At 46.2% G+C, this 142,336-nt stretch overlaps 24 non-coding genes and 1 pseudogene across 24 annotated transcripts; 7 read left to right on the top strand and 18 right to left on the bottom strand.

The window, feature by feature from the left end:
- The first annotated feature begins 809 nt into the window (after nt 1–809).
- TRNAQ-CUG lies at nt 810–881 on the top strand. The gene has a single exon. It is a non-coding gene; the product is annotated as a tRNA-Gln (tRNA).
- A 1,503-nt stretch (nt 882–2,384) lies between these two features.
- On the bottom strand, nt 2,385–2,457 carry TRNAV-UAC. Its single transcript has one exon. It is a non-coding gene; the product is annotated as a tRNA-Val (tRNA).
- Nucleotides 2,458–14,608: 12,151 nt separating this feature from the next.
- On the bottom strand, nt 14,609–14,681 carry TRNAV-AAC. The gene has a single exon. It is a non-coding gene; the product is annotated as a tRNA-Val (tRNA).
- A 2,748-nt stretch (nt 14,682–17,429) lies between these two features.
- Nucleotides 17,430–17,500, bottom strand: TRNAG-CCC. Its single transcript has one exon. It is a non-coding gene; the product is annotated as a tRNA-Gly (tRNA).
- Nucleotides 17,501–25,372: 7,872 nt separating this feature from the next.
- TRNAH-GUG lies at nt 25,373–25,444 on the top strand. The gene has a single exon. It is a non-coding gene; the product is annotated as a tRNA-His (tRNA).
- A 10,353-nt stretch (nt 25,445–35,797) lies between these two features.
- TRNAV-AAC lies at nt 35,798–35,870 on the bottom strand. Its single transcript has one exon. It is a non-coding gene; the product is annotated as a tRNA-Val (tRNA).
- Nucleotides 35,871–40,803: 4,933 nt separating this feature from the next.
- On the top strand, nt 40,804–41,946 carry LOC123333988 (annotated as a pseudogene).
- A 4,476-nt stretch (nt 41,947–46,422) lies between these two features.
- Nucleotides 46,423–46,495, bottom strand: TRNAV-CAC. The gene has a single exon. It is a non-coding gene; the product is annotated as a tRNA-Val (tRNA).
- A 603-nt stretch (nt 46,496–47,098) lies between these two features.
- On the bottom strand, nt 47,099–47,172 carry TRNAN-GUU. Its single transcript has one exon. It is a non-coding gene; the product is annotated as a tRNA-Asn (tRNA).
- A 1,185-nt stretch (nt 47,173–48,357) lies between these two features.
- On the top strand, nt 48,358–48,429 carry TRNAQ-CUG. The gene has a single exon. It is a non-coding gene; the product is annotated as a tRNA-Gln (tRNA).
- A 1,502-nt stretch (nt 48,430–49,931) lies between these two features.
- TRNAV-UAC lies at nt 49,932–50,004 on the bottom strand. Its single transcript has one exon. It is a non-coding gene; the product is annotated as a tRNA-Val (tRNA).
- Nucleotides 50,005–62,153: 12,149 nt separating this feature from the next.
- Nucleotides 62,154–62,226, bottom strand: TRNAV-AAC. Its single transcript has one exon. It is a non-coding gene; the product is annotated as a tRNA-Val (tRNA).
- A 10,952-nt stretch (nt 62,227–73,178) lies between these two features.
- On the top strand, nt 73,179–73,250 carry TRNAH-GUG. Its single transcript has one exon. It is a non-coding gene; the product is annotated as a tRNA-His (tRNA).
- A 10,322-nt stretch (nt 73,251–83,572) lies between these two features.
- Nucleotides 83,573–83,645, bottom strand: TRNAV-AAC. Its single transcript has one exon. It is a non-coding gene; the product is annotated as a tRNA-Val (tRNA).
- Nucleotides 83,646–92,426: 8,781 nt separating this feature from the next.
- TRNAE-UUC lies at nt 92,427–92,498 on the bottom strand. The gene has a single exon. It is a non-coding gene; the product is annotated as a tRNA-Glu (tRNA).
- Nucleotides 92,499–93,015: 517 nt separating this feature from the next.
- On the bottom strand, nt 93,016–93,088 carry TRNAV-CAC. The gene has a single exon. It is a non-coding gene; the product is annotated as a tRNA-Val (tRNA).
- A 602-nt stretch (nt 93,089–93,690) lies between these two features.
- Nucleotides 93,691–93,764, bottom strand: TRNAN-GUU. The gene has a single exon. It is a non-coding gene; the product is annotated as a tRNA-Asn (tRNA).
- Nucleotides 93,765–94,966: 1,202 nt separating this feature from the next.
- On the top strand, nt 94,967–95,038 carry TRNAQ-CUG. The gene has a single exon. It is a non-coding gene; the product is annotated as a tRNA-Gln (tRNA).
- Nucleotides 95,039–98,762: 3,724 nt separating this feature from the next.
- On the bottom strand, nt 98,763–98,835 carry TRNAV-CAC. The gene has a single exon. It is a non-coding gene; the product is annotated as a tRNA-Val (tRNA).
- Nucleotides 98,836–110,635: 11,800 nt separating this feature from the next.
- Nucleotides 110,636–110,708, bottom strand: TRNAV-AAC. The gene has a single exon. It is a non-coding gene; the product is annotated as a tRNA-Val (tRNA).
- Nucleotides 110,709–118,649: 7,941 nt separating this feature from the next.
- TRNAG-CCC lies at nt 118,650–118,720 on the top strand. Its single transcript has one exon. It is a non-coding gene; the product is annotated as a tRNA-Gly (tRNA).
- A 1,309-nt stretch (nt 118,721–120,029) lies between these two features.
- TRNAV-CAC lies at nt 120,030–120,102 on the bottom strand. Its single transcript has one exon. It is a non-coding gene; the product is annotated as a tRNA-Val (tRNA).
- A 601-nt stretch (nt 120,103–120,703) lies between these two features.
- On the bottom strand, nt 120,704–120,777 carry TRNAN-GUU. Its single transcript has one exon. It is a non-coding gene; the product is annotated as a tRNA-Asn (tRNA).
- A 2,974-nt stretch (nt 120,778–123,751) lies between these two features.
- On the bottom strand, nt 123,752–123,824 carry TRNAV-UAC. Its single transcript has one exon. It is a non-coding gene; the product is annotated as a tRNA-Val (tRNA).
- Nucleotides 123,825–133,195: 9,371 nt separating this feature from the next.
- TRNAV-AAC lies at nt 133,196–133,268 on the bottom strand. Its single transcript has one exon. It is a non-coding gene; the product is annotated as a tRNA-Val (tRNA).
- Nucleotides 133,269–142,336: the final 9,068 nt, after the last annotated feature.

Genomic DNA, 142,336 nt, shown 5'->3' with positions numbered 1-142,336 from the left:
CTGGTTCAATCCTTGATTTTGGAAGATCCCCTGGAGAAGGGAATGGCCACCCACTCCAGTATTCTTAGCTGGAGAATCTTTGGACAGTGGAGCCTGGGAGGCTACAGTCCCTAGGGACACAAAGAGTTGAACACGACTGAGCGACATTGGCTTCAGTTTAAGTGAGTATAGCTCGTTTGTCTGAGTGTTTTCTTTAAATGGTTATTTGTACTCACATTGTAAATTTAACAATATACACTTGTTGTGAGAATAACTTATCCCTCTCCAAATCAGAAATATATGAAGAATAAAAGAAGAGTTCTCCTGCCTCCATTCCCACTCCACCGCTGACACACTTTATATGTTACAGGTAAGAGGTGGTGGCCCTTTGGAGTGTGATCCGCGCTGTGAGAAAACTAAGGGGCCCAGGAAACCCTGCCTCTTGCCCTGACGACCGTCTGCCCTCTCTGGGATATGGGAAAAGGGAAAGAAAAGGAAAATAACACTCTTATTTGCAGAAATTTTACCTCCGAATGGGACACTCTGGTAACCTAAACGGAATATGCGGTTGGTAATAGAGACCTAGGGGGTCTTCCCCGGCACAAAACCCAAAGTGGATTTCACCTCATTTTCTGAGGTGAGAGTGAGCTGAGTCGATCAAAGGAGAGGAGAGGAGAGAAAGCGAGAGGGTTGAGCGCCTAGGGGAGTCAACCGTATTGGAGTCTTCTCAGGGCCTTAGAAGAACTGCCCTGAGGTTATGGGTGGGACGTATGGAGGCTAAAGAAGCGGATACCGTTGTCTGGCGATGGAGGCCAGGCGTCTCCCGAGGGGGTTCCATGGTGTAATGGTGAGCACTCTGGACTCTGAATCCAGCGATCCGAGTTCAAATCTCGGTGGGACCTTTCTGCCTACTTAGAAGAGGAACACTTTTTACTCCCCTAATAGGACCCGCCTGAGGTCTCCCGCGACCTTCAGCGGCCTGGTTGACACGGACACGGCGGACAGGTGCGGAACCGACCCAGGGCATCCTCGCTGGACCCGGGCGGCTGTGCCCATCTCTGCCCTCCAAGCCCCGGCCAGGGGCGCAGCGGCCCAGCCAGTGCCTCCCCCTCGTCGGGTGCTCTGGGTCTCTGGAGTAAAATGCAGATGCTGAGCCCACGGAGTCCTGCCTTGCGAGGAGGCTTCGCACTGCCCATTTTGTAACTGCAGGGGTGTCCCTGTGAGTAAATGGTTGCCGGTATGAGTTGCCATGTCAGATATTCACATATTACATGGTACCTAAAAACATTTACCCCCATGTTGAAAGGGGAATATAGGTAACTATCATTTCTATAATTATAGGACTTAATCTTCGTTGAAAAAAATTATATGGTATATTTAATTTTCTGTGGCACATAATTTTGAATTATATAAATGGAAATAATTTTTGGAATTAGAGTTTGCTTAAGGGAATCAAAGCAATACAGGAAATTTAGGCAGATCACTTTCATTCGGATTTTGAATCGAAAATAAATATAAGACTTCTACAACCTGCAATAGTATGGTACCAATATTTTACACATTTTTAGAAAATCTGAAAGTCAACATGAAGCAGGTTTTAGACTAAAATTATTAAAGCTGGGTAAGGCGTACCAGGAGTCATCTCTGAGAGTATGACAGGACATTTTCTATGCAATTATATATCAATTATTAGAATTGTCTAGAGTGTTAAAAGCATTCAAGATTCATCCTTATTATCAGTTTGAAATTTTTTCTTGTACGTAGCATGGAGAGTACTAATTTATCTAAAGCTAAATGTTTTTTATATTCCTGTGTTACATTTCAACAAATCAGAAAGTTCAAGGGGAAAAAAACACCCAACCCACAAGGGTTCTATTCCCTGAGATAGAAAAGGTGGTTCACTACCCCACTTTGGAGAGAGGGAGAGTGGAATACGTGTGTTAAGCTGGATGCCTCTGTGCTTGAATTCGGACTGGACCTGGGACTGGGTCAAGGCCAGAACAACACAAGACTAAGCATTATTATCCTGGGGCTTAGACCCACCTGACAGCATCCACTCAACAGTCCTGGAAAGCTCTTGAGGATACTCCCCCTCCCTTGGACGCGTTTCCCATCTGGTTCTCTATTCCACCAGCCACAGAGAAGGACTTTTCACCTCTGTGTCCCGACAGAACACTTTATGGTCCCTGCAGGACACAGGGAGGCAGGCAAGAGTGAAGGGGGCAGCTGCACTGACCCCATGGGTTTCCAGCAAAGTAGCGGGAAAATCCCATAGAGAGAGGAGCCTGACTGGCTACAGTTCATGGGGTTGAAAAGAGTAGGACATGACTGAGCCAGTGCGGGTCAGGACGAGGTGGTTCCACCAATCAGAAATCTCCACGATGGGGTGGTGGAGGAGAGCAACCTGTTTCCGCCCGGTTTCGAACCGGGGACCTTTCGCGTGTAAGGCGAACGTGATAACCACTACACTACGGAAACGGGACACCCTCCAATACTTAACACTGTATTCATGAAATCCCCAATGCTGCCACCAGCATCTAGACCACCTAATTTTAACACTCAAACAGGAACCTTGAAGCCCCAAGCTCGCTCAAACGCGGAGAAGCCAGTTCCCGAGAGACCTGCTTTAGAGTTCCTCATCTCCCCTCAAGTGAGGACCCTGGGGCCCCCACAGGCTGCATTCGGGGTCCCGCACCCAACGCAGAGCCCTCAGACCCTTAGCTCCGCACCCGAGGTCAGGGGTGGCCCCAGCCGATTGCCGAACTCCCGGAAGCCCCAGGAGGCGGGGACGGTGGGTGTGTCCGAGGTCAGGAAACTCCGCGGCCCAGCTGTGTGGACGCCGCCCCTCCCACGCTGCGGGCCCGCGCCGCGGTGGCCCTTTTCACAGCGCCGGCGGTCAGTACTCTGGGCTTTCGGGAATGATCGACGCTTCCAATCCCCTGGGACCCGCCCTCTCCGCTGCTCTTTTGTGCCTGACTCCTGTGCTCTTGCATGCCAGCTCGCCACTGCACTTTCTGGTGTTCTCCTGGCCAAAGGGAGTCTCTTTGGCGGTCTCTAAAATGCCACCCCACCGTCCCTGGGTGGGCTCGAACCACAAACCTTTAGGGTTAACAGCCGACGCTACAGAGAGAGCAGTACCGGCTTTTCCTGGAGTCTTTGGAGTTGACACTTCTTCCTAGGGTAAGACCCCTGCCCCCAGGGAAACGGTGCCACTTCTGTGCCCTCTACCGACCACAGATGCCAGAGCCCCCAGAGATACCAGGAGCCAGGGCTCCAATACTGTGGGCCTGAACGGAAATAGATCCAAGGACGGCCGAACACCCCGGGAGGTGCGGGTGGGGGTGGGGGCGGGGCTCCCATGATGGCTCTTCCCACGTCCTCGCCTGCACCCAACGAATGAGAGTTTGCTCACCCTGGCATAGGCCTCCGGGGCTGTGTTAGGTTTCCTGTGTCCACCAGGCGATTCCCACCAGAGTGGGCTTCCCTGGGGCTCAGACGGTAAGAATCCGCCTGCAATGCAGGACACCCGGGTTCAATCCCTGGTTTGGGACTATCCCCTGGAGGAGGGCGTGCAACCCACGCCAGTATTCTTGCCTAGAGAATCCCATTGGACAAAGAGCCTGGCGGGCCAAGTCCATGGGGTGGCAAAGAGTTGGACAGGACTTAGCGACTAAGCACAGAGGTCGCGGGGATGGTCGTTCTGTGTCCTCACGCCGGCGACAGAGTCGGGCACTCACTGCGATGCTCTAAGACTTGGATGAATACATTGTCGTCTTTAGCCCTTCGTCCCATGAAGACCGTTGAGAAGGGAAATACAGAAAAGTTTTCAAAGTGAACGGTTCTTTTTTTAAAAGACTTTATCCCAGTTTTTGGAATCCGCAGCATCCAGTGGGGTGGGCAATGGAAAGGCCCCCGCGGAGCAGCCCCAGCAGGTTGGAGCTCCTGCATCGCAGTCTGGGTAGGCTGCCTTCTGTGAGGTCCGCCTGGCCGCGGGAAAGGGTGAAAACCAAGCTGGGAAGGCTGGTTTGGGAGGAAGGCATGGAGACCTCCCAGGAGGCTTGGGCAGGAATCCTTAGAGCTGAACATTGCTCCACTCCAGGTAGCAGAGTGGGGAAGGAGGGACAGGGCTGGTGCAGGCAAGAATCAAGGAGGCCTAAGGAGAGGGGAGGAAGGAGAGAATAAAAGAATTTGTGCTTCTACCCTTCCCCCCTCCTTCCTCTTGCCTTCTCTCCTCTTCTTAGTCTTCTTCCCATCCCTACAACTGAGAAATCTTGATACACCCACTTCTGAGAAGAGAGATCCAACTATCTGTGCTCGGGTGCACAAATTCTGGGTTGTAAAAATAGTTCTGCCCTTATGTGGCTTTAGACAAATAAAGAAAATTTCTTGTGCCTCCCTTCTTTCTGCTTTAAAATGGGAGGAATGAAAGCATTTGTTGTCAGATGTGCCTGGGTTTAGAAACTACTGGATGAATCATGGTATCAGCTGTGAAATCATGAATATTGTTGTCACTATTCTCAGAATCTTTTGACAAACTCTCAGTTCAGTTCAGTTCAGTGGCTCAGTCCTGTCCAACTCTTTGCGACCCCATGAATCCCAGCTCGCCAGGCCTCCCTGTCCATCACCAACTCCCGGAGTTCACTCAGACTCACGTCCATCGAGTCAGTGATGCCATCCAGCCATCTCATCCTCTGTCGTCCCCTTCTCCTCCTGCCCCCAATCCCTCTCAGCATCAGAGTCTTTTCCAATGAGTCAACTCTTCGCATGAGGTGGCCAAAGTACTGGAGTTTCAGCTTTAGCATCATTCCTTCCAAAGAAATCCCAGGGCTGATCTCCTTCAGAATGGACTGGTTGGATCTCCTTGCAGTCCAAGGGACTCTCAATCTAACACCACAGTTCAAAAGCATCAATTCTTCAGCGCTCAGCCTTCTTCACAGTCCAACTCTCACATCTATACATGACCACAGGAAAAACCATAGCCTTGACTAGACGAACCTTTCTTGGCAAAGTAATGTCTCTGCTTTTGAATATGCTATCTAGGTTGGTCATAACTTTCCTTCCAAGGAGTAAGCATCTTTTAATTTCATGGCTGCAGTCACCATCTGCCATGATTTTGGAGCCCCCAAAAATAAAGTCTGTCACTGTTTCCACTGTTTCCCCATCTATTTCCCATGAAGTGATGGGACCGCATGCCATGATCTTCATTTTCTGAATGTTGAGCTTTAAGCCAACTTTTTCACTCTCCTCTTTCACTTTCATCAAGAGGCTTTTTAGTTGCTCTTCACTTTCTGCCATAAGGGTGGTCTCATCTGCATATCTGAGGTTATTGATATTTCTCCTGGCAATCTTGATTCCAGCTTGTGTTTCTTCCAGTCCAGCGTTTCTCATGATGTACTCTGCATATAAGTTAAATAAGCAGGGTGACAATATACAGCCTTGACAAACTCCTTTTCCTATTTGAAACCAGTCTGTTGTTCCATGTCCAGTTCTAACTGTTGCTTCCTGACCTGCATACAAATTTCTCAAGAGGCAGGTCAGGTGGTCGGGTATTCCCATCTCTTTCAGAATTTTCCACAGTTGATTGTGATGCACACAGTCAAAGGCTTTGGCATAGTCAATAAAGCAGAAATAGATGTTTTTCTGGCACTCTCTTGCTTTTTCCATGATCCAGCGGATGTTGGCAATTTGATCTCTGGTTCCTCTGCCTTTTCTAAAACCAGCTTGAACATTAGGAAGTTCACGGTTCACATATTGCTGAAGCCTGGCTTGGAGAATTCTACCCTTATTTATTTCACCTTGAATTAACTTGATACTTCCAGAAATTTCTGTAAACGGAATCAAGACAAAGGCTCCTGTGATTGCTCTTGCAGTTTGCTCCCTGAGTGTTCTTGAAGTTTGCTCCAATGTAGCTGGACCACCCTTCACTGCCAGTTCTCTGCTCGCAGATCAGGACCGATGTGCAGGCTGGAGGAAATGGGAAGAACACACATCTCCACCCATCCCAGTTCTAACCTCACCTGATTCTGTCCTTGCCCCTTGTGAGAGCCCTGTTCTCCAGGTTTCCTGGCCATTCTGTGATCTCTCAACATACTTTCTATGGATTTCTTTTCTTCCTTTATGAGTCAGAGTCCATTTCTGGTCCTTGAATTCATTAACCTTGACTTTGTGTTGTTTGTTACCACTCAACAGCTTGATTTTCCAAAAAGAAGATTCATATTCTCACCCTGGAGCTGTGAACTTCCTCCTCATAACAAGAGCCTCCCCTTTGCCCCCTTCCTCCTTGAGTCAACCTCTCTCCAGTCTCTGGAAACAAATATGTCTCAAGGCAACAGTAGCCATCTTTCTGACTCTTTTGACTGGCCAAAAACTAGTGCTGTTTTTTCTGTTATGTGTATTGCCTTAGGGAAGAAACACTTTTAGGATACAATGAAGATGTAAAGATTATTAGTCTGAGCCCTGATAGGATTTATACCTATTATACATGCAAATATTTAATGTAGTGTTATTTTGGGTACATAAGTACCATCTGTACTGTAAGACAACTTGGATGTGCATCCTCTATGATTCAGCAAACAGTGCTCTTGGGTACCTTGATATTTGTATGCCTTTTTTAAAACTGCAATTTCTAGATTTGATATGTTAAGAAATGGAAGAGAAACTGACTTGACCGACCTGACCAAAGAGTCTGTGACTGCCTAAGTGTCAGAGCTCTGCCTCACGCCCTCTTCCATATGTGAGTCACCCCAGGTGAGTTTGGGTCTTCCCTAGTGGCTCAGCAGGTAAAGAATCTGCCTGCAATGCAAGAGACCCAGGTTAAATCCCTGGGTTGGGAAGATCCCCTGGAGAAGGGAATGGCCACCCACTCCAGTATTCTTGCCTGGAGAATCTCTTGGACAGAGGAACCTGGCATGTTCCAGTCCATGGGGTCACAAAGTCAGACTAGACTGAGTGAGGTTCACTTCACTTTTAGGTGAGTATAGCTGGTTTGTCTGAGTGTGTGATGTAAATGGTTATTTTTACTTATATTGCAAATCTAACATACACTTGCTGTGAAAAAACCTCACCCCTCCCAAATCAGACATATATGAAGAAAAGGAGCATTCTCCTGCCTCCATTCCCACTCCACTGCCGGCACACTTTACATGTTACAGATTAGAGGTGCTGGCGGCAGCTTTGGAGGGTAATCTGTACTATGGGAAAACTGAGGGACCCAGGAAATCCCGCCTCCTGCCCTGACAACCATCTGCCTTCTTGGAACAATGAGAAAAGGGTGAAGCAAGGAAAAGGCAAATAACACTCTTATTTGCAGAAATTTTAGCTCAAGATGGGACATTCTGCTTAACCAGGGCAGAATATGTGGTTGATGATGGAGAGCTAGGGGGCTCTTCCCTGGTACAAAACCCAAAGTGGATTTTACCTCATTTTCTGAGGTGAGAGTGAACTGAGCCTATCAGAGGAGAGGAACAGAAAGAAAGCAAAAGGGATGTGCACCTACGCAGGTCAACTGTGTTCAAGTCTTGGGAGTAGCAATAGGACATTTGGAGGCTGAAGAAGCAGATGCCCTTTCCCTGGCAGCGGAGAGAAGGTAGCTGCCAAAGAGGTTCCATGGTGTAATAGTGAGATCCCTGGATCCAGCGATCCGAGTTCAAATCTGGTGGAACATTTCTGTTTAATTAGAAAAGTTGTCCCTGTGACTAAATGGTAACGTGGAAGGGCTGCGATGTCGATAATCAGCCGGGAATATCGACAGCTTTAGGTTTGAGGGTTCCAGACCTGAATGAAAAGAACTGTGTTTTATTCAAGTTCTCTATTCTTCCGACTTTTTATTGGCCCTGTCCCAGTTTATTATGATTTTATTCAGAGTCTCACTCTTAAGTCTCCGTTGGACACGCAAAGCCGCTCTTCGGTCAAGATTCGAACCTTCACTCCTGGAAATCTCGTCCTTTGGTCCCAAGCTCAGACCGAAAGAGGTCGCAGATTTCGGCGTCTGAGGAGACCCAGGTCCCTGATCCAGGGCCGCCCGGCCAGGCTTCTCCGGGGCCGAAGGGGAGACAAGCCGCTGGGAGTCCGGAGCCGAGGGCTGGGTTCCCTTCGTTCTGCCGCGACTCTGCTCCACCGAGATGATTTGTCACAACGTAAGCGGATGGAAACATTTGTGTCCTCTGCTGCTCGGGAGAAAAGTACAGATGAGGCCCGTGATGGACATGAATAGCTAGTTAGTTCTCCTTTTGCGGTGCTAAGAAGCATCTCTCTGATCTTTATAATTTGGAACTTTCAGCGGTTATAAGGAAAGGTATGAGGCCGGCGAAAACATCCGAGGAAGGGCCAAGATCAGGAGAGAACAGAGGATGAGCCAGAAGCAGAAAGGGACTGGAAGAGAGAGGAGCTGGCAGGTGCTGCGGAGGGGCGGTCGCTGGGTTGGGGCGACCACAGCGCCTCACTGCGAGCAGCTCCCACCCTTTACTGAGGTGTCCAGGGACCCGATTCACCCCAAATCGCAAAGCTGCTGGCCTGGCATTTGTTCTGACAAAGTTCCCTTTTCGGGTTTCCTGTGGAGTGGTGAGGTGGGTTATGTAGATCTGCAGGTGGCCGCTGCCTTGGAGATGACTGGCGGGCAGGGAACTACACAGACACTCCACTTTCAGCTTTGCAGGCCGGTCTGTAGCATAGGGCTCCGGAAAATCCGAGCGTCAATATTTGCTTAGAGATAAGGAGATATACAGCGAAACAGTCAGTGAAAGTGGTTATCCGTGAAAAAAAGGAACGTGGGAAGGGATCAGGAAACTACTGTTTGGGGGCGTGTGTAACATTGTATTACATACACGATATTTTCAAAAGTTCATTGCTTGTATTTTGGATTTAAATTTGTGTGTAGTCATATGTATCACTCTTTAAAAATTCTAGGTCTATTGTCCTGTGTAGGGGAGTGTTTTCCACTGTAAAACCATGATTTTTTTTTAAAAGTTCAGCATTCTGGAAGGAAGGAGTTGGACCATTATTGCTCTTTTGTTGAGCTGATCAGATGAGCTGATAAACTCACAGATCCTCCCAGCCCTGGAGATTACTGCAGGTCAAAGAGGACTGCTTTACTCTTCTCTTACCACCTGAGAAGCTCGGGGGCCGCAGATTCAAATTGCAGGGAGCAGGAGAGGCGCAGGTGCACGGTGCACTTGGATGCACGTGGCGACAAAGGTTCTCAGGCAGCCAGTGCCCTCCTGGCCGCTCTGGTTCTGAACCCCAGGGCAGTAACGGTCCCGGCAAGAAGAGATCAGTAGGAGAAGGGCAGCATCTCCTTTAAGTCCTGTACTTTCTGCATCCAACAGTGGTCTTGAAGACACACAGTGAAAGAGTGGGAATAGATTAGGGGAAAAGAAGAAATCCTCGGTGATTTCCTCATAAACCACTCCTGAGGATGAAGTGAGTATAGGCAGGGACCAGGCCCTCCTGGCACCAGTGAAGGTGGGTGGAGTTCTCCTCAGCAGCTGGAGCCAAAGCAGACATCCTTGGCTATGTGGCCAGTGAGTAAGCAGGCCTTCTTCTTCCCCAGCTGGGTAGCACTTGAACTTGCAGCACGGGAATGTGTCCCCCTAGGCTTTTGATGGGTTCCAAAGATACAAGAGATAGGTTTCTGTCTTTTTTTATAAATTTTTTCTCCAGGTTTATTGAGATATAATTGACATATAACACTGTGTGAGTTTAGGGTGTGCAGCACGTTGATTGGATACAGTTATATATGGCAAAACGATTCCCACCAGAGCATTAACTAGCTCCATCCCATCACATAATTCTCATTTCTTTTTTGTGATGAGAATATTTATGATCCAGTCTCTTGCATCTTTCAAATACACATATAATGAAGTGCTTCAACAAAGTTTACACCCAGGTAACTGACATCTTAAGATGTGATAAGAAATCCCTGGCAGTCTAGTGGTTGGACTTGGTGCTTTCACAGCTGTGGGCCAGGGTTTGTGGACCTAAGATCCCACAGTCTGTGGGATCAGTCATGCATTCTCAGTCATATCCAACTCTGTGGGACGCCATGAACTGTAGCCCACCACGCTCCTCTCTTCATGGGATTTTCCGGGTAAGAACACTGCAGTGGCTTGCATTTCCTACTCCAACAACAGATAGGTTCCTTCTTAATGCACTTATTAAGGTCGGTAGTGGCTGGTGGCCAGATGGCACAGCACGCTTTGTTTGCTGATATGGCAGGCAAACTTTTTCATTCACATTCCTCCCCTCTCTCTTCTGATCTCATTTGTTTGGCTACACCCACTGGAGTCCATTGGCAAGAAAGACCTGGAAATGCTGGTTGCCAGGGTCAGCCTCAAGCACACAGATCAGGGGTGAAAGGTAGACAGGAAACCAGGAAGGGCAGAGAATATTTAGCCCAAGTGTAATGAGCCCAACATCTGGGGGCCTCTTTTTAGTCCTGGTGCCACCACTTACTTTCCCTTTGACCTTGGGTCAACTCCAATTTGCTTGGCCAATTTTGCAAGTGTCATATAAAAGAAATAATAAGTACTTCAAGAAGCTGTTGTGTAGATTAAATGAGATAATCAAATAATACAGCTGGTAGAGCATGTGGCTAATATTAAGGATGTTCTTGTAGGAAACAATCGAAGAGAAGCTGGTACTTCAGTCTTTTGTAACATTTGAATATATTTTTTAAACATTTCAATAAATTTTGTCTTTATGAATTTATTCATAATTTGTGAATGAATTCACATTCACAAAATAAATTTGTGAATTTATAAAAAGTTTTGAATGGAATTTATAAATCATATGCCCACAAAAGGAACTTGCTAATATCAGCTTTGTTCATTATGGTTTCCAATTGGAAAACCATTCAAATGTTCATCACGAAGTGAATAGATATAATGGTGATATATTCACTCAAAGGAATACTACTCTTCAATAAAAGGAAACAAATTCCTGATACATGGCAACAGTATGGATTAAAACATTACCCTGAGTGATGAAAAGAGTATATACTCTGTGGATCCACTTATGCAAATTACTAGATGAGGCAACCTAATCCCTAGTGAAAAGAATTAGATCATTGAGTACCTGGGACAGATCGACAGGGCGTGGCAGGGGGATTGATGGCAAAGGGGCTCAAGAGGATATTTTGGAGTGCTGGAGATGTTCTTGAACATGGTAGTGGTTCCATGGGCACGTTCAGTTGTCAAAAGTCATCAAACTTGAAATGGATAGACTGTATTATATTTAAATTAATTCTTAAGAAATTTGATTTTTAAAAATTACTTTGAGAAGAATCCTTCCAAATTTTAATAACTTAATTCAATTATAATCATTATTATTAGCATTAGAGGGTTCTTTTAGAAATGTATATCTCTTAAGGTAAACAATTTGATTGAAAGCTCAACAGTTTCTTCATTTTTGTATTTTTTTCATTAAATTTATGCACTATTAAATTGAAATACTTGAAAATAGGAATAGAACCTATAAGAGCTCAATCATATAAAAGCATATTTATATATATTCTTCTCTCTGTTGATATACCTAAATGACTCCAGCAGCATTTACCTACATTAACAGAAGTTACTTTTGAATTTAAGATGTTTCAAAATGTTACATATTTGTATTTTGTGCATTATTTGAAATTTGAAAAATAAACCTACATACTTTAGGGGCTTCCCAGGTGATACTAATGGTAAAGAACCCACCTGCCAATGCAAGAGACACAAGAGATGTGGGGTCTATCCCTGGTTCCGGAAGATTCCCTGGAGGAGGGCATAGCTACCCACTCCATATTCTGGCCTGGAATCCTCTCACGGTCAGAGGAGCCGGGCAGGCTACAGTCACTGGGGTCCAAAAGAGTCAGACAGGACTGAAATGACTTAGCATGAACCCATGCACCTTTTGCTACAACTTAGGATAATTTAAAAACAGATTTGAAGGAAAACATGCAAAGATGATAACAGTAGTCCCTTCCAGGAGGTGGGACTATGGATGACTGCTTATTTCCTTCTTTAGATATATTCAATATTTGTAATTAAAAAAATGAATGACCTGGAAGTGAAAGAACAGAAGAGCTGTGGAAGAGGTATTAGAAAGGTGAGAGGAAAGGATAAAAGGGAGGAAAAATCTAGTCCTTGCAGAAGGTGTGTTTAAGTTGGGGATTCAAGGGGAGCAGCTCTTGGAATAAGAAAGGTGTTTGGGAGGCAAGTGGTTCATGAGAATATTGCAGACAATTTTATTCATGTTACGTGACTCCTCCTTGGTGTTTTGTGAAAGAAATATACAGTCTTAAATTTCTTGCCAAACATTTTTACCATTTGTGTTCCTCTTTGATGGGCACCATATCCTGTGGAGCCAGGCAGGCTTCCAGTTCAAAATGCTGGTTTCAGATTCCCACTCACTGATGAGTGACTAGACAAGTTACTTAACCTTCCATATCTGAGGTTTCTCATATGTGAAATGAGGATGATGATACGATGGAAGCCTGCTGAAAGGATAAAGTGAGAACACCCATGTAAAACTTGTAGACAGTGCCTCAGCACATGGCACTTTGCATGTCACCACTGAGTGTAAGGTGTTGCATTTTGGCACTGCACTGCATAAAGTCTGGGTGTGGCTTTAAGTTCCTGATGCCTTACAGTGGCAGTGGTAGCCTCCTGGGCTGGTGGGATCTGCCAGTTTACTAGTTCATCTGATCAGCTCATCAAAAGAACAGTAGTCCAATTCCTTGCTTCAAATATCCCCCAATAAAAAAAATTAAGGTTTTAAGTGGAAAACCTTCTTATACATGACACAAGACCCAGAATTTTAGATAAGATATATATTTATTTATGACTATGTAAAAATTTAAAGTTAAAATATAAGCAATGCTCCTTACTATGTATATATGTTTGTATACACACACACACACACACACACACACACACATGCGAATGATTCCTAGTTACATATACCCCAAAGAGTACTCCACTGGCCCCAGTCAGGTTCCCACTCCCACTCCCCCACCAACATAACCACTTTCACTGACTGCTTGGCTATTGATCTCCTTATCTCTAAATAAATACTGCTATCGGCACTCAGATTTTCCAGTTTCCCACCCAGACCCTGAAGACCAGCCTGCAAATGGAAAAGTGAATTTCTGTGTTTCCTTGCCCACCAGTCATCCCCAAGGTAGCCCATAGGTCTTGCATTCACCTGCAAACCCACACTGCCCACCTTGCCCTTCCTCATGGAACCGGCAAAGGAAAATGCCAGAACAAATGCCAGGCCAGCAGCTTTGCAATTTGGGGTGAACCGGATTCCTGGACACCTCAGTAAAGGGTGGGCACGGCTCCTGAATGAGGCGCTGCGATGCCCCAACCCAGCGACGGCTCCCACCGCGGTACCAGCCCTCTCCTCTCCCTTCCATTTCCTTTCTCTCTTCTGGCTCATTCTGTGTTCTCTCCTGGTCTTGTCCTTCCTCGGATGTTTTCGCCGGCCTCACACCTTTCTTTTCCCTAGGTCCAAAGACAGGTAAAGCCTTTAACTGTGTGGATCACGACAAACTGGTCTCTTGCCAGCTGCAGCCACACGGACCACACGCACTAAACCGCTGCCCAGATGCACAAATGGTCGGATGAAGGGATAGCAAACACCAAGAGCCAGCAGCTTCCTTCGGGGGCCCCTCGGCTCAGGCTCCGGCGTCTCTTGGGCGCAATGCGCGGCGGGGGCGCTCAGGTGACCTTCTGCCCTAGGAACATCTCGGCTTCCCGACGGGAACGAACAGGCTGCGTGGACTCCATCTCTCCCGCTGTCTGGAGAAACGCCGTGCTAGGGACACACTATTAGGCGGAAACTGCATGCTGCGAAACCCAGGTGGCTCTGCCTAGGTCCCTAAGTATGCTTGCTTTCGGTGGGAGGGAGGAATAAACTTGTCTCAGGTCTCTGTGGCACAATCGGTTAGCGCTCTGGGCTGTTAACCGAAAGGCTGGTGGTTCGAGCCCACCCAGGGAGTTGTTTCACTCTTTTAAAATGTAAATGATGTACGATTGCTTCTAGTCTGGGCATCCTCTCCCAAGCTCCACTACTACCCTACTCCACTGTGTCTTGTATACACACACACGGAAGGACGTACGACCAGATAGTACCTGATCCTCAGAGAGGATCTCTGCAGGAAAACAGGTTTACTGGGAATCCTAGAATTCATGAAAGAGTAGGCTCATCATCATCATCCTGTAATCTCCTTTTACCAATGAAGTTTCTTCCACTGTTAGTAGTGGTCTCTATTTAACTTTTTCCATATATTTTCCGAATAATTTTGTTCTTTTCTTTTCCTCCGTTTTTCATTCATTGAATCATAGAAAAAGCAAGAGAATTCCAGAAAGACATCTATTTCTGCCTCATTGACTCCGCTAAAGCCTTTGTTTGGATCACAACAAATTGTGGAAAATTCTTCAAGAGATGGGAATACCAGACCACCTAACCTGCCTCCTGAAAAATCTGTATGCAGGTCAAGGAGAGTTCAAACCAGTCAGGAAAGGAAATCAACACTGAATATTCACTGGAAAGACTGACGGTGAAGCTGAAGTTCCAAGCCTCACTCCACGCGGCAGGCCTTCATTTTGTGTTTAAAATATGAATCTAAAAGCTTGCGGGAAAGTGGAGTTGTTTCCGCCCGGTTTCGAACCGGGGACCTTTCGCGTGTTAGGCGAACGTGATAACCACTACACTACGGAAACCACACGGCCGCTTTTGTCTAGTGACATATCCAAGAACTGCATGTTTGAACACACATGACCTTCAAATTTTCTAAGGAAGAGGACTCTGGAAACACAGGCAATCCGTCAAGTAAGGATCTGCAGTTCCTGAAAGGAGCTGATTTAGGGTTCCACGCCTCTCCAGGAGCGAGGTCCCTGTGCGCCAGCTTTGCGCCCAAGCGCAGAGGTCGCCCCCGCTGAGGCCTCAGTTTTCATGAGCCCTAGCGCCTGACCCCAGGCGGCCCGACGTCCTGCAAAGTGGACGCAGCCCTTTCAGGCTGCGAATGCGCGCTTTGCAGTCCCTTTTCATGGCGCCAGCGGGCAGCGAGCTCGATGCTTTAAATTCCACTCGTGAAACGAATGACATGCCCTCTCCTCTGACCTGCCCTCCCCTCTGCTCCGATGCGCCTGACCCGCGCTCTCTCACAGCCCCATCACAGCACTTCTATGGTGCCGTCGGGCACTGGGCGGGCATGGGGGCAGGGGTTCCTCAGGATCTAATATAACTGAGATAACGCAAGACTTGCATCACATTTTCACGTTTAGCAGGAAGTGCAGCAAAGGCTGAGGCTCAGGTCATTTGTTGAATTCGTTTGCCGACCTGGCCCCGCATAAAGCCGCGGAGGAGCCAGGCGCAGTCCACGCAGATCTGACGGTCTTCATTCCTTTCTCATCAAACTTGAGATTATTCTTGAAGGACAGCTGTGCTTTACATTTTACAATGTCTGAAAAGTCTTCTGTTTGCCTTTTTTCCAGTTTGAATTTTCCAGTTCAACATTTCATGGAGAGTGAATTTTAACAGAGAGGTAAAGGCGGTTTTCTCAGAAAGCAGGTGTCTTGAAGAGTTTTCTTGTTCACCTCACAGCAGGCAGAATTTCTTTTCGCTGAAAGACTTTAATGCCATGTTGTCTGTGTGTTTGTCTGTCTCTGGTTTCCTTTAGAAATAAAGCTTCTCAAGTTTAGGGATGCATATGCCGTTTTTTTCCAGCAGTGGCTTTTCTCCTTTTCTTAGGGCGGCGGTCACTGCGTTTCTTTCCCGTCTGAGGCGGTTCAGGGGCTCAAACCCCAGGAAGGCGCACCCAGGATGCGCACCAGCCCCCAGGGCTGCGGGGCTCCAGCTGATTCCGCGTGGATTCCGAGTGCGTCTGGAGGTCTGAGTCCCCAAAGAGGCGGGCTTGAAAATGGCTTTAGATCAGGACGTTTTCAGAGGGTAACAGGCAGGAAGGCCAGGGGTCTCCATACCGAGGAAATAGCTGGCAAGTGTCAGACATTTTTATCTCTCTTAAGCGGCAGGAGGAAACAAACTAGCGATATTTTTTCCTTCTCTATACAAATTTAAAAGGAGGTTTCTCTTAAAATACTGTGTTGCCATAATGACACCTGGTTTCACCTGAAGTTAAGCAATGCCTTTTTCTTATGGAAATGTTTGTCTTAAGCTATGCTAATGTACTATGCATTTACCCCCAAACTCGGTGTTCAAGTCAGTTCCGCCTCTTGGCTCAGAACCTATTTGACAAACCAGTATGTTATACTCAGATATTGTTCCCCTAATCTATGTAAATGAAACTATTTGTATGGTGGTCTGTCCTTCTTCAAGATTCAAGTTAATCATTTTATGGCCCAGGATAAACCATTTGGGGCCACGATTATCCCAAAATGCATCTTATGGGTGAGGGGCCTGGTGCCATTCTGAATTTTAAGACATTCCTTTCTTTCATTAACAGACTGCTTGCTAGTGACTATATAACATCCAGCCGAAGACTAGCAGGGGAGTACTCTTCTGCCCCCTTCTGATGCCTATGTGAGAAGCTTTCTCTATCTCCTTTATACTTTAATAAAACTTTATTACACAAAAGCTCTGAGCGGTCAAGCCTCGTCTCTGGCCCCGGATTGAATTCTTCTCCTCCGAGGGCCAAGAATCCCGGTATCTTTGCGTGATTCAACAACAACCTTTCAGTTTCATGAGATTTCCCCTTGCTTTCCTCCCCTACAGGTCCTAGTTTTCACCTCCCATGTCCAGACAGAGGAGCGGGTTCGTCGTCTTTCTGTCGCGTCCGGCGTGCTGCCGTCATGCTTGGACCGGACGAGGGTGCGGTGTCCTCTCTAGGTCAGGGTGGATGCACAGCGGGCGCCCAAGGGACCACAGACACACAGCGCCCTGCAGCACCAGGAGAAGGGGCGGGGATCCAGAGCCGGCGGTTGGAGGGCGCTGAAGGGAGGGAGCCATCCCCTGCCCCCGAAGAAATGCCCAGGAGAGAGACGCAGCCCAAGACAAAGCGCAACACCGGCTGCCTTACACCTCGATCAGAGGTTCAGCCTCATCCTAGGCCGATCAAAGTAAGTGCCGCAGGTCGTGGGGGAAGACCTGCAATCCAGGTGTGCTGAGAGGTCAAGCTCTCTTCCCGAACCTATTTCCTTGTGAAGCAGGGGCCACTTGGTTCTCAACCGGTGAAGAGCGTGTCAATCTACCCTGTGGTCTGTCGTGACTCCGGGGCCTCCCCGATAATGGCACGAGGACCAACTGGATGAAGGCCAAGGAACAGCTGTACCGTCTGGAAGAGGGCTCTCTTGGCTCTTCAGGAACCTGGAATCCCTTCTCTTTAGGATGTAGAGAAGGTATATGGTATATGTGTGTTAGTCTCTCAGTCCTTTTGGACTTTTGGCCATCCCTTGGACTGTAGCATTCCTCTGTCCATAGGCCAGCGAAGCCCAAAACAAACACAATCACAATGCATTGGCCGGGAATCGAACCCGGGTCTCCCGCGTGGGAGGCGAGAATTCTACCACTGAACCACCAATGCCGCCATAGCGAGCATATTTGCAGGGATAGCCTAGATGGAGTTTTATTCAGGTCTTTCTCAAGTGCAGGCCACTCATGCCCTGTGCTTGTAGGACGGTCTAGGCTTTCATCCTCCGCCCTCCACAGCACAGGCTGCCCTCTGGCCTCCTGCGGGTTGCTTTGGCGGGCACTCAGGTGTGCTTTGGATCCATCTGAGTGGTGGAACTGCCTGGTGCTTGTGCTCACTGGCCCAGTCTTTTCCAAAACTCTTTGCCATGCCTTGGACTCTAGCCCACCAGGCTCCTCTGTTCATGGGATTGCCACGCCCCTTTGCTAGAAACCCAGCGTGGCAGTGCAGCTGCCCCCTTGGCTCCTGCCTGGCTCCCTGTGCCCAGCAGCGGGCATAAAGTGTTCTGTCAGGACACAGAGGTGAAGAATCCTTCCCTGTGGTTGGAAGATGAGAGAACCAGATGGGAAATGCTACAAAGGGAGGGGAATACTCTCAAAAGCTTCCCAGAACTGCTGTGTGGGTGCTGTCGGTTGGGTGGCTGGCCTATGACAATAAGGCTTAGTCTTGTGTTCTGGCCTTGACCCAGTCCCAGGTCCAGTCTGAATTCAAGCACAGAGGCACCCTGTTTTCCCACACATATGTCATTCTGCCTCTCTCCAAAGTGGCATTCTGAACCACCTTTTCTATCTCAGTGAAGAGCAACCATGTAGGTCTTTTCTTTTTTTTTTCCCTTTGTTTTGCTGAAATGTCTAGTCAAGGCTATGGTTTTTCCTGTGGTCATGTATGGATGTGAGAGTTGGACTGTGAAGAAGGCTGAGCACCGAAGAATTGATGCTTTTGAACTGTGGTGTTGGAGAAGACTCTTGAGAGTCCCTTGGACTGCAAGGAGATCCAACCAGTCCATTCTGACGGAGATCAGCCCTGGGATTTCTTTGGAGGGTATGATGCTGAAGCTGAAACTCCAGTACTTTGGCCACCTCATGCGAAGAGTTGACTCATTGGAAAAGACTCTGATGCTGGGAGGGATTGGGGGCAGGAGGAGAAGGGGACAACAGAGGATGAGATGGCTGGATGGCATCACTGACTCGATGGACGTGAGTCTGAGTGAACTCCGGGTGTTGGTGAGGGACAGGGAGGCCTGGCAATGCTGCGATTCATGGGGTTGCAAAGAGTGGGCCATGACTGAGCGACTGAACTGAACTGAACTGAACTCAGGAATATAAAAAAGGTTTAGCTTTAGATAAATTAGTGCTCTCCATGCTACAAACAAGAATAAAATTCAAGTTGATAATAAGGATGAATCTCAAATACTTTTACACTCCTGAAATTCTAATAATTGATTATAATTACATAGAAAATATTTGTCCTGTCATGCTCCCAGAGATGACTCCTGGTATGTACCACACTGCTTTAATAATTTTGGTCTAAAAACTCCTTCATGGTGACTTTCACATTTATTATTATTTATAAAGTTTAAAATTATGTATCCCAGTAAATTAAATATACCATATAATATCTTTTAAATCTGGATTAAGTCTTTTGAGTCTCAAATCATAGTGACTTAATTATTCCCCTTTCAATTTGGGGTCAATGCTTTTAGCTATCATCTAATATGTGCTTCTAAGTAGTATTTATCTGCCACGATTCAGCTCAATTTACGATTTTAAGATCTATCATTAACTTTAAGTTCTTTGACTGATATTAAACTGGTTGGATTAATGTATAATCTTTGCCTGGAGAATTTCTATTTAAGGTAGAAATAACAAAACACTGTTTAAATATAATGCTGCCCACATTTTTATAGATGATATATAGAGGGGCTATAGGTTAACAGCTTAAGAGAATGTGTGGGTACCTTTAGGAGATGTTCCTGAATGTAGCCATAACGTCACTTGAAGAAGAGCACAACACATGGACTCCCTAAGCTGAGAAGTAAGGACCTGTTGTTTACTGGAAGCACTCGTTTATTTTTTTTTTTCCTAATTCCTGATTCTTAGTTACCTGCCTTCTAGATCTCAAGTCACCATTTTTCCATGTGCTATGTAATTCTTTTTTTACTCACAGCTGGGGTCCTTAGGCACTGGCAGGCAGATGAACCTGAGAACATGACAGGTTGTTCTCCTGCTGTGATTTTTATTTGTGTGTGTGTGTGTGTGTGTGAGAGAGAGAGAGAGAGAGAGAGAGAGAGAGAGATTCTTATTTTTGATGCCTCCTGGTGTGAATGCACCAAGGAGTGGGACCTTGACTTTGCTCCTGATACAGCAGTTTTCCTGGAGAAGGGCCTGGTGCCTGGTGAGCGCCTAGTAAGTGCTTGCTGACTGAAGGACTCCTAATGCACATTTGCGGAAAACAGATGAGGAGGACAGAAAGTGGGTAAGATCCACAGAGGCCTAGAGTATGAGGGACAGAGAGAGACAGAAGGGCACGGACTCCAAGAGGGTGAGAGAGGGGCAGAGAGAAATGTCCTAGAACCCAGAGACATCCTCGACTGAGTACAGAAAATTGAAAGAGCTCTTGTTTCCTCCTGAGCTTCAACTGAGGAATCAGTGGAAGGTGAACCAATAACTCTAAGGATCCAGGTGTGCACATGATGTATTATCGGTGCAGGATTCTGTAGCTTGCAACAATGTGTCTCAAATGAGATAATTTTTCCGGATGTAGCCATGTACTGTTGAGATATCATACGGAGAGAGTCTCAGGCTTACAAATGTACCCGTATATTGGAGGGAGACCCCACATTAGATTGTGTGCATCCAACCAAAGCAAAAATGCAAATCATAGGGGAAGGGAAGAGGATAAATGTCTGGGACTAGTGGGCTTTTTTTTTTTTTAACTCCTGTAATCCATAAACTGCTCTGCAAGAGGCTCTCCAGAGTCATTCTGGCTGGTCTTGTCTGGACTCAATGACTTGGTCACCATTGAAAACAGTTACAATTATTAGAATACTTTCCAATCAGCTTGGAAGTTTAGCTGCTGAATATGTGTAATCTCTGAAATGTACACATTGTCTTTCCATTGTACCTCCCGCTAAGTTGAGTCAGTAGGGCACAAATTCCTTTGTTAGAGTAACAGACAGGTGTATTGACAATTTCTTGTGATGGCAAGACCATGAAGAAAAAGACTCTTTCCTTGAGTCGGCAAAATACATTGGAATATAAATTAGCACATCTATTTAGGGGAAACTAAGAACATAAAGAGATGTCTTCAGTTTCTAGCAAAGGTGCAGTGACAGAAATCAGATTAACCCTCCTTCCTAAAGCTCACTCTCCCCCTTTGTCCCACTCCCAAAGGAACAAAAAGACAAAAACCATGAAATACTAGCTTCTAAGACACTGGAAATCAGGCAGATAGCAAGCCCTGAGAGGTGACAAACAAACAAGATGAGTCTTGCCATGGGCCCAGCTTCCTACTTTCGGTGAGTTCCCACGCTGGGCACCAAGAGGAGGATTTGAGGTCAATCCACTGGACTCAAGAAGCTGAGTGTTGGTGGAGACCAAGGCAGCTAGAGTTCACAGGACAAAGATCCAATCATTTGCTTTGCAAATGATTCCTATTTGCAAAGCAGAAGTAGAGACACAGAGGCAGAGAACAAAGGTATGGATATCAAGGGGGAAAGGGGAGTCAGAGGAATTGGGAAGTTAGGATTTACCTATATACGCTATTGATGCTATGTATAGAGTAAATAACAAATGGGAACCTACTCTATGGCATAGGGAAATACCGGATGCTCTGTGGTTACCTAAATGAGAAGGAAATCCAAAAAAGAGGGGATATATGTTTATGTATAGCTGATTCACTTTGCTATTATCACAACATCATAAATCAGCTATACTTCAATAAAAGTTAATAATAAAAGAAAGAAACATGAAGAAAGGTCCAGTGATGAGAGAGAGTGGGAGAGAGAGAGAATGCTGGGATATGAAAGGGTCTCCCTCAAGTACTCAGCAGAGTAATGATGGGGTATCGTTATGAAGAAAGTGCCTGAGGCCAAGGAAAGAATGTTTTAAAAAGATTCTGGTGCAATGCCTGGTGCTCACACAGGACAAGCAATTGTATTTGATCCCCCCAGACAGAATGGACTCCTCCTAACTCCTGGGCCATTGGGAAGAACATTCAGAAAACTCTTGTTACAGTATTGGGAATAAGCAGCTCTAGACTGACCTACCTAAAAAAATCACGAAAGGAAGATCCAAAGGGATCAAACCATTTACAAGTCACTCACATGTACCCCAGATAAAGCTCAAGACGATTTGTAGGAATACCAAAACAGCCAGTGCCCCAAATGGGAAACTCTGACAGTGCTTGGCCTCCAGTCAAAGGATGCCAGTCATGCAAAGAGGCAGGAAAATGACAGGTAAGGAGGAGACAAATGAATGAATGAATCAGTCAGTGAAATTGAGCCAGAAGGGACACAATGTAAAAATCTGCAGAGAAGACTTTAACAGTTATCATGACGGTATACATATGTCCAAAATGTTAATTAGAAACACAGAACACACAAAAATGGCAAAAAATATCAAACTTTAGAGCTGAAAACTATAACTTCCAATGCAATAAATTCACCAGATTGAAGAGCAGATTAGACATGGCAGAAAACAACATAAACAAGATTATGGAGCACAAAGCAATGAAAAGCTGTTCACAGTATCCAAATGGAAACTCACTGTCCAAATAAAAGGCTTTTAATGAACATAGTGTCATTGAAGAGTCGTTGTTTTTCAGTTGCTAACCTGTGTTTGGCTCTTTGTGACTCCACTGACCGCAGCACTACGGGCCTCCCTGTCCCTCAATATCTCTCAGAGTTTGCCCAAGTTCGTGTTCGTTGAATCGGTGATGCCGTCCAACCATCTCATCCTCTGTTGCCCTTTTCTCCTTCTGCCTTCAAACTTTCCCAGCATCAGGGACTTCTCCAAGGAGTCTGCTCTTCTCATCAGGTGGCCAAAGTATTGGAGTTTCAGCATCATCCTTCCAATGAGTATTCAGGGTTGATTTCCTTTAGGATTGACTGGTTTGATCTCCTCGGCATCCAAGGGACTTTCAAGAGTCTTCTCTAGCACCACAGTTCCAAAGCATCAGTTCTTCAACATTCTGCCTTCTTCATCGTCCAACTCTCACATTGGTACATGACGACAAGAAAGATCACAGCTTTGACTATATGGACCTTTGTGGGCAAAGTGATGTCTTTGCTTTTTAATACACTGTCTAGGTTTGTCATCGCTTTCCTTCCAAGAAGCCAGTGTCTTCTAATTTCATGGCTGCAGTCACCATCCGCAGTGGTTGTAGAGCCCAAGAACAGAAAATTTGTCACTGCTTCCACATTTTCCCCTTCTATTTGCCATGAAGTGATGGGGCTGGATGCCATGATCTTAGTTTTTTTAATATTGAGTTATAAGCTGGCTTTTTCACTCTCCTCTTTCACTCTCATCAAGAGGCTCTTTAGTTCCTCTTTGCTTTCAGCCACTAGGGTGGTGTCATCTGCATACCTGAGGTTGCTGATATTTTTCCAGCAATCTTGATTCCAGCTTGTAACTCATCCAGCCTGGCATTTCCCCTGATGTGTTCTGCATTCAAGTTAAATAAACAGGGAGACAGTAAACAGCCTAGTTGTACTCCTTTCTCAATTTTGAACCAGTCAGTTGATCCGTATAAGGTTCTAACCGTTGCTTCTTGACCCGCATACAGGCTTCTGAGGAGACAGGGAAGATGGTCTGGTATTCCCATCTCTTTTAGAGTGTTCCACAGTTTGTTATGATCCACACAGTCAAAGGCTTTAGTGTAGCACAAGAAACAGAAGTAAATGTTTTTTTCTGGAATTCCCTTGCTTTGTCTATGATCCAGCAAATGTTTGCAATTCGATCTCTGCTTCCTCTGACTTTTCTAAACCCGGCTTGTACATCTGGAATTTCTTGATTCAAGTGGAATGCTGAAGCCTACCTAGCTTGAAGGATTTTGAGCATAACCTTACTAGCATGGGAAGTGAGCACAATTCTCCAGTACTTTGAACGTTCTTTAGCACTGCCCATTGAATGGTAGCACATCACTGAAAGACCTGATACATGGGTGACTGATGCTCCTGAAAATACCCAGGGACGAGAAACAGGTTTTGGAGGAACAATGTCAGATAATTTCAATCATAGTAAAGATTATAAACCCACCGATCCAAGGAGCCAAATGAACAAAATGAATGAGCACAACAGCACGGAAAAAACACATCTAGTCTCATCGTAATTAAAGTGCTCAAAGCCATTGAAAAAGCATATAGTCCCCGAGGGACCAGAGGAGAAAGACCGGATACATGTAGAAACAAAAGTGCACATGTCGGATTTTATCAGAAGCCTAGAAGTGAGGGACTTCCCGGGTGGTCCAGTGGTTAAGACTTTGCCTTCTTGGTGTGAGTTGGATGCCTGGTTGGAGAGCTAAGACCCAACAGGCCTCATGGCAAAAAAAAAAAACAAAAAACACACACACACACACACACACACATGAAACAGAAGCCATATTGTAACAAATTTAATAAAGACTAAAAAGAGAGAGAGAGAGGAGAGAGATGCATGGAAGTTATAATACAGTGGAGCAGCCTCTTCAAAGGACAGAAGCCAAAAACGTCAAGGTGGAATTCTACCACTGCTGCTGCTGCTGCTAAGTCGCTTCAGTAGTGTCCGACTCTGTGCGACCCCATAGACGGAAGCCCACCAGGCTCCCCCGTCCCTGGGATGCTCCAGGCAAGAACACTGGAGTGGGTTGCCGTTTCCTCTACCCACCTTTAAAGTCCTTCAATATGAAGGTGAATAATGACCATTACAGACATACAAAGGCTGAAAGACTTCATCAGCAGCAGACCCACTATACAAGGAATGCTAAAGGAATCCTCTAGGAAGAACACCACCAGATGGAAATCTGGATGTACGCACAGGGAGGAAGGAAAAGAGAAATGGTATCTGTATGGGGAAAATAAAAGATTTTAAATATAAATCCCTATAGAAATACGTAACTGATTAAAACACAGAACAGTGGATTTGTTACATACTCAGTAAAGGAGAAAGGTAAAGAAATACGGTTACTGGTTTCACTGCTTCAGGAAATTCTGGACTCCCAGGGACCTGGCAAACCTCCTGTGCACCATGACGCCGGACAGGAGGGAAGCAGTAGAGGAGCCCTTTTGCCTTTCCCAGAAAGGTTGCGCCTCGTAGAAAGACCCACACAGCTTTTGAGTGTTTCAAGGAAGGCGTTCCTAAGGTGTGTTTAGAACAACCAACCTTTCCGTGAACAGCCCAAGGCACTAATAGGTGGCGCCACAGAGACACGCTCGAGTAAGGTGCTTCTCATCCCCATGGATGCGTAATTACCCGCTTCCACGACCGGTGGAGCCACACCCATTTCCGAGGGCAGAAACGCGCCGGAGACGCCCCGGGCCGGAGCCGAGGGGGCCGGAGGGAGGTTGGACGCCGGGTGGGCTCCGTACTGGTTCTTTCGGTTCTTTGCTCCGCCTTCACCCGGCCGTCTGCACCGCTGGTGTTGCCCTCCCTCGGCTCGACCGCGGTCGGTGGGGCGGGAGCCGGAACCAGCTAACCGGGAAGGTGGATCCAAAGGGACGACTGCGAAGAGCTGGAAAAGAAGCCGGCGAGGTGGGGACGAGGACCGCCAGACTTCCCAGAAGGAACGTGCCGCATCTGGGGAGATGAGAATTGGTGTTTGGTTTGATTGTGTTTCCTTTTGTCACAATGTATCAGAATTGAGAGACAGAGCGGGGAAACCGACGAGCGAGCATGAAAGAGAGAAAACGAATAGCTGCAGTTCCCAAGAATAAAGCAGCGCAACGATCGAAATCATTTCACGTCAAAGGACAGACAGTAAAGACCGTTCTCATCGCCTGGTATGTGGCGCGCCGTGATCGTATAGTGGTTAGTACTCTGCGTTGTGGCCGCAGCAACCTCGGTTCGAATCCGAGTCACGGCATGGCCTCCGTGTTTCACGTGGCGTCTGACTTCTTTTTCTTCAACACGGTAATGGTCTGCACTGGGTTCTGCAACATGTGACCGCCCATTCTATCCGAGATAAAAATTATTAAGGTGTATTCACAGAACAAGATGCACAAATCATGAATGAACAGCTATTTGATGTGAAATAATCACCAAAATCAAGAGGTACAAAATTTTTTTATCAGCCAGGTATGGAAGATACACTTTGATACATGGATGAAGCCCTCTGGCACGTTCCCCAGGTAATGCCTATCCGTCCCCTGCTACTTTAAACTATTGAGTTTGTCCTTTCCTCAGTTCACCTGAAGGAATATAGACATTTTACTATATAGGGATTATCGAGCAGAAATTCTGAAGTCGATTTCACCCTAGTAGGGAAATCACAGAGGTCAGAACGCCGGGAAGGCAACGGACAAGACGTTCCATTGGAGAAAGCACCTTCAAGATCACGGAATCTCTGCTGCCAGCTAACTATAAGCATGGACCCGTCGGGCCACCATCTTGCACTCAGGGTCGCCCTCCTCCCCTCCCCCACCCTTACCAAATCACTCCCTGCAAAGTAATTCTAGCAAAGATCTCCCAATCCTCCCGCCCCTCCCCACACAGGCAGAGCACCCACTCTCACCCACCGGACTCACCGCCTTTCATCAGCTCTTCCGGAACCACATACGCGCACAGCCACTGTTGCTGCCTCATCTACCGCTGCCTCTGCAGGCTTGGTCCACACCCCTGGCCCCCGCCCACCAGCCCCGCTCCCTCACTCACCTCTTGCCCTACAGTGGACATAACATTTGTCCTAACAGGTCTTCTGAGCGAGCTTCCAAGGGAAAAGGGAAACCGTGCCCACTGCCTGGTAGAGACCACGGGGATTCCAAACAACAGCAGCTGGAGAGGCAGGGCATTTCCCTGGATCACCATCGTATTGATATTCTGACGTTGATTTTTACATGAACCACCTGCCTATGCTGCTGATAACAGTTTTCCCTTGATGGTAGTGAGATGAATTGGCCATTCAAAGTACTCAGGGAAATGAATGTGAATGAATAGGTTGAAAGAGAATATTTTAAAAACACATTCTGCACTTGCTCAACTGAAAGTGGGTGGAGATGGTAAAAGCCTGGGAGGCTGGGCATGTCCACTATTGCTGGGCCAGTCACTGGAGCTAAACCTGTCGACACTGGGAATACCCTGAGCCTGGGCCTCTGTCTCTGAGAGACACTTAGGAAAATCCATCTACACCTCAGCGACCGACCACAGCACCTGGTTCCCTTTTCCTGTGAAGCCTAAGCCGGGGATCACAAAGGTAATATTTTAATGACCAGAAGCTATAAGAAAATACTCTTGACATATTTACTCATTCGGGAAATAAACGTCACACTGATAAGGAGATAACATTACACAGCCTCCAGCATGACTGCTTTTTAAAAAATTCATACGCTAAATGCCGACAAATGTGGAGCAATTGCACCTGTAGCAGTCAGTTCAAAATCATTCTAGAAGACTGTTGGCAGTTTCTAATAAAGTTAATCTTGTACCTACTTCATGGCCCAGCAATTGTACTACTTCTATGAATGCACAATATGCAAAAAATTGGTATGGGATATTCATCAAGAACACCAGTTGACACCAAAAAATCCCGACAAAATTACTCCAGTAATACCAAAAGTAGTGAAATGTGCATAACACTATGAATATGTTTAATGAACAAAATGTTGCATGAAAGCAAAGTCAGTTACCAAAAATGTAGCTTCCTTCATTTGAATTTCAAGAGCAGGCAACAGTACACTCTTGCAGTAGACCTCAGAATGGTCATAAAATAAGCGATCTAGTGTAGGAATTGCCTAGAAAGTGGCTCAAGTGGCATTTCAAGGGTGGGGGAGATTTTCTACACCTTGATCTGGGTGCTGATTACGTTTGCAAAAATTCAACAAACTGTGCCTATAGTTCAATGATTTACTGTTTCTGTAAAAATCAGTGGATGGTGGATGGAAAGGAGCTGGTCTAGACCATGATGACTAGTTTGCATTTTAGTGTAAACCTCTTCAGTACGCCTTCTCCTTTAGTGTAAGAAAAACCTCACTGATATTAGACATATCTTTACCAGAAAACAACAACAACAATGACCATGTTATCTTGTTAGTGTAACTATAGGCAAGGCTCCTTGAAGGGCAATATTTAAACTTTGGGGATGTGTTCTGTTCAACAGGGAGACAAGCAGTTGTTCTAGGTTTTGCTTTGACTGGCAGGTTTGTGCGCTGTGGGATTTACTCCTCTTCTTGCTGCATTTTGCTTCCAGGCCAGTGGCAAATTCTGCTCTCCCACCACTGCTAGGGGGCATAGCTGGTGCTGGAATTAAAAGTAAATGGATAGACTATTACTCAACCCAAAAAAAAAAAAAAAAGAATGAAGTAATGCCAATTACAGCAACATGCATGGACCAAGAGATTGTCATCCTAGTGAAGTAAGCCTGGCAGAGAAAGACAAATATCATATGACATCGCTTATATGAGAAATCTAAAACACAAAACTAAAACTGATACAAAGGAACATATTTACAAAACAGAAATAAACCCACAGACATAGAAAATAACATTATGGTTACTAAAGGGGAAAGGGGGAGGGGTAAATTAGAAGTTTGGGATTAACATATACACACTACTACTATGCAGAAAACAGATAACCAACAAGCACCTCGGGTATAGCCAGGGACCTATACTCAATATTTTGTAATAATCTGTAAGGGAAAATAATCTGAACCAAAACTAGATGTATATGTGTGCGTAACTGAATCACTTTGTTGTACACCTGAAACAAACACAACATTGAAAATCAACTATAAGTCAAAGTAAAAAAAAGAAAAAAGGCAAATGGCAAGACAGGCTATAGACACTACCTTGCCTTAGCCTGGATGTGAATCGCGCGCACACACACACACACACACACAGGAGGGCCTATGTCCGGGATCTCGGGGGAAAGCAGGTCACCGGGAATCCTGGAATTCACCAAACAGTAGGCTCATCATCTACCCTGTAAACTCATTTTACTAATGAAGTTTCTTCCACTGTTTGTAGTAGTCTCTATTTAACCTTTCCCATATACTTTTCCAATTAATTTGGTTCTATTCTTTTCCTCCATTTTCCATCCACTGGATCATAGAAGAAGCCAGAGAATTCCAGAAAGACATCTGTTTCTGATTCATGAACTACTCTAAAGCCTTTAACTGTGTGGGTCACAACAAACTATTGTAAATTCTTCAAGAGATGGGAAAAACAGACCACCTTACCTGCTTCCTGAAAAACCTGTATGCAGGTCAAGGAGAGATGAAACCAGTCAGTCCTAAAGGAAATGAACCCTGAATATTCCTTGGGAGGACTGATGGTGAAGCTGAAGCACCAAGTCTCACTCCCTGCGCTGGGCCTCCATTTTTGTTTAAAATATGAATCTAGAGGTTTGTGGGAAAGTGACATTATTTCCACCCAGCTTTGAACCAGGGACCGGAGAAGGCAATGGCACCCCACTCCAGTACTCTTGCCTGGAAAATCCCATGGATGGAGGGGCCTGGAAGGCTGCAGTCCATGGGGTCGCTGAGGGTCTGACATGACTGAGCGACTTTACTTTCACTTTTCACTTTCATGCATTGGAGAAGGAAATGGCAACTCACTCCAGTGTTCTTGCCTGGAGAATCCCAGGGACGGTGGAGCCTGGTGGGCTGCCATCTATGGGGTCGCACAGAGTCAGACACGACTGAAGTGACTTAGCATAGCATAGCATTGAACCGGGGACCTTTCGAGTGTTAGGCAAACGTGATAACCACTACACTACAGAAACCACATGGCTACTAGTGCCTAGTGATGTGCCCAAGAAAGGCATGTTTGGACACAGCTGGCCTTCAGATTTTCAAAGGAAGAAGCCTCTGGAAGCCCAAGTGGTCACTCAAGTAAGGATCTGGGGTTCCTGAAAGGCCCTGACTTAGGGTTCCTCACCTCTCCCAGAGCGAGGTCCCTGTGGGCCCCCAGGCAGTTAAACCCCAAGATCCCCCAGAATCTGCTCCCCACTCCTCCAACTCTTCTCTCAGGCCAAAATTTCAGGCTCCTCTGTGAACTGCAGCTGGTCAGTTACTCCTTCCTTTAGCGAGGTCCAGAGGCTTTCAGGACCTTGATAGTTGAAAAGCAAACATCAGAGTGGTGCAAACCTTTGTGATTTGTCTTCCAAAAAAAACAAAAGGAGTTGGAATGGAGGCCCCCAGGTGAGACCTGGGATCCCAAGTATCTCTAAGGACCACAGATGTGGGAAAGGGGACAGCGTCAATGGATTATGCTTTCTGGGAAGGCCCCAGGGTTCCGAAAGAAACTCTGGGTCTTTCCCCTTCCACCCCTGTGGCAAGGGTGTTTTCCCACCTTACCTGATGCTCTGTTGGCTCAGACCGAACACACTTCTCTTTGACACCAGTCTTTCAGACCACGCTTCCAACTTGTCAGAAAATCCTATTTTTCTTTGGTTAGTTACGCATTTTGAGGCACATAATGTTTTTCTTGGTCTGATTTCCTCCCTCAACTTTCCTCATAAAGGCCGGGAGATGGATTCAACTCGAGAGTCTCCCTCCTTTGAAACTTTAGGGTTTGTGTCGTTTAACCTCGAGTGTGTGGGGCTGGGCCGAGGTCAAGAACTCTTTTGGCCAGGTCGGTCAAGATTGGCCTCTCCGCGGCCTGTCCTCCAGGGTCGGGGGCAGGGCCGGGCCACCTCAGCATGGCCCCTGTCGCGGGGTCTAGAGCCCCACGCAGGCGTGGCGCTGCGGGAGAAGCTTCAGCCGGGCAGTGCGCATTCAGTACGCTGGAGCCGGCGAGGCACAGGTGAGCGGTGCACCTGGGTGCACGCGGCGACTTTTGGTTCTCAGAGAGCCGGTGACCTCCCGGCCCCCTGGTTTGTGATCCCGTGGGCAGTAACCTCCGGGCCAGAAGAGACCAGTAGTAGAAGGGCAGCCTTTCCTTCAAGCCCTGTCCACTCAGCATCCACAATGGTCTTGAAGAGACACAGTGAGAAGTGGTAATAAATTAGGGGAAAAGAAGAAATCCTTGGTGATTTCCTCATCGAAACACCTCATGAGGATGAAGTGGGAGCCTGCAGGCGCTGGTGAAGGCCAGTCTAGTTCCCACCAGTTGCTGGAGCCAAAGCAGACAACCCTGGGCAGGTGACCAGTGAGTAAGCAGTCCTTCTTCCTCCCCAGCTGCATTGCACTTGAACTTGCAGCACTAGAACGTATCCCCTTGGCTTTTGATGGATTCTAAAGAAGTAACACAGGTTTCTTTCTTTTTTTTCATAAATTTTTTTTCTCCAAATTTTTGAGACATAATTGACATAACACTTGTGAGTTGAGCATGTTGATTAGATACAGTTATATATGGCAAAATGATTCTCACCAGAGCATTAACTAGCACCTCCATCCCATCACATAATTCTCACTTCTTTTTTGTGATGAGAGCATTTATGATCCAGTCTCTTGCAGTTTTCAAGTATACATACAATGAAGTGCTTCAACGAAGTTTACACCCAGGTAACTGACATCTTAAGATGTGATAAGAAATCCCTGGAAGTCTAATGGTTAGAACTTACTGCTTTCGCAGCTGTGGGCCAGGGTTTGTGGACCTAAGATCCCACAGTCTGTGTTCAGTCATGCATGCTCAGTCATATCCAACTCTGTGGGACTCCATGGACTGTAGCCCACCATGCTCCTCTCTTCATGGGATTTTCCAGAGAATCCTGCAGTGGGTTGCCTTTTTCTACTGCAACAACAGATAGGTTTCTTCTTAATGCACTTATTAAGGTCGGTAGTGGCTGGTGGCTAGATGGCACAGCATGCTTTGTTTGCTGATATGGCAGGTAAACTTTTTCATTCACGTTCCTCCCCTCTCCCTTCTGATCTCATTTGTTTGGCTGCACCCATTGGATTCCATGGGCAAGCAAGACAGGGAAATGCTGGTTGCCAGGGTCCGCCTCAAGCACACAGATCAGGGGCAAAAGCTAGACAGGAAACCAGGAACCAGGAACGGCAGAGAATATTTAGCCCAAATGTAATGAGCCCAACATTCAGGGGGCCTCCTATTAGTCCTGGTGCCACCACTTACCTTCCTTTTGACCTTGGGTCAACTCCAATTTGCTAGGCCAATTTGCAAGTGTCTTGTGAAAGAAATAATAAGTACTTCATAAAGCTATTGTCTAGATTAAATGGGATAATCAAATAACACAGCTGGCACAGAAGGTGGCCAATACTAAGTATGTTCTGGGAGGAAACAATCAAAGATAAGCTGGCACTTCAGTCTTTTGTAACATTTGAATACATTTTTAAATATTTCAATAAATTTTGTCATTGAATGCAACATCCATTCACAAAACAAATGTATATTAAAGAATAGAAAATTTTAAATGGAATTTATAAAACATATGCCCACAAAAAGGACTTGCTTATAGTAGCTTTGTTCATAATAGTCCCCAAATTGAAAAGCATTCAAATGTCCAGCATGAAGTGAATAGATATAATTGTGACGTATTCACTCAAAGGAATACTACTCTTCAATAAAATGAAAGAAATTCCTGATCCATGGCAACGATATGGATTAAAACATCACCCTGAGTGATGAAAAGAGTACATACTCTGCAGAGCCACCTATAGGAATTACTAGATGAGGCAAACTAATCCCTAGTGACAAGAACTATATCATTGATTACCTGGCACAGGGAGTGGCAGGGGGATTGATGGCAAAGGGGCTTAAGAGGATATTTTGGAGTACTGGAGATGTTCCTGAACTGGGTAGTGGTTCCATGGGTATGTTCAGTTGTCAAAAGTCATCAAACTTGAAATGGATAGATTGTATTATTTTAAAATTAATTCTTAAGAAATTTGATTTTTTAAAGTAACGAGAATCATTCCAAATTTTAATAACTCAATGACACTCATTATTATTATTAGCATTAGAGGGTTCCTTTAGAAATGTAAGTCTCTTAAAGTAAACAATTTGATTGAAAGTTCAACAGTTTCTTCATTTTTGTGTTTTTTCATTAAATTTATACACTAGTATATTGAAACACTTTAAAGTTGGAATAGATTCTATAAGAGCTCAATCATATAAAAGTATATATATATATATACCTAAAAGACTCCATTATCATTTACTTACATTAACAGAAGTTACTTTTGAATTTAAGATGTTTCAAAATTTTACATATTTGTATGTTCTGCATCATTTCAATTTTTAAAAATAACACATAGAGTTTAGGGGCTTCCCAAGTGATACTAACGGTAAAGAACCCACCTGCCAATGCAAGAAACACAAGAGATGTGGGGTCTATCCCTGGTTCAGGAAGATTCCCTGGAGGAGGATATGGCCACCCACTCCATATTCTTACCTGGAATCCTCTCATGGTCAGAGGATCCTGGTGGGCTACAGTCCATGGGTCTCAAAGAGTCGGACAGGACTGAAATGATTTAGCATGAACCCATGCACTTCTGCTACTTAGAATAATGTAAAAATCAATTTGAAGGAAAATGTGCAAAGTTGTTAACAGCAGTCCATTCTAGGAGGTGGGACTATGGATGACTGCTTATTTTCTTCTTTAGATATAGTTAACATTTTTAAATTTAAAAAAAATGAATGACCTGGAAGTGAAAGAACAGAAGAGAGAACAGAAGAGCTATGGAAGAGGTATTGGAAATGTGAGAGGAAAGGATAAAAGGGAGGGAAAACCTAGTTCTTGCAGAAGTGTGTAAGTTGGGGATTCAAGGGGAGCAGCTCTTGGAATAAGAAAGGTGTTTGGGAGGCAAGTGGGTCATGAGGATACTGCAGTTTTATTCATCTTATATGACTCCTCCTTGGTGTTTTGTCAAAGAAACATGCGGGCTTAAATCTCTTGCCAAACATTTTTACCATATGTGTTCCTCTTTGACTAGCACCATATCCTGTGTAGCCAGGCAGGCTCCAGTTCAAATTGCTGCTTTCAGATCCCACTCACTGATTGAGTGACTAGACAAGTTATTTAACCTTCCATGTCTCAGATTTCTCATGTGTGAAATGAGGATGATGATATGATAGAAGCCTGCTGAAAGGATAAAGTGAGAACACCCATGTAAAACTTGTAGACAGTGCCTCAGCACATGACACTTTGCATGTCACCACTGAGTGTAAGGTGTTGCATTTTGGCACTGCACTGCCTAAAGTCTGGGTGTGTTTTTCTTTTAAGTTAGTGATATCTTTCAGTGGCAGCGGAACTTTCAAGAGAGAGTGAAGGAATCCTGTCTGACCAGCAGTAGCTTCCTGGGCTTGTGGGACCGGCCAGTTTACTAGTTCATCTGATCAGCTCATCAAAAGGGGAACAGTAGTCCAATTCCTTGCTTCAAAAATCCCCCAATTAAAAAAAAAATTAAAGTTTTACAGTGGAAAACATTCCTATACATGACACAAGACCCAGAATTTTACATAACATATATATATATATATATTTATGACTACATAAACATTTAAAGTTAAAATACACGCAATGGACCTTACTATGTGTATATCTGTGTATATACAGCACACACACACACACACACACACACACACAGTATCAAGTTACACATGCCTGGGAAGAGGAGTCCACTGCCCCCTTGTCAGGTTCCCACTCCCACTCCTCCACCAACACAACCACTTTCACTGACTGCTTAGCTATTGATCTCCTTATCTCGAAATCAATATTGATATCCGCACTCAGATTTTCCAGTTTCCCACCCAGACCCTGAAGACCAGCCTGCAAACGGGAAAGTGAATTTGTGTGTTTCCTTGCCCACTAGTTATCTCCAAGGTAGCCCATAGGTCTTGTATTCACTTGCAAACCCACACAGCCCACCTTGCCCCTCCTCATGGAACCAGCAAAGGAAACTGCCAGAACAAACATGGCCCCTTTGCTGGCCCCGCAAAGGGCCAGCAGCTTTGCAATTGGGGGTGAACCGGATTCCCGGACACCTCAGTAAAGCGTGGGAGCTGAGCCAGAGTCAGGCTCGGTGATCTCCCCATCCAGCAACTGCCCCGGCCACGATACCAGCCCGCTCCTCTCTCTTGCAGTCTCTTTCTCCCTCTGGCTCATTCTCTGTTCTCTCCTGCCCTTGGCCTTCCTCGAATCTATTCGCCCTCTTCACACCTTTCCTTTCCCTTCCTCAAAAGACAGCTAAAGCCTTACATTGTATGGATCACAACAAACTGATCTCTTTCCAGCTGCAGCCACACGCACCCCATCTACTAAACCCATGTGCAGAAGCGCAAATGGTCGGACGAAGGCGGAGCAAACCAGGAGCCATCAGCTTCTTTCTGGGGCCCCTCGGCTCAAGCTCGGGGCTTCTCTTGGGCGCTGACATCTGCAGCGGCGAGGACACTCAGGAGACCTTCTGCCCTCGGAACCTCCCGGCTCCCCGACGGGAACGAACAGGCTGAGTGGACTCCATCTCTCAGGTTGTCCGAGGCTCCGAAGTGGAAACGCCGTTCTACAAAACACAGGTGGCTTCTCCCAGTTCCGTAAGTATGCTTGCTTTCTGTGGGAGTGAGGATGAAACTCTCCTCCCGACTTTGTGGCGCAATCGGTTAGCAGGTTGGTCTTTTAACCGCAAAGCTCCTGGTTTGAGCCCATCCAGGGACGTGTCTCACTCTTTTAGAATGTAAATGATGTATGATTGTTTCTAGTCTATGCATCCTCTCCCATGCTCCACTACTACCCTACTCCTCTGTGTCTTGTACACACACACACACACACACACACAAGGACGTAGGTCCAGGTAGTCTGTGATCCTCAGAGAGGATCTCTGGAGGAAAGCAGGTTGACTGGGAATCCTAGAATACATGAAAGAGTAGGCTCATCATCATCACCCTGTAAACGCCTTTTACCAATGAAATTTCCTCCATTGCTTATATACTCTCTATTTAACCTTTTCCATATACTTTTCCAATTAATTTGGTTCTATTCTTTTCCTCCTTTTTCCCTCCATTGTATCATAGAAAAAGCAAGAGAATTCCAGAAAGACATTTATTTCTGCTTCATTGACTCCTCTAAAACCTTTGACTGCGTGGATCACAACAAAATATGGAAAATTCTTCAAGAGATGGGAATAGCAGACCACCTTACCTGCTTCCTGAAAAACCTGTATGCAGGTCAAGGAGAGATGAAACCAGTCGGCCCTAAAGGATATCAACCCTGAATATTCTTTGGGAAGACTGATGGGGAAGCTGAAGCTCCAAGCCTCACTCCAGGCGGCAGACCTCTATTTTCTGTTTAAAATATGAATCTAAAAGTTTGGGGGGGAAAGTGGAGTTGTTTCCGCCCGGTTTCGAACCGGGGACCTTTCGCGTGTTAGGCGAACGTGATAACCACTACACTACGGAAACCACACGGCCAGTTGTGTCTAGTGACATATCCAAGAATTGCATGTTTGAACACACCTGACCTTCAAATTTTCAAAGGAAGAGCACTCTGGAAACACGGGCAATCCGTCAAGTAAGGATCTGCATTTCCTGAGAGGGCCTGATTTAGGGTTCCTCGCCTCTTCCGGGGCAAGGTTCCTGTGTGCCAGCTTTGCGCCCAAGCACAGAGGTCGCCCCCCCGACTCCCCAGTTCTCAGAAGCCTCAGGAGCGGAGGGAGTAAGGTGCGTCTGAGCCCCAGGTGGCCACACGTCCGTCAAGGTGGGCACAGCCCTTCCAGAGGCAGATCCGCGCCTTAGAGTCCCTTTTCATGGCGCCAGCGGGGACCAGGCTCGATGCTTCAAATCCCACTCGGGGAAACAAAGGACCCGCCGTCCCCTCTACCCCGCCTGACCCGTGCGCTCCTCTCTCGCAGGCCTTTCACAGCAGCGCTTCTCCAGCGCCGCCTGGCACAGGGGGTTCCTCAGGTTCCTGCGTCTGTGGCTGATTCTAGTCCTCTAGTTTCAGTCCAGACTTGCATCACGCTTTCATGTTTAGCAGGAACCGCGGCAAAGACTGAGGCTCGGGTCATTTGTTGAATTCCTTTGCCTACCAGGCCCAGCATAAAGCCGCGGAGAAGCCAGGCACGGTCCACGCAGATCTGACCGTCTTCATTTCAAGCTGGAGATTTATCTTGAAGGACTGCTTTGTTTTACATTTTACAATGTCTGAAACGCCTCTTGTTTTCCTTTCATAATTTTGCAGTTCAACAAGTCGTGGAGCGCGAATTTAACAGAGAGGTAAAGGCGGGGTTTTTGTTTTTGGTTTTTTTTTTTTTTCTTTCAGAAAGCAGGTGTCTTGAAGGGTTTTCCTATTTACCTCACAGCAGGCAGAGTTTCTTTTCGCTGAAAGGTTTTAATGCAATGGTGTCTGTGTATCTGACTGTCTCTGGTTTCCTTTAGCAGTAGAGCTTCTCACTTTGGGGAATGCATGTGCCCTTTTCTCCAGCAGTGGCTTTCCTCCTTTTCTCAGTGCGGCGTTGCTTTCACGTATGAGGTTCAGAGGCTCAGACCCCGAGGAAGGCGCGGGCCGCATGCGCACCGGCTCCCAGGCCGCAGGGCTCCTCCTGGTTCCGCGTGGACTCCGAGTGCGGTCGAGAGTGCGACCGCGCGACAGCACCCTCAATCGCGCTAGAGGCCTGAGTTGCCAAAGAGGCGGATTTGAAAATAGCTTTAGATCAGGGCGTTTCTTGAGATTTCGCCTTGCTTTCCTCCCCTGCAGGTCCTAGATTTCACCTCCCACATCCAGACAGAGGAGCGGATTCATCGTTTTCTGTCGCGTCCGGCATGCTGACGTCCCACTGGGACGGGACGAGGGTGAGGTGGTCCTCTCCCCGTCAGGGTGGACGCATAGCGGACGCCCGAGGGACCACAGACACACGGCTCCCTGCAGCAGAAATGGTAGGCCCAGGGCTTCAGAGCCGGCGGGTGGAGCGCGCCAAGAGGACGGATCCATCTCCTGCCCCCGAAGATGTGACAAAGCACAACGACGCCCGCCCAACCCCTGGATCAGAGGCTCAGCCTCATCCAAGAACTAGACAAGGGAGGCTCCGCAGGTCGTGAGGGAAGACCTGGAATCCAGGTGTGGTGAGAGGTCAAGCTCTCTTTCTGAACCTGTTTCCTTGTGAAGCAGGGGCTACTTGGTTCTCAGCTGGTGATGGGCGGGTCCATCTACTCCCTGATCTTGACCTGATTTCGGGGCCTCCCCTGATAGCGGCTCGACGGCCGGCTGCTTTTCCTCCTGGATCAGCTCAATCCGCAGAGCCTGACCCTCTTCATCATTGTGTCTTCAGCTGTAGAGTTGAATTCCTTCCCTTTTGTTCTCTGACTCAAATCAGATTGTCCCGCAGGTGTGCTGGGGTGAGGGAAAGCGAAGTGTGTTCACAAGGGATGAACTTCTTGGTTTTCAGAGAGATAATGGGTGTCACAGGTAGAGACGATGTAGGGCCCAGGTGAAAAGGTGAGGGGATATCAGGAGGTAAAAGTATCCTGCAGTCAGCTTTGTCCTGTGCCCTCTTGGATTCACAGACTGTGGCTTGTTCTACAAGGTGACTCAGAGCAGAGAAAGATGGGCTGGTTGTAGGCCCTATGGAGATTTCTGGTGGTAAGGAACTGTTCCCCAATTTCTTCAGTTCAGTAGGGATCCAAGGATGGCAACACGCCAGGCTTCCCTGTCTATCACCAAACCCTGGAGTTTGTTCAAATGCATGTGCATTGAGTCGGTGATGCCATCCAACCATCTCATCCTCAGCCACCCACTTCTCCTCTTGCCTTCAATCTTTCCCAGGAACAGGGACTTCTATACTGAGTTAGCTCTTCCCATCAGGTGGCCAAAATATTGGAGCTTCAACTTCAGCATCAGTCCTTCTGATGAATATTCAGGACTGATTTCCTTTAGGATGGACTGATTGGATCTCCTTGCAGTCCAAGTGGCTCTCAAGGGGCTTCTCCAGCAGCAGTTTAAAAGCATCAATTCTTTGGTACTCAGTTTCCTTTATAGTCCAACTCTCACATCCATACATGACTACTGGAGGAACCATAGCTTTGATTAGACGGAATTGTGTTGGCACAGTAATATCTCTGCTTTTTAATATGCTGTCTAGGTTGGTCATAGCTTTTCTTCCAAGGAGCAAGTGTCTTTTAATTTCATGGCTGTGGTCCCCATCTACAGTGATTTTGGAGCCCAAGAAAATAAAGTCTCTCACTGTTTCCATAGTTTCCCCATCTATTTGCCATGTCGTGATGGAATCAGATGCCATGATCTTAGTTTTTTGAATGTTGACTATTAAGCCAGCTTTTTCACTCTCCTCATTCACTTTCATCAAGAGGCTCTTTACTTCCTCTTTGCTTTCTGCCATAAATGTGGTGTCATCTGCATATCTGAGGTTATTGATATTTCTTGCAGAAATATTGATTCCAGCTTGTGCTTCACCCAGGCTGGCATTTCACGTGATGTACGTTGCATAGAAGTTAAATAAGCAGGGTGACAACACGCAGTCTTGACATACTCCTTTCCTAATTTGGAACCAGTCCATTGTTTCATGTCTAACTGTTGCTTCTTGACCTGCATACAGATTTCTCAGGAGGCAGGTAAGGTGGTCTGGTGTTCCCATCTCTTGAAGAATTTTCCACAGTTTGTTGTGATCCACACAGTCAACGTCTTTGGCATAGTCAATAAAGCAGAAGTAGATGTTTTTCTGGAGCTCTCTTCCTTTTAATATGAACCAACGGATGTCGGCAATTTGATCTCTGGTTCCTCTGCCTTTTCAGAATCCAGCTTGCACATCTGGATGTTCTCAGTTTACATACTGTGAAAGCCTCACAGTGAGAATTTTGACCATTACTTTGCTAACGTGTGAGATGACAACAATTGTGTAGCAGTTTGAACATTCTTGGGCATTGCCTTTCTTTGGGACTGGAATGAAAACTGACCTTTTCTAGTCCTGTGGCTGCTGCTGAGTTTTCTAAGTTTACGGGCATATTGAGTGCAGCATTTTAACAGCCAGGCCCCCCTGTCCATCACAAGAGTTTTTTGAATGTTCTTCCCAATGGCCCATGAGTTATAAGTAGTCCAGTCTGTGTGGGAGATCGCTTACATACAATTGCTTGTCCTGTGTGAGCACCAGGTTGTGTTCCATGATCGTTTTAAAACGTTCTTTCCTTGGCCTCAGGCACTTTCTTCATAAGGATATCCCGATCATTTCTCTGCTGAGTACTTGAGGGAGCCCCTTTCATATCCCGGCATTCTCTCTCTCTCCCACTCACTCTCATCACGGGACCTTTCTTCATGTTTCTTTTTTATTATTAACTGTTATTTGAGTATATCTGTTTTCCAGTGTGTTAATTATGATGTTGTGTTAATAGCACAGTGAATTGGCTATACATATATTCCCTCTCTTTTGGATTTCCTTCTCATTTAGGTAACACAGAGTATCCAGTAATTCCCTATGCCATACAATAGGTTCTCATTTGTTATTTATTGTACCAGTTCAGCTCAGTTCAGTCACTCAGTTGTGTCTGAATCTTTGGGACCCCATGAACTGTAGCACGCCAGGCCTCCCTGTCCATCACCAACTCCCGGAGTCCACCCAAACCTATGTACATTGAGCTGGTGATGCCATCCAACCATCTCATCCTCTGTTGTCCCCTTCTCCTCCTGCCCTCAATCTTTCCCAGCATCAGGGTCTTTTCAAATGAGTCAGCTCTTTGCATCAGGTGGCCAAAGTATTGGAGTTTCAGTTTCAACATCAGTCCTAATGAACACCCAGGACTGATGTCCTTTAGGATGGACTGGTTGTATCTCCTTGCAATCCAGGGGACTCTCGAGAGTCTTCTAAACACCACAGTTCAAAAGCATCAATTCTTCAGTGCTCAGCTTTCTTTTTAGTCCAAATCTCACATGCATACATGACCACTGGAAAAACCATAGCCTTGACTAGATGGACCTTTGTTGGCAAAGTAATATCTCTGCTTTTTAATATGCTGTCTAGGTTGGTCATAACTTTCCTTCCAAGGAGTAAGCGTCTTTTAATTTCATGGCTGCAGTCACCATCTGCAGTGATTTTGGAGTCCAGAAAAATAAAGTCTGCCATGGTTTCCACTGTTTGCCCATCCACTATTTGCCATGAAGTAATGGGACCGGATGCCCTGATATTAGTTTTCTGAATATTGAGCTTTAAGGCAACATTTTCACTCTCTTCGTTCACTTTCAACAAGAGGCTCTTTAGTTCTTCTTCACTTTCTGCCATAAGTGTGGTGTCATACATAGCATCAATAGTGTATATAGGGCGGGAGGAGTGGCAGCGGTCAGGCTACTCAGCTTCGCGAAGGCTCTCAGCGCGCCGCGGCCCTCAGGCACCAGGCTCTCGCCCGCCCCGTTGCCACGATGCCCAAGAGGAAGGTCAGCTCCGCCGAGGGGGCGGCGAAGGAGGAGCCCAAGAGGAGGTCGGCGAGGTTGTCAGCTAAACCGGCTCCTGTAAAAGTGGAAACGAAGCCAAAAAAGGCGGCGGGAAAGGATAAATCTTCAGACAAAAAAGTGCAAACAAAAGGGAAAAGAGGAGCAAAGGGAAAACAGGTGGAAGTGGCCAACCAGGAGACTAAAGAAGACTTACCTACAGAAAATTGAGAGACTAAAAACGAGGAGAGCCCAGCCTCTGATGAAGCAGAAGAGAAAGAAGCCAAGGCTGATTAATAACCACACACCGAGTCCTGTCAGTGGTCCCTGTTTCCCTTCTTGTACAATCCAGAGGAATATTTTTATCAACTATTTTGTAAATGCAAGTTTTTTAGTAGCTCTAGAAACATTTTTAAAAAGGAGGGAATCCCACCTCATCCCATTTTTTAAGTGTAAATGCTTTTTTTAAGAGGTGAAATCATTTGCTGGTTGTTTATTTTTTGGTACAGCCAGAAAATAGTGGGATATTGGATACGGGAGGCTTTGATTGTCTTGGGTGTCAGCTTAACATTCCATAGATGGGGGGTAGCTTTTATATCCTGTAACACAAAAGCATACTAAATGACAGTTGGAATCAGTTGTGCATTTAATGTCTTGAACACTTTAAATTACTTCTCTTCCCATATTGTTTTGGTAGAATTATTTCCTACAGCAAACCACTTTTTGATCTTGGCTCTCCTGGTCAGAATTTTGTGCACTATACTATAACATCTTTGGTCGTGGTAGTCCAGTTTTCCTAGTAACTTGGTTAATGTGCTGTGAACGATTGACAGTTTGGGTATGTAGTGTATATGATATTAAATTGTGAATCAGTGGGACTTATGATGTAACAACATATCAATATTTGAAGATATTGGTACTTGATATCCTGTTAAGGAAAGTTTGCACCAAATTTTAAGCTGGAAAGTCACTGGAATAACTGTTAAGAATCATAACTACATGATATTTTAGATTTCTGGTACATATGTGAAGAATTGTGTACAAATGGAAATGTCTGTGTAGTGATCCTCAAAACAACCAATAAAATCTCAGTTATAAAAGAAAAAAAAATAGTGTATATAGGTAAACCCTAATTTCCCAATTCACCCAGCACCCCTTTCAGCCTTGATAGCCGTACCTTTGCTCTACATCTGCTTTGCAAATAAGAATCACTGGATCTTTGTCCTATGAACTCTAGCTGCCTTGCTGTCCACCAATACTACCTGACATCCTCCTCTTGGTGCCCAGCCTGGGAACTCACTGAAAGCAGGAAGCTGGGCCCAGGCAAGACTCACCTTGTTTGTTTGTCACCTCTCAGGGCTTGCTCTCCTTTGCTGCCTGATGTCCAGTGTCTTAGAAATTAATATTTCATGCTTTTTGTCTTTTTGTTCTTTGGGAGTGGGACAAAGAGGGAGAGTGAGCTTTAGGAAGGAGGGTTAATCTGATTTCTGACACTGCACCTTTGCTAGAAACTGAAGGCATCTCTTTATGTTTTTAATTTTCCCTAAATAGATGTGCTAATTTATATTCCAATGTATTTTGCCGACTCAAGGAAAGAGTCTTTTTCTTCATGGTCTTGCCATCACAAGAAATTGTCAATACACCTGTCTGTTACTCTAACAAAGGAATTTGTGCCCTACTGACTCAACTTAGCGGGAGGTACAATGAAAAGGCAATGTGTACATTTCCAGAGACTGCACATATTCAGCAACCAAACTTCCAACCTGATTGGAAAGTATTCTAATAATTGTAACTGTTTTCAGTAGTGACCAAGTCATTGAGTCCAGACAAGACCAGCCAGAATGACTCTGGAGAGCCTCTTGCAGAGCAGCTTATGGATTACAGGAGTTAAAAACAAAAACAAAAACGACTGGTCCCAGACATTTATCCTCTTCCCTTCATGAGTTGTATTTTGACTTTGGTTGGATGCACACAATCTAATGAGGGGTCTCCCTCCGGTATGTGGGTGCATTTGCAAGCCTGAGACTGTCTCTGTATGATATCTGGACAGTACGTGGCTACATCTGCAAAAATTATCTCATTTGAGACACATTGTTGCAAGCTACAGAATCCTGCACCGATAATACATCTTGTGCAAACCTGGATCCTTAGAGTTCCTGGTTCACCTTCCACTGATTCCTCAGTTGAAGTTCATGAGGAAAGAAGAGCTCTTCAGATTTTCCGTACTCAGTCGAGGATGTCTCTAGGTTCTAGGACATTTCTCTCTGCCCTTCTCTCTCCCTCTTGGAGTTTGTGTCCTTCTGTCCCTTATACTCTAGGCCTGTGTGGATCTTACCCACATTCTGTCCTCTTCATCAGTTTTCTGGAACTGTGTATTAGGAGTCCTTAAGTCAGCAAGCACTTACTAGGTGCTCACCAGGTACCAGGCCCTTCTCCTGGAAAACTGCTGTATCAGGAGCAAAGTCAAGGTGCCACTCCTTGGTGCATTGACACCAGGAGGCATCAAAAATAAGAATCTCACTCACACACACACAGACAAATAAGAATCACAGCAGGAGAGCAGCCTGTCATGTTCTTCTCAGGTTCACCTGCCTGCCAGCATCTAAGGACCCCACAGTGACTAAAAAAAGAGTTACCTAGCACATGGGAAAATGGGTGACTTGAGATCTAGAAGGCAGGTAACTAAGAATCAGGAATTTTTGTTTTTGTTTTTAATAAAGGAGTACATCAGGTCAGCAACATGTCCTTACTTAACCTAGAGAGTTCATGTGTTGTGCTCTTCTTCAAGTGACGTTATGGCTACATTCAGGAACATCTCCTAAAAGTACCCACACATTCTTCTAAGGTGTTAAGCTAGAGCTCTTCTGTATATAACCTATAAAAAAGTGGGCATTATTATTTCTACTTCAATTAGAAATTTTCCAGGTAAAGATTATACATTAATTCAACCAATTTGATATCAAAGAACTTAAAGTTAAAGATAGATCTTAAAATTGCAATTTGAGCTGAGTCGTGTCTGATAAATGCTGCTTAGAATCACATATTCGATGATATCTAAAAACATTGACCCCAAATTGAAAGGGGAATAATTAAGTCATTATGATTTCTTAAATCAAAAGACTTAATCCTGATTTAAAAGATATTATATGGTATATTTAATTTACTGGAGCACATAATTTTAAATTTTATAAATAATAATAAGTCTGAAAGTAACCATGAGGTAGTTTTTAGACCAAAATTATAAAAATAGTGTGGTGCATACCGAAAGTCATCTCTGGGAGCATGACAGGACAAACATCTTCTATGTAATTACACATGAATTATTAGAATTTTCAAGAGTGTACAAGTATTCGAGATTCATCCTTATAGTCAAGTTGAATTTTATTCTTGTTTGTAGCATGGAGAGCACTAATTTATCTAAAGCTAAACCTTTTTATATTCCTGAGTTACATTTCAGCAAAACAAAGTTAAAGGGATAAAAAAAAGGAAAAGACCCACATGGTTGCTCTTCACTGAGATAGAAAAGGTGGTTCAGAACTCCCCTTGGAGAGAGGCAGAATGACATATGTGTGGGAAAGCAGGGTGCCTCTGTGCTTGAATTCAGACTGGACCAGGGACTGGGTCAAGGCCAGAACACAAGACTAAGCCTTATTGTCATAGGCCAGCCACCCAACCGACAGCACCCACACAGCAGTTCTGGGAAGCTTCTGAGAATATTCCCCTCTTCCCCTTTGCAGCATTTCCCATCTGGTTCTCTCATCTTCCAACCACAGGGAAGGATTCTTCACCTCTGTGTCCTGAAAGAACACTTTATGCTCCCTGCAGGGCGCAGAAAGCCAGGCAAGAGCCAAGGGGGCAGCTGTACTGCCTCGATGGGTTTCTAGCAAAGGAGCGTGGAAATCCCAAGGACAGAGGAGCCTGGTGGGCTACAGTCCAAGGGGTTGAAAAGAGTTTTGGACAAGACTGGGCCAGTGAGCATGAGCAGCAGGCGGTTCCAACACTCAGATCCAAAGTACACCTGAGTGCCCGCCAAAGCAACCCGCAGGAGGCCAGAGGGCAGAGGGCAGCTGGTGCAGCAGAGAGCAAAGGATGAAAGCCTAGACCGTCCTATAAGCACAGGGCATGAGTGGCCTGCACTTGAGAAAGACCGGAATAAAACTCCATCTAGGCTATCCCTGCAAATATGCTCTCTATAGTGGCATTGGTGGTTCAGTGGTAGAATTCTCTCCTCCCACGCGGGAGACCCGGGTTCGTTCGATCCTGGCCAATGCATTGTTGTTGTGTTTGTTTTGAGCTTCGCTGGCCCATGGACAGAGGAATGTTACAGTCCAAGGGATGGCCAAAAGTCCAAGAGGACTGAGCGACTAACACACATATACCTTCTCTACATCCTAAAGAGAAGGGATTCCAGGTTCCTGAAGGGCCAAGAGGGCCCTCTTCCGGACGGTACAGCTGTTCCCTGGCCTTGGAAGACAGGTCCCACAGAAGTTAGCTTTGAGAGGGACGCCAAAGGAAAGGAACAATCCCGAGATATCGGCACGTTACTATCAAGTGATGTCATGACTTATATAAAGAAAGAGTGTGATGTTAACTGGGCACTTAGGTACAGAATATAGGATGTTCGTATTCTTGCAAACTTTGGTATCTTACAAAAGCTTTTGGTTTCGGATTTTAATGAATTTTTGGAACTGAAGCCTCACATTCTCTTTGAGTGAAAAGTCTGTTAAGTAAGACTCTGGGTTTAACCATGCCAGGAGAAGAGTGGAGGCCAGAGCTGGCCAGCCCGGGCTGTTCGCGGCATCTCAGCTCCAACAGCCAGCCTGAGGTCCAGGACCTTGAAGCCGGGACTCAGTGGCATTTAGAAACTCTGTGCAGAAATGTTCTGCACTGGACCTTTAAGCAAAATACAGTTCCCATCTGGGCAGGAAGACAGAGACTTGTGTGAGCAGGAAGAGAGAAACTTGTGTGAGTGCAGACGCTGAAAGAAAGAAAGTTTTCCCTGACCGTGAATCGAACCCGGGACGCGGCGGTGAGAGCGCCGAATCCTAGCCACTAGATCACCATGGAGCTGTAGACAAATGGCTTATTTAGCTTCTCCAGGTGAAAGGTCGGTGGAAGATGACCCTTCAGAAACTCAGAAAGCAGGAAAGGCAATGTCGCCGCGGCCCAGGGCTGTGTGCAGCTGTGCAAGGCTCCCAGCCGTGCCCCCGCTGCTCATCGCCCTTCACGTCTCCTTTCCTGGGCGTCGCTTTTGCTCTGGGGCAAGGACACAAAGTAGCGGACTGGGTCCCTCCTGGTCTAGCTGTAGCGCTGTGTGCTGCCGAGCCCAGGTCTTGCTCTCCTTGAGAACCTCGGTTTTCTTTGTCGTCAGGCTCGGTGATGAGTGGCGGGTGATGAGCGGTTCCGTCCACCTCCAGATCTCTGACGCGGCTCCGGGGCCTCTGCTAGCGCTGAATAAAGAGACTTCCAGGTGGTCACCAAGTCTTCCTCCAGCTGCGTCCTCTGCATCACCCCGTGCCTTTCGCGCCTGTTGGTTTTTCCAATGAGAAGACACATCTCAGGGGTCAAAAAGAAAGAGAAAAAACCTGTTTCCGCCCGGTTTCGAACCGGGGACCTTTCGCGTGTGAGGCGAACGTGATAACCACTACACCACGGAAACGGGACAAGCTCGGGTCCTGAACACTGTATCCATGAAATTCGAGGTCCCGCCACCAGTAATCACACAACCAACTCTTAACACTCAAAGAGGAACCTTGAAGCTCCAAGCTCTCTCAGGCACGGAGACGGCGGCTCCCGAGGGCCCTGCTTTAGGGTTCCTCCTCTCCCCTGAAGTGAGGACCCCTGGGCCCCCACAGGTTGCCTTCGGGGCCCCGCACCCAACGCAGAATCCTCAGATCCTCAGGTGCGCACCCTGAGTTCAGGGGTCGCCCCCGCCGTCTCCCCAGCTCCCGGAAGCCGCAGGAGGCGGGGACGGTGGGTGCACCCGAGGCCCAGGTGACCCCCGAAACCCAGCGGTGTGGAAGCCGCCCCTCCATGGCTGCGGACCCGCGCCTCGGTGCTCCTGTTCTCGGCGCCGGCGATCAGCGCTCGGGGCTCTCAGGAATGACCGACGCTTCCAATCCACCCGGGACGCGCCCTCCCCGCTGTTCCTTTGCACCTGACTCCTGTTGTGTTTCTCTGAAAGTCCGTTGTGCGCATCACTTCTCCGGTGTCCTCCTGGCAAAAGGGAGTTCTCTTTGGTGGTGCCTAAAATGTCACCCCACGTCCCTGGGTGGGCTCGAACCACCAACCTTTCGGTTAACAGCCGAACGCGCTAACCGATTGCGCCACAGAGACAGCGGTACTGGGTTTTTTTGGACACTCTCTGGAGTAGACACTCATTCCCGGGGTGAGCGCTCTGTCCCCCAGAGAAACGGTGCCGTTTCCCTGCCCCTACCTGCCACAGATGCCAGCGCCCCCGCTGAAACCGCCATCCAGGCCTCGAAGCTTCCGGGCTTGAACCGAAATAGATCCAAGCACAGCTGAACACCGGGGTGCTCCCACGATGGCTCTTCCCGTTTCCTCGCCTACACCCAACGAATGAGAGTTTGCCCACCCTGGCAAAGGCCTCCGGGGCTGTGCTTCGGTTTCCTGTGTCCACCAGGCGGTTTCCACCAGAGTGGGCTTCCCTGGGGGCTCAGACGGTAAGAATCCGTCTATAATGCAGGGCACCCTGGTTCAATCCTTGATTTTGGAAGATCCCCTGGAGAAGGGAATGGCCACCCACTCCAGTATTCTTAGCTGGAGAATCTTTGGACAGTGGAGCCTGGGAGGCTACAGTCCCTAGGGACACAAAGAGTTGAACACGACTGAGCGACATTGGCTTCAGTTTAAGTGAGTATAGCTCGTTTGTCTGAGTGTTTTCTTTAAATGGTTATTTGTACTCACATTGTAAATTTAACAATATACACTTGTTGTGAGAATAACTTATCCCTCTCCAAATCAGAAATATATGAAGAATAAAAGAAGAGTTCTCCTGCCTCCATTCCCACTCCACCGCTGACACACTTTATATGTTACAGGTAAGAGGTGGTGGCCCTTTGGAGTGTGATCCGCGCTGTGAGAAAACTAAGGGACCCAGGAAACCCTGCCTCTTGCCCTGACGACCGTCTGCCCTCTCTGGGGTATGGGAAAAGGGAAAGAAAAGGAAAATAACACTCTTATTTGCAGAAATTTTACCTCCGAATGGGACACTCTGGTAACCTAAACGGAATATGCGGTTGGTAATAGAGACCTAGGGGGTCTTCCCCGGCACAAAGTCCAAAGTGGATTTCACCTCATTTTCTGAGGTGAGAGTGAGCTGAGTCGATCAAAGGAGAGGAGGGGAGAGAAAGCGAGAGGGTTCAGCGCCTAGGGGAGTCAACCGTATTGGAGTCTTCTCAGGGCCTTAGAAGAACTGCCCTGAGGTTATGGGTGGGACGTATGGAGGCTAAAGAAGCGGATACCGTTGTCTGGCGGTGGAGGCCAGGCGTCTCCCGAGGGGGTTCCATGGTGTAATGGTGAGCACTCTGGACTCTGAATCCAGCGATCCGAGTTCAAATCTCGGTGGGACCTTTCTGCCTAGTTAGAAGAAGAACACTTTTTACTCCCCTAATAGGACCCGCCTGAGGTCTCCCGCGACCCTCAGCGGCCTGGTTGACAAGGACACGGCGGACAGGTGTGGGACCGACCCGGGGCATCCTCGCTGGACCTGGGCGGCTCTGCCCATCTCTGCCCTCCAAGCCCCTGCCAGGGGCGCAGCGGCCCAGCCATGCCTCCCCCTCGTCGGGTGCTCTGGGTCTCTGGAGTAAAATGCAGATGCTGAGCCCGCGGAGTCCTGCCTTGCGAGGAGGCTTCGCACTGCCCATTTTGTAACTGCTGGGGTGTCCCTGTGAGTAAATGGTTGCCGGTATGAGTTGCCATGTCAGATATTCACATATTACATGGTACCTAAAAACATTTACCCCCATGTTGAAAGGGGAATATAGGTAACTATCATTTCTATAATTATAGGACTTAATCTTCGTTGAAAAAAATTATATGGTATATTTAATTTTCTGTGGCACATAATTTTGAATTATATAAATGGAAATAATTTTTGGAATTAGAGTTTGCTTAAGGGAATCAAAGCAATACAGGAAATTTAGGCAGTTCACTTTCATTCGGATTTTGAATCGAAAATAAATATAAGACTTCTACAACCTACAATAGTATGGTACCAATATTTTACACATTTTTAGAAAATCTGAAAGTCAACATGAAGTAGGTTTTAGACTAAAATTATTAAAGCTGGGTAAGGCGTACCAGGAGTCATCTCTGAGAGTATGATAGGACATTTTCTATGCAATTATATATCAATTATTAGAATTATCTAGAGTGTTAAAAGTATTCAAAATTCATCCTTATTATCAATTTGAAATTTTTTCTTGTACGTAGCATGGAGAGTACTAATTTATCTAAAGCTAAATGTTTTTTATATTCCTGTGTTACATTTCAGCAAATCAGAAAGTTCAAGGGGAAAAAAATACCCAACCCACATGGGTTCTATTCCCTGAGATAGAAAAGGTGGTTCACTACCCCACTTTGGAGAGAGGGAGAGTGGAATACGTGTGTTAAGCTGGATGCCTCTGTGCTTGAATTCGGACTGGACCTGGGACTGGGTCAAGGCCAGAACAACACAAGACTAGGCATTATTATCCTGGGGCTTAGACCCACCTGACAGCATCCACTCAACAGTCCTGGAAAGCTCTTGAGGATACTCCCCCTCCCTTGGACGCGTTTCCCATCTGGTTCTCTATTCCACCAGCCACAGAGAAGGACTTTTCACCTCTGTGTCCTGACAGAACACTTTATGGTCCCTGCAGGACACAGGGAGGCAGGCAAGAGTGAAGGGGGCAGCTGCACTGACCCGATGGGTTTCCAGCAAAGTAGCGGGAAAATCCCATAGAGAGAGGAGCCTGACTGGCTACAGTTCATGGGGTTGAAAAGAGTAGGACATAACTGAGCCAGTGCGGGTCAGGACGAGGTGGTTCCACCAATCAGAAATCTCCGCGATGGGGTTGTGGAGGAGAGCAACCTGTTTCCGCCCGGTTTCGAACCGGGGACCTTTCGCGTGTAAGGCGAACGTGATAACCACTACACTACGGAAACGGGACACCCTCCAATACTTAACACTGTATTCATGAAATCCCCAATGCTGCCACCAGCATCTAGACCACCTAATTTTAACACTCAAACAGGAACCTTGAAGCCCCAAGCTCGCTCAAACGCGGAGAAGCCAGTTCCCGAGAGACCTGCTTTAGAGTTCCTCATCTCCCCTCAAGTGAGGACCCTGGGGCCCCCACAGGCTGCATTCGGGGTCCCGCACCTAACGCAGAGGCCTCAGACCCTTAGCTCCGCACCCGAGCTCAGGGGTGGCCCCAGCCGATTGCCGAACTCTCGGAAGCCCCAGGAGGCGGGGACGGTGGGTGTGTCCGAGGTCAGGAAACTCCGCGGCCCAGCTGTGTGGACGCCGCCCCTCCCACGCTGCGGGCCCGCGCCGCGGTGGCCCTTTTCACAGCGCCGGCGGTCAGTACTCTGGGCTTTCGGGAATGATCGACGCTTCCAATCCCCTGGGACCCGCCCTCTCCGCTGCTCTTTTGTGCCTGACTCCTGTGCTCTTGCATGCCAGCTGGCCACTGCACTTTCTGGTGTTCTCCTGGCCAAAGGGAGTCTCTTTGGCGGTCTCTAAAATGCCACCCCACCGTCCCTGGGTGGGCTCGAACCACAAACCTTTAGGGTTAACAGCCGACGCTGCAGAGAAGGCAGTACCGGCTTTTCCTGGAGTCTCAGGAGTTGACACTTCTTCCTAGGATAAGACCCCTGCCCCCAGGGAAACGGTGCCACTTCTGTGCCCTCTACCGACCACAGATGCCAGAGCCCCCAGAGATACCAGGAGCCAGGGCTCCAATACTGTGGGCCTGAACGGAAATAGATCCAAGGACGGCCGAACACCCCGGGGGATAGGGGGGGTGGGGGGTGGGGGGTGGGAGGGGGGTGGGGGCGGGGCTCCCATGATGGCTCTTCCCACGTCCTCGCCTGCACCCAACGAATGAGAGTTTGCCCACCCTGGCATAGGCCTCCGGGGCTGTGTTAGGTTTCCTGTGTCCACCAGGCGATTCCCACCAGAGTGGGCTTCCCTGGGGCTCAGACGGTAAGAATCCGCCTGCAATGCAGGACACCCGGGTTCAATCCCTGGTTTGGGACTATGCCCTGGAGGAGGGCGTGCAACCCACGCCAGTATTCTTGCCTAGAGAATCCCATTGGACAAAGAGCCTGGCGGGCCAAGTCCATGGGGTGGCAAAGAGTTGGACAGGACTTAGCGACTAAGCACAGAGGTCGCGGGGATGGTCGTTCTGTGTCCTCACGCCGGCGACAGAGTCGGGCACTCACTGCGATGCTCTAAGACTTGGATGAATACATTGTCGTCTTTAGCCCTTCGTCCCATGAAGACCGTTGAGAAGGGAAATACAGAAAAGTTTTCAAAGTGAACGGTTCTTTTTTAAAAGACTTTATCCCAGTTTTTGGAATCCGCAGCATCCAGTGGGGTGGGCAATGGAAAGGCCCCCGCGGAGCAGCCCCAGCAGGTTGAAGTTCCTGCATCGCAGTCTGGGTAGGCTGCCTTCTGTGAGGTCCGCCTGGCCGCGGGAAAGGGTGAAAACCAAGCTGGGAAGGCTGGTTTGGGAGGAAGGCATGGAGACCTCCCAGGAGGCTTGGGCAGGAATCCTTAGAGCTGAACATTGCTCCACTCCAGGTAGTAGAGTGGGGAAGGAGGGACAGGGCTGGTGCAGGCAAGAATCAAGGAGGCCTAAGGAGAGGGGAGGAAGGAGAGAATAAAAGTGTTTGTGCTTCTACCTTTCCCCCCTCCCTCCACTTGCCTTCTCTCCTCTTCTTGGTCTTCTTCCCATCCCTACAACTGAGAAATCTTGATACACCCACTTCTGAGAAGAGAGATCCAACTATCTGTGCTCGGGTGCACAATATCTGGGTTGTAAAAATAGTTCTGTCCTTATGTGGCCTTAGACAAATAAAGAAAATTTCTTGTGCCTCCCTTCTTTCTGCTTTAAAATGGGAGGAATGAAAGCATTTCTTGTCAGATGTGCCTGGGTTTAGAAACTACTGGATGAATCATGGTATCAGCTGTGAAATCATGAATATTGTTGTCACTATTCTCAGAATCTTTTGACAAACTCTCAGTTCAGTTCAGTTCAGTGGCTCAGTCCTGTCCGACTCTTTGCGACCCCATGAATCCCAGCTCGCCAGGCCTCCCTGTCCATCACCAACTCCCGGAGTTCACTCAGACTCACGTCCATCGAGACAGTGATGCCATCCAGCCATCTCATCCTCTGTCGTCCCCTTCTCCTCCTGCCCCCAATCCCTCTCAGCATCAGAGTCTTTTCCAATGAGTCAACTCTTCGCATGAGGTGGCCAAAGTACTGGAGTTTCAGCTTTAGCATCATTCCTTCCAAAGAAATCCCAGGGCTGATCTCCTTCAGAATGGACTGGTTGGATCTCCTTGCAGTCCAAGGGACTCTCAATCTAACACCACAGTTCAAAAGCATCAATTCTTCAGCGCTCGGCCTTCTTCACAGTCCAACTCTCACATCCATACATGACCACAGGAAAAACCATAGCCTTGACTAGATGAACCTTTGTTGGCAAAGTAATGTCTCTGCTTTTGAATATGCTATCTAGGTTGGTCATAACTTTCCTTCCAAGGAGTAAGCGTCTTTTAATTTCATGGCTGCAGTCACCATCTGCCATGATTTTGGAGCCCCCCAAAATAAAGTCTGTCACTGTTTCCACTGTTTCCTCATCTATTTCCCATGAAGTGATGGGACCGGATGCCATGATCTTCATTTTCTGAATGTTGAGCTTTAAGCCAACTTTTTCACTCTCCTCTTTCACTTTCATCAAGAGGCTTTTTAGTTGCTCTTCACTTTCTGCCATAAGGGTGGTGTCATCTGCATATCTGAGGTTATTGATATTTCTCCGGCAATCTTGATTCCAGCTTGTGTTTCTTCCAGTCCAGCGTTTCTCATGATGTACTCTGCATATAAGTTAAATAAGCAGGGTGACAATATACAGCCTTGACAAACTCCTTTTCCTATTTGAAACCAGTCTGTTGTTCCATGTCCAGTTCTAACTGTTGCTTCCTGACCTGTATACAAATTTCTCAAGAGGCAGGTCAGGTGGTCGGGTATTCCCATCTCTTTCAGAATTTTCCACAGTTGATTGTGATGCACACAGTCAAAGGCTTTGGCATAGTCAATAAAGCAGAAATAGATGTTTTTCTGGCACTCTCTTGCTTTTTCCATGATCCAGCGGATGTTGGCAATTTGATCTCTGGTTCCTCTGCCTTTTCTAAAACCAGCTTGAACATTAGGAAGTTCACGGTTCACATATTGCTGAAGCCTGGCTTGGAGAATTCTACCCTTATTTATTTCACCTTGAATTAACTTGATACTTCCAGAAATTTCTGTAAACGGAATCAAGACAAAGGCTCCTGTGATTGCTCTTGCAGTTTGCTCCCTGAGTGTTCTTGAAGTTTGCTCCGTTGTAGCTGGACCACCCTTCACTGCCAGTTCTCTGCTCGCAGATCAGGACCGATGTGCAGGCTGGAGGAAATGGGAAGAACACACATCTCCACCCATCCCAGTTCTAACCTCACCAGATTCTGTCCTTGCCCCTTGTGAGAGCCCTGTTCTCCAGGTTTCCTGGCCATTCTGTGATCTCTCAACATACTTTCTATGGATTTCTTTTCTTCCTTTATGAGTCAGAGTCCATTTCAGGTCCTTGAATTCATAAACGTTGGCTTTGTGTTGTTCATTACCACTCAACAGCTTGATTTTCCAAAAAGAAGATTCATATTCTCACCCTGGAGCTGTGAACTTCCTCCTCATAACAAGAGCCTCCCCTTTGCCTCCTTCCTCCTTGAGTCAACCTCTCTCCAGTCTCTGGAAACAAATATGTCTCAAGGCAACAGTAGCCATCTCTCTGACTCTTTTGACAGGCCAAAAACCAGTGCTATTTTTTCTGTTATGTGTATTTGCTTAGGGAAGAAACACTTTTACGATACAATGAAGTAAAGATTATTAGTCTGAGCCCTGATAGGATTTATACCTATTATACATGCAAATATTTAATGTAGTGGTATTTTGGGTACATAAGTACCGTCTGTACTGTAAGACAACTTGGATGTGCATCCTCTATGATTCAACAATCAGTGCTCTTGGGTACCTTGATATTTGTACGCCTTTTTTAAAACTGCAATTTCTAGATTTGATATGTTAAGAAATGGAAAAGAAACTGACTTGATCGACCTGACCAAAGAGTCTGTGACTGCCTAAGTGTCAGAGCTGTGCCTCATGTCCTCCTCAACATGTGGTTGATTTTGAGTCACTCCAGGTGAGTTTGGGTCTTCCCTAGTGGCTCAGCAGGTAAGGAATCTGCCTGCAATGCAAGAGACCCAGGTTAAATCCCTGGGTTGGGAAGATCCCCTGGAGAAGGGAATGGCCACCCACTCCAGTATTCTTGCCTGGAGAATTTCTTGGACAGAGGAACCTGGCATGCTCCAGTCCATGGGGTCACAAAGTCAGACTAGACTGAGCGAGGTTCACTTCACTTCTAGGTGAGTATAGCTGGTTTGTCTGAGTGTTTGATGTAAATGGTTATTTTTACTTATATTGCAAATCTAACAAATATACACTTGCTGTGAAAAAAACCTCACCCCTCCCAAATCAGAAATATATGAAGAAAAGGAGTATTCTCCTGCCTCCATTCCCACTCCACTGCCGACACACTTTACATGTTACAGATTAGAGGTGGTGGCAGCGGCTTTGGAGGGTAATCTGTACTATGGGAAAACTAAGGGACCCAGGAAGTCCCGCCTCCTGCCCGGACAACCATCTGCCCTCTTGAAGCAATGAGAAAAAGTGAAGGCAAGGAGAAGGCAAATAACACTCTTATTTGCAGAAATTTTACCTCAGGATGGGACATTCTGCTTAACCAGAGCAGAATATGTGGTTGATGATGGAGAGCTAGGGGGCTCTTCCCTGGCACAAAACCCAAAGTGGATTTTACCTCATTTTCTGAGGTGAGAGTGAACTGAGCCTATCAGAGGAGAGGAGCAGAAAGAAAGCAAAGGGAAGAGTGTCAACTGTGTTCAAGTCTTGGGAGTAGGAATGGGACATATGGAGGCTGAAGAAGCAGATACCCTTTCCCTGGCAGTGGAGAGAATGTAGATGCCAAAGAAGTTCCATGGTGTAATGGTGAGGACCCTGGATCCAGCGATCCGAGTTCAAATCTCGTGGAACCTTTCTAATTAGAAAAGTTGTCCCTGTGACTAAATGGTGACGTGGAGGGGCTGCGATGTCAATAATAAGCTGGGAATCTCGACAGCTTTAGGTTCTAGGGTTCCAGACCTGAATGAGAAGAACTGTGTTTTATTCAAGTTCTCTATTCTTCCGAATTTTTATTGGCCCTGTCCCAGTTTATTATGATTTTATTCAGAGTTTCTCACTCTTAAGTCTCCATTGGACACGCAAAGCCTCTGTTCGGTCAAGATTCGAACCTTCACTTCTGGAAATCTCGTCCTTTGGTCCCAAGCTCAGATCGAAAGAGGTCGCAGATTTCGACGTCTGAGGAGACCCCAGGTCCCTGACCCAGGGCCGCCCGGCCAGGCTGCTCCGGGGCCGAAGGGAGTCCGGAGCCGAGGGCTGGGTTCCCTTCGTTCTGCCGCGACTCTGCTCCACCGAGAAGACGTCTCACGACGTAAGCAGATGGAAACATTTGTGTCCTCTACTGCTCGGGAGAAAAGTACGGATGAGGCCCGTGATGGACATGAATAGCTAGTTTTCCTTTCGTGGTGCTGAGAAGCATCTCTCTGATCTTTATAATTTGAAACTTTCAGCGGTTATAAGGATAGGTATGAGGCCGGCGAAAACATCCGAGGAAGGGCCAAGATCAGAAGAGAACAGAGGATGAGCCAGAAGCAGAAAGGGATTGGAAAGGAGAGGAGCGGGCAGGTACTGCGGCGGGCGGTCGCTAGGTTGGGAAGACCACAGCGCCTCACTGCGAGCAGCTCCCACCCTTTACTGAGGTGTCCAGGGACCCGATTCACCCCAAATCGCAAAGCTGCTGGCCTGGCATTTGTTCTGACAAAGTTCCCTTTGCGGGTTCCGTGTGGAGTGGTGAGGTGGGTTGTGTAGATCTGCAGGTGGCCGCTGCCTTGGAGATGAATGGCGGGCGGGGAACTACACAGACACTCCACTTTCAGCTTTGCAGGCCGGTCTGTAGCGTCGGGCTCCGGAAAATCCGAGCGTCAATATTTACTTAGAGATAAGGAGATATACAGCCAAACAGTCAGTGAAAGTGGTTATCCGTGGAAAAAAGGAACGTGGGAAGGGATCAGGAAACTACTGTTTGGGGGCGTGTGTAACATTGTATTACATACACGATATTTTCAAAAGTTCATTGCTTGTATTTTGGATTTAAATTTGTGTGTAGTCATAAGTCTTTAAAAATTCTAGGTCTATTGTCATGTGTAGGGGAGTGTTTTCCACTGTAAAACCATGATTTTTTTTTAAAAAGTTCAGCATTCCGGAAGGAAGGAGTTGGACCATTATTGCTCTTTTGTTGAGCTGATCAGATGAGCTGATAAACTCACAGATCCTCCCAGCCCTGGAGATTACTGCAGGTCAAAGAGGACTGCTTTACTCTTCTCTTACCACCTGAGAAGCTCGGGGGCCGCAGATTCAAATTGCAGGGAGCTGGAGAGGCACAGGTGCACGGTGCACTTGGATGCACTTGGCGACAAAGGTTCTCAGGCAGCCAGTGCCCTCCCAGCCGCTCTGGTTCTGAACCCCAGGGCAGTAACGTCTGGACAAGATGAGACCAGTAGGAGAAGGGCAGCATCTCCTTTAAGTCCTGTACTTTCAGCATCCAACAGTGGTCTTGAAGACACAGTGAAAGAGTGGGACTAGATTAGGGGAAAAGAAGAAATCCTCAGTGATTTCCTCATCTAAACCACTCCTGAGGATGAAGTGAGTATAGGCAGGGACCAGGCCCTCCTGGCACCGGTGAAGGTGGGTGGAGTTCTCCTCAGCAGCTGGAGCCAAAGCAGACATCCTTGGCTAGGTGGCCAGTGAGTAAGCAGGCCTTCTTCTTCCCCAGCTGGGTAGCACTTGAACTTGCAGCACGGGAATGTGTCCCCCTAGGCTTTTGATGGGTTCCAAAGATACAAGAGATAGGTTTCTTTCTTTTTTTATAAATTTTTTCTCCAGGTTTATTGAGATATAATTGACATATAACACTGTGTGAGTTTAGGGTGTGCAGCACGTTGATTGGATACAGTTATATATGGCAAAATGAGTCCCACCAGAGCATTAACTAGCTCCATCCCATCACATAATTCTCATTTCTTTTTTGTGATGAGAATATTTATGATCCAGTCTCTTGCATCTTTCAAATACACAAATAATGAAGTGTTTCGACAAAGTTTACACCCAGGTAACTGACATCTTAAGATGTGATAAGAAATCCCAGGCAGTCTAGTGGGTGGAACTTGGTGCTTTCACAGCTGTGGGCCAGGGTTTGTGGACCTAAGATCCCACAGTTTGTGTTCAGCCACGCATGCTCAGTCATATCCAACTCTGTGGGACGCCATGAAATGGTGGGAGCCCACCACGCTCCTCTCTTCATGGGATTTTCCAGGTAAGAACACTGCAGTGGCTTGCATTTCCTACTCCAACAACAGATAGGTTCCTTCTTAATGCACTTATTAAGGTCGGTAGTGGCTGGTGGCCAGATGGCACAGCACGCTTTGTTTGCTGATATGGCAGGCAAATTTTTCATTCACATTCCTCCCCTCTCTCTTCTGATCTCATTTGTTTGGCTACACCCACTGGAGTCCACTGGCAAGAAAGACCTGGAAATGCTGGTTGCCAGGGTCAGCCTCAAGCACACAGATCAGGGGTGAAAGGTAGACAGGAAACCAGGAAGGGCAGAGAATATTTAGCCCAAGTGTAATGAGCCCAACATCTGGGGGCCTCCTTTTAGTCCCGGTGCCACTATTTACTTTCCCTCTGACCTTGGGTCAACTCCAATTTGCTTGGCCAATTTTGCAAGTGTCATATAAAAGAAATAATAAGTACTTCATAAAGCTATTTGTAGATTAAATGAGATAATTAAATAATACAGCTGGTAGAGCATGTGGCTAATATTAAGGATGTTCTTGTAGGAAACAATCGAAGAGAAGCTGGTACTTCAGTCTTTTGTAACATTTGAATACATTTTTTAAACATTTCAATAAATTTTGTCTTTATGAATTTATTCATAATTTGTGAATGAATTCACATTCACAAAATAAATTTGTGAATTTATAAAAAGTTTTAAATGGAATTTATAAATCACATGCCCACAAAAGGAACTTGCTAATATCAGCTTTGTTCATAATGGTTTCCAATTTGAAAACCATTCAAATGTTCATCACGAAGTGAATAGATATAATGGTGATATATTCACTCAAAGGAATACTACTCTTCAATAAAAGGAAACAAATTCCTGATACATGGCAACAGTATGGATTAAAACATCACCCTGAGTGATGAAAAGAGTATATACTCTGTGGATCCACTTATGCAAATTACTAGATGAGGCAACCTAATCCCTAGTGAAAAGAACTAGATCATTGAGTACCTGGGACAGATCGACAGGGCGTGGCAGGGGGATTGTCAGCAAAGGGGCTCAAGAGGATATTTTGGAGTGCTGGAGATGTTCTTGAACATGGTAGTGGTTCCATGGGCACGTTCAGTTGTCAAAAGTCATCAAACTTGAAATGGATAGACTGTATTATATTTAAATTAATTCTAAAGAAATTTGATTTTTAAAAATTACTTTGAGAAGAATCCTTCCAAATTTTAATAACTTAATTCAATTATAATCATTATTATTAGCATTAGAGGGTTCTTTTAGAAATGTATATCTCTTAAGGTAAACAATTTGATTGAAAGCTCAACAGTTTCTTCATTTTAGTATTTTTTTCATTAAATTTATGCACTATTAAATTGAAATACTTGAAAATAGGAATAGAACCCATAAGAGCTCAATCATATAAAAGCATATTTATATATATTCTTCTCTCTGTTGATATACCTAAATGACTCCAGCAGCATTTACCTACATTAACAGAAGTTACTTTTGAATTTAAGATGTTTCAAAATTTTACATATTTGTATTTTGTGCATTATTTGAAATTTGAAAAATAAACCTACATACTTTAGGGGCTTCCCAGGTGATACTAATGGTAAAGAACCCACCTGCCAATGCAAGAGACACAAGAGATGTGGGGTCTATCCCTGGTTCAGGAAGATTCCCTGGAGGAGGGCATAGCTACCCACTCCATATTCTGGCCTGGAATCCTCTCACGGTCAGAGGAGCCGGGCAGGCTACAGTCACTGGGGTCCAAAAGAGTCAGACAGGACTGAAATGACTTAGCATGAACCCATGCACCTTTTGCTACAACTTAGGATAATTTAAAAACAGATTTGAAGGAAAACATGCAAAGATGATAACAGTAGTCCCTTCCAGGAGGTGGGACTATGGATGACTGCTTATTTCCTTCTTTGGATATATTTAATATTTGTAATTAAAAAAATGAATGACCTGGAAGTGAAAGAACAGAAGAGCTGTGGAAGAGGTATTAGAAAGGTGAGAGGAAAGGATAAAAGGGAGGAAAAATCTAGTTCTTGCAGAAGGTGTGTTTAAGTTGGGGATTCAAGGGGAGCAGCTCTTGGAATAAGAAAGGTGTTTGGGAGGCAAGTGGTTCATGAGAATATTGCAGACAATTTTATTCATGTTACGTGACTCCTCCTTGGTGTTTTGTGAAAGAAATATACAGTCTTAAATTTCTTGCCAAACATTTTTACCATTTGTGTTCCTCTTTGATGGGCACCATATCCTGTGGAGCCAGGCAGGCTTCCAGTTCAAAATGCTGGTTTCAGATTCCCACTCACTGATGAGTGACTAGACAAGTTACTTAACCTTCCATATCTGAGGTTTCTCATATGTGAAATGAGGATGATGATACGATGGAAGCCTGCTGAAAGGATAAAGTGAGAACACCCATGTAAAACTTGTAGACAGTGCCTCAGCACATGGCACTTTGCATGTCACCACTGAGTGTAAGGTGTTGCATTTTGGCACTGCACTGCATAAAGTCTGGGTGTGGCTTTAAGTTCCTGATGCCTTACAGTGGCAGTGGTAGCCTCCTGGGCTGGTGGGATCTGCCAGTTTACTAGTTCATCTGATCAGCTCATCAAAGAACAGTAGTCCAATTCCTTGCTTCAAATATCCCCCAATAAAAAAAATTAAGGTTTTAAGTGGAAAACCTTCTTATACATGACACAAGACCCAGAATTTTAGATAAGATATATATTTATTTATGACTATGTAAAAATTTAAAGTTAAAATATAAGCAATGCTCCTTACTATGTATATATGTTTGTATACACACACACACACACACACACACACACACACACACATGCGAATGATTCCTAGTTACATATACCCCAAAGAGTACTCCACTGGCCCCAGTCAGGTTCCCACTCCCACTCCCCCACCAACATAACCACTTTCACTGACTGCTTGGCTATTGATCTCCTTATCTCTAAATAAATACTGCTATCGGCACTCAGATTTTCCAGTTTCCCACCCAGACCCTGAAGACCAGCCTGCAAATGGAAAAGTGAATTTCTGTGTTTCCTTGCCCACCAGTCATCCCCAAGGTAGCCCATAGGTCTTGCATTCACCTGCAAACCCACACTGCCCACCTTGCCCTTCCTCATGGAACCGGCAAAGGAAAATGCCAGAACAAATGCCAGGCCAGCAGCTTTGCAATTTGGGGTGAACCGGATTCCTGGACACCTCAGTAATGGTGGGCACGGCTCCTGAATGAGGCGCTGTGATGCCCCAACCCAGCGACGGCTCCCACCGCGGTACCAGCCCTCTCCTCTCCCTTCCAGTCCCTTTCTCTCTTCTGGCTCATTCTCTGTTCTCTCCTGGTCTTGTCCTTCCTCGGATGTTTTCGCCGGCCTCACACCTTTCTTTTCCCTAAGTCCAAAGACAGGTAAAGCCTTTAACTGTGTGGATCACGACAAACTGGTCTCTTGCCAGCTGCAGCCACACGGACCACACGCACTAAACCGCTGCCCAGAAGCACAAATAGTCGGAGGAAGGGATAGCAAACACCAAGAGCCAGCAGCTTCCTTCGGGGGCCCCTCGGCTCAGGCTCGGGCGTCTCTTGGGCGCAATGCGCGGCGGGGGCGCTCAGGTGACCTTCTGCCCTAGGAACATCTCGGCTTCCCGACGGGAACGAACAGGCTGCGTGGACTCCATCTCTCCCGCTGTCTGGAGAAACGCCGTGCTAGGAACACACTATTAGGCGGAAACTGCATGCTGCGAAACACAGGTGGCTCTGCCTAGGTCCCTAAGTATGCTTGCTTTCGGTGGGAGGGAGGAATAAACTTGTCTCAGGTCTCTGTGGCACAATCGGTTAGCGCTCTGGGCTGTTAACCGAAAGGCTGGTGGTTCGAGCCCACCCAGGGAGTTGTTTCACTCTTTTAAAATGTAAATGATGTACGATTGCTTCTAGTCTGGGCATCCTCTCCCAAGCTCCACTACTACCCTACTCCACTGTGTCTTGTATACACACACACGGAAGGACGTACGACCAGATAGTACCTGATCCTCAGAGAGGATCTCTGCAGGAAAACAGGTTGACTGGGAATCCTAGAATTCATGAAAGAGTAGGCTCATCATCATCATCCTGTAATCTCCTTTTACCAATGAAGTTTCTTCCACTGTTAGTAGTGGTCTCTATTTAACTTTTTCCATATATTTTCCGAATAATTTTGTTCTTTTCTTTTCCTCCGTTTTTCATTCATTGAATCATAGAAAAAGCAAGAGAATTCCAGAAAGACATCTATTTCTGCCTCATTGACTCCGCTAAAGCCTTTGTTTGGATCACAACAAATTGTGGAAAATTCTTCAAGAGATGGGAATACCAGACCACCTTACCTGTCTCCTGAAAAACCTGTATGCAGGTCAAGGAGAGTTCAAACCAGTCAGGAAAGGAAATCAACACTGAATATTCACTGGAAAGACTGACGGTGAAGCTGAAGTTCCAAGCCTCACTCCATGCGGCAGGCCTTCATTTTGGGTTTAAAATATGAATCTAAAAGCTTGCGGGAAAGTGGAGTTGTTTCCGCCCGGTTTCGAACCGGGGACCTTTCGCGTGTTAAGCGAACGTGATAACCACTACACTACGGAAACCACACGGCCGCTTTTGTCTAGTGACATATCCAAGAACTGCATGTTTGAACACACCTGACCTTCAAATTTTCAAAGGAAGAGGATTCTGGAAACACAGGCAATCCGTCAAGTAAGGATCTGCAGTTCCTGAAAGGAGCTGATTTAGGGTTCCACGCTTCTCCAGGAGCGAGGTCCCTGTGTGCCAGCTTTGCGCCCAAGCTCAGAGGTCGCCCCCGCTGAGGCCTCAGTTTTCAGGAGCCCTAGCAGCCAGGGGAGTTAGGTGAGTCTGATCCCCAGGCGGCCCGACGTCCTGCAAGGTGGACGCAGCCCTTTCAGGCTGCGAATGCGCGCTTTGCAGTCCCTTTTCATGGAGCCAGCGGGCAGCGAGCTCGATGCTTTAAATTCCACTCGTGAAACGAATGACATGCCCTCTCCTCTGACCTGCCCTCCCCTCTGCTCCGATGCGCCTGACCCGCGCTCTCTCACAGCCCTATCACAGCACTTCTATGGTGCCGTCGGGCACTGGGCGGGCATGGGGGCAGGGGTTTCTCAGGATCTAATATAACTGAGATAACGCAAGACTTGCATCACATTTTCAAGTTTAGCAGGAAGTGCAGCAAAGGCTGAGGCTCAGGTCATTTGTTGAATTCGTTTGCCGACCTGGCCCCGCATAAAGCCGCGGAGGAGCCAGGCGCAGTCCACGCAGATCTGACGGTCTTCATTCCTTTCTCATCAAACTTGAGATTATTCTTGAAGGACAGCTTTGCTTTACATTTTACAATGTCTGAAAAGTCTTTTGTTTGCCTTTTTTCCAGTTTGAATTTTCCAGTTCAACATTTCATGGAGAGTGAATTTTAACAGAGAGGTAAAGGCGGTTTTCTCAGAAAGCAGGTGTCTTGAAGAGTTTTCTTGTTCACCTCACAGCAAGCAGAATTTCTTTTCGCTGAAAGACTTTAATGCCATGTTGTCTGTGTGTTTGTCTGTCTCTGGTTTCCTTTAGAAATAAAGCTTCTCAAGTTTAGGGATGCATATGCCGTTTTTTTCCAGCAGTGGCTTTTCTCCTTTTCTTAGGGCGGCGGTCACTGCGTTTCTTTCCCGTCTGAGGTTCAGGGGCTCAAACCCCCAGGAAGGCGCACCCAGGATGCGCACCGGCCCCCAGGGCCGCGGGGCTCCGGCTGATTCCGCGTGGATTCCGAGTGCGTCTGGAGGTCTGAGTCCCCAAAGAGGCGGACTTGAAAATGGCTTTAGATCAGGACGTTTTGAGAGGGTAACAGGCAGGAAGGCCAGGGGTCTCCATACCGAGGAAATAGCCTGCAAGTGTCAGACATTTTTCTCTCTCGTAAGCGGCAGGAGGAAACAAACTAGCGATATTTTTTCCTTCTCTATACAAATTTAAAAGGAGGTTTCTCTTAAAATACTGTGTTGCCATAATGACACCTGGTTTCACCTGAAGTTAAGCAATGCCTTTTTCTTATGGAAATGTTTGTCTTAAGCTATGCTAATGTACTATGCATTTACCCCCAAACTCGGTCTTCAAGTCGGTTCCGCCTCTTGGCTCAGAACCTATTTGACAAACCAGTATGTTATACTCAGATATTGTTCCCCTAATCTATGTAAATGAAACTATTTGTATGGTGGTCTGCCCTTCTTCAAGATTCAAGTTAATCATTTTATGGCCCAGGATAAACCATTTGGGGCCACGATTATCCCAAAATGCATCTTATGGGTGAGGGGCCTGGTGCCATTCTGAATTTTAAGACATTCCTTTCTTTCATTAACAGACTGCTTGCTAGTGACTATATAACATCCAGCCGAAGCTAGCAGGGGAGTACTCTTCTGCCCCCTTCTGATGCCTATGTGAGAAGCTTTCTCTATCTCCTTTATACTTTATTTTTTTTATTTTTTTTTTTTGTTTTTGATTTTATTTTATTTTTAAACTTTACATAACCGTATTAGATTTGCCAAATATCAAAATTAATCTGCCACAGGTATACATGTGTTCCCCATCCTGAACCCTCCTCCCTCCTCCCTCCCCATTCCATCCCTCTGGGTCGTCCCAGTGCACCAGCCCCAAGCATCCAGTTCCTTTATACTTTAATAAAACTTTATTACACAAAAGCTCTGAGCGGTCAAGCCTCGTCTCTGGCCCCGGATTGAATTCTTCTCCTCCGAGGGCCAAGAATCCCGGTATCTTTGCGTGATTCAACAACAACCTTTCAGTTTCATGAGATTTCCCCTTGCTTTCCTCCCCTACAGGTCCTAGTTTTCACCTCTCACGTCCAGACAGAGGAGCGGGTTCGTCGTCTTTCTGTCGCGTCCGGCGTGCTGCCGTCCTGCTTGGACCGGACGAGGGTGCGGTGTCCTCTCTAGGTCAGGGTGGATGCACAGCGGGCGCCCGAGGGACCACAGACACACAGCGCCCTGCAGCACCAGGAGAAGGGGCGGGGATCCAGAGCCGGCGGTTGGAGCGCGCTGAAGGGAGGGAGCCATCCCCTGCCCCCGAAGAAATGCCCAGAAGAGAGACGCAGCCCAAGACAAAGCGCAACACCGGCTGCCTTACACCTCGATCAGAGGTTCAGCCTCATCCTAGGCCGATCAAAGTAAGTGCCGCAGGTCGTGGGGGAAGACCTGCAATCCAGGTGTGGTGAGAGGTCAAGCTCTCTTCCCGAACCCATTTCCTTGTGAAGCAGGGGCCACTTGGTTCTCAGCCGGTGAAGAGCGTGTCAATCTACTCCCTGAGGTCTGTCCCGACTCCGGGGCCTCCCCGATAATGGCAGGAGGACCAACTGGATGAAGGCCAGGGAACAGCTGTACCGTCCGGAAGAGGGCTCTCTTGGCCCTTCAGGAACCTGGAATCCCTTCTCTTTAGGATGTAGAGAAGGTATATGTGTGTTAGTCGCTCAGTCCTTTTGGCCATCCCTTGGACTGTAGCATTCCTCTGTCCATGAGCCAGCGAAGCCCAAAACAAACACAATCACAATGCAATGGCCGGGAATCGAACCCGGGTCTCCCACGTGGGAGGCAAGAATTCTACCACCGAACCACCAATGCTGCCATAGCACGCATATTTGCAGGGATAGCCTAGATGGAGTTTTATTCAGGTCTTTCTCAAGTGCAGGCCACTCATGCCCTGTGCTTGTAGGACGGTCTAGGCTTTCATCCTCCGCTCTCACCTGCCCTCTGCCCTCTGGCCTCCTGTGGGTTGCTTTGGCGGGCACTCAGGTGTGCTTTGGATCCATCTGAGTGGTGGAACTGCCTGGTGCTCGTGCTCACTGGCCCAGTCTTGTCCAAAACTCTTTGCCATGCCTTGGACTCTAGCCCACCAGGCTCCTCTGTTCATGGGATTGCCACGCCCCTTTGCTAGAAACCCATCGTGGCAGTGCAGCTGCCCCCTTGGCTCCTGCCTGGCTCCCTGTGCCCAGCAGGGGGCATAAAGTGTTCTGTCAGGACACAGAGGTGAAGAATCCTTCCCTGTGGTTGGAAGATGAGAGAACCAGATGGGAAATGCTTCAAAGGGAGGGGAATACTCTCAAAAGCTTCCCAGAACTGCTGTGTGGGTGCTGTCGGTTGGGTGGCTGGCCTATGACAATAATGCTTAGTCTTGTGTTCTGGCTTTGACCCATTCCCAGGTCCAGTCTGAATTCAAGCACAGAGGCACCCTGTTTTCCCACACATATGTCATTCTGCCTCTCTTCAAAGTGGCATTCTGAACCACCTTTTCTATCTCAGTGAAGAGCAACCATGTAGGTCTTTTCTTTTTTTTTCCCTTTGTTTTGCTGAAATGTCTAGTCAAGGCTATGGTTTTTCCTGTGGTCATGTATGGATGTGAGAGTTGGACTGTGAAGAAGGCTGAGTGCCGAAGAATTGATGCTTTTGAACTGTGGTGTTGGAGAAGACTCTTGAGAGTCCCTTGGACTGCAAGGAGATCCAACCAGTCCACTCTAAAGGAGATCAGCCCTGGGATTTCTTTGGAGGGTATGATGCTGAAGCTGAAACTCCAGTACTTTGGCCACCTCATGCGAAGAGTTGACTCATTGAAAAAGACTCTGATGCTGAGAGGGATTGGGGGCAGGAGGAGAAGGGGACAACAGAGGATGAGATAGCTGGATGGCATCACTGACTCGATGGACGTGAGTCTGAGTGAACTCCGGGTGTTGGTGAGGGACAGGGAGGCCTGGCATGCTGCGATTCATGGGGTTGCAAAGAGTGGGACACGACTGAGTGACTGAACTGAACTGAACTGAACTCAGGAATATAAAAAAGGTTTAGCTTTAGATAAATTAGTGCTCTCCATGCTACAAACAAGAATAAAATTCAAGTTGATGATAAGGATGAATCTCAAATACTTTTACACTCCTGAAATTCTAATAATTGATTATAATTACATAGAAAATATTTGTCCTGTCATGCTCCCAGAGATGACTCCTGGTATGTACCACACTGCTTTAATAATTTTGGTCTAAAAACTCCTTCATGGTGACTTTCACATTTATTATTATTTATAAAGTTTAACTAAATAGTTATGTAAAGTTTAAAAATAAAATAAAATTAAAAAAAAAAAAATAAAATAAAATTATGTATCCCAGTAAATTAAATATACCATATAATATCTTTTAAATCTGGATTAAGTCTTTTGAGTCTCAAATCATAGTGACTTAATTATTCCCCTTTCAATTTGGGGTCAATGCTTTTAGCTATCATCTAATATGTGCTTCTAAGTAGTATTTATCTGCCACGATTCAGCTCAATTTACGATTTTAAGATCTATCATTAACTTTAAGTTCTTTGACTGATATTAAATTGGTTGGATTAATGTATAATCTTTGCCTGGAGAATTTCTATTTAAGGTAGAAATAACAAAACACTGTTTAAATATAATGCTGCCCACATTTTTATAGATTATATATAGAGGGGCTATAGGTTAACAGCTTAAGAGAATGTGTGGGTACCTTTAGGAGATGTTCCTGAATGTAGCCGTAATGTCACTTGAAGAAGAGCACAACACATGGACTCCCTAAGCTGAGAAGTAAGGACCTGTTGTTTACTGGAAGCACTCGTTTATTTTTTTTTTTTTTAATTCCTGATTCTTAGTTACCTGTCTTCTAGATCTCAAGTCACCATTTTTCCATGTGCTATGTAATTCTTTTTTACTCACTGCTGGGGTCCTTAGGCACTGGCAGGCAGATGAACCTGAGAACATGACAGGTTGTTCTCCTGCTGTGATTTTTATTCGTGTGTGTGTGAGAGAGAGAGAGAGAGAGAGAGAGAGAGAGAGATTCTTATTTTTGATGCCTCCTGGTGTGAATGCACCAAGGAGTGGGACCTTGACTTTGCTCCTGATACAGCAGTTTTCCTGGAGAAGGGCCTGGTGCCTGGTGAGCGCCTAGTAAGTGCTTGCTGACTGAAGGACTCCTAATGCACATTTGCGGAAAACAGATGAGGAGGACAGAAAGTGGGTAAGATCCACAGAGGCCTAGAGTATGAGGGACAGAGAGAGACAGAAGGGCACAGACTCCAAGAGGGTGAGAGAGGGGCAGAGAGAAATGTCCTAGAACCCAGAGACATCCTCGACTGAGTACAGAAAATTGAAAGAGCTCTTGTTTCCTCCTGAGCTTCAACTGAGGAATCAGTGGAAGGTGAACCAATAACTCTAAGGATCCAGGTGTGCACACGATGTATTATCGGTGCAGGATTCTGTAGCTTGCAACAATGTGTCTCAAATGAGATAATTTTTCCGGATGTAGCCATGTACTGTCAAGATATCATGCGGAGAGAGCCTCGGGCTTGCAAATGTACCCGTATATTGGAGGGAGACCCCACATTAGATTGTGTGCATCCAACCAAAGCAAAAATTCAAATCATAGGGGAAGGGAAGAGGATAAATGTCTGGGACTAGTGGGCTTTTTTTTTTTTTTTTTTAACTCCTGTAATCCATAAACTGCTCTGCAAGAGGCTCTCCAGAGTCATTCTGGCTGGTCTTGTCTGGACTCAATGACTTGGTCACCACTGAAAACAGTTACAATTATTAGAATACTTTCCAATCAGCTTGGAAGTTTAGCTGCTGAATATGTGTAATCTCTGAAATGTACACATTGTCTTTTCATTGTACCTCCCGCTAAGTTGAGTCAGTAGGGCACAAATTCCTTTGTTAGAGTAACAGACAGGTGTATTGACAATTTCTTGTGATGGCAAGACCATGAAGAAAAAGACTCTTTCCTTGAGTCGGCAAAATACATTGGAATATACATTAGCACATCTATTTAGGGGAAACTAAGAACATAAAGAGATGCCTTCAGTTTCTAGCAAAGGTGCAGCGACAGAAATCAGATTAACCCTCCTTCCTAAAGCTCACTCTCCCCCTTTGTCCCACTCCCAAAGGAACAAAAAGACAAAAACCATGAAATACTAGCTTCTAAGACACTGGAAATCAGGCAGCAAAGGATAGCAAGCCCTGAGAGGTGACAAACAAACAAGATGAGTCTTGCCATGGGCCCAGCTTCCTGCTTTCGGTGAGTTCCCACGCTGGGCACCAAGAGGAGGATTTGAGGTCAATCCACTGGACTCAAGAAGCTGAGTGTTGGTGGAGACCAAGGCAGCTAGAGTTCACAGGACAAAGATCCAATCATTTGCTTTGCAAATGATTCCTATTTGCAAAGCAGAAGTAGGGACACAGAGGGAGAGAACAAAGGTATGGATATCAAGGGGGAAAGGGGAGTCAGAGGAATTGGGAAGTTAGGATTTACCTATGTACACTATTGATGCTATGTATAGAGTAAATAACAAATGGGAACCTACTCTATGGCATAGGGAAATACCGAATGCTCTGTGGTTACCTAAATGAGAAGGAAATCCAAAAAAGAGGGGATATATGTATATGTATAGCTGATTCACTTTGCTATTATCACAACATCGTAAATCAGCTATACTTCAATAAAAGTTAATAATAAAAGAAAGAAACATGAAGAAAGGTCCAGTGATGAGAGAGAGTGGGAGAGAGAGAGAATGCTGGGATATGAAAGGGTCTCCCTCAAGTACTCAGCAGAGTAATGATGGGGTATTGTTATGAAGAAAGTGCCTGAGGCCAAGGAAAGAATGTTTTAAAAAGATCCTGGTGCAATGCCTGGTGCTCACACAGGACAAGCAATTGTATTCGATCCCCCCAGACAGAATGGACTCCTCCTAACTCCTGGGCCATTGGGAAGAACATTCAGAAAACTCTTGTTACAGTATTGGGAATAAGCAGCTCTAGACTGACCTACCTAAAAAAATCACGAAAGGAAGATCCAAAGGGATCAAACCATTTACAAGTCACTCAAATGTACCCCAGATAAAGCTCAAGACGATTTGTAGGAATACCAAAACAGCCAGTGCCCCAAATGGGAAACTCTGACAGTGCTTGGCCTCCAGTCAAAGGATGCCAGTCATGCAAAGAGGCAGGAAAATGACAGGTAAGGAGGAGACAAATGAATGAATGAATCAGTCAGTGAATTTGAGCCAGAAGGGACACAATGTAAAAATCTGCAGAGAAGACTTTAACAGTTATCATGACGGTATACATATGTCCAAAATGTTAATTAGAAACACAGAACACACAAAAATGGCAAAAAATATCAAACTTTAGAGCTGAAAACTATAACATCCAATGCAATAAATTCACCAGATTGAAGAGCAGATTAGACATGGCAGAAAACAACATAAACAAGATTATGGAGCACAAAGCAATGAAAAGCTGTTCACAGTATCCAAATGGAAACTCACTGTCCAAATAAAAGGCTTTAAATGAACATAGTGTCATTGAAGAGTCGTTGTTTTTCAGTTGCTAACCTGTGTTTGGCTCTTTGTGACTCCACTGACCACAGCACTACAGGCCTCCCTGTCCCTCAATATCTCTCAGAGTTTGCCCAAGTTCGTGTTCGTTGAATCGGTGATGCCGTCCAACCATCTCATCCTCTGTTGCCCTTTTCTCCTTCTGCCTTCAAACTTTCCCAGCATCAGGTACTTCTCCAAGGAGTCTGCTCTTCTCATCAGGTGGCCAAAGTATTGGAGTTTCAGCATCATCCTTCCAATGAGTATTCAGGGTTGATTTCCTTTAGGATTGACTGGTTTGATCTCCTCGGCATCCAAGGGACTTTCAAGAGTCTTCTCTAGCACCACAGTTCCAAAGCATCAGTTCTTCAACATTCTGCCTTCTTCATCGTCCAACTCTCACATTGGTACATGACGACAAGAAAGATCACAGCTTTGACTATATGGACCTTTGTGGGCAAAGTGATGTCTTTGCTTTTTAATACACTGTCTAGGTTTGTCATCGCTTTCCTTCCAAGAAGCCAGTGTCTTCTAATTTCATGGCTGCAGTCACCATCCGCAGTGGTTGTAGAGCCCAAGAACAGAAAATTTGTCACTGCTTCCACATTTTCCCCTTCTATTTGCCATGAAGTGATGGGGCTGGATGCCATGATCTTAGTTTTTTTAATATTGAGTTATAAGCTGGCTTTTTCACTCTCCTCTTTCACTCTCATCAAGAGGCTCTTTAGTTCCTCTTTGCTTTCAGCCACTAGGGTGGTGTCATCTGCATACCTGAGGTTGCTGATATTTTTCCCAGCAATCTTGATTCCAGCTTGTAACTCATCCAGCCTGGCATTTCCCCTGATGTGTTCTGCATTCAAGTTAAATAAACAGGGAGACAGTAAACAGCCTAGTTGTACTCCTTTCTCAATTTTGAACCAGTCAGTTGATCCATATAAGGTTCTAACTGTTGCTTCTTGACCCGCATACAGGCTTCTGAGGAGACAGGGAAGACGGTCTGGTATTCCCATCTCTTTTAGAGTGTTCCACAGTTTGTTATGATCCACACAGTCAAAGGCTTTAGTGTAGCACAAGAAACAGAAGTAAATGTTTTTTTCTGGAATTCCCTTGCTTTGTCTATGATCCAGCAAATGTTTGCAATTCGATCTCTGCTTCCTCTGACTTTTCTAAACCCGGCTTGTACATCTGGAATTTCTTGATTCAAGTGGAATGCTGAAGCCTACCTAGCTTGAAGGATTTTGAGCATAACCTTACTAGCATGGGAAGTGAGCACAATTCTCCAGTACTTTGAACGTTCTTTAGCACTGCCCATTGAATGCTAGCACATCACTGAAAGACCTGATACATGGGTGACTGATGCTCCTGAAAATACCCAGGGACGAGGAACAGGTTTTGGAGGAACAATGTCAGATAATTTCAATCATAGTAAAGATTATAAACCCACCGATCCAAGGAGCCAAATGAACAAAATGAATGAGCACAACAGCACGGAAAAAACACATCTAGTCTCATCGTAATTAAGGTGCTCAAAGCCATTGAAAAAGCATATAGTCCCCGAGGGACCAGAGGAGAAAGACCGGATACATGTAGAAACAAAAGTGCACATGTCGGATTTTATCAGAAGCCTAGAAGTGAGGGACTTCCCGGGTGGTCCAGTGGTTAAGACTTTGCCTTCTTGGTGTGAGTTGGATGTCTGGTTGGAAAGCTAAGACCCAACAGGCCTCATGGCAAAAAAAAAAAAAAAAAAAACACACACACACACACATGAAACAGAAGCCATATTGTAACAAATTTAATAAAGACTAAAAAGAGAGAGAGAGAGGAGAGAGATGCATGGAAGTTATAATACAGTGGAGCAGCCTCTTCAAAGGACAGAAGCCAAAAACGTCAAGGTGGAATTCTACCACTGCTGCTGCTGCTGCTAAGTCGCTTCAGTAGTGTCCGACTCTGTGCGACCCCATAGACGGAAGCCCACCAGGCTCCCCCGTCCCTGGGATGCTCCAGGCAAGAACACTGGAGTGGGTTGCCGTTTCCTCTACCCACCTTTAAAGTCCTTCAATATGAAGGTGAATAATGACCATTACAGACATACAAAGGCTGAAAGACTTCAGCAGCAGCAGACCCACTATACAAGGAATGCTAAAGGAATCCTCCAGGAAGAACACCACCAGATGGAAATCTGGATGTACGCACAGGGAGGAAGGAAAAGAGAAATGGTATCTGTATGGGGAAAATAAAAGATTTTAAATATAAATCCCTATAGAAATATGTAACTGATTAAAACACAGAACAGTGGATTTGTTACATACTCAGTAAAGGAGAAAGGTAAAGAAATACGGTTACTGGTTTCACTGCTTCAGGAAATTCTGGACTCCCAGGGACCTGGCAAACCTCCTGTGCACCATGACGCCGGACAGGAGGGAAGCAGTAGAGGAGCCCTTTTGCCTTTCCCAGAAAGGTTGCGCCTCGTAGAAAGACCCACACAGCTTTTGAGTGTTTCAAGGAAGGCGTTCCTAAGGTGTGTTTAGAACAACCAACCTTTCCGTGAACAGCCCAAGGCACTAATAGGTGGCGCCACAGAGACACGCTCGAGTAAGGTACTTCTCATCCCCATGGATGCGTAATTACCCGCTTCCACGACCGGTGGAGCCACACCCATTTCCGAGGGCAGAAACGCGCCGGAGACGCCCCGGGCCGGAGCCGAGGGGGCCGGAGGGAGGTTGGACGCCGGGTGGGCTCCGTACTGGTTCTTTCGGTTCTTTGCTCCGCCTTCACCCGGCCGTCTGCACCGCTGGTGTTGCCCTCCCTCGGCTCGACCGCGGTCGGTGGGGCGGGAGCCGGAACCAGCTAACCGGGAAGGTGGATCCAAAGGGACGACTGCGAAGAGCTGGAAAAGAAGCCGGCGAGGTGGGGACGAGGACCGCCAGACTTCCCAGAAGGAACGTGCCGCATCTGGGGAGATGAGAATTGGTGTTTGGTTTGATTGTGTTTCCTTTTGTCACAATGTATCAGAACTGAGAGACAGAGCGGGGAAACCGACGAGCGAGCATGAAAGAGAGAAAACGAATAGCTGCAGTTCCCAAGAATAAAGCAGCGCAACGATCGAAATCATTTTCACGTCAAAGGACAGACAGTAAAGACCGTTCTCATCGCCTGGTATGTGGCGCGCCGTGATCGTATAGTGGTTAGTACTCTGCGTTGTGGCCGCAGCAACCTCGGTTCGAATCCGAGTCACGGCATGGCCTCCGTGTTTCACGTGGCGTCTGACTTCTTTTTCTTCAACACGGTAATGGTCTGCACTGGGTTCTGCAACATGTGACCGCCCATTCTATCCGAGATAAAAATTATTAAGGTGTATTCACAGAACAAGATGCACAAATCATGAATGAACAGCTATTTGATGTGAAATAATCACCAAAATCAAGAGGTACAAAATTTTTTTATCAGCCAGGTATGGAAGATACACTTTGATACATGGATGAAGCCCTCTGGCACGTTTCCCAGGTAATGCCTATCCGTCCCCTGCTACTTTAAACTATGAGTTTGTCCTTTCCTCAGTTCACCTGAAGGAATATAGACATTTTACTATATAGGGATTATCAAGCAGAAATTCTGAAGTCGATTTCACCCTAGTAGGGAAATCACAGAGGTCAGAACGCCGGGAAGGCAACGGACAAGACGTTCCATTGGAGAAAGCACCTTCAAGATCACGGAATCTCTGCTGCCAGCTAACTATAAGCATGGACCCGTCGGGCCACCATCTTGCACTCAGGGTCGCCCTCCTCCCCTCCCCCACCCTTACCAAATCACTCCCTGCAAAGTAATTCTAGCAAAGATCTCCCAATCCTCCCGCCCCTCCCCACACAGGCAGAGCACCCACTCTCACCCACCGGACTCACCGCCTTTCATCAGCTCTTCCGGAACCACATACACGCACAGCCACTGTTGCTGCCTCATCTACCGCTGCCTCTGCAGGCTTGGTCCACACCCCTGGCCCCCGCCCACCAGCCCCGCTCCCTCGCTCACCTCTTGCCCTACAGTGGACATAACATTTGTCCTAACAGGTCTTCTGAGCGAGCTTCCAAGGGAAAAGGGAAACCGTGCCCACTGCCTGGTAGAGACCACGGGGATTCCAAACAACAGCAGCTGGAGAGGCAGGGCATTTCCCTGGATCACCATCGTATTGATATTCTGACGTTGATTTTTACATGAACCACCTGCCTATGCTGCTGATAACAGTTTTCCCTTGATGGTAGTGAGATGAATTGGCCATTCAAAGTACTCAGGGAAATGAATGTGAATGAATAGGTTGAAAGAGAATATTTTAAAAACACATTCTGCACTTGCTCAACTGAAAGTGGGTGGAGATGGTAAAAGCCTGGGAGGCTGGGCATGTCCACTATTGCTGGGCCAGTCACTGGAGCTAAACCTGTCGACACTGGGAATACCCTGAGCCTGGGCCTCTGTCTCTGAGAGACACTTAGGAAAATCCATCTACACCTCAGCGACCGACCACAGCACCTGGTTCCCTTTTCCTGTGAAGCCTAAGCCGGGGATCACAAAGGTAATATTTTAATGACCAGAAGCTATAAGAAAATACTCTTGACATATTTACTCATTCGGGAAATAAACGTCACACTGATAAGGAGATAACATTACACAGCCTCCAGCATGACTGCTTTTTAAAAAATTCATACGCTAAATGCCGACAAATGTGGAGCAATTGCACCTGTAGCAGTCAGTTCAAAATCATTCTAGAAGACTGTTGGCAGTTTCTAATAAAGTTAATCTTGTACCTACTTCATGGCCCAGCAATTGTACTACTTCTATGAATGCACAATATGCAAAAAATTGGTATGGGATATTCATCAAGAACACCAGTTGACACCAAAAAATCCCGACAAAATTACTCCAATAATACCAAAAGTAGTGAAATGTGCATAACACTATGAATATGTTTAATGAACAAAATGTTGCATGAAAGCAAAGTCAGTTACCAAAAATGTAGCTTCCTTCATTTGAATTTCAAGAGCAGGCAACAGTACACTCTTGCAGTAGATCTCAGAATGGTAATAAAATAAGCGATCTAGTGTAGGAATTGCCTAGAAAGTGGCTCAAGTGGCATTTCAAGGGTGGGGGAGATTTTCTACACCTTGATCTGGGTGCTGATTACGTTTGCAAAAATTCAACAAACTGTGCCTATAGTTCAATGATTTACTGTTTCTGTAAAAATCAGTGGATGGTGGATGGAAAGGAGCTGGTCTAGACCATGATGACTAGTTTGCATTTTAGTGTAAACCTCTTCAGTATGCCTTCTCCTTTAGTGTAAGAAAAACCCCACTGATATTAGACATATCTTTACCAGAAAACAACAACAACAATGACCATGTTATCTTGTTAGTGTAACTATAGGCAAGGCTCCTTGAAGGGCAATATTTAAACTTTGGGGATGTGTTCTGTTCAACAGGGAGACAAGCAGTTGTTCTAGGTTTTGCTTTGACTGGCAGGTTTGTGCGCTGTGGGATTTACTCCTCTTCTTGCTGCATTTTGCTTCCAGGCCAGTGGCAAATTCTGCTCTCCCACCACTGCTAGGGGGCATAGCTGGTGCTGGAATTAAAAGTAAATGGATAGACTATTACTCAACCCAAAAAAAAAAAAAAAAAAGAATGAAGTAATGCCAATTACAGCAACATGCATGGACCAAGAGATTGTCATCCTAGTGAAGTAAGCCAGGCAGAGAAAGACAAATATCATATGACATCGCTTATATGAGAAATCTAAAACACAAAACTAAAACTGATACAAAGGAACATATTTACAAAACAGAAATAAACCCACAGACATAGAAAATAACATTATGGTTACTAAAGGGGAAAGGGGGAGGGGTAAATTAGAAGTTTGGGATTAACATATACACACTACTACTATGCAGAAAACAGATAACCAACAAGCACCTCGGGTATAGCCAGGGACCTATACTCAATATTTTGTAATAATCTGTAAGGGAAAATAATCTGAACCAAAACTAGATGTATATGTGTGCGTAACTGAATCACTTTGTTGTACACCTGAAACAAACACAACATTGAAAATCAACTATAAGTCAAAGTAAAAAAAAGAAAAAAGGCAAATGGCAAGACAGGCGATAGACACTACCTTGCCTTAGCCTGGATGTGAATCGCGCGCACACACACACACACACACACAGGAGGGCCTATGTCCGGGATCTCGGGGGAAAGCAGGTCACCGGGAATCCTGGAATTCACCAAACAGTAGGCTCATCATCTACCCTGTAAACTCATTTTACTAATGAAGTTTCTTCCACTGTTTGTAGTAGTCTCTATTTAACCTTTCCCATATACTTTTCCAATTAATTTGGTTCTATTCTTTTCCTCCATTTTCCATCCACTGGATCATAGAAGAAGCCAGAGAATTCCAGAAAGACATCTGTTTCTGATTCATGAACTACTCTAAAGCCTTTAACTGTGTGGGTCACAACAAACTATTGTAAATTCTTCAAGAGATGGGAAAAACAGACCACCTTACCTGCTTCCTGAAAAACCTGTATGCAGGTCAAGGAGAGATGAAACCAGTCAGTCCTAAAGGAAATGAACCCTGAATATTCCTTGGGAGGACTGATGGTGAAGCTGAAGCACCAAGTCTCACTCCCTGCGCTGGGCCTCCATTTTTGTTTAAAATATGAATCTAGAGGTTTGTGGGAAAGTGACATTATTTCCACCCAGCTTTGAACCAGGGACCGGAGAAGGCAATGGCACCCCACTCCAGTACTCTTGCCTGGAAAATCCCATGGATGGAGGGGCCTGGAAGGCTGCAGTCCATGGGGTCGCTGAGGGTCTGACACGACTGAGCGACTTTACTTTCACTTTTCACTTTCATGCATTGGAGAAGGAAATGGCAACTCACTCCAGTGTTCTTGCCTGGAGAATCCCAGGGACGGTGGAGCCTGGTGGGCTGCCATCTATGGGGTCGCACAGAGTCAGACACGACTGAAGTGACTTAGCATAGCATAGCATTGAACCGGGGACCTTTCGAGTGTTAGGCAAACGTGATAACCACTACACTACAGAAACCACATGGCTACTAGTGCCTAGTGATGTGCCCAAGAAAGGCATGTTTGGACACAGCTGGCCTTCAGATTTTCAAAGGAAGAAGCCTCTGGAAGCCCAAGTGGTCACTCAAGTAAGGATCTGGGGTTCCTGAAAGGCCCTGACTTAGGGTTCCTCACCTCTCCCAGAGCGAGGTCCCTGTGGGCCCCCAGGCAGTTAGACCCCAAGATCCCCCAGAATCTGCTCCCCACTCCTCCAACTCTTCTCTCAGGCCAAAATTTCAGGCTCCTCTGTGAACTGCAGCTGGTCAGTTACTCCTTCCATTAGCGAGGTCCAGAGGCTTTCAGGACCTTGATAGTTGAAAAGCAAACATCAGAGTGGTGCAAACCTTTGTGATTTGTCTTCCAAAAAAAACAAAAGGAGTTGGAATGGAGGCCCCCAGGTGAGACCTGGGATCCCAAGTATCTCTAAGGACCACAGATGTGGGAAAGGGGACAGCGTCAATGGATTATGCTTTCTGGGAAGGCCCCAGGGTTCCGAAAGAAACTCTGGGTCTTTCCCCTTCCACCCCTGTGGCAAGGGTGTTTTCCCACCTTACCTGATGCTCTGTTGGCTCAGACCGAACACACTTCTCTTTGACACCAGTCTTTCAGACCACGCTTCCAACTTGTCAGAAAATCCTATTTTTCTTTGGTTAGTTACGCATTTTGAGGCACATAATGTTTTTCTTGGTCTGATTTCCTCCCTCAACTTTCCTCATAAAGGCCGGGAGATGGATTCAACTCGAGAGTCTCCCTCCTTTGAAACTTTAGGGTTTGTGTCGTTTAACCTCGAGTGTGTGGGGCTGGGCCGAGGTCAAGAACTCTTTTGGCCAGGTCGGTCAAGATTGGCCTCTCCGCGGCCTGTCCTCCAGGGTCGGGGGCAGGGCTGGGCCACCTCAGCATGGCCCCTGTCGCGGGGTCTAGAGCCCCACGCAGGCGTGGCGCTGCGGGAGAAGCTTCAGCCGGGCAGTGTGCATTCAGTACGCTGGAGCCGGCGAGGCACAGGTGAGCGGTGCACCTGGGTGCACGCGGCGACTTTTGGTTCTCAGAGAGCCGGTGACCTCCCGGCCCCCTGGTTTGTGATCCCGTGGGCAGTAACCTCCGGGCCAGAAGAGACCAGTAGTAGAAGGGCAGCCTTTCCTTCAAGCCCTGTCCACTCAGCATCCACAATGGTCTTGAAGAGACACAGTGAGAAGTGGTAATAAATTAGGGGAAAAGAAGAAATCCTTGGTGATTTCCTCATCGAAACACCTCATGAGGATGAAGTGGGAGCCTGCAGGCGCTGGTGAAGGCCAGTCTAGTTCCCACCAGTTGCTGGAGCCAAAGCAGACAACCCTGGGCAGGTGACCAGTGAGTAAGCAGTCCTTCTTCCTCCCCAGCTGCATTGCACTTGGACTTGCAGCACTAGAACGTATCCCCTTGGCTTTTGATGGATTCTAAAGAAGTAACACAGGTTTCTTTCTTTTTTTTCATAAATTTTTTTTCTCCAAATTTTTGAGACATAATTGACATAACACTTGTGAGTTGAGCATGTTGATTAGATACAGTTATATATGGCAAAATGATTCTCACCAGAGCATTAACTAGCACCTCCATCCCATCACATAATTCTCACTTCTTTTTTGTGATGAGAGCATTTATGATCCAGTCTCTTGCAGTTTTCAAGTATACATACAATGAAGTGCTTCAACGAAGTTTACACCCAGGTAACTGACATCTTAAGATGTGATAAGAAATCCCTGGAAGTCTAATGGTTAGAACTTACTGCTTTCGCAGCTGTGGGCCAGGGTTTGTGGACCTAAGATCCCACAGTCTGTGTTCAGTCATGCATGCTCAGTCATATCCAACTCTGTGGGACTCCATGGACTGTAGCCCACCATGCTCCTCTCTTCATGGGATTTTCCAGAGAATCCTGCAGTGGGTTGCCTTTTTCTACTGCAACAACAGATAGGTTTCTTCTTAATGCACTTATTAAGGTCGGTAGTGGCTGGTGGCTAGATGGCACAGCATGCTTTGTTTGCTGATATGGCAGGTAAACTTTTTCATTCACATTCCTCCCCTCTCCCTTCTGATCTCATTTGTTTGGCTGCACCCATTGGATTCCATGGGCAAGCAAGACAGGGAAATGCTGGTTGCCAGGGTCCGCCTCAAGCACACAGATCAGGGGCAAAAGCTAGACAGGAAACCAGGAACCAGGAACGGCAGAGAATATTTAGCCCAAATGTAATGAGCTCAACATTCAGGGGGCCTCCTATTAGTCCTGGTGCCACCACTTACCTTCCTTTTGACCTTGGGTCAACTCCAATTTGCTAGGCCAATTTGCAAGTGTCTTGTGAAAGAAATAATAAGTACTTCATAAAGCTATTGTCTAGATTAAATGGGATAATCAAATAACACAGCTGGCACAGAAGGTGGCCAATACTAAGTATGTTCTGGGAGGAAACAATCAAAGATAAGCTGGCACTTCAGTCTTTTGTAACATTTGAATACATTTTTAAATATTTCAATAAATTTTGTCATTGAATGCAACATCCATTCACAAAACAAATGTATATTAAAGAATAGAAAATTTTAAATGGAATTTATAAAACATATGCCCACAAAAAGGACTTGCTTATAGTAGCTTTGTTCATAATAGTCCCCAAATTGAAAAGCATTCACATGTCCAGCATGAAGTGAATAGATATAATTGTGACGTATTCACTCAAAGGAATACTACTCTTCAATAAAATGAAAGAAATTCCTGATCCATGGCAACGATATGGATTAAAACATCACCCTGAGTGATGAAAAGAGTACATACTCTGCAGAGCCACCTATAGGAATTACTAGATGAGGCAAACTAATCCCTAGTGACAAGAACTATATCATTGATTACCTGGCACAGGGAGTGGCAGGGGGATTGATGGCAAAGGGGCTTAAGAGGATATTTTGGAGTACTGGAGATGTTCCTGAACTGGGTAGTGGTTCCATGGGTATGTTCAGTTGTCAAAAGTCATCAAACTTGAAATGGATAGATTGTATTATTTTAAAATTAATTCTTAAGAAATTTGATTTTTTAAAGTAACGAGAATCATTCCAAATTTTAATAACTCAATGACACTCATTATTATTATTAGCATTAGAGGGTTCCTTTAGAAATGTAAGTCTCTTAAAGTAAACAATTTGATTGAAAGTTCAACAGTTTCTTCATTTTTGTGTTTTTTCATTAAATTTATACACTAGTATATTGAAACACTTTAAAGTTGGAATAGATTCTATAAGAGCTCAATCATATAAAAGTATATATATATATATATACCTAAAAGACTCCATTATCATTTACTTACATTAACAGAAGTTACTTTTGAATTTAAGATGTTTCAAAATTTTACATATTTGTATGTTCTGCATCATTTCAATTTTTAAAAATAACACATAGAGTTTAGGGGCTTCCCAAGTGATACTAACGGTAAAGAACCCACCTGCCAATGCAAGAAACACAAGAGATGTGGGGTCTATCCCTGGTTCAGGAAGATTCCCTGGAGGAGGATATGGCCACCCACTCCATATTCTTACCTGGAATCCTCTCATGGTCAGAGGATCCTGGTGGGCTACAGTCCATGGGTCCCAAAGAGTCGGACAGGACTGAAATGATTTAGCATGAACCCATGCACTTTTGCTACTTAGAATAATGTAAAAATAGGTTTGAAGGAAAATGTGCAAAGATGTTAACAGCAGTCCATTCTAGGAGGTGGGACTATGGATGACTGCTTATTCTCTTCTTTAGATATATTTAACATTTTTAAATTAAAGAAAATGAATGACCTGGAAGTGAAAGAACAGAAGAGCTATGGAAGAGGTATTGGAAATGTGAGAGGAAAGGATAAAAGGGAGGGAAAACCTAGTTCTTGCAGAAGTGTGTGTAAGTTGGGGATTCAAGGGGAGCAGCTCTTGGAATAAGAAAGGTGTTTGGGAGGCAAGTGGGTCATGAGGATACTGCAGTTTTATTCATCTTATATGACTCCTCCTTGGTGTTTTGTCAAAGAAACATTCGGGCTTAAATCTCTTGCCAAACATTTTTACCATATGTGTTCCTCTTTGACTAGCACATATCCTGTGGAGCCAGGCAGGCTCCAGTTCAAATTGCTGCTTTCAGATCCCACTCACTGATTGAGTGACTAGACAAGTTATTTAACCTTCCATGTCTCAGATTTCTCATATGTGAAATGAGGATGATGATATGATAGAAGCCTGTTGAAAGGATAAAGTGAGTACACCCATGTAAAACTTGTAGACAGTGCCTCAGCACATGGCACTTTGCATGTCACCATTGAGTGTAAGGTCTTGCATTTTGGCACTGCACTGCATAAAGTCTGGGTGTGGTTTTCTCTTAAGTTAGTGATACCTTTCAGTGGCAGTGGAACTTTCAAGAGAGTGAAGGAATCCTGTCTGACCAGCTTTAACCTCCTGGGCTTGTGGGACCTGCCAGTTTACTAGTTCATCTGATCAGCTCATCAAAAGGGGAACAGTAGTCCAATTCTTTGCTTCAAAAATCCCCCAATTAAAAAAAAATTAAAGTTTTACAGTGGAAAACATTCCAATACATGACACAAGACCCAGACTTTTACATAGCATATATATATATATATATATATATATATGACTACATAAAAGTTTAAAGTTAAAATACAAGCAATGGACCTTACTCTGTGTATATCTGTGTATATACAGCACACACACACACACGGTATCAAGTTATACATGCCTGGGAAGAGTAGTCCACTGGCCCCTGTCAGGTTCCCATTCCCACTCTCCCACCAACACAACCACTTTCACTGACTGCTTGGCTATTGATCTCCTTATCTCAAAATCAATACTGATACCATACCAGCACTCAGATTTTTCAGTTTCCCACCCAGACCCTGAAGACCAGCCTGCAAACGGGAAAGTGAATTTGTGTGTTTCCTTGCCCACTAGTCATCTCCAAGGTAGCCCATAGGTCTTGCATTCAACTGCAAACCCACACAACCCACCTTGCCCCTCCTCATGGAACCAGCAAAGGAAACTGCCAGAACAAATGTAAGGCCAGCAGCTTTGCGATTGGGGGTGAACCGGATTCCCGGACACCTCAGTAAAGCGTGGGAGCTGCGCCAGAGTCAGGCGCTGTGATCTCCCATCCAGCGACTGCCCCGGCCAGGATACCAGCCCGCTCCTCTCTCTTGCAGTCCCTTTCTCCTTCTGGCTCATTCTCTGTTCTCTCCTGCCCTTGGCCTTCCTCGGATCTATTCGCCCTCTTCACACCTTTCCTTTCCCGTCTTCAAAAGACAGCTAAAGCCTTACATTGAGTGGATCACAATAAACTGATCTCTTTCCAGCTGCAGCCACACGCACCCCATCTACTAAACCGATGTCCAGAAGCGCAAATGGTCGGACGAAGGCGGAGCAAACCAGGAGCCATCAGCTTCTTTCTGGGGCCCCTCGGCTCAAGCTCGGGGCTTCTCTTGGGCGCTGACATCTGCAGCGGCGAGGACGCTCAGGAGACCTTCTGCCCTCGGAACCTCCCGGCTCCCCGATGGGAACGAACAGGCTGAGTGGACTCCATCTCTCAGGTTGTCCGAGGCTCCGAAGTGGAAACGCTATTCTGCGAAACACAGGTGGCTCCTCCCAGTACCGTAAGTATGCTTGCTTTCTGTGGGAGTGAGGATGAAACTCTCCTCCCGACTTTGGCACAATCGGTTAGGGCGTTCCGTCTGTTAACCGAAAAGCTCGTGGTTTGAGCCCACCCAGGGACGTGTCTCACTCTTTTAGAATGTTAATGATGTATGATTGTTTCTAGTCTATGCATCCTCTCCCATGCTCCACTACTACCCTACTCCTCTGTGTCTTGTACACGTACACACACACACACACACACAAGCACGTACGTCCAGGTAGTCTGTGATCCTCAGAGAGGATCTCTGGAGGAAAGCAGGTTGACTGGGAATCCTAGAATGCATGAAAGAGTAGGATCATCATCATCACCCTGTAAATGCGTTTTACCAATGAAATTTCCTCCATTGTTTGTAGTAGTCTCTATTTAACCTTTTCCATATAGTTTTCCAATTAATTTGGTTCTATCCTTTTCCTCCTTTTCCCTCCATTTTTCCTCCATTGTATCATAGAAAAAGCAAGAGAATTCCAGAAAGACATCTAGTTCTGCTTCATTTACTCCACTAAAACCTTTGACTGTGTGGATCACAAGAAAATATGGAAAATTCAAGAGATGGGAATAGCAGACCACCTTACCTGACTCCTGGAAAACCTGCATGCAGGTTAAGGAGAGATGAAACCAGTCAGTCCTAAAGGAAATCAATCCTGAATATTCTTTGGGAGGACTGATGGGGAAGCTGAAGCTCCAAGCCTCACTCCAGGCGGCAGACCTCTCTTTTGTGTTTAAATTATGAATCTAAAAGTTTGGGGGGAAAGTGGAGTTGTTTCCACCCGGTTTCGAACCAGGGGCCTTTCGTGTGTTAGGCGAACGTGATAACCACTACACTACGGAAACCACATGGCCAGTTGGGTCTAGTGACATATCCAAGAATTACATGTTTGAACACACCTGACCTTCAAATTTTCAAAGGAAGAGGACTCTGGAAACACAGGCAATCCGTCAAGTAAGGATCTGCATTTCCTGAGAGGGCCTGATTTAGGGTTCCTTGCCTCTTCCGGGGCAAGGTCCCTGTGTGCCAGCTTTGCGCCCAAGCACAGAGGTCGCCCCCCCTGACTCCCCAGTTCTCAGAAGCCTCAGGAGCGGGGGGAGTAAGGTGCGTCTGAGCCCCAGGTGGCCCCACGTCTGTCAAGATGGACACAGCCCTTCCAGAGGCATATCCAGTGCCTTAGAGTCCCTTTTCATGGCGCCAGCGGGGACCAGGCTCGATGCTTCAAATCCCACTGGGGAAACAAAGGACCCGCCCTCCCTTCTGCCCCGCCTGACCTGTGCGCTCCTCTCTCGCAGGCCTTTCACAGCAGCGCTTCTCCAGCGCCGCCTGGCACCGGGGGTTCCTCAGATTCCTGCGTCTGTGGCTGATTCTAGTCCTCTAGTTTCAGTCCAGACTTGCATCACGCTTTCACATTTAGCAGGAACCAGGTCATTTGTTGAATTCCTTTGCCTACCAGGCCCAGCATAAAGCCGCCTAGGAGCCAGGCGCGGTCCACACTGATCTGATAGTCTTGATTCCAAACTTGAGATTCTTCTTGAAGGACAGCTTTGTTTTACATTTTACAATGTCTGAAACGCCTCTTCTTTTTCTTTCATAATTTTGCAGTTCAACAGGTCGTGGAACGCGAATTTAATAGAGAGGTAAAGGTTTTTGTTTTTGTTTTTCAGAAAGCAGGTGTCTTGAAGGGTTTTCGTATTTACCTCACAGCAGGCAGTTTCTTTTCGCTGAAAGTTTTTAATGCGATGTTGTCTGTGTGTCTGCTTGTCTCTGGTTTCCTTTAGCAGTAGAGCTTCTCATTTGGGGGAATGCATGTGCCCTTTTCTCCAGCAGCGGCTTTCCTCCTTTTCTCAGTGCGGCGTTGCTTTCGCGTCTGAGGTTCAGAGGCTCAGACCCAGAGGCAGGCGCGGGACGCATGCGCACCGGCTCCCAGGCCGCAGGGCTCCTCCTGGTTCCGCGTGGACTCCGAGTGCGGTCGAGAGTGCGACCGCGCGCCAGCACCCTCAATCTCGCTAGAGGCCTGAGTTCCCAAGGAGGCAGACTTGAAAATAGCTTTAGATCAGAGCGTTTCTTGAGATTTTGCCTTGCTTTCTTCCCCTGCAGGTCCTAGTTTTCACCTCCCACGTCCAGACAGAGGAGCGGATTCATCGTTTTCTGTCGCGTCCGGCATGCTGACGTCCCACTGGGACGGGACGCTGACGTCCCACCGGGACAGGACGAGGGTGAGGTGGTCCTCTCCCCGTCAGGGTGGACGCACAGCGGACGCCCGAGAGACCACAAACACACGGCTCTCTGCAGCAGAAATGGTAGGCACAGGGCTTCAGAGCCGGCGAGTGGATCGCGCCGAGGGGACGGATCCATTCCCTGACCCCGAAGATGTGACAAAACACAACGACGGCCGCCCAACCCCTGGATCAGAGGTTCAGCCTCATCCAAGAACTGGACAAGGGAGGCTCCGCGGGTCGTGTGGGAAGACCTGGAATCCAGGTGTGGTGAGAGGTCAAGCTCTCTTTCTGAACCTGTTTCCTTGTGAAGCAGGGGCTACTTGGTTCTCAGCTGGTGATGGGCGGGTCCATCTACTCCCTGATCTTGACCTGATTTCGGGGCCTCCCCTGATAGCGGCTCGACGGCCGGCTGCTTTTCCTCCTGGATCAGCTCAATCCACAGAGCCTGACCCTCTTCATCATTGTGTCTTCGGCTGTAGAGTTGAAGTCGTTCCCTTTTGTTCTCTGACTCAAATCAGATTGTCCCGCAGGTGTGCTGGGGTGAGGGAAAGCGAAGTGTCTTCACAAGGGATGAACTTCTTGGTTTTCAGAGAGATATGGGTGTCACAGGTAGAGACGATGTAGGGCCCAGATGAAAAGGTGAGGGGATATCAGGAGGTAAAAGTATCCTGCAGTCAGCTTTGTCCTGTGCCCTCTTGGATTCACTGACTGGCTTGTTCTACAAGGTGACTCAGAGCAGAGAAAGATGGGCTGGTTGTAGGCCCTATGGAGCTTTCCGGTGGTAAGGAACTGTTCCCCAATTTCTTCAGTTCAGTAGGGATCCAAGGATGGCAACATGCCAGGCTTCCCTGTCTATCACCAAACCCTGGAGTTTGTTCAAATGCATGTGCATTGAGTCGGTGATGCCATCCAACCATCTCATCCTCAGCCACCCACTTCTCCTCTTGCCTTCGATCTTTCCCAGCATCAGGGACTTTTATACTGAGTCAGCTCTTCCCATCAGGTGGCCAAAATATTGGAGCTTCAACTTCAGCATCAGTCATTCTGATGAATATTCAGGACTGATTTCCTTTAGGATGGACTGGTTGGATCTCCTTGCAGTCCAAGGGGCTCTCAAGAGGCTTCTCCAGCAGCAGTTTAAAAGCATCAATTCTTTGGTACTCAGTTTCCTTTATAGTCCAACTCTCACATCCATACATGACTACTGGAAGAACCATAGCTTTCATTAGACGGACCTGTGTTGGCAAAATAATATCTCTGCTTTTTAATATGCTGTCTAGGTTAGTCATAGCTTTTCTTCCAAGGAGCAAGCATTAATTTCATGGCTGTGGTCCCCATCTATAGTGATTTTGGAGCCCAAGAAAATAAAGTCTCTCACTGTTTCCATAGTTTCTCCATCTATTTACCATGAAGTGATGGGATCAAATGTCATGATCTTAGTTTTTTGAATGTTGACTATTAAGCCAGCTTTTTCACTCTCCTCTTTCAGTTTCATCAAGAGGCTCTTTACTTCCTCTTGGCTTTCTGCCATAAACGTGGTGTCATCTGCATATTTGAGGTTATTGATATTTCTTGCTGAAATTTTGATTCCAGCTTGTGCTTCATCCAGGCTGGCATTTCACATGATGTACTTTGCATAGAAGTTAAATAAGCAGGGTGACAGCATACAGTCTTGACATACTCCTTTCCCAATTTGGAACCAGTCTGTTGTTTCATGTCCGATTCTAACTATTGCATCTTGACCTGCATACAGATTTCTCAGGAGGCAGCTAAGGTGGTCTGGTGTTCCCATCTCTTGAAGAATTTTCCACAGTTTGTTGTGATTCACACAGTCAAAGTCTTTGGAGAAGTCAATAAAGCAGAAGGAGATATTTTTCTGGAACCCTCTTGCTTTTACTATGAACCAAGGGATGTCGGCAATTTGATCCTTGGTTCCTCTGCCTTTTTTGAATCCAGCTTGCACATCTGGACATTCTCCGTTTACATACTGTGAAAGCCTCACAGTGAGAATTTTGACCATTACTTTGCTAACATGAGAGATGAGCACAATTGTGTAGTAGTTTGAACATTCTTTGGCATTGCCTTTCTTTGGGACTGGAATGAAAACTGACCTTTTCCAGTCCTGTGGCTGCTGCTGAGTTTTCCAAGTTTACGGGCATACTGAGTGCAGCATTTTAACAGCCACGCCTCCCTGTCCATCACAGGAGTTTTTTGAATGTTCTTCCCAATGGCCCAGGAGTTATAAGTAGTCCAGTCTGTGTGGGGAGATCACTCACATACAATTGCTTGTCCTGTGTGAGTGCCAGGAGTTGTTCCAGGATCTTTTTAAAACGTTCTTTCCTTGGCCTCAGGCACTTTCTTCATAAGGATACCCCAATCATTACTCTGCTGAGTACTTGAGGGAGACCCTTTCGTATCCCAGCATTCTCTCTCTCTCATCATGGGACCTTTCTTCATGTTTCTTTTTTTTTTTATTATTAACTTTTATTTGAGTATAGCTGTTTTAGGATGTGTTAATTACGATGTTGTGTTAATAGCACAGTGAATCGGCCATACATATACATGTATCCCCTCTTTTTAGGATTTCTTCTCATTTCGGTAACCACAGAGCATCCAGTAATTCCCTATGCCATACGATAGGTTCTCATTTGTTATTTATTGTACCAGTTCAGCTCAGTTCAGTCGCTCAGTCATGTTTGACTCTTTTCGGGCCCATGAACTGTAACATGCCAGGCCTCCCTGTCCATCACCACCTCCCGGAGTCCACCCAAACCCATGTCCATTGAGTCAGTGATGCAATCCAGCCATCTCATCCTCTGTCGTCCCCTTCACCTCCCGCCCTCAATCTTTCCCAGCATCAGGGTCTTTTCAAATGAGTCAGCTCTTTGCATCAGGTGGCCAAAGTATTGGAGTTTCAGTTTCAACATCAGTCCTTCCAATGAACACCCAGGACTGATCTCCTTTAGGATGGGCTGGTTGGATCTCCTTGCAGTCCAGGGGACTCTCAAGAGTCTTCTCCAACACCACAGTTTAAAAGCATCAATTCTTTGTGTTCAGCTTTCTTTATATCCAACTCTCACATCCATACATGACCACTGGAAAAACCATAGCCTTGACTAGATGGACTTTTGTTGGCAAAGTAATATCTCTACTTTTTAATATGCTGTCTAGGTTGGTCATAACTTTCCTTCCAAGGGGTAAGCGTCTTTTAATTTCATGGCTGCAGTCACCATCTGCAGTGATTTTGGAGCCCAGAAAAATAAAGTCTGCCATGGTTTCCACTGTTTCCCCATCTATTTGCCATGAAGTAGTGGGACTGGATGCCCTGATCTTAGTTTTCTGAATGTTGAGCATTAAAACAACATTTTTACTCTCGTCGTTCACTTTTATCAAGAGGCTCTTTAGTTCTTCTTCACTTTCTGCCATAAGTGTGATGTCATACATAGCATCAATAGTGTATATAGGTAAACCCTAATTTCCCAATTTCCCCAACTCCCCTTTCAGCCTTGATATCCATACCTTTGCTCTCTACAACTGCTTTGCAAATAAGAATCGCTGGATCTTTGTCCTGTGAACTCTAGCTGCCTTGCTCTCCACCAACACTACCTGAAATCCTCCTCTTGGTGCCCAGCGTGGGAACTCACTGAAAGCAGGAAGCTGGGCCCATGGCAAGACTCACCTTGTTTGTCACCTCTCGAGGCTTGCTATCCTTTGCTGCCTGATTTCCAGTGTCTTAGAAATCAGTATTTCATGGTTTTTGTCTTTTTGTTCCTTTGGGAGTGGGACAAAGGGGGAGAGTGAGCTTTAGGAAGGAGGGTTAATCTGATTTCTGTCACTGCACCTTTGCTAGAAACTGAAGGCATCTCTTTATGATCTTAGTTATCCCTAAATAGATGTGCTAACTTATATTCCAATGTATTTTGCCCCCTGAAGGAAAGAGTCTTTTTCTTCATGGCCTTGCCATCACAAGAAATTGTCAATACACCTGTCTGTTACTCTAACAAAGGAATTTGTGCCCTACTGACTCAACTTAGCAGGAGGTACAATGAAAAGACAATGTGTACATTTCCAGAGATTGCACATATTCAGCAACCAAACTTCCAAGCTGATTGGAAATTATTCTAATAATTGTAACTGTTTTCAGTAGTGACCAAGTCATTGAGTCCAGACAAGACCAGCCAAAATGACTCTGGAGAGCCTCTTGGAGAGCAGCTTATGGATTATAGGAGCTTAAAAAAAAAACAAAAAACAAAAAAAACAAACGACTGGTCCCAGACATTTATCCTCTTCCCTTCATGAGTTGTATTTTGGCTCTGGTTGGATGCACACAATCTAATGAGGGGTCTCCCTCCAGTTATGTGGGTGTATTTGCAAGCCTGAGACTGTCTCTGTATGATATCTGGACAGTACGTGGCTACTATCTGCAAAAATTATCTCATTTGAGACAAATTGTTGCAAGCTACAGAATCCTGCACCGATAATACATCTTGTGCAAACCTGGATCCTTAGAGTTCCTGGTTCACCTTCCACTGATTCCTCAGTTGAAGTTCATGAGGAAAGAAGAGCTCTTCAGATTTTCCGTACTCAGTCGAGGATGTCTCTAGGTTCTAGGACATTTGTCTCTGCCCTTCTCTCTCCCTCTTGGAGTTTGTGCCCTTCTGTCCCTTATAGTCTAGGCCCCTGTGGATCTTACCCACATTCTGTCCTCTTCATCAGTTTTCCGGAACTGTGTATTAGGAGTCCTTAAGTCAGCAAGCACTTACTAGGTGCTCACCAGGTACCAGGCCCTTCTCCTGGAAAACTGCTGTATCAGGAGTAAAGTCAAGGTCCCACTCCTTGGTGCATTCACACCAGGAGGCATCAAAAATAAGACACACAAAGACAAATAAGAATCACAGCAGGAGAACAACCTGTCATGTTCTTCTCAGGTTCATCTGCCTGCCAACGCCTAAGGACCCCACAGTGACTAAAAAAAGAATTACCTAGCACATGGGAAAATGGGTGACTTGAGATCTAGAAGGCAGGTAACTAAGAATCAGGATTTTTTTTTTTCTAATAAAGGAGTACATCAGGTAAGCAACACGTCCTTACTTAACTTAGAGAGTCCATGTGTTGTACTCTTCTTCAAGTGACGTTATGGCTACATTCAGGAACATCTCCTAAAGGTACCCACACATTCTCTTAAACTATTAAGCTAGAGCCCTTCCATATATAACCTATAAAAATATGGGCATTATTATTTCTACCTTGTTTAGAAATTCTCCAGGCAAAATTATACATTAATTCAACCAATTTAATATCAGTCAAAGAACTTAAAGTTAATGATAGATCTTAAAATTGCAATTTGAGCTGAGTTGTGTCTTTTAAATGCTGCTTAGAATCACATATTAGATGATACCTAAAAACATTGACCCCAAATTGAAAAGGGAATAATTAAGTCACTATGATTTCGAGACTCAAAAGACTTAATCCTGATTTAAAAGATATTATATGGTATATTTAATTTACTGGGACACATAATTTTAAATTTTATAAATAATAATAAATCTGAAAGTAATCATGAGGTAGTTTTTAGACCAAAATTATTAAAGTAGTGTGGTGCATACCAAGAGTCATCTCTGGGAGCATGACAGGACAAACATTTTCTATGTAATTACACATCAATTATTAGAATTCTCTAGAGTGTTAAAAGTATTCAAGATTCATCCTTACTATCAAGTTGAATTTTATTCTTGTTTGTAGCATGGAGTGCACTAATTTATCTAAAGCTAAACCTTTTTTATATTCCTGAGTTACATTTCAGCGAAACAAAGGGGAAAAAAAATAAATAAAAGATCCACATGGTTGCTATTCACTGAGAAAGAAAAGGTGGTTCAGAACTCCCCTTGGAGAGAGACAGAATGACATATGGGTGGGAAAGCAGGGTGCCTCTGTGCTTGAATTCAGACTGGACCTGGGACTGGGTCAAGGTCAGAACACAAGACTAAGCCTTATTGTCATAGGCCAGCCACCCAACCGACAGCACCCACACAGCAGTTCTGGGAAGCTTTTGAGAATATTCCCCTCCCTTTGTAGCATTTCCCATCTGGTTCTCTCATCCTCCGACCACAGGGAAGGATTCTTCACCTCTGTGTCCTGACAGAACACTTTATGCTCCCTGCAGGGCAAGGAGAGCCAGGCAGGAGCCAAGGGGGCAGCTGTACTGCCTCGATGGGTTTCTAGCAAAGGGGCGTGGCAATCCCAGGGACAGAGGAGCCTGGTGGACAAGGGGTCGCAAAGAGTTTTGGACAAGATTGGGCCAGTGAGCACGAGCACCAGGCGGTTCCACCACTCAGACAAATCCAAAGTACACCTGAGTGCCCGCCAAAGCAACCCGCAAGAGGCCAGAGGGCAGAGGGCAGCCAGTGCAGCCGAGGGTGGAGGATGAAAGCCTAGACCGTCCTACAAGCACAGGACATGAGTGGCCTGCATTTGAGAAAGACCTGAATAAAACTCCATCTAGGTTATCCTTACAAACATTCTCTCTATAGTGGCATTGGTGTTTCAGTGGTAGAATTCTCACCTCCCACGCGGGAGACCCGGGTTCAATTCCTGGCCAATGCATTACGGTCTTCTTTGTTTTGGACTACGCTGATGGCTCAGAAGGTAAAGAATCTGCTTCCAATACAGGAGACCTGGGCTGGGAAATTCCCCTGGAGAAGGAAATGGCAACCCACTCCAGCATTCTTGCCTGGAGTAATCCCATGGACAGAGGAATGCTACAGTCCAAGGGGTGGCCAAAAGTCCAAAAGGACTGCACGACTAACATATACCTTCTCTACATCCTAAAGAGAAAAGATTCCAGGTTCCTGAAGGGCCAAGAGGGCCCCCTTCCGGAAGGCAAAGCTGTTCCCTGGCCTTGGAAGACAGGTTCCACAGAAGTTAGCTTTGAGAGGGACGCCAAAGGAAAGGAACAATCCTGAGATATCAGTACGTTACTATCAAGTGATGTCATGACTCTTATATAAAGAAAGAGTGTGATGTTAACTGGGCACTTAGGTACAGAATCTAGGATGTTCGTATTCTTGCAAACTTTGGTATCTTATAAAAGCTTTTGGTTTTGGATTTTAATGAATTTTTGGAACTGAAGCCCCACGTTCTCTTTGAATGAAAACTCTGTTAAGTAAGACTCTGGGTTTACCACGCCAGGAGAAAAGAGTGGAGGCCAGAGCTGGCCAGCCCAGGCTGTTCACGGCATCTCAGCTCCAACAGCCAGCCTGAGGTCCAGGACCCTGAGGCCCGGACTCAGCGGCATTTAGAAACTGTGCAGAAATGTTCTGCCCTGGACCTTTAAGCAAAATACAGTTCCGATCTGGGCAGGAAGAGAGAGACTTGTGTGAGTGCAGACGCTGGGAAAAGAAAGATTTCCCTGACCGGGAATCGAACCCGGGCCGCGGCGGTGAAAGCGCCGAATCCTAGCCACTAGACCACCAGGGAGCTGTAGACAAATGGCTTACTTAGCTTCTCCAGGTGAAAGGTGAGTGTAAGATGACCCTTCAGAAAGTCAGAAAGCGGGAAAGGCAATGTCGCAGCGGCCCAGGGCTGTGTGCAGCTGTGCAGGGCTCCCAGCCCTGCCCCGCTGCTCATCGCCCTTCACCTCTCCTTTCCTGGGCGTCGCTTTTGCTCTGGGGCAAGGACACAAAGTAGCGGACTGGGTCCCTCCTGGTCTAGCTGTAGCGCTGCGTGCTGCCGAGCCCAGGTCTTGCTCTCCTTGTGAACCTCGGTTTTCTTTGTCGTCAGGCTCGGTGATGAGTGGCGGGTGATGAGCGGATCCATCCACCTCCAGATCTCTGACGCTGCTCCGGGGCCTCTGCTAGCACTCAATAAAGAGACTTCCAGGTGGTCACCAAGTCTTCCTGCAGCTGTGTCCCCTGCCTCACCCCGTGCCTTTCGCGCCTGTTGGTTTTGCCAATGAGAAGGCAGACCTCTGGGTGGGGAAAAGAAAAAGGAAGCGTGTTTCCGCCCGGTATCGAACCGGGGACCTTTCGCGTGTGAGGCGAACGTGATAACCACTACACTACAGAAACAAGCCACTCTCTTCTCCTGAACATTGGATCCATGAAATTCCGAGGTCCCGCCACCACTAATCACACCACCAACTCTTAACACTCAAAGAGTACCTTGAAGCCCCAAGCTCTCTCACGCACGGAGACGGCGGCTCCCAAGGACTCTGCTTTAGGGTTCCTCCTCTCGCCTGAAGTGAGGACCCTCGGGCCTCCACAGGTTGCCTCTGGGGCCCCGCACCCAACGAAGAATCCTCAGATCCTCAGCTGCGCACCCTGAGTTCAGGGCTCGCCCCAGCCACCTCCGCAGCTCCCGGAAGCCGCAGGAGGCGGGGACGGTGGGTGCGCCCGAGGCCCAGGTGACCCCGAAACCCAGCGGTATAGAAGCCGCCCCTTCCGGGCTGCGGACCCGCGCTTCGGTGGTCCTTCTCTCAGCGCCGGCGATCAGCGCTCGGGGCTCTCAGGAATGACCGACGCTTCCAATCCACCCGGGACGCGCCCTCCACGCTGTTCCTTTGCACCTGACTCCTGTTTTGTTTCTCTGAAAGTCCGTTGGGCGCATCACTTCTCCTGTGTCCTCCTGGCAAAAGCGAGTCTCTTTGGTGTTGCCTAAAATGTCACCCCCACGTCCCTGGGTGGGCTCGAACCACCACCCTTTCGGTTAACAGCCGAACGCGCTAACCGATTGCGCCACAGAGACAGCAGTACGGGTTTTTTTTGGACTCTGTGGAGTAAACCTACTTAACGCATTCCCAGGGTGAGCGCTCTGTCCCCCAGAGAAACGGTGCCATTTCCTTGCCCCTACCCGCCACAGATGCCAGCGCCCCCACTGAAACCGCCATCCAGGCTCGAATCTTCCGGGCCTGAACCGAAATAGATCCAAAGACAGCTGAGCACCGGGTTGCTCCCACAATGGCTCTTTCCGTTTCCTCGCCTACATCCAACGAATGAGTTTGCCCACCTTGGCAAAGGCCTTTGGGGCCGAGGTTGTGCTTCGGTTTCCTGCGTCCACCCGGCGGTTTCCACCAGAGTGGGCTTCTCTGGCGGTTCAGGCGGTAAGAATCCGCCTACAATGCAGGGCACTCTGGTTCAATCTCTGATTTTGGAAGATCCCCTGGAGAAGGGAATGGCCACCCACTCCAGAATTCTTACCTGGAGAATCATTCGACAGTGGAGCCTGGAAGGCTTCGATCCGTAGGGACACAAAGAGTTGAACACGACTGAACCACATTGACTTCACTTTAAGTGAATATAGCTCGTTTGTCTGTTTTCTTTAAATGGTTATTTTTACTCACATTGTAAATTTAACAATATACACTTGTTGTGAGAATAACTTATCCCTCTCCAAATCAGAAATATATGAAGAATTAAAAAAGAGTTCTCCTGCCTCCATTCCCACTCCACCGCTGACACACTTTATATGTTACAGGTAAGACGTGGTGGCCGCTTAGGAGTGTGATCAGCGCTGTGAAAAAAATAAGGGACCCAGGAAACCCCGCCTCCTGCCCTGCTTGACAATCGTCTGCCCTCTCTGGGCTATGGGAAAAGGGTGAAGGCAAAGAAAAGGAAAATAACACTCTTATTTGCAGAAATTTTACCTCAGGATGGGACACTCTGGTTAACCTAAACAGAATATGCGGTTGGTGATAGAGACCTAGGGGGTCCTCCCCGGCACAAAACCCAAAGTGGATTTCACTTCATTTTCTGAGGTGAGAGTAAGCTGAGTCGATCAAAGGAGAGGAGTGGAGAGAAAGCGAGAGGGTTGAGCACCTAGTAGTGTCAACCGTATTGGAGTCTCCTCAGGGCCTTAGAAGAACTGCCCTGAGCTTATGGGTGGGACGTATGGAGGCTAAAGAAGCGGATACCGTTGTCTGGCGATGGAGGCCAGGTGGCTCCCGAGGGGGTTCCATGGTGTAATGGTGAGCACTCTGGACTCTGAATCCAGCGATCCGAGTTCAAATCTTGGTGGGACCTTTCTGCCTAGTTAGAAGAACCCTCGTTAAAAAAAGAACACTTTTTCTAATAGGGAACCCTATTCCCCTAATGCGACCTGCCTTTACGGCTCCCGCGACCCTCAGCGGCGTGGTTCACACGGACACGGCGGACAGGTGTGGGACCCACCCGGGGCGTCCTCGCTGGACCCGGGGGGGCTCTGCCCATCGCTGGCCATCACAGCCCGGCCCTTCCTCTGCCCTCCAAGCCCCGGTCAGGGGCGCAGCGGCCCAGCCAGTGCCTCCCCCTCGTCGGGCCCCCTGGGTCTCTGGAGTCAAAGGCAGAGGTTGAGCTCATGGAGTCCTGCCCTGCCAGGGGGCTTCGCACCTCAAGTCTTGTAACTGCATGGTTGTCCCTGTGAGTAAATAGTGCTGGGGATGAGCTGCCGTGTCAGATATTCACATATTAGATGATACCTAAAAGCATTTACCCCCACGTTGAAAGGGGAATATAAGTAACTATGATTTCTACAATTAAAAGATGTAATCTTCATTGAAAAATATTATTATATGGTATATTTAATTTTCTGTGGCACATAATATTGAATTTTATAAATGGAAATATTTTTTGGAATTAGAGTTTACTTATGGGAAACAAAGCAATACAGGAAATTTAGGCAGTTCACTTTCATTAGGATTTTGAATAGAAAATAAATGTAAGACTTCTACAGAGTACATCATGAGAAACGGTGGACTGGAAGAAACACAAGCTGGAATCAAGATTGCCGGGAGAAATATCAATAACCTCAGATATGCAGATGACACCACCCTTATGGCAGAAAGTGAAGAGGAACTAAAAAGCCTCTTGATGAAGGTGAAAGTGGAGAGTGAAAAAGTTGGCTTAAAGCTCAACTTTCAGAAAATGAAGATCATAGCATCCGGTCCCATCACTTCATGGGAAATAGATGGGGAAACAGTAGAAACAGTGACAGACTTTATTTTTCTGGGCTCCAAAATCACTGCAGATGGTGACTGCAGCCATGAAAGTAAAAGACACTTACTCCTTGGAAGGAAAGTTATGACCCACCTAGATAGCATATTCAAAAGCAGAGAATTACTTTGCTAACAAAGGTTCATCTAGTCAAAGCTATGATTTTTCCTGTGGTCATGTATGGATGTGAGAGTTGGACTGTGAAGAAGGCTGAGCGCCGAAGAATTGATGCTTTTGAACTGTGGTGTTGGAGAAGACTCTTGAGAGTCCCTTGGACTGCAAGGAGATCCAACCAGCCCATTCTGAAGGAGATCAGCCCTGGGATTTCTTTGGAAGGAATGATGCTAAAGCTGAAACTCCAGTACTTTGGCCACCTCATGCAAAGAGTTGACTAATTGGAAAAGACTCTGATGCTAGGAGGGATTGGGGGCAAGAGGAGAAGGGGACGACAGAGGATGAGATGGCTGGATGGCATCACTGACTAGATGGACATGAGTCTGAGTGAACTCTGGGAGTTGGTGATGGACAGGGAGGCCTGGTGTGCTGCGATTCATGGGGTCGCAAAGAGTCGGACACGACTGGGTGACTGATCTGATCTGATCTGACAACTTAGAATAGTATGATACCAATATTTTACACATTTTTAGAAAATCTGAAAGTCAACATGAAGTAGGTTTTAGACCAAAATTATTAAAGTTGGGTAAAGCGTACCAGGAGTCATCTCTGAGAGTATGATAGGACATTTTCTATGCAATTATATATAAATTATTAGAATTATCTAGAGTGTTAAAAGTATTCAAAATTCATCCTTACTATCAATTTGAAATTTTTTCTTGTACGTAGCATGGAGAGCACTAATTTATCTAAGGCTGAATGTTTTTATATTCCTGAGTTACATTTCAGCAAATCAGAAAGTTCAAGGAGGAAAAAAACCCCAACCCTATGGGTTCTATTCACTGAGATAGAAAAGGTGGTTCACTACCCCACTTTGGAGAGAGGGAGAGTGGAATATGTGTGTTAAGCTGGATGCCTCTGTGCTTGAATTTGGAGTGGACCTGGGACTGGGTCAAGGCCAGAACAACACAAGACTAGGCATTATTATCCTGGGGCTTAGACCCACCTGACAGCACCCACTCAACAGTCCTGGAAAGCTCTTGAGGATACCCCCCCTCCCTTGGACGCGTTTCCCATCTGGTTCTCTATTCCACCAGCCACAGAGAAGGACTTTTCACCTCTGTGTCCTGACAGAACACTTTATGGTCCCTGCAGGACACAGGGAGGCAGGCAAGAGTGAAGGGGGCAGCTGCACTGACCCCATGGGTTTCCAGCAAAGTAGCGGGAAAATCCCATAGAGAGAGGAGCCTGACTGGCTACAGTTCATGGGGTTGAAAGGAGTAGGACATGACTGAGCAAGTGGGGGTGAGGACGAGGTGGTTCCACCAATCAGATGATCAAAACACCACTGACTGCCCACCAAAGCAACCTGCAAGAGGCCAGAGGGCTGCTGGTGCTGCGGAGGGTGGAGGATCAAAGCCTAGACATCCTACAAGCACAGGGCATGACAGGCCTGCCTGCACTTGGAAAACAGCTGAATAAAACACCATCTAGTTTATTCTCTTAAAAAGCCTCTCAGTAGGGGCATTGGTGGTTCAGTGGTAGAATTCTCACCTATCATGTGGGAGATCCAGTTTGATTCCTGGTGAATGCATTGTGGTCGTGTTTGTTTAGGGCTTCCCTGGTGGCTCAGATGGTAAAGAATCTGCCTGCAATTCAGGAGACCTGTGTTGGGAAGATCCCCTGGAGAAGGAAATGACAACTCACTCCAGTAGTCTTGCCTGGAGAATCCCATGGACAGAGGAGCATGGTGGGCTACAGTCCAAAGGGATCTCAAAAAGTCTGACACGACTGAGCGACTAACACACATACCCTCTCTACATCCAAAAGAGACCAGATTCCAGGTTCCTGAGGGGCAAGAGGGCCCTCTTCTGGACGGCCAAGCTGTTCCTGTCCTTGAAAGACAGGTTCCACAGAAGATAGCTTTGAGAGGGACTCCAAAGTAAAGGAATGATCCTGAGATGTCGGCATGTTATTATCAAGTGATGTTATAACTCTTAGATAAAGAAAGAATATGATGTTAACTGCCCACGTAGGTACAGAATATACCATCTTGCAAACTTTTGGTATCTTATAAAAGCTTTTGGTTTTGAATGAATTTTTGGAACTGAAGCCCCATATTTTCTTTGAATGGAAGCACTGTAAGTCAGTCCCTGGTTTTACCATGCCAAGAGAAAAGAGTGGAGGCCAGAGCTGGCCAGCACAGGCTGTTCACAGCATTTCAACTCCAACAGCCAGCCTGAGGTCCAGGACCCTGAGGCCCGGACTCAGCGGCATTTAGAAACTCTGTGCAGAAATGTTCTGCCCTGGACCTATAGGCAAAATACAGTTCTGATCTGGGCAGGAAGAGAGTGACTTGTGTGAGTGCAGATGCTGGAATAAAGAAAGTTTTCCGAGACCAAGAATCGAACTCTGGCCGCGGCAGTGAGCACGCCGAATCCTAGCCACTAGACCACCAAGGAGCTGTAGAAAAAAGGTTATTTATCTTCTTCAGGAGAAAGATGTAAGATGTGTAAGGTGTATCGTCAGAAATCAGGAAAGGAAAAACCTCAATGACCTACAGCTGAGTCCAGTTGAGTCCTTTGCCTCACCCCGTGCCTTGCCTTTGCCTTTGCCAATGTGAATGCAAATCTCCGCGGTGGGGTGGTAGGGGAGAGCAACCTGTTTCCGCCCGGTTTCGAACCAGGGACCTTTCGCGTGTGAGGCAAACGTGATAACCACTACACTACAGAAACTGGACCACCTCCAATACTTAACACTGTATTCATGAAATCCCTAATGCTGCCACCAGCATCTAGACCACCTAATTGTAACACTCAAACAGGAACCTTGAAGCCCCAAGCTTGCTTAGATGCGGAGACGCCAGTTCCCGAGGGCCCTGCCTTAGAATTCCTCATCTCCTCTCAAATGAGGACACTGGGGCCCCCACAGGTTGCATTCTGGGCCCTGCACCCAATGCAGAGGCCTCAGACCCTTAACTCGGCACCGGAGCTCAGGGGTTGCCCCAGCTGATTGCCAAGCTCCCGGAAGCCGCAGGAGGTGGGGAGGGTAGGTGTGTCCGAAGCCAGGCGACTCTGCGGCTCAGCGGTGTAGACGCTGCCCCTCCCGCGCCGCGGGCCCGCGCCGTGGTGGCCCTTTTCACAGCGCCGGCGGTCAGTACTCGGGGGTCAGTACTCGGGTCTCAGGAATGATTGACTGTCGGGTGCCGCGCTAGGCATTACTGACAAAATGGAGGCACGGCCCCAAGCCCCTCTCTTTGTCCTGCAGGCACGGACCCGGGATGAAGGAGTTAGGCCTTGTGATTCTGTCTTGTTTTTTCCTCTCCTCGGCTGAGTTGACTGAAAAGGAATATTAAGTTGCTTATTGTTCTTGAGAGGAGCATGAGAAGGCACAAAGCCTTCTGCAGCTGTGCTCAGAGAATAATTCATAAAGTTAATCATTGACGTTTGTTTAAGGACTTTTACAAAAGAGTGTTCCAGGATGAGCACATAAGCGGCAGCTTGAGGCCATGGGAAAAATTGCTATCTGAAGCTTATTTGTGAGGAAAATATTTATGGCAAAGGGGTTTACTGAATTTAGGGCTTAGAAATAATTAAAATAGTTAGAAGTTAAAGATTTAAGGAATGTTGTAATGTTAGCATATTTTACTATAGCTTATAGAGGTTAGGAATTTTAGAGATACTAATAGCTAGAAGCCTTTTTAAGAGATAGTGAGCTCAGGATGTTAGGGGCAAACAGGATTTAGAAAGATAAAAAATAAACTGAGGAATGTAGCATGAATTACAATGTAATCACAAGTTAACTATAGGACACATAAGAGGAAGTAGCTAATAGATGGTAAAGCTGATTCCCAGAGAATGGCTGAAGCAGGAACTCTGTTTGAAGGGCAACAATGATTTATGGAGATAGTAAATTTGGGTGAGGGGGAACTGAAAATGTCAAACCTCTGACCTAATGTTTTTGTAAAAGTATAAAAGAGGATATTAAACTTGAAATAAATAGGCAGTCCAAGAAAACTGAGAGGCTGCCTCATTTTCTCACCGACACGGTCCATCTCTTCAGGCTGAATCCCTGGCTGCTGAAGCTGGACTCAGGCAATCTACGCTTCCAATCCCCTGAGACCCACCCTCTCCCCTGTTCCTTTGTCCCTGACTCCTGTGCTCTTTCTCTGCATGCCAGCTCGCCGCTGCACTTTCTGGTGTTCTCCTGACAAAAGGGAGTCTCTTTGGTGGTCTCTAAAATGCCACCCCACCGTCTCTGGGTGGGCTCAAACGACCAACCTTTACGGTTAACAGACGAACGCTACGGAGAGAGAGGTATCGGGCTTTTCCTGGGGTCTTTGGAGTTGACACTTCTTCCTAGGATAAGACCCCTGCCCCCAGGGAAATGGTGCCACTTCCGTGCCCTCTACCGACCACAGATGCCAGAGCCTCCAGAGGTACCAGGAGCCAGGGCTCCAATCCTGTGGGCCTGAACGGAAATAGATCCAAGGACAGCTGAACACACGGTGGGCTCCCATGAGCCACTAGACCATGGCTCTCCCCACGTCCTCGCCTACACCCAACGAATCAGAGTTTGCCCACCCTGGCATAGGCCTCTGGGGCTGTGTTAGGTTTCCTGTGTCCACCAGGCGATTTCCACCAGAGTGGGCTTCCTTGGGGCTCAGACAGTAAGAATCTGCCTGCAATGCAGGACACCCAGGTTCATCCCTGGTTTGGGACTATCCCCTGAAGGAGGGCATGCAACCCACTCCAGTATTCCAGCTTGGAGAATCCCCATGGACAAGGAGCCTGGTGGGCTAAGTCCATGGGGTGGCAAAGAGTCGGACAGGACTTAGTGACTAAGCACAGAGGTCATGGGGATGGTCCTTCTGTGTCTGCACACCGGCAACAGAGTTGGGCACTCACTGCAATGCTCTAAGACTTGGATGAATACATTGTCTTTAGCCCTTCGTTCCATGAAGACCATTGAGAAGGGAAACACAGAAAAGTTTTCGAAGTGAATGGTTCTTTTTTAAAAGACTTTATCCCAGTTTTTGGAATCCACAGCATCCATTGGGGTGGGCAATGGAAAGGCCCCTGGAGCAGCGCAAGCTGGTTGGGGCTCCTGCACCCCAGCCTGGGTAGGCTGCATTCTGTGAGGTCCACCTGGGAGCGGGAAAGGGTGAAAACCAAGCTGGGAAGGCTGGTTTGGGAGGAAGGCATGGAGACCTCCCAGGAGGCTTGGGCAGGAATCCTTAGAACTGAACATTGCTCCGCTCCAGGTAGCAGAGTGGGGAAGGAGGGAAAGGGCTGGTGCAGGCAAGAATCAAGGAGGCCTAAGGAGAGGGGAGGAAGGAGAGAATAAAAGAATTTGTGCTTCTACCCTTCCCCACTTCCTCTCTTGCCTTCTCTCTTCTTCTTGGTCTTCTTCCCATCCCTACAACTGAGAAATCTTGATACACCCACTTCTGAGAAGGGAGACCCAACTATCTGTGAACAAATTCTGGGTTGTAAAAATAGTTCTGTCCTTATGTGGCCTTAAACAAATAAAGAAAATTTCTTGTGCCTCACTTCTTTCTGCTTTAAAATGGGAGGAATGTAAGCATTTGTTGTCAGATGTGCCTGGGTTTAGAAACTACTGGATGAATCATGTTATCAGCTGTGAAATCATAAATATTGTTGTCACTATTCTCAGAATCTTTTGACAAACTCTACCCTTATTTATTTCACCTTGAATTAACTTGATGCTTCTAGAAATTTCTGTAAACGGATTCAAGACAATGGCTCCCCTGATTGCTCTTGCAGTTTGCTCCGAGAGTGTTCTTGAAGTTTGCTCCAATATAGCTGGACCACTCTTCATTGCCAGTTCTCTGCTTGCTGATCAGGACCGATGTGCAGGCTGGAGGAAATGGGAAGAACACACATCTCCACCCATCCCAGTCTAACCTCACCTGATTCTGTCCTTGCCCCTTGTGAGAGCCCTGTTCTCCAGGTTTCCTGGCCATTCTGTGATCTCTCAACATACTTTCTATGGATTTCTTTTCTTCCTTTAGGAATCAGAGTCCATTTCAGGTCCTTGAACTCATAAACCTTGACTTTGTGTTGTTTGTTACCACTCAACAGCTTGATTTTCCAAAAAGAAGATTCATGTTCTCACCCTGGAGCTGTGAACTTCCTCCTCATAACAAGAGCCTCCCCTTTGCCTCCTTCCTCCTTGAGTCAACCTCTCTCCAGTCTCTGGAAATAAACATGTCTCAATGCAACACTAGGCATCTTTCTAACTCTTTTGACTGGCCAAAAACTGGTGCTATTTTTTCTGTTATGTGTATTGGCTTAGGGAAGAAACACTTTTATTTATTTATTTTTTTTGAAACACTTTTAGGATACAATGAAGACGTAAAGATTATTAGTCTGAGCCCTGATAGGATTTATACCTATTATACATGCAAATATTTAATGTAGTGGTATTTTGGGTACATAAGTACTGTCTGTACTGTAAGACAACTTGGATGTGCATCCTCTATGATTCAGCAAACAGTGCTCTTGTGTACCTTGATATTTGTACGCCTTTTTTAAAACTGCAATTTCTAGATTTGACATGTTAAGAAATGGAAGAGAAACTGACTTGACTGACCTGACCAAAGAGTCTGTGACTGCCTAAGTGTCAGAGCTGTGCCTCATGCCCTCCTCGATATGTGAGTCACCCCAGGTGAGTTTGGGTCTTCCCTAGTGGCTCAGCAGGTAAAGAATCTGCCTGCAATGCAAGAGACCCAGGTTAAATCCCTGGGTTGGGAAGATCCCCTGGAGAAGGGAATGGCCACCCATTCCAGTATTCTTGCCTGGAGAATCTCTTGGAATCTGGCATGCTCCAGTCCATGGGGTCACAAAGTCAGACAAGACTGAGCGAAGTTCTCTTCACTTCTAGGTGAGTATAGCTAGTTTGTCTGAATGTTTGATGTAAATGGTTATTTTTACTTACATTGTAAATCTAACAAATATACACTTGCTGTGAGAAAACCTTACCCCTCCCAAATCAGAAATGTATGAAGAAAAGGAGAGTTCTCCTGCCTCCATTGTCACTCCACTGCTGATACAGTTTACATGTTACAGATTAGAGGTGGTGGCAGCGGCTTTGGAGGGTAATTTGTACGATTGGAAAACTAAGGGATCCAGGAAATCCCGCCTCCTGCCCTGACAACCATCTGCCTTCTTGGAGCAATGAGAAAAGATGAAGCAAGGAAGAGGGAAATACTCTTATTTGCAGAAATTTTAGCTCAAGATGGGACATTCTGCTTAACCAGGGCAGAATATGTGGTTGATAATGGAGAGCTAGTGGGCTCTTCCCTGGCACAAAACCCAAAGTGGATTTTACCTCATTTTCTGAGGTGAGAGTGAACTGAGCCTATCAAAGGAGAGGAGCAGAAAGAAAGCAAAAGGGATGTGCACCAACGCGGGTACTGTGTTCAAGTCTTGGGAGTAGCAATGGGACATATGGAGGCTTAAGAAGCAGATGCCCTTTCCCTGGCAGCAGAGAGAAGGTAGATGCCAAAGAGGTTCCATGGTGTAATAGTGAGGACCCTGGATCCAGCGATCCGAGTTCAAATCTCGTGGAACCTTTCTGTTTAATTAGAAAAGTTGTCCCTGTGACTAAATGGTAACGTGGAAGGCCTGCGATGTCGATAATCAGCCGGGAATCTCGACAGCTTTAGGTTCGAGGGCTCCAGACCTGAATGAAAAGAACTGTGTTTTATTCAAGTTCCCTATTCTTCCGACTTTTTATTGGCCCTGTCCCAGTTTATTATGATTTTATTCAGAATTTCTTGCTCTTAAGTCTCCGTTGGACACGCAAAGCCACTCTGTCAAGATTCGACCTTCACTCCTGGAAATCTCCTCCTTTGGTCCCAAGCTCAGACCGAAAGGGTCGCAGATTTCGGCGTCTGAGGAGACCCAGGTCCCTCATCCAGGGCCGCCCTGCCAGGCTACTCCGGGGCCGAAGGGAGTCTGGAGCCGAGGGCTGGGTTCCCTTCGTTCTGCCGCGACTCTGCTCCACCGAGATGATTTGTCACGATGTAAGCGGATGGAAACATTTGTGTCCTCTGCTGCTCGGGAGAAAAGTACAGATGAGGCCCGTGATGGACATGAATAGCTAGTTAGTTCTCCTTTTGCGGTGCTAAGAAGCATCTCTCTGATCTTTATAATTTGGAATTTTCAGAGGTTACTAGGAAAGGTATGAGGCCGGCGAAAACATCCGAGGAAGGGCCAAGATCAGGAAAGAACAGAGGTTGAGCCAGAAGCAGAAAGGGACTGGAAGAGAGAGGAGCGGGCAGGTGCTGCGGCGGGGCGGTCGCTGGGTTGGGGTGACCACAGCGCCTCACTGCGAGCAGCTCCCACCCTTTACTGAGGTGTCCAGGGACCCGATTCACCCCAAATCGCAAAGCTGCTGGCCTGGCATTTGTTCTGACAAAGTTCCCTTTGCGGGTTCCGTGTGGAGTGGTGAGGTGGGTTATGTAGATCTGCAGGTGGCCGCTGCCTTGGAGATGACTGGCGGGCAGGGAACTACACAGACACTCCACTTTCAGCTTTGCAGGCCGGTCTGCAGCGTCCGGCTCCGGAAAATCCGAGCGTCAATATTTGCTTAGAGATAACGAGATATACAGCGAAACAGTCAGTGAAAGTGGTTATCCCTGGAAAAAAGGAACGTGGGAAGGGATCAGGAAACTACTGTTTGGGGGCGTGTGTAACATTGTATTACATACACGATATTTTCAAAAGTTCATTGCTTGTATTTTGGATTTAAATTTGTGTGTAGTCATATGTATCACTCTTTAAAAATTCTAGGTCTATTGTCCTGTGTAGGGGAGTGTTTTCCACTGTAAAACCATGATTTTTTTAAAGAAGTTCAGCATTCTGGAAGGAAGGAGTTGGACCATTATTGCTCGTTTGTTGAGCTGATCAGATGAGCTGATAAACTCACAGATCCTCCCAGCCCTGGAGATCACTGCAGGTCAAAGAGGACTACTTTACTCTTCTCTTGCCACCTGAGAAGCTCAGGGGCAGCAGATTCAAATTGCAGGGAGCTGGAGAGGCACAGGTGCACGGTGCAGTTGGATGCACGTGGCGACAAAGGTTCTCAGGCAGCCAGTGCCCTCCTGGCCGCTCTGGTTCTGAACCCCAGGGCAGTAACGTCCGGGCAAGAAGAGACCAGTAGGAGAAGGGCAGCATCTCTTTAAGTCCTGTACTTTCAGCATCCAACAGTGGTCTTGAAGACACACAGTGAAAGAGTGGGAATAGATTAGGGGAAAAGAAGAAATCCTCAATGATTTCCTCATCTAAACCACTCCTGAGGATGAAGTGAGTATAGGCAGGGACCAGGCCCTCCTGGCACCGGTGAAGGTGGGTGGAGTTCTCCTCAGCAGCTGGAGCCAAAGCAGACATCCTTGGCTATGTGGCCAGTGAGTAAGCAGGCCTTCTTCTTCCCCAGCTGGGTAGCACTTGAACTTGCAGCACTGGAATGTGTCCCCCTAGGCTTTTGATGGGTTCCAAAGATACAAGAGATAGGTTTCTTTTCTTTTTTTTTATAATTTTTTTTCTCCAGGTTTATTGAGATATAATTGACATAAAATACTGTGTGAGTTTAGGGTGTGCAGCACGTTGATTGGATACAGTTACATATGGCAAAATGATTCCCACCAGAGCATTAACTAGCTCCATCCCATCACATAATTCTCATTTCTTTTTTGTGATGACAATATTTATGATCCAGTCTCTTGCATCTTTCAAATACACATATAATGAAGTGCTTTGACAAAGTTTACACCCAGGTAACTGACATCTTAAGATGTGACAAGAATTCCTTGGCAGTCTAGTGGTTGGAACTTGGTGCTTTCACAGCTGTGGGCCAGGGTTTGTGGACCTAAGATCCCAGAGTCTGTGGGATCAGTCATGCATTCTCAGTCATATCCAACTCTGTGGGACTCCATGAACTGTAGCCCAACACGCTCCTCTCTTCATGGGATTTTCCAAGAAGAATACTGCAGTGGGTTGCTATTTTCTACTCCAGCAACAGATATGTTTCTTCTTAATGCACTTATTAAGGTCGGTAGTGGCTGGTGGCTAGATGGCACAGCATGCTTTGTTTGCTGATAAGGCAGGCAACCTTTTTCATTCACATTCCTCCTTTCTCCCTTCTGATCTCATTTGTTTGGCTGCACCCATTGGAGTCCATGGGCAAAAGACCTGGAAATGCTGGTTGTCAGGGTCAGCCTCAAGCACACAGATCAGGGGCGAAAGGTAGACAGGAAACCAGGAAGGGCAGAGAATATTTAGCCCAAGCGTAATGAGCCCAACAACTGGGGGGCCTCCTTTTAGTCCTGGTGCCACCACTTACTTTCCCTTTGACCTTGGGTCAACTCCAATACGCTAGGCCAATTTTGCAAGTGTCATATGAAAGAAATAATAAGTACTTCATGAAGCTGTTGTGTAGATTAAATGAGATAATCAAATAATACAGCTGGTAGAGCATGTGGCTAATATTAAGGATGTTCTGGTAGGAAACAATCGATACTGATTGCTGATACGTCAGTCTTTTGTAACATTTGAATACAGTTTTTAAACATTTCAATAAATTTTGTCTTTATGAATTTATTCATAATTTGTGAATGAATTCAAATTCACAATATAAATTTGTGAATTTATAAAAAGTTTTAAATGGAATTTATAAATCATATGCCCACAAAAGGAACTTGCTAATATCAGCTTTGTTCATAATGGTTTCCAAATTGAAAACCATTCAAATGTCCGTCATGAAGTGAATAGATATAATGGTGATATATTCACTCAAAGGAATACTACTCTTCAATAAAATGAAACAAATTCTTGATATATGGCAACAATATGGATTAAAATATCACCCTGAGTGATGAACAGAGTATATACTCTGTGTATCCACTTATGCAAATTGCTAGATGGGGCAATCTAATCCCTAGTGAAAAGAACTAGATCATAGAGTACCTAGGACAGGGAGAACCAGGGGGATTGTCAGCAAAGGGGCTCAAGAGGATATTTTGGAGTGCTGGAGATGTTCTTGAACAGGATAATGGTTCCATGTGTACGTTCAGTTGTCAAAAGTCATCAAACTTGAATGGATAGATTGTATTATTTTTAAATTAATTCTTAAGAAATTTGATTTTTAAAAATTACTTTGAGAAGAATCCTTCCAAATTTTAATAACTTAATTCAATTATAATCATTATTATTAGCATTAGAGGGTTCTTTTAGAAATGTATCTCTCTTAAGGTAAACAATTTGACTGAAGGTTCAACAGTTTCTTCATTTGTAACTTTTCATTAAATTTATTCACTATTAAATTGAAATACTTGAAAATAGGAATAGAACCTATAAGAGCTCAATCATATAAAAGCATATTTATATATATTCTTCTCTCTGTTGATATACCTAAATGACTCCAGCAGCATTTACCTACATTAACAGAAGTTACTTTTGAATTTAAGATGTTTCAAAATGTTACATATTTGTATTTTGTGCATTATTTGAAATTTGAAAAATAAACCTACATACTTTAGGGGCTTCCCAGGTGATACTAATGGTAAAGAACCCACCTGCCAATGCAAGAGACACAAGAGATGTGGGGTCTATCCCTGGTTCCGGAAGATTCCCTGGAGGAGGGCATAGCTACCCACTCCATATTCTGGCCTGGAATCCTCTCACGGTCAGAGGAGCCGGGCAGGCTACAGTCACTGGGGTCCAAAAGAGTCAGACAGGACTGAAATGACTTAGCATGAACCCATGCACCTTTTGCTACAACTTAGGATAATTTAAAAACAGATTTGAAGGAAAACATGCAAAGATGATAACAGTAGTCCCTTCCAGGAGGTGGGACTATGGATGACTGCTTATTTCCTTCTTTAGATATATTTAATATTTGTAATTAAAAAAATGAATGACCTGGAAGTGAAAGAACAGAAGAGCTATGGAAGAGGTATTAGAAAGGTGAGAGGAAAGGATAAAAGGGAGGAAAAATCTAGTTCTTGCAGAAGGTGTGTTTAAGTTGGGGATTCAAGGGGAGCAGCTCTTGGAATAAGAAAGGTGTTTGGGAGGCAAGTGGTTCATGAGAATATTGCAGACAATTTTATTCATGTTACGTGACTCCTCCTTGGTGTTTTGTGAAAGAAATATACAGTCTTAAATTTCTTGCCAAACATTTTTACCATTTGTGTTCCTCTTTGATGGGCACCATATCCTGTGGAGCCAGGCAGGCTTCCAGTTCAAAATGCTGGTTTCAGATTCCCAGTCACTGATTGAGTGACTAGACAAGTTACTTAACCTTCCATATCTGAGGTTTCTCATGTATGAAATGAGGATGATGATATGATAGAAGCCTGTTGAAAGGATAAAGTGAGAACACCCATGTAAAATTTGTAGACAGTGCCTCAGCACATGGCACTTTGCATGTCATCACTGAGTCTAAGGTGTTGCATTTTGGCACTGCACTGCATAAAGTCTGGGTGTGGCTTTAAGTTCCTGATGCCTTACAGTGGCAGTGGTAGCCTCCTGGGCTGGTGGGATCTGCCAGTTTACTAGTTCATCTGATCAGCTCATCAAAAGAACAGTAGTCCAATTCCTTGCCTCAAAAATCCCCCAATAAAAAAAATTAAGGTTTTTAGTTGAAAACCTTACACATGACACAAGACCCAGAATTTTAGATAAGATATATATTTATTTATGACTATGTAAAAATTTAAAGTTAAAATATAAGCAATGCTCCTTACTATATATATATGTTTGTATACACACACACACACACACACACACACACACATGTGAATGATACCAAGTTACATATACCCCAAAGAGTACTCCACTGGCCCCAGTCAGGTTCCCACTCGCACTCCTCCACCAACATAACCACTTTCACTGACTGCTTGGCTATTGATCTCCTTATCTCAAAATCAGTATTGATATTGGCACTCAGATTTTCCAGTTTCCCACCCAGATCCTGAAGACCAGCCTGCAAAGGGGACAGTGAATTTGTGTGTTTCCTTGCCCACTAGTCATCTCCAGGGTAGCCCATAGGTCTTGCATTCACCTGCAAACCTACACAGCCCATCAGCAAAGGAAACTGCCAGAACAAATGCAAGGCCAGCAGCTTTGCGACTGGGGGTGAACCGGACTCCTGGACACCTGAGTGAAGCATGGGAGCTGCGCCAGAGTCAGGCGCTGTGATGTCCCCAACCCAGTGCCGATGGCCCTCGCCGAGATACCAGCCTGCTCCTCTCCCTTGTAGTCCCTTTCTCCTTCTGGCTCCTTCTCTGTTCTCTCCTGCCCTTGGCCTTCCTAGGATCTATTCGCCCTCTTCACACCTTTCCTTTCCCGTCCTCAAAAGACAGCTAAAGCCTTACATTGAGTGGATCACAATAAACTGATCTCTTTCCAGCTGCAGCCACACGCAGGCCATCTACTAAACCGATGTGCAGAAGCGCAAATGGTCGGACGAAGGCAGAGCAAACCAGAAGCCATCAGCTTCTTTCTGGGGCCCCTCGGCTCAAGCTCGGGGCTTCTCTTGGGCGCTGACATCTGCGGCGGTGAGGACGCTCAGGAGACCTTCTGCCCTCGGAACCTCCCGGCTGCCCGACGGGAACGAACAGGCTGAGTGGACTCCATCTCTCAGGTTGTCCGAGGCTCCGAAGTGGAAACGCCTTTCTGCGAAACAGGTGGCTCCTCCCAGTTCCGTAAGTATACTTGCTTTCTGTGGGAGTGAGGATGAAACTCTCCTCCCGACCTTGTGGCACAATCAGGCAATCGGTTAGCGGGTTCGTCTGTTAACCGCAAAGCTCGTGGTTTGAGCCCACCCAGGGACGTGTCTCACTCTTAGAATGTTAATGATGTATGATTGTTTCTAGTCTATGCATCCTCTCCCATGCTCCACTACTACCCTACTCCTCTGTGTCTTGTACACACACACACACACACACACACACACACACACAAGGACATAGGTCCAGGTAGTCTGTGATCCTCAGAGAGGATCTCTGGAGGAAAGCAGGTTGACTGGGAATCCTAGAATGCATGAAAGAGTAGGCTCATCATCATCACCCTGTAAACACCTTTTACCAATGAAATTTCCTCCATTGCTTGTAGTACTCTCTATTTAACCTTTTTCATATACTTTTCCAATTAATTTGGTTCTATTCTTTTCCTCCTTTTTCCCTCCATTGTATCATAGAAAAAGCAAGAGAATTCCAGAAAGACATCTATTTCTGCTTCATTGACTCCACTAAAGCCTTTGACTGTGTGGATCACAAGAAAATATGGGAAATTCTTCAAGACATGGGAATAGCAGACCACCTTACCTGACTCCTGGAAAACCTGTATGCAGGTCAAGGAGAGATGAAACCAGTCAGTTCTAAAGGAAATCAACCCTGAATATTCTTTGGAAGGACTGATGGGGAAGCTGAAGCTCCAAGCCTCACTCCAGGCGGCAGACCTCTATTTTCTGTTTAAAATATGAAACTAAAAGTTTGAGGGAAAGTAGAGTTGTTTCCGCCCGGTTTCGAACCGGGGACCTTTCACGTGTTAAGCGAACGTGATAACCACTACACTACAGAAATCAGACGGCCACTTTTGTCTAGTGACATATCCAAGAATTGCATGTTTGAACACACCTGACCTTCAAATTTTTAAAGGAAGAGGACTCTGGAAAGACAAGCAGTCCCTCAAGTAAGGATCTGCAGTTCCTGAAAGGGGCTGATTTAGGGTTCCTCGCCTCTTCCGGGGCAAGGTCCCTGTGTGCCAGCTTTGCGCCCAGGCGCAGAGGTCGCCCACGCTCACTCCCCAAGTCTCAGAAGACTCAGAAGCAGGGTGGTGGTTGGGGGGGTGAGTAAGGGGCGTCTGAGCCCCAGGTGGCCCCACGTCGTCAAGGTGGACACAGCCCTTCCAGAGGCAGATCCAGTGCCTTAGAGTCACTTTTCATGGCGCCAGCGGGGACCAGGCTCGATGCTTCAAATCCCACTAGGGAAACAAAGGACCCGCCGTCCCCTCTGCCCTGCCTGACCCGTGCGCTCCTCTCTCGCAGGCCTTTCACAGCAGCGCTTCTCCAGCGCCGCCTGGCACCGGGGGTTCCTCAGATTCCTGCGTCTGTGGCTGATTCTAGTCCTCTAGTTTCAGCCAGACTTGCATCACGCTTTCACATTTAGCAGGAACCGCCGCAAAGACTGAGGCTCGGGTCGTTTGTTGAATTCCTTTGCCTACCAGGCCCAGCATAAAGCCGCAGAGGACTCAGGCGCGGTCCACGCAGATCCGATGTCTTCATTCCAAACTTGAGATTCTTCTTGAAGGACGGCTTTGTTTTACATTTTACAATGTCTGAAATGCCTCTCCTTTTCCTTTTATAATTTTGCAGTTCAACAGGTCGTGGAACGCGAATTTAACAGAGATACAGGCTTTTTTTTTTTTTTTTCTTTTTCAGGAAGCAGGTGTCTTGAAGGGTTTTCGTATTTACCTCACAGCAGGCAGAGTTTCTTTTCGCTGAAAGGTTTTAATGCAATGGTGTCTGTGTGTATGTCTGTCTCTGGTTTCCTTTAGCAGTAGAGCTTCTCAATTTGGGGAATGCATGTGCCTTTTTCTCCAGCAGTGGCTTTCCTCCTTTTCTCAGTGCGGCGTTGCCTTGGCGTCTGAGGTTCAGAGGCTCAGACCCCGAGGGAGGAGCGGGCCGCATGTGCACCGGCCCCCAGGCCGCAGGGCTCCTCCTGGTTCCGCGTGGACTCCGAGTGCTGTCGAGAGTGCGACCGCGCGACAGCACCCTCAATCACCCTGGAGGCCTGAGTTGCCAAAGAGGCGGACTTGAAAATAGCTTTAGATCAGGGCGTTTCTTGAGATTTCGCCTTGCTTTCCTCCTCTGCAGGTCCTAATTTAAACTCCCACGTCCAGACAGAGGAGCGGATTCGTTTTCTGTCGCGTCCGGCATGCTGACGTCCCACTGGGACGGGAAGAGGGTGAGGTGGTCCTCTCCCCTTCAGGGTGGACGCACAGTGGATGCCCGAGTGACCACAGACACACGGCTCCCTGCAGCAGAAATGGTAGGCCCAGGGCTTCAGAGCCGGCGGGTGGAGCGCGCCAAGAGGACGGATCCATCCCCTGCCCCCGAAGATGTGACAAAGCACAACGACAGCTGCCCAACCCCTGGATCAGAGGTTCAGCCTCATCCAAGAACTGGACAAGGGAGGCTTCGCAGGTCGTATGGGAAGACCTGGAATCCAGGTGTGGTGAGAGGTCCAGCTCTCTTTCTGAACCTGTTTCTTTGTGAAGCGGGGCCACTTGGTTCTCAGCCGGTGATGGGCAGGTCCATCTACTCCCTGATCTTGACCTGATTTCGGGGCCTCCCCGGATAGCGGCTAGACCACCGGCTGCTTTTCCTCCTGGATCAGCTCAATCTGCAGAGCCTGACCCTTTTCATCATTGTGTCTTTGGCTGGAAACCGCGGTGTAGAGTTGAATTCGTTCCCTTTTGTTCTCTGACTCAAATCAGATTGTCCCGCAGGTGTGCTGGGGTGAGGGAAAGCGAAGTGTCTTCACAAGGGATGAACTTCTTGGTTTTCAGAGAGATAATGGGTGTCACAGGTAGAGACGATGTAGGGCCCAGGTGAAAAGGTGAGGGGATATCAGGAGGTAAAAGTATCCTGCAGTCAGCTTTGTCCTGTGCCCTCTTGGATTCACTGACTGTGGCTTGTTCTACAAGGTGACTCAGAGCAGAGAAAGATGGGCTGGTTGTAGGCCCTATGGAGCTTTCCGGTGGTAAGGAACTGTTCCCCAATTTCTTCAGTTCAGTAGGGATCCAAGGATGGCAACACGCCAGGCTTCCCTGTCTATCAACAAACCCTGGAGTTTGTTCAAATGCATGGCATTGAGTCGGTGATGCCATCCAACCATCTCATCCTCAGCCACCCACTTCTCCTCTTGCCTTCAATCTTTCCCAGCATCAGGGACTTTTATACTGAGTCAGCTCTTCCCATCAGGTGTCCAAAATATTGGAGCTTCAACTTCAGCATCAGTCCTTCTGATGAATATTCAGGACTGATTTCCTTTAGGATGGACTGGTTGGATCTCCTTGCAGTCCAAGGGGCTCTCAAGAGGCTTCTCCAGCAGCAGTTTAAAAGCATCAATTCTTTGGTACTCAGTTTCCTTTATAGTCCAACTCTCACATCCATACATGACTACTGGAAGAACCATAGCTTTGATTAGATGGAATTGTGTTGGCACAGTAATATTTCTGCTTATTAATATGCTGTCTAGGTTGGTCATAGCTTTTCTTCCAAGGAGCAAGCGTCTTTTAATTTCATGGCTGTGGTCCCCATCTACAGTGATTTTGGAGCCCAAGAAAATAAAGTCTCTCACTGTTTCCATAGTTTCCCCATCTATTTGCCATATCGTGATGGGATCAGATGCCAGGATCTTAGTTTTTTGAATGTTGACTATTAAGCCAGCTTCTTCACTCTCCTCTTTCACTTTCATCAAGAGGCTCTTTACTTCCTCTTTGCTTTCTGCCATAAACGTGCTGTCATCTGCATATCTGAGGTTACTGATATTTCTTGCAGAAATATTGATTCCAGCTTGTGTTTCATCCATGCTGGCGTTTCACGTGATGTACGTTGCATACAAGTTAAATAAGCAAGGTGACAACATACAGTCTTGACATACTCCTTTCCTAATTTGGAACCAGTCCATTGTTTCATGTCTAACTGTTGCTTCTTGACCTGCATACAGGTTTCTCAGGAGGCAGGTAAGGTGGTCTGGTATTCCCATCTCTTGAAGAATTTTCCACAGTTTGTTGTGATCCACACAGTCAAAGTCTTTGGTATAGTCAATAAAGCAGAAGTAGATGTTTTTCTGGAACCCTCTTGCTTTTACTATGAACCAACGGATGTTGGTAATTTGATCTCTGGTTCCTCTGCCTTTTCTGAATCCAGCTTGCACATCTGGACGTTCTCAGTTTACGTACTCTGAAAGCCTCACAGTGAGAATTTTGACCATTACTTTGCTAACATGTGAGATGAGAGCATTGTGTAGTAGTTTGAACATTCTTTGGCATTGCCTTTCTTTGGGACTGGAATGAAAACCGACCTTTTTCAGTCCTGTGGCTGCTGCTGAGTTTTCCAAGTTTACGGGCATATTGAGTGCAGCATTTTAACAGCCAGGCCCCCCTGTCCATCAGAAGAGTTTTTTGAATGTTCTTCCCAATGGCCCATGAGTTATAAGTAGTCCAGTCTGTGTGGGGAGATCGCTTGCATACAATTGCTTTTCCTGTGTGATTGTTCCAGGATCTTTTTAAAATGTTCTTTCCTTGGCCTTAGGCACTTTCTTCATGAGGATACCCCTATCATTACTCTGCTGAGTACTTGAGGGAGACCCTTTCATATCCCAGCATTCTCTCTCTCTCCCACTCTCTCTCATCACGGGAACTTTCTTCATGTTTCTTTTTTTATTATTAGCTTTTATTTGAGTATAGCTGTTTTCCAGTGTGTTAATTATGAAGTTGTGTTAATAGCACAGTGAATCAGCTATACATATACATATATCCCCTCTTTTTTGGATTTCCTTCTCATTTAGGTAACTACAGAGCATCCAGTAATTCCCTGTGCCATACAATAGGTTCTCATTTGTTATTTATTATACAAGTTCAGATCAGTTCAGTCGCTCAGTTGTGCCCAACTCTTTGCGACCCCATGAACCGTAACACACCAGGCTTCCCTGTCTATCACCAACTCCCGGAGTCCACCCAAATCCATGTACATTAAGTCGGTGATGCCATCCAACCATCTCATCCTCTGTCGTCCCCTTCTCCTTCTGCCCTCAATCTTTCCCAGCATCAGGGTCTTTTCAAATGAGTCAGCTCTTTACATCAGGTGGCCAAAATATTGGAATTTCAGTTTCAACATCAGTCCTTCTAATGAACACCCAGGACTGATGATCCCCTTTAGGATGGACTGGTTGTACCTCCTTGCAATCCAGGGGACTCTCAAGAGTCTTCTCCAACACCACAGTTCAAAAGCATCAATTCTTCTGCACTCAGCTTTCTTTATAGTCCAAATCTCACATCCATACATGACCACTGGAAAAACCATAGCCTTGACTAGACGGACACATGTTGGCAAAGTAATATCTCTACTTTTTAATATGCTGTCTAGGTTGGTCATAACTTTCCTTCCAAGGAGTAAATGTCTTTTAATTTCATGGCTGCAGTCACCATCTGCAGTGATTTTGCAGCCCAGAAAAATAAAGTCTGCCATGGTTTCCACTGTTTCCCCATCTATTTGCCATGAAGTAATGGGACCGGATGCCCTGATCTTAGTTTTCTGAATGTTGAGCTTTAAGGCCACATTTTCACACGCCTCGTTCACTTTCATCAAGAGGCTCTTTAATCTTCTTCATTTACTGCCATAAGTGTGGTGTCATGAATAGCATCAATAGTGTATATAGGTAAATCCTAAATTCCCAATTCCCCCAACTCCCCTTTCAGCCTTGATATCCATACCTTTGCTCTACATCTGCTTTGCAAATAAGAATCACTGGACCTTTGTCCTGTGAACTCTAGCTGCCTTGTTCTCCACCAACACTACCTGAAATCCTCCTCTTCGTGCCCAGCGTGGGAACTCACCGAAAGCAGGAAGCTGGGCCCATGGCAAGACTCATTTTGTTTGTCACCTCTCGAGGCTTGCTATCCTTTGCTGCCTGATTTCCAGTGTCTTAGAAATCAGTATTTCATGGTTTTTGTCTTTTTGTTCCTTTGGGAGCGGGACAAAGAGGGAGAGTGAGCTTTAGGAAGGAGGGTTAATCTGATTTCTGTCACTGCACCTTTGCTAGAAACTGAAGGCATCTCTTTATGTTCTTAGTTTTCCCTAAATAGGTGTGCTAATTTATATTCCAATGTATTTTGCCAACTCAAGGAAAGAGTCTTTTTCTTCATGGCCTTGCCATCCCAAGAAATTGTCAATACACCTGTCTGTTACTCTAACAAAGGAATTTGTGCCCTACTGACTCAACTTAGCAGGAGGTACAATGAAAAGACAATGTGTACATTTCCAGAGACTGCACATATTTAGCAGCCAAACTTTCAAGCTGATTGGAAAGTACTCTAATAATTGTAACTGTTTTCATTGGTGACCAAGTCATTGAGTCCAGACAAGACCAGCCAGAAAGACTCTGGAGAGCCTCTTGCAGAGCAGCTTATGGATTACAGGAGTTAAAAAAACAAACAAACAAAAAAAGCCCACTGGTCCCAGACATTTATCCTCTTCCCTTCATGAGCTGTATTTTGGCTTTGGTTGGATGCACACAATCTAATGAGGGGTCTCCCTCCTGTATATGGGTGCATTTGCAAGCCTGAGACTGTCTCTGTATGATATCTGGACAGTATGTGGCTACATCTGCAAAAATTATCTCATTTGAGACAAATTGTTGCAAGCTACAGAATCCTACACTGATAATACATCTTGTACAAACCTGGATCCTTAGAGTTCCTGGTTCACCTTCCACTGATTCCTCAGTTGAAGTTCATGAGGAAAGAAGAGCTCTTCGGATTTTCCGTACTCAGTCGAGGATGTCTCTAGGTTCTAGGACATTTGTCTCTGCCCTTCTCTCTCCCTCTTGGAGTTTGTGCCTTTCTGTCCCTTATACTCTAGCCCTGTGTGGATCTTACCGACATCTGTCCTCTTCATCAGTTTTCCAGAACTGTGCATTAGGAATCTTTCAGTCAGCAAGCACTTACTAGGTGCTCACCAGGTACCAGGCCCTTCTCCAGGAAAACTGGTGTATCAGGAGCAAAGTCAAGGTCCCACTCCTTGGGTCATTCACACCAGGAGGCATCAAAAATAAGACACACACACACACTCACAGGGACAAATAAGAATCACAGCAGGAGAACAATGTGTCATGTTCTTCTCAGGTTCATCTGCCTGCCAGTGCCTAAGGACCCCAGTAATGAGTAAAAAAAGAATTACATAACACATGGGAAAATGAGTGACTTGAGATCTAGAAGGCAGGTAACTAAGAATCAGGAATTTTTTTTTTTAATAAAGGAGTACAGCAGGTAAGCAACACATCCTTACTTAAATTAGAGAGTTCATGTGTTGTACTCTTCTTCAAGTGACATTATGGCTACATTCAGGAATATCTCCTAAAGGTACCCACACATTCTCCTAAGCTGTTAAGCTAGAGCTCTTCTATATATAACCTATAAAAATATGGGCATTATTATTTCTACCTTAATTAGAAATTTTCCAGGCAAAGATTATACATTAATTCAACCAACTTAATATCAGTCAAAGAACTTAAAATTAATGATAGACCTTAAAATTGCAATTGGAGCTGAATCATGCCTGATAAATGCTGCTTAGAATCACATATTAGATGATACCTAAAAACATTGACCCCAAATTGAAAAGGGAAAAATTAAGTCACTATGATTTCGAGACTCAAAAGACTTAATCCTGATTTTAAAGGTATTATATGGTATATATAATTTACTGGGGCACATAATTTTAAATTCTATAAATAATAATAAATCTGAAAGTAACCATGAGGTTGTTTTTAGATCAAAATTATTAAAGTAGTGTGGTGCATACCAAGAGTCATCTCTGGGAGCATGACAGGACAAACGTTTTCTATGTAATTACACATCAATTATTAGAATTCTCTAGAGTGTTAAAAGTATTCGAGATTCATCCTTATTATCAACTTGAATTTTATTCTTGTTTGTAGCATGGAGAGCACTAATTTATCTAAAAAGCTAAACCCTTTTAATATTCCTGAGTTACATTTCAGCAAAACAAAGTTAAAGGGGAAAAAAAAAAAAAAGAAAAGACCCACATGGTTGGTTTTCACTGAGATAGAAAAGGTGGTTCAGAACTCCCCTTGGAGAGAGGCAGAATGACATATGTGTGGGAAAGCAGGGTGCCTCTGTGCTTGAATTCAGACTGGACCTGGGACTGGGTCAAGGCCAGAACACAAGACTAAGCCTTATTGTCATAGGCCAGCCACCCAACCAACAGTGCCCACATGGCAGTTCTGGGAAGCTTTTGAGAATATTCCCCTCCCTTTGCAGCATTTCCCATCTGGTTCTCTCATCCTCCAACCACAGGGAAGGATTCTTCACCTCTGTGTCCTGACAGAACACTTTATGCTCCCTGCAGGGCATGAAGAGCCAGGCAGGAGCCAAGGGGGCAGCTGTACTGCCTCGATGGGTTTCTAGCAAAGGGGCGTGGCAATCCCAGGGACAGAGGAGCCTGGTGGACAAGGGGTTGCAAAGAGTGGGACAAGACTGAGCCAGTGTGCACGAGCACCAGGTGGTTCCACAGCTCAGACGGATCCAACGCACACCTGAGTACCCGCCAAAGCAACCCGCAGGAGGCCAGAGGGCAGAGGACAGCCTGTGCTGCGGAGGGCGGAGGATGAAAGCCTAGACCATCCTACAAGCACAGGGCATGAGTGACTTGCACTTGAGAAAGACTTGAGTAAATCTCCATCTAGGTCATTCTTGCAAACATTTTCTCTATAGTGGCATTGGTGGTTCAGTGGTAGAATTCTCTCCTCCCACGTGGGAGACCCGGGTTTGATTCCCGGCCAATGCATTGTGGTTGTTTGTTTTGGGCTTCGCTGGCCCACGGACTGAGTAATGCTACAGTCCAAGGGATGGCCAAAAGTCCAAAAGGACTGAGCGACTAACACACACATACCTTCTCTACATCCTAAAGAGAACGGATTCCAGGTTCCTGAAGGGCCAAGAGGGCCCTCTTCTGGTCGGTACAGCTGTTGCCCGGCCTTGGAAGACAGGTCCCACAGAAGTTAGCTTTGAGAGGGACACCAAAGAAAAGGAACAATCCTGAGATATCGGCACGTTACTATCAAGTGATGTCATGACTTATATAAAGAAAAAATGTGATGTTAACTGGGCACTTAGGTACAGAATATAGGATGTTCGTATTCTTGCAAACTTTTGGTATTTTACAAAAGCTTTTGGTTTTGGATTTTAATGAATTTTTGGAACTGAAGCCCCACATTCTCTTTGAATGAAAACTCTGTTAAGTAAGACTCTGGGTTTACCATGCCAGGAGAAAAGAGTGGAGGCCAGAACTGGCCAGCCCAGGCTGTTCACGGCATCTCAGCTCCAACAGCCAGCCTGAGGTCCAGGACCCTGAGGCCTGGACCCAGAGGCATTTAGAAACTCTGTGCAGAAATGTTCCCCACTGGACCTTTAAGCAAAATACAGTTTCGATCTGGGCAGCAAGAGAGAGACTTGTGTGAGTGCAGGGAAGAGAGAGACTTGTGTGAGTGCAGACGCTGGAACAAGAAAGTTTTCCCTGACCGGGAATCGAACCCGGGCCATGGCACTTTCGAATCCTAGCCACTAGACCACCAGGGACCTGCAAAGAAAATGTTTATTTAGCTTCTCCAGGTTAAAGGTGGGTGGAAGATGACCCTTCAGAAAGTCAGAAAGCGGGAAAGGCAATGTCGCAGCGGCCCAGGGCTGTGTGCAGCTGTGCAAGGCTCCCAGCCCTGCCCCCGCTGCTCATCGCCCTTCACGTCTCCTTTCCTGGGCGTCGCTTTTGCCCTGGGGCAAGGACACGAAGTAGCGGACTGGGTCCCTCCTGGTCTAGCTGTAGCGCTGCGTGCTGCCGAGCCCAGGTCTTGCTCTCTTTGTGAACCTCGGTTTTCTTTGTCGTCAGGCTCGGTGATGAGTGGCGGGTGATGAGCGAATCCGTCCACCTCCAGATCTCTGACGTGGCTCCTGGGCCTCTCTGAGCGCTGAATAAAGAGACTTCCAGGTGGTCACCAAGTCTTCCTGCAGCTGCGTCCCCTGCCTCACCCCGTGCCTTTCGCGCCTGTTGGTTTTACCAATGAGAAGACATAGCTCAGTGGGGCAAAAAGAAAGGAAAAGCCTGTTTCCGCCCGGTATCGAACCGGGGACCTTTCGCGTGTGAGGCGAACGTGATAACCACTACACTACGGAAACTGGATTAACTCTACTCTTGAACAATGTATCCATTAAATTCGAGGTCCCGCAACCAGTAACCACAGCACCAACTCTTAACACTCAGAGAGGAGCCTTGAAGCCCCAAGCTGTCTCAGGCACGGAGACTGAGGCTCCCGTGGGCCCTGCTTTAGGATTCCTCCTCTCCCCTAAAGTGAGGACCCTCGGGGCCCCACAGGTTGCCTTTGGGGCCCCGCACCCAACGCAGAATCCTCACATCCTCAGCTGCGTACCCCGAGTTCAGGGGTCGCCCCCGCCGACTCCCCAGCTCCCGGAAGCCGCAGGAGGCGGGGACGGTGGGTGCGCCCGAGGCCCAGGTGACCCCGAAACCCAGCGGTGTGGAAGTCGCCCCTCCCGGGCTGCGGACCCGCTCCTCGGTGGTCCTTCTCTCGGCGCCGGCGATCAGCGCTCGGGGCTGTCAGGAATGACCGACGCTTCCAATCCACCCGGGATGCGCCCTCCACGCTGTTCCTTTGCACCTGACTCCTGTTTTGTTTCTCTGAAAGTCCGTTGGGCGCATCACTTCTCCGGTGTCCTCCTGGCAAAAGAGAGTCTCTTTGGTGTTGCCTAAAATGTCACCCCACGTCCCTGGGTGGGCTCGAACCACCAACCTTTCGGTTAACAGCCGAACGCGCTAACCGATTGCGCCACAGAGACAGCGGTACTGGGTTCTTTTGGACACTCTCTGGAGTAGACACTCATTCCCGGGGTGAGCGCTCTGTCCCCCAGAGAAACGGTGCCCTTTCCCTGCCCCTATCTGCCACAGATGCCAGCGCCCCCGGAGAAACCGGGATCCAGGGTTCGAGGCTTCCGGGCTTGAACCGAAATAGATCCAAGCACAGCTGAACACCGGGTTGCTCCCACGGTGGCTCTTTCCATTTCCTCGCCTACACGCAACGAATGAGAGTTTGCCCACCCTGGCAAAGGCCTCCGGGGCTGTGCTTCGGTTTCCTGTGTCCACCAGGCGGTTTCCACCAGAGTGGGCTTCCCTGGGGGCTCAGACGGTAAGAATCCGTCTACAATGCAGGGCACCCTGATTCAGTCTTTGATTTTGGAAGATCCCCTGGAGAAGGGAATGGCCACCCACTCCAGTATTCTTAGCTGGAGAATCTTTGGACAGTGGAGCCTGGGAGGCTACAGTCCCTAGAGACACAAAGAGTTGAACACGACTGAGCGACATTGACTTCAGTTTAAGTGAGTATAGCTCGTTTGTCTGAGTGTTTTCTTTAAATGGTTATTTGTACTCACATTGTAAATTTAACAATATACACTTGTTGTGAGAATAACTTATCCCTCTCCAAATCAGAAATATATGAAGAATAAAAGAAGAGTTCTCCTGCCTCCATTCCCACTCCACCGCTGACACACTTTATATGTTACAGGTAAGAGGTGGTGGCCCTTTGGAGTGTGATCAGCGCTGTGAGAAAACTAAGGGACCCAGGAAACCCTGCCTCTTGCCCTGACAACGGTATGCCCCCTCTGGGCTATGGGAAAAGGGTGAAGGCAAAGAAAAGGAAAATAACACTCTTAATTGCAGAAATTTCACCTCAGGATGGGACACTCTGGTTAACCTAAACAGAATATGCGGTTGGTGATAGAGACCTAGGGGGTCCTCCCCGGCACAAAACCCAAAGTGGATTTCACCTCATTTTCTGAGGTGAGAGTGAGCTGAGTCGATCAAAGGAGAGGAGCGGAGAGAAAGCGAGAGGGTTGAGCACCTAGGGGAGTCAACCGTATTGGAGTCTCCTCAGGGCCTTTGAAGAACTGCCCTGAACTTAAGGGTGGGACGTATGGAGGCTAAAGAAGCGGATACCGTTCTCTGGCGATGGAAGCCGAACCGCTCCCGAGGGGGCTCCATGGTGTAATGGTGAGCACTCTGGACTCTGAATCCAGCGATCCGAGATCAAGTCTCGGGGGGACCTTTCTGCCTAGTTAAAAGAAAAACACTTTTTACTCCCTTAATAGGACCCGCCTGAGGTCTCCTGCGACCCTCAGCGGCCTGGTTGACACGGACACGGCGGACAGGTGTAGGACCGACCCGGGGCATCCTCGCTGGACCCGGGCGGCTCTGCCCATCTGTGCTCTCCAAGCCCCTGCCAGGGGCGCAGCGACCCAGCCATGCCTCCCCCTCGTCGGGTGCCCTGGGTCTCTGGAGTAAAAGGCAGAGGCTGAGCTCGGAGTCCTGCCCCGCGAGGGGGCTTCGCACTGCTAGTCTTGTAACTGCACGGGTGTCCCTGTGAGTAAATGGTTGCCGGTATGAGTTGCCATGTCAGATATTCACATATTGGATGATACCTAAAAACATTTACCCCCACGTTGAAAGGGGAAAATAAGTAACTATGATTTCTATAATTATACGACTTCATCTTTGTTGAAAAAAATTATATGGTATATTTAATTTTCTGTGGCACATAATTTTGAATTTTATAAATGGAAATTATTTTTTGGAATTAGAGTTTGCTAAGGGAATCAAAGCAATACAGGAAATTTAGGCAGTTCACTTTCATTAGGATTTTGAATACAAAATAAATATAAGACTTCTACCACCTGGAATAGTATGGTACCAAGATTTTACACATTTATAGAAAATCTGAAAGTCAACATGAAATAGGTTTTAGACCAAAATTATTAAAGCTAGGTAAGGCATACCAGGAGTCATCTCTGAGAGTATGACAAGACATTTTCTATGCAATTATATATCAGTTATTAGAATTATCTAGAGTGTTAAAAGTATTCAAGATTCATCCTTATTATTAATTTGAAATTTTTTCTTGTACGTAGCATGGAGAGCACTAATGCTTCCCTGGTGGCTCAGAGGTTAAAGCGTCTGCCTGCAAAGCTGGAGACCCAAGTTCAATTCCTGGGTCGGGAAGATCCCCGGGAGAAGGAAATGGCAACCCACTCCAGTTTTCTTGCCTGGAGAATCCCACGGACGGAGGAGCCTGGTAGGTTACAGTCCATGGGGTTGCAAAAAGCCGGACACAACTGAGTGATTTCACTTTCACTTCACTAAATGTTTTTTATACTTCTGAGTTACATTTCAGCAAATCAGAAAGTTCAAGGGGGGTGGGGGTGGGGAAACCCAACCCATATGGGTTCTATTCACTGAGATAGAAAAGGTGGTTCACTACCCCACTTTGGAGAGAAGGAGAGTGGAATATGTGTGGTAAAGCTGGATGCCTCTGTGCTTGAATTCGGACTGGACCTGGGACTGGGTCAAGGCCAGAACAACACAAGACTAGGCATTATTATCCTGGGACTTAGACCCACCTGACAGCATCCACTCAACAGTCCTGGAAAGCTCTTGAGGATACTCCCCCTCCCTTGGACACGTTTCCCATCTGGTTCTCTATTCCACCAGCCACAGAGAAGGACTTTTCACCTCTGTGTCCTGACAGAACACTTTATGATCCCTGCAGGACACAGGGAGCAGGCAAGAGTGAAGGGGGAAGCTGCACTGACCCGATGGGTTTCTAGCAAAGTAGCGGGAAAATCCCATAGAAAGAGGAGCCTGACTGGCTACAGTTCAAGGGGTGGAAAAGAGTAGGACGTGACTGAGCCAGTGCGGGTGAGAACCAGATGGTTCCACCAATCAGAAATCTCCGCGGTGGGGTAGTGGGGGAGAGCAACCTGTTTCCGCTCGGTTTCGAACCGCGGACTTTTCGCGTGTAAGGCGAACGTGATAACCACTACACTACGGAAACGGGACACCCTCCAGTACTTAACACTGTATTCATGAAATCCCGAATGCTGCAACCAGCATCTAGACCACCTAATTTTAACACTCAAACAGGAACCTTGAAGCCCCAAGCTCGCTCAGACTCAGAGACGCCAGTTCCCGAGGGACCTGCTTTAGAGTTCCCCATCACCCCTAAAGTGAGTACACTGGGGCCCCCACAGGCTGCATTCGGGGTCCCGCACCCAACGCAGAGGCCTCAGACCCTTAGCTCCGCACCCGAGCTCAGAGGTGGCCCCAGCCGATTGCCGAACTCCCGGAAGCCCCAGGAGGCGGGGACGGTGGTTGCGTCCTAGCCCAGGAGACTCCTCGGCCCAGCTGTGTGGACGCCGCCCCTCCCACGCTGCGGGCCCGCGCTGCGGTGGCCATTTTCACAGCTCCGGCGGTCAGTACTCTGGGCTCTCAAGAATGATCGACGCTTTCAATCCCCGGGGACCCGCCCTCTCCGCTGCTCCTTTGTACCTGACTCCTGTGCTTTTGCGTGCCGGCTCGCCGCTGCACTTTCTGGTGTTCTCCTGGAAAAAAGGAGCCTCTTTGGTCTGTAAAATGCCACCCCACCGTCCCTGGGTGGGTGGGCTCGAACCACAACCTTTAGGGTTAACAGCCGAACGCTCCGGAGAGAGCAGTACCGGCTTTTCCTGGAGTCTTTGGAGTTGACACTTCTTCCTAGGATAAGACCCCTGCCCCCAGGGAAACGGTGCCACTTCCGTGCCCTCTACCGACCACAGATGCCAGAGCGCCCAGAGATACCGGGAACCAGGGCTCCAATCCTGTGGGCCTGAACGAAATAGATCCAAGGACAGCTGAACTGTCCTTGGATGGCTCTTCCCACGTCCTCGCCTACACCCAACGAATGAGAGTTTGCCCACCCTGGCATAGGCCTCCGGGGCTATGTTAGGTTTCCTGTGTCCACCAGGCGATTTCCACCAGAGTGGGCTTCCCTGGGGCTCAGATGGTAAGAATCCGCCTGCAATGCAGGACACCCAGGTTCAATCCCTGGTTTGGGACTATCCCCTGGAGGAGGGCGTGCAACCCACTCCAGTATTCTTGCCTGGAGAATCCCCATGAACAAGGAGCCTGGCGGGCTAAGTCCATGGGGTGGCAAAGAGTCGGACAGGACTTAGCGACTAAGCACAGAGGTTGCGGGGATGGTCGTTCTGTGTCCGCACGCCGGCGACAGAGTCGGGCACTCACTGCGATGCTCTAAGACTTGGATGATACATTGTCGTCTTTAGCCCTTCGTCCCATGAAGACCGTTGAGAAAGGAAATACAGAAAAGTTTTCGAAGTGAACGGTTCTTTTTTAAAAAGACTTTATCCCAGTTTTTGGAATCCGCAGCATCCAGTGGGGTGGGCAACGGAAAGGCCCCCGGAACTGCCCCAGCAGGTTGGAGCTCCCGCATCCCAGCCTGTGTAGGCGGCGTTCTGTGAGGTCCTCCTGGGAGCCGGAAAGGGTGAAAAACAAGCTGGGAAGGCTGGTTTGGGAGGAAGCATTGAAACCTCCTAGGAGGCTTGGACAGGAATCCTTAGAACTGAACATTGCTTCAGTCCAGGTAGCAGAGTAGGGAAGGAGGGAAAGGGCTGGTGCAGGCAAGAATCAAGGAGGCCTAAGGAGAGGGGAGGAAGGAGAGAATAAAAAAATTTGTGCTTGTACCCTTCCCCCCTCCCTGTCTTACCTTCTCTCCTCTTCTTAGTCTTCTTCCCATCCCTACAACTGAGAAATCTTGATACACCCACTTCTGAGAAGAGAGATCCAACTATCTGTGCTTGAGTGCACAAATTCTGGGTTGTAAAAATAGTTCTGTCCTTATGTGGCCTTAGACAAATAAAGAAAATTTCTTGTGCCTCACTTCTTTCTGTGTTTAAAATGGGAGGAATGTAAGCATTTGTTGTCAGATGTGCCTGGGTTTAGAAACTACTGGATGAATCATGTTATCAGCTGTGAAATCATAAATATTGTTGTCACTATTCTCAGAATCTTTTGACAAACTCTACCCTTATTTATTTCACCTTGAATTAACTTGATACTTCTAGAAATTTCTGTAAACGGGATCAAGACAATGGCTCCCCTGATTGCTCTTGCAGTTTGCTCCCTGAGTGTTCTTGAAGTTTGCTCCAATGTAGCTGGACCACCCTTCATTGCCAGTTCTCTGCTTGCAGATCAGGACCGATGTGCAGGCTGGAGGAAATGGGAAGAACACACATCTCCACCCATCCCAGTTCTAACCTCACCTGATTCTGTCCTTGCCCCTTGTGAGAGCCCTGTTCTCCAGGTTTCCTGGCCATTCTGTGATCTATCAACATACTTTCTATGGATTTCTTTTCTTCCTTTAGGAATCAGAGTCCATTTCAGGTCCTTGAACTCGTAAACCTTGATTTGTGTTGTTTTCTGTTTAATTAGAAAAGTTGCCCCTGTGACTAAATGGTAACGTGGAAGGGCTGCGATGTCGATAATCAGCCGGGACTCTCGACAGCTTTAGGTTCGAGGGCTCCAGACCTGAATGAAAAGAACTGTGTTTTATTCAAGTTCCCTATTCTTCCGACTTTTTATTGGCCCTGTCCCAGTTTATTATGATTTTATTCAGAATTTCTTGCTCTTAAGTCTCCGTTGGACACGCAAAGCCGCTGTTCGGTCAAGATTCGTACCTTCACTCCTGGAAATCTCCTCCTTTGGTCCCAAGCTCAGACCGAAAGGGGTCGCAGATTTCGGCGTCTGAGGAGACCCAGGTCCCTCATCCAGGGCCGCCCTGCCAGGCTACTCCGGGGCCGAAGGGAGTCTGGAGCCGAGGGCTGGGTTCCCTTCGTTCTGCCGCGACTCTGCTCCACCGAGATGATTTGTCACGACGTAAGCGGATGGAAACATTTGTGTCCTCTGCTGCTCGGGAGAAAAGTACAGATGAGGCCCGTGATGGACATGAATAGCTAGTTAGTTTTCCTTTTGCGGTGCTGAGAAGCATCTCTCTGATCTTTATAATTTGGAACTTTCAGCGGTTACAAGGATAGGTATGAGGCCGGCGAAAACATCCGAGGAAGGGCCAAAATCAGGAGAGAACAGAGGTTGAGCCAGAAGCAGAAAGGGATTGGAAAGGAGAGGAGCGGGCAGGTACTGAGGCGGGGCGGTCGCTGGGTTGGGGCGACCACAGCGCCTCACTGCGAGCAGCTCCCACCCTTTACTGAGGGTCCAGGGACCCAATTCACCCCAAATCGCAAAGCTGCTGGCCTGGCATTTGTTCTGACAAAGTTCCCTTTGCGGGTTCCGTGTGGAGTGGTGAGGTGGGTTGTGTAGATCTGCAGGTGGCCGCTGCCTTGGAGATGAATGGCAGGCGGGGAACTACACAGACACTCCACTTTCAGCTTTGCAGGCCGGTCTGTAGCGTCGGGCTCTGGAAAATCCGAGCGTCAATATTTGCTTAGAGATAACGAGATATATAGCCAAACAGTCAGTGAAAGTGGTTATCCCTGGAAAAAAGGAACGTGGGAAGGGATCAGGAAACTACTGTTTGGGGGCGTGTGTAACATTGTATTACATACACGATATTTTCAAAAGTTCATTGCTTGTATTTTGGATTTAAATTTGTGTGTAGTCATAAGTATCACTCTTTAAAAATTCTAGGTCTATTGTCCTGTGTAGGGGAGTGTTTTCCACTGTAAAACCATGATTTTTTTTAAAGAAGTTCAGTATTTTGGAAGGAAGGAGTTGGACCATTATTGCTCGTTTGTTGAGCTGATCAGATGAGCTGATAAACTCACAGATCCTCTCAGCCCTGGAGATTACTGCAGGTCAAAGAGGACTGCTTTACTCTTCTCTTGCCACCTGAGAAGCTCGGGGGCAGCGGATTCAAATTTCAGGGAGATGGAGAGGCACAGATGCACGGTGCACTTGGATGCACATGGCGACAAAGGTTCTCAGGCAGTCAGTGCCCTCCCGGCCGCTCTGGTTCTGAACCCCAGGGCAGTAACGTCCGGGCAAGATGAGACCAGTAGGAGAAGGGCAGCATCTCCTTTAAGTCCTGTACTTTCAGCATCCAACAGTGGTCTTGAAGACACACAGTGAAAGAGTGGGAATAGATTAGGGGAAAAGAAGAAATCCTCAATGATTTCCTCATCTAAACCACTCCTGAGGATGAAGTGAGTATAGGCAGGGACCAGGCCCTCCTGGCACCGGTGAAGGTGGGTGGAGTTCTCCTCAGCAGCTGGAGCCAAAGCAGACATCCTTGGCTATGTGGCCAGTGAGTAAGCAGGCCTTCTTCTTCCCCAGCTGGGTAGCACTTGAACTTGCAGCACTGGAATGTGTCCCCCTAGGCTTTTGATGGGTTCCAAAGATACAAGAGATAGGTTTGTTTTCTCTTTTTTATAATTTTTTTTCTCCAGGTTTATTGAGATATAATTGATATAAAATACTGTGTGAGTTTAGGGTGTGCAGCACGTTGATTGGATACAGTTATATATGGCAAAATGATTCCCACCAGAGCATTAACTAGCTCCATCCCATCACATAATTCTCATTTCTTTTTTGTGATGACAATATTTATGATCCAGTCTCTTGCATCTTTCAAATACACATATAATGAAGTGCTTTGACAAAGTTTACACCCAGGTAACTGACATCTTAAGATGTGACAAGAATTCCTTGGCAGTCTAGTGGTTGGAACTTGGTGCTTTCACAGCTGTGGGCCAAGGTTTGTGGACCTAAGATCCCACAGTCTGTGGGATCAGTCGTGCATTCTCAGTCATATCCAACTCTGTGGGACTCCATGAACTGTAGCCCAACACGCTCCTCTCTTCATGGGATTTTCCAAGAAGAATACTGCAGTGGGTTGCTATTTTCTACTCCAGCAACAGATATGTTTCTTCTTAATGCACTTATTAAGGTCGGTAGTGGCTGGTGGCTAGATGGCACAGCATGCTTTGTTTGCTGATAAGGCAGGCAACCTTTTTCATTCACATTCCTCCCCTCTCCCTTCTGATCTCATTTGTTTGGCTGCACCCATTGGAGTCCATGGGCAAAAGACCTGGAAATGCTGGTTGCCAGGGTCAGCCTCAAGCACACAGATCAGGGGCGAAAGGCAGACAGCAAACCAGGAAGGGCAGAGAATATTTAGCCCAAGTGTAATGAGCCCAACATCTGGGGGCCTCCTTTTAGTCCTGGTGCCACCACTTACTTTCCCTTTGACCTTGGGTCAACTCCAATACGCTAGGCCAATTTTGCAAGTGTCATATGAAAGAAATAATAAGTACTTCATGAAGCTGTTGTGTAGATTAAATGAGATAATCAAATAATACAGCTGGTAGAGCATGTGGCTAATATTAAGGATGTTCTGGTAGGAAACAATCGAAGATAAGCTGGTATTTCAGTCTTTTGTAACATTTGAAGACAGTTTTTAAACATTTCAATAAATTTTGTCTTTATGAGTTTATTCATAATTTGTGAATGAATTCACATTCACAAAATAAATTTGTGAATTTATAAAAAGTTTTAAATGGAATTTATAAATCGTATTCCCTCAAAAGGAACTTGCTAATATCAGCTTTGTTCATAATGGTTTCCAAATTGAAAACCATTCAAATGTCCGTCATGAAGTGAATAGATATAATGGTGATATATTCACTCAAAGGAATACTACTCTTCAATAAAATGAAACAAATTCCTGATACATGGCAACAATATGGATTAAAATATCACCCTGAGTGATGAAAAGAGTATATACTCTGTGGATCCACTTATGCAAATTACTAGATGAGGCAAACTAATCCCTAGGGAAAAGAACTAGATCATTGAGCACCTGGGACAGGGCAACAGGGTGTGGCAGGGGGATTGTCAGCAAAGGGGCTCAAGAGGATATTTTGGAGTGCTGGAGATGTTCTTGAACAGGGTAATGGTTCCATGCATACATTCAGTTGTCAAAAGTCATCAAACATGAAATGAATAGACTGTATTATTTTTAAATTAATTCTTAAGAAATTTGATTTGGAAAGAGTAATGAGAAGAATCATTCCAAATTTTAATAACTTAATTCAATTATAATCATTATTATTAGGATTAGAAGGTTCTTTTAGAAATGTATCTCTCTTAAGGTAAACAATTTGACTGAAGGTTCAACAGTTTCTTCATTTGTAACTTTTCATTAAATTTATTCACTATTAAATTGAAATACTTGAAAATAGGAATAGAACCTATAAGAGCTCAATCATATAAAAGCATATTTATATATATTCTTCTCTCTGTTGATATACCTAAATGACTCCAGCAGCATTTACCTACATTAACAGAAGTTACTTTTGAATTTAAGATGCTTCAAAATTTTATATATTTGTATTTTGTGCATTATTTGAAATTTGAAAAATAAACCTACATACTTTAGGGGCTTCCCAGGTGATACTAATGGTAAAGAACCCACCTGCCAATGCAAGAGACACAAGAGATGTGGGGTCTATCCCTAGTTCCGGAAGATTCCCTGGAGGAGGGCATAGCTACCCACTCCATATTCTGGCCTGGAATCCTCTCACGGTCAGAGGAGCCGGGCAGGCTACAGTCACTGGGGTCCAAAAGAGTCAGACAGGACTGAAATGACTTAGCATGAACCCATGCACCTTTTGCTACAACTTAGGATAATTTAAAAACAGATTTGAAGGAAAACATGCAAAGATGATAACAGTAGTCCTTTGCAGGAGGTGGGACTATGGATGACTGCTTATTTCCTTCTTTAGATATATTTAATATTTGTAATTTAAAAAATGAATGACCTGGAAGTGAAAGAACAGAAGAGCTATGGAAGAGGTATTAGAAAGGTGAGAGGAAAGGATAAAAGGGAGGAAAAATCTAGTTCTTGCAGAAGGTGTGTTTAAGTTGGGGATTCAAGGGGAGCAGCTCTTGGAATAAGAAAGGTGTTTGGGAGGCAAGTGGTTTATGAGAATATTGCAGACAATTTTATTCATGTTACGTGACTCCTCCTTGGTGTTTTGTGAAAGAAATATACAGTCTTAAATTTCTTGCCAAACATTTTTACCATTTGTGTTCCTCTTTGATGGGCACCATATCCTGTGGAGCCAGGCAGGCTTCCAGTTCAAAATGCTGGTTTCAGATTCCCAGTCACTGATTGAGTGACTAGACAAGTTACTTAACCTCCCATATCTGAGGTTTCTCATATGTGAAAAGAGGATGATGATATGATAGAAGCCTGTTGAAAGGATAAAGTGAGAACACCCATGTAAAATTTGTAGACAGTGCCTCAGCTCCTGGCACTTTGCACGTCATCACTGAGTGTAAGGTCTTGCATTTTGGCACTGCACTGCATAAAGTCTGGGTGTGGCTTTAAGTTCCTGATGCCTTACAGTGGCAGTGGTAGCCTCCTGGGCTGGTGGGATCTGCCAGTTTACTAGTTCATCTGATCAGCTCATCAAAAGAACGGTAGTCCAATTCCTTGCTTCAAAAATCCCCCAATAAAAAAAAATTAAGGTTTTAAGTGGAAAACCTTCTTACACATGACACAAGACCCAGAATTTTAGATAATATATATATTTATTTATGACTATGTAAAAATTTAAAGTTAAAATATAAGCAATGCTCTTTACTATGTATATATGTTTATATACACACACACACACACACACACACATGTGAATGATACCAAGTTACATATACCCCGAAGAGTACTCCACTGGCCCCAGTCAGGTTCCCACTCGCACTCCCCCACCAACATAACCACTTTCAGTGACTGCTTAGCTATTGATCTCCTTATCTCTAAATAAATATTGATATCGGCACTCAGATTTTCCAGTTTCCCACCCAGACCCTGAAGACCAGCCTGCAAACGGGAAAGTGAATTTGTGTGTTTCCTTGCCCACTAGTTATCTCCAGGGTAGCCCATAGGTCTTGCATTCACCTGCAAACCCACAGAGCCCACCTTGCCCCTCCTCATGGAACCAGCAAAGGAAACTGCCAGAACAAATGCAAGGCCAGCAGCTTTGTGATTGGGGGTGAACCGGATTCCTGGACACCTCAGTAAAGCATGGGAGCGCGCCAGAGTCAGGCGCTGTGATCTCCCCAACCCAGCGACGGCCCCCACCGTGATACCAGCCCGCTCCTCTCTCTTGTAGTCCCTTTCTCCCTCTGGCTCATTCTCTTGTTCTCTCCTGCCTTTGGCCTTCGTCCGATCTACTTGCCCGCTTCACACCTTTCCTTTCCTGTCCTCAAAAGACAGCTAAAGCCTTACATTGAGTGGATCACAATAAACTGATCTCTGTCCAGCTGCAGCCACACGCAGGCCATCTACTAAACCGATGTCCAGAAGCGCAAATGGTCGGACGAAGGCGGAGCAAACCAGGAGCCATCAGCTTCTTTCTGGGGCCCCTCGGCTCAAGCTCGGGGCTTCTCCTGGGCGCTGACATCTGCAGCGGCGAGGACGCTCAGGAGACCTTCTGCCCTCGGAACCTCCCGGCTCCCCGACGGGAACGAACAGGCTGAGTGGACTCCATCTCTCAGGTTGTCCGAGGCTCCGAAGTGGAAACGCCATTCTGTGAAACACAGGTGGCTCCTCCCAGTACCGTAAGTATGCTTGCTTTCTGTGGGAGTGAGGATGAAACTCTCCTCCCGACTTTGTGGCACAATCAGTTAGGGCGTTCGTCTGTTAACCGCAAAGCTCGTGGTTTGAGCCCACCCAGGGACACGTCTCACTCTTTTAGAATGTAAATGATGTATGATTGTTTCTAGTCTATGCATCCTCTCCCATGCTCCACTACTACCCTACTCCTCTGTGTCTTGTACACACACACACACACACAAGGACGTAGGTCCAGGTAGTCTGTGATACTCAGAGAGGATCTCTGGAGGAAAGCAGGTTGACTGGGAATCCTAGAATGCATGAAAGAGTAGGCTCATCATCATCACCCTGTAAACACCTTTTACCAATGAAATTTCCTCCATTGTTTGTAGTACTCTCTATTTAACCTTTTCCATATACTTTTCCAATTAATTTGGTTCTATCCTTTTCCTCAGTTTTTCCTCCATTTCCCCTCCATTGTATCATAGAAAAAGCAAGAGAATTCCAGAAAGACATCTATTTCTGCTTCGTTGACTCCACTAAAGCCTTTGACTGTGTGTATCACAAGAAAATATGGAAAATTCTTCAAGAGATGGGAATAGCAGACCACCTTACCTGACTCCTGGAAAACCTGTATGCATGTCAAGTAGAGATGAAACCAGTCAGTCCTAAAGGAAATCAACCCTGAATATTCTTTGAGAGAACTGATGGGGAAGCTGAAGCTCCAAGCCTCACTCCACGTGGCAGACCTCTCTTTTGGGTTTAAAACATGAATCTAAAAGTTTGGGGGGGAGTGGAGTTGTTTCCGCTCAGTTTCGAACCAGGGATCTTTCGCGTGTTAGGCGAACGTGATAACCACTACACTACGGAAACCACACGGTCACTTTTGTCTAGTGACATATCCAAGAACTGCATGTTTGGACACACCTGACCTTCAAATTTTCAAAGGAAGAGGACTCTGGAAACACAGGCAATCTGTCAAGTAAAGATCTGCAGTTCCTGAAAGGGCCTGATTTAGGGTTCCTCGTCTCTCTCGGGGCGCGGTCCCTGTGTGCCAGCTTTGCCCCCAAGCACAGAGGTCATCCCGCTGACTCTCCAATTCTCAGAAGCCTTAGGAGCGGGGTGGGGGTTGGGGTGGTGAGTAAGGTGCATCTGAGCCCCAGGTGGCCCCACATCTGTCAAGGTGGACACAGCCCTTCCAGAGGCAGATCCAGTGCCTTAGAGTCGCTTTTCATGGTGCCAGTGGAGACCGGGCTCGATGCTTCAAATCCCACTTGGGAAACAAAGGACCCACTGTCCCCCCTGCCCCGCTTGACCTGTGCGCTCCTCTCTGGCAGGCCTTTCACAGCAGCGCTTCTCTGGTGCCGCCTGGCACCGGGGGTTCCTCAGATTCCTGCGTCTATGGCTGATTCTAGTCCTCTAGTTTCAGTGCAGACTTGCATAACACTTTCACGTTTAGCAGGAACCTCAGCAAAAGCTGAGGCTTGGTCATTTGTTGAATTCCTTTGCCTACCAGGCCCATCATAAAGTCACGGAGGAGTCAGGCGTGGTCCACGCAGATTTGGTGTCTTCATTCCAAACTTAAGATTCCTCTTGGAGGACGGCTTTGTTTTACATTTTACAATGTCTGAAACGCCTCTTCTTTTCCTTTTATAATTTTGCAGTTCAACAGGTCGTGGAACGCGAATTTAACAGAGATACAGGCTTTTTTTTTTTTTCAGGAAGCAGGTGTCTTGAAGGGTTTTCGTATTTACCTCACAGCAGGCAGAGTTTCTTTTCGATGAAAGGTTTTAATGCAATGGTGTCTGTGTGTCTGTTTCTAGTTTCCTTTAGCAGTAGAGCTTCTCAATTTGGGGAATGCATGTGCCTTTTTCTCCAGCAGTGGCTTTCCTCCTTTTCTCAGTGCGGCGTTGCTATCGCGTCTGAGGTTCAGGGGCTCAGACCCCGAGGGAGGCGCGGGCCGCATGTGCACCGGCCCCCAGGCCGCAGGGCTCCTCCTGGTTCCGCGTGGACTCCGAGTGCTGTCGAGAGTGCGACCGCGCGACAGCACCCTCAATCACCCTGGAGGCCTGAGTTGCCAAAGAGGCGGACTTGAAAATAGCTTTAGATCAGGACGTTTCTTGAGATTTCGCCTTGCTTTCCTCCCCTTCAGGTCCTAGTTTTCACCTCCCACGTCCAGACAGAGGAGCGGATTCATCGTTTTCTGTCGCGTCCGGCACGCTGACGTCCCACTGGGACGGGACGAGGGTGAGGTGATCCTCTTCCCGTCAGGGTGGACGCACAGTGGATGCCCGAGGGACCACAGACACACGCCTCCCTGCAGCAGAAATGGTAGGCACAGGGCTTCAGAGCTGGCGAGTGGAGCGCGCCAAGGGGATGAATCCATCCCCTATCCCCGAAGATGTGACAAAACACAACGAGGGCCTCCCAACCCCTGGATCAGAGGTTCAGCCTCATCCAAGAACTGGACAAGGTAGGCTTCGCAGGTCGTATGGGAAGACCTGGAATCCAGGTGTGGTGAGAGGTCCAGCTCTCTTTCTGAAGCTGTTTCTTTGTGAAGCAGGGGCCACTTGGTTCTCAGCCGGTGATGGGCAGGTCCATCTACTCCCTGATCTTGACCAGATTTCGGGGCCTCCCCTGATAGCGGCTCGACGGCCGGCTGCTTTTCCTCCTGGATCAGCTCAATCCGCAGAGCGTGACCCTCTTCATCATTGTGTCTTCGGCTGTAGAGTTGAATTCGTTCCCTTTTGTTCTCTGACTCAAATCAGATTGTCCCGCAGGTGTGCTGGGGTGAGGGAAAGCGAAGTGTCTTCACAAGGGATGAACTTCTTGGTTTTCAGAGAGATAATGGGTGTCACAGGTAGAGACGATGTAGACCCAGATGAAAAGGTGAGGGGATATCAGGAGGTAAAAGTATCCTGCAGTCAGTTTTGTCCTGTGCCCTCTTGGATTCACTGACTGTGGCTTGTTCTACAAGGTGACTCAGAGCAGAGAAAGATGGGCTGGTTGTAGGCCCTATGAGCTTTCTGGTGGTAAGGAACTGTTCCCCAATTTCTTCAGTTCAGTAGGGATCCAAGGATGGCAACATGCCAGGCTTCCCTGTCTATCACCAAACCCTGGAGTTTGTTCAAATGCATGTGCATTGAGTCGGTGATGCCATCCAACCATCTCATCCTCAGCCACCCACTTCTCCTCTTGCCTTCAATCTTTCCCAGCATCAGGGACTTTTATACTGAGTCAGCTCTTCCCATCAGGTGTCCAAAATATTGGAGCTTCAACTTCAGCATCAGTCTTTCTGATGAATATTCAGGACTGATTTCCTTTAGGATGGACTGGTTGGATCTCCTTGCAGTCCAAGGGGCTCTCAAGAGGCTTCTCCAGCAGCAGTTTAAAAGCATCAATTCTTTGGTACTCAGTTTCCTTTATAGTCCAACTCTCACATCCATACATGACTACTGGAAGAACCATAGCTTTGATTAGATGGAATTGTGTTGGCACAGTAATATTTCTGCTTATTAATATGCTGTCTAGGTTGGTCATAGCTTTTCTTCCAAGGAGCAAGTGTTAATTTCATGGCTGTGGTCCCCATCTATAGTGATTTTGGAGCCCAAGAAAATAAAGTCTCTCACTGTTTCCATAGTTTCCCCATCTATTTGCCATGAAGTGATGGGGTCGGATGTCATGATCTTAGTTTTTTGAATGTTGAATATTAAGCCAGGTTTTTCACTCTCCTCTTTCACTTTCATCAAGAGGCTCTTTACTTCCTCTTTGCTTTCTGCCATAAACGTGGTGTCATCTGCATATCTGAAGTTATTGATATTTCTTGCAGAAATATTGATCCAGCTTGTCTTTCAACCAGGCTGGCATTTCACATGATGTACTTTGCATAGAAGTTAAATAAGCAGGGTGAAAACATACAGTCTTGACATACTCCTTTCCTAATTTGGAACCAGTCCGTTGTTTCATGTCCGATTCTAACTGTTGCTTCTTGACCTGCATACAGATTTCTCAGGAGACAGGTAAGGTGGTCTGGTGTTCCCATCTCTTGAAGAATTTTCCACAGTTTGTTGTGATCCACACAGTCAAAGTCTTTGGCATAGTCAATAAAAGACAAGTAGATGTTTTTCTGGAACTCTTGCTTTTACTATGAACCAATGGATGTTGATAATTTCATCTCTGGTTCCTCTGCCTTTTTTGAATCCAGCTTGCACATCTGGACATTCTCCGTTTACATACTGTGAAAGCCTCACAGTGAGAATTTTGACCATTACTTTGCTAACATGTGAGATGAGCGTAGTTGTGCAGTAGTTTGAACATTCTTTGGCATTGCCCTTCTTTGGGACTGGAATGAAAACTGACCTTTTCCAGTCCTGTGGCTGCTGCTGAGCTTTCCAAATTTACCGGCATATTGAGTGCAGCATTTTAACAGCCAGGCCTCCTGTCCATCACAAGAGTTTTTTGAATGTTCTTCCCAATGGCCCATGAGTTATAAGTAGTCCAGTCTGTGTGTGGAGATCACTTACATACAATTGCTTGTCCTGTGTGAGCACCAGGAATTGTTTCAGGATTTTTTAAAAACATTCTTTCCTTGGCCTCAGGCACTTTCTTCATAAGGATACCCCAATCATTACTCTGCTGAGTACTTGAGGGAGCCCCTTTCATATCCCAGCATTCTCTCTCTCTCCCACTCACTCTCATCACAGAAACTTTATTCATGTTTCTTTTTTTATTATTAGCTTTTATTTCAGTATAGCTGTTTTCCGGTGTGTTAATTACGATGTTGTGTGTATAGCACCATGAATCAGCTATACATAAACATATATCCCCTCTTTTTTGGATTTCCTTCTCATTTAGGTAACCACAGAGCATCCAGTAATTCCCTATGCCATACAATAGGTTCTCATTTGTTATTTATTGTACCAGTTCAGCTCAATTCAGTCAGTCAGTCGTGTTTGACTCTTTGCGACCCCATGAACCATAACACACCAGGCCTCCCTGTCAATCACCAACTCCTGGAGTCCACCCAAACCCATGTCCATTGAGTCGGTGATGCCATCCAACTACCTCATCCTCTGTTGTCCCCTTCTCCTGCCCTCAATCTTTCCCAGCATCAGGGTCTTTTCAAATGAGTCAGCTCTTTGCACCAGATGGCCAAAGTATTGGAGTTTCAGTTTCAACATCAGTCCTTCCAATGAACACCCAGGACTGATCCCCTTTAGGATGGACTGGTTGGATCTCCTTGCAGTCCAAGGGACTCTCAAGAGTCTTCTCCAACACCACAGTTCAAAATCATCAATTCTTTTGTGCTCAGCTTTCTTTATAGTCCAAATCTCACATCCATACATGACCACTGGAAGAACCATAGCCTTGACTAGATGGACCTTTGTTGGCAAAGTAATATCTCTGCTTTTTAATATGCTGTCTAGGTTGGTCATAACTTTCCTTCCAAGGAGTAAATGTCTTTTAATTTCATGGCTGCAGTCACCATCTGCAGTGATTTTGGAGCCCAGAAAAATAAAGTCTGCCATGGTTTCCACTGTTTCCCCATCTATTTGCCAGGAAGTAGTGGGCCCAGATGCCCTGATCTTAGTTTTCTGAATGTTGAGCTTTAAGGTAACATTTTCACTCTTCTCATTCAATTTCATCAAGAGGCTCTTTAGTTCTTCTTCACTGTCTGCCATAAGGGTGGTGTCATACATAGTGTCATCAATAGTGCATATAGGTAAATCCTAATTTCCCAATCCCCCAACTCCCCTTTCCGCATTGATATCCATACCTTTGCTCTGCTTCTGCTTTGCAAATAAGAATCACTGGATCTTTGTCCTGTGAACTCTAGCTGCCTTGCTCTCCACCAACACTACCTGAAATCCTCCTCTTGGTGCCCAGTGTGGGAACTCACTGAAAGCAGGAAGCTGGGCCCATGGCAAGACTCATCTTGTTTGTTTGTCACCTCTCAGGGCTTGTTATCCTTTGCTGCCTGATTTCCAGTGTCTTAGAAATCAGTATTTCATGTTTTTTGCCTTTTTGTTCGTTTGAGAGTGGGACAAAGGGGAGAGTGAGATTTAGGAAGGAGGGTTAATCTGATTTCTGTCACTACACCTTTGCTAGAAACTGAAGGCATCTCTTTACGTTCTTAGTTTCCCTAAATAGATGTGCTAATTTATATTCCAATGTATTTTGCCGACTCAAGGAAAGAGTCTTTTTCTTCATGGTCTTGCCATCACAGGAAATTGTCAATACACATGTCTGTTACTCTAACAAAGGAATTTGTGCCCTACTGACTCAACCTTTCGGGAGGTACATTGAAAAGACAGTGTGTAGATTTCCCAGAGATTACACTTATTCAGCAGCTAAACTTCCAAGCTGATTGGAAAGTATTCTAAGAATTGTAACTGTTTTCAGTGGTGACCAAGTCATTGAGTCCAGACAAGACCAGCCAGAATGACTCTGGAGAGCCTCTTGCAGAGCAGCTTATGAATTACAGGAGTTGAAAAAGAAAAAAAAAAAACCACTGGTCCCAGACATTTATCCTCTTCCCTTCGTGAGTTGTATTTTGGCTTTGGTTGGATGCACACAATCTAATGAGAGGTCTCCCTCCGGTATGTGGGTGCATTTGCAAGCCTGAGACTGTCTCTGTATGATATATCAACTATACGTGGCTACATCTGCAAAAATTATCTCATTTGAGACAAATTGTTGCAAGCTACAGAATCCTGCACCAATAGTACATCTTGTACAAACCTGGATCCTTAGAGTTCCTGGTTCACTTCCACTGATTCCTCGGTTGAAGTTCATGAGGAAAGAAGAGCTCTTCGGATTTTCCGTACTCAGTCAAGGATGTCTCTAGGTTCTAGGACATTTCTCTCTGCCCTTCTCTCTCCCTCTTGGAGTTTGTGCCCTTCTGTCCCTTATAGTCTAGGCCCCTGTGGATCTTACCCACATTCTGTCCTCTTCATCAGTTTTCCGGAACTGTGCATTAGGAGTCCTTAAGTCAGCAAGCACTTACTAGGTGCTCACCAGGTACCAGGCCCTTCTCCTGGAAAACTGGTGTATCAGGAGCAAAGTCAAGGTCCCACTCCTTGGTGCATTCACACCAGGAGGCATCAAAAATAAGACACACAAAGAAAAATAAGAATCACAGCAGGAGAACAACCTGTCATGTTCTTCTCAGGTTCATCTGCCTGACAGCACCTAAGGCTCCCAGCAGTGAGTAAAAAAAGAATTACCTAGCACATGGGAAAATGGGTGACTTGAGATCTAGAAGGCAGGTAACTAAGAATCAGGAATTTTTTTTTTTTAATAAAGGAGTACATCAGGTCAGCAACACATCCTTACTTAACTTAGTCCATGTGTTGTACTCTTCTTCAAGTGACGGTATGGCTACATTCAGGAATATCTCCTAAACGTATCCACACATTCTCTTAAGCTGTTAAGCTAGAGCCCTTCTATATATACCCTATAAAAATATGGGCAGTATTATTTCCTAATTAGAAATTCTCCAGGCAAAGATTATACATTAATTGAACCATTTTAATATCAGTCAAAGAACTTAAAGTTAATGATATATCTTAAAATTGAAATTTGAACTCAGTCGTGGCTCATAAATGCTACTTAGAAGCACATATTAGATGATACCTAAAAACATTGACCCCAAATTGAAAGGGGAATAATTAAGTCACTATGATTTCTTAAATCAAAAGACTTAATCCTAATTTAAAATATATTATATGGTATATTTAATTTACTGGGACACAAAATTTTATAAATAATAATAAATCTGAAAGTAACCATGAGGTAGTTTTTAGACCAAAATTATTAAAGTAGTGTGGTGCATACCAAGAGTCATCTCTGGGAGCATGACAGGACAAACGTTTTCTATGTAATTACACATCAATTATTAGAATTCTCTAGAGTGTTAAAAGTATTCGAGATTCATCCTTATTATCAACTTGAATTTTATTCTTGTTTGTAGCATGGAGAGCACTAATTTATCTAAAGCTAAACCTTTTTTATATTCCTGAGTTACATTTCGGCAAAACGAAGTTAAAGCAAAAAAAAAAAAAAAAAAAAAGACCCACATGGTTGCTCTTAACTGAGATAGAAAAGGTGGTTCAGAACTCCCCTTGGAGAGAGATAGAATGACATATGTGTGGGAAAGCAGGGTGCCTCTGTGCTTGAATTCAGACTGGACCTGGGACTGGGTCAAGGCCAGAACACAAGACTAAGCCTTATTGTCATAGGCCAGCCACCCAACCGACAGCACCCACACAGCAGTTCTGGGAAGCTTTTGAGAATATTCCCCTCCCTTTGTAGCATTTCCCATCTGGTTCTCTCATCCTCCAACCACAGGGAAGGATTCTTCACCTCTGTGTCCTGACAGAACACTTTACGCTCCCTGCAGGGCATGGAGAGCCAGGCAGGAGCCAAGGGGGCAGCTGTACTGCCTCGATGGGTTTCTAGCAAAGGGGCGTGGAAATCCCATGGACAGAGGAGCCTGGTGGGCTAGAGTCCAAGGGGTCGCAAAGAGTGGGACAAGACTGAGCCAGTGAGCACAAGCACCAGGCGGTTCCACCACTCAGACAGATCCAAAGAACACCTGAGTGCCCGCCAAAGCAACCCGCAGGAGACCAGAAGGCAGAGGGCAGCCTGTGCTGTGGAGGGTGGAGGATGAAAGCCTAGACCGTCCTATAAGCACAGGGCATGAGTGGCCTGCACTTGAGAAAGACCTGAATAAAAGTCCATCTAGGCTATCCCTGCAAATATGCTCTCTATAGTGGCATTGGTGGTTCAGTGGTAGAATTCTCACCTCGCATGCGGGAAACCCCAGTTCAATTCCCAGCCAATGCATTTTCAGGAGCAACGTTAGGCACTACTGACAAAATGGAGGCACGACCCTAAACCCCCTCCCTTTGTTCCGTATGCACGGGCCTGGAATGAAGGAGTTAGGCTTTGTGATTCTGACTTGTTTTTTCTTTTCCTCGGCTGAGTTGACTGAAGAGAATATTAAGGTGCTTATTGTTTTTGAGAGGAGCACGAGAAGGCATAAAGCCTTCTGCAGCTGTGCTCAAAGAAAAATTCATAAAGTTAACCACTCACTTTTGTTCAAGGACTTTTACAAAAAAGTGTTCCAGGGTGAGCACACAGGCCGCAGCTTGGGACCATGGGAGGGATAGCTATCTGAAGCCCATTTGTGAGAAGTGTTTTAGAAATTTGCTGAATTGAGGGCTTAGGAATAATTAAAATAGTTAGAAGCTAAAGATTTAAGGATTGCTGTAATGTTAGCATATTCTATTATAGCTTATAGAAATTAGGGACTTTAGAGATATTATTAGCAAGAAGCCCTTACTAAGAAATAGTGAGCTTAGGATACTAGGGGCAAACAGGACTTAGAAAGATAAGAATTAAACTGAGGAATGTGGTATGCAGCCCAGACATTAGCATGAGTTACAGTGTATTCACAAGGACACATGAGAAAAAGTAGATAAGAGAATCGCTGAGGAAGGAACTCCTTTTGAGGGGCAACAATGATTTTTGGAGAAAAATAAATCTGGGTCTCTGGGAACTAAAAATATCAAACCTCTGACCTAATGCTTTTGTAAAAGTATAAAAGAGAATCATAAGCTTGAAATAAACAGGCAGTCCAAGAAAAATGAGAGGCTGCCTCAGTTTCTCGTCGACACTGCTCTTCCCTTCAGGTTGAATCCCTGGCTGCTGGAGCTGGACTCCGGCAATGCATTATGGTCTTGTTTGTTTTGGGCTTCTCTGGTGGCTCAGACGGTAATGAATCTGCCTGCAAAACAGGAGACCTGGGCTGGGAAATCCCCTGGAGAAGGAAATGACAACCCACCCCAGTGTTCTTGCCTGGAGAATCCCATAGACAGAGGAACGCTGCAGTCCATCTGGTGGCAAAAAGCCCAAAAGGACTGCGCGACTAACACACA

The sequence above is a fragment of the Bubalus bubalis genome, chromosome 6, assembly GCF_019923935.1.
Source record: "Bubalus bubalis isolate 160015118507 breed Murrah chromosome 6, NDDB_SH_1, whole genome shotgun sequence".
Taxonomy (NCBI): Eukaryota; Metazoa; Chordata; class Mammalia; order Artiodactyla; family Bovidae; genus Bubalus; species Bubalus bubalis.
Note: the sequence above shows the minus strand (reverse complement) of the source record. Positions and strands in the feature narration are given on the sequence as shown.